This window comes from Felis catus, chromosome X, assembly GCF_018350175.1.
Source record: "Felis catus isolate Fca126 chromosome X, F.catus_Fca126_mat1.0, whole genome shotgun sequence".
Taxonomy (NCBI): Eukaryota; Metazoa; Chordata; class Mammalia; order Carnivora; family Felidae; genus Felis; species Felis catus.
In genome coordinates this window covers 26,622,972-26,740,928 of record NC_058386.1, presented here as the reverse complement: position 1 = coordinate 26,740,928, position 117,957 = coordinate 26,622,972, and the positions used below count along the sequence as shown (strand labels likewise).

The following is a 117,957-nucleotide window of genomic DNA, read 5'->3' as shown; positions in this document are numbered from 1 at the left end:
TTTTTCGTTGTTAAAGACGCAATGCAGTCACATGGTTGAAAAGTGAAAAATCGAGAAAGCCAAATGGTGAAAATCCCCTATTCCCAAGCCATCCACACGGGCCTGTGAGTGGATGTTGCTTTCTCGTGTATCCTTCCACACTACTATTATCGAGAAAGCAGTTAGCAAAGATCTGTGCCTCCTTATGTTTTTTTTACCACACCTAAGATCTCTTTCTAGGCACCCAGTTTAAGATCTCTTTCTATGCACTCAGTTATATACCTTGCTTTTATGGGCTCAAGAGAGCCAGCCACTCTTAATTATATTGAAACAATTTTTTCCGCTTCAATATATCAAATGCTTTCTCGTTTTTTTTTTTTATAGCTGTCTAATAATATCCCAGTGTATGTTAGTGGGATAGTATTTAGGCTGTCCTCTTTGGCAGGATATGTGGGTTGTTTCCAGTCTTTTCCTGTGACACAGAGTCCTCCACATCTTCCATTTCATCAGGACACCTGTGCAAAACTTGGGCCGGGGGACACATTCCCGTAGCTGAGATTTCTCGATCAAAGGCGGCATTTGCTTCTCACGACACTTCCTCACTTCTGTTGTTAACACTACAGCTGAAGGGCAGGCTAAGCGACGGGGGTCCCACCTAAAAGGGTACCTCAGAACTGTTTCTGGGGAGGATAGCCCTCCTACGCGCAAGTCACGATCACCACAGAAGGAGATCCCCTCACCCCTGCCCCAGCTGCAGAGGAGGCTAGTGAAAGGAGTAGCCCATCAGCTCCCCTTAGGACGGGTCCCTTTTGCCTCTGACCAAGATTCCCGGAGCGGAGTTCCCCAGCAGTGTTCACATGGCAGACAGAGGTCCAAAGACATTGCAAAGCACACTCTGGATGTAACAGGAGATGGTCAAGCTTATTAAGAATGATACCAAGAGAGGGGCGCCTGGATGGCCCAGTTGGTTGCGCGTCTGACCCTTGATCTTGGCTCAGGTCACGATCTCACAGGTTGTGGGTTCAAGCCCCACGTCGGGCTCTGCACTAACAGCACAGAGCCTGCTTGGGGTTCTGCCTCTCCCTTGCTCTCCGCCCCTCCTCCGCTCGCAAGCGCTCCCGTCTGTCTCAAAGTACGTAAATAAACTTTAAAAAATAAAAGGGACGATACCGAGTAAGTATGGCATCTCTGATAGGAATCGCTGCTCAGTTTCTCCAGGTGGGCTGATGACACCGGCCTGAAGGCCACATACACCGAGACTAATTTTCACCATATTGCCATCAATCATTTATCCCTCCCACCATAACCTCCCCAAACCTGCGTTGGTTTCAGAGACTGGCTGTCTTGATGGACGACTGCACGGGGAGGACTGTGAGGAGGGCGTTTGGCTCTCCGCTCTCCGCTGGGCACAGGCCGGCGGGGAGGGAATCGTTTCGCTTACAACGTAGAATGGATCACGCTGGTGCAGATTGTGCGCGAGCAAGCGAAATGCGTGTTTGGGGGAAAGTACCAAGACGAGTGGCTGTCTTCTGTGGAGCCGCGCTGGGATCTCCCTGATTTTGCAATGCTCTGACGGGGGAACGAATTCACAAACCGGCGCGGTGCACGTGCAAAGACTTCCCTTCCGATGAAGGGTAGCAAGGATGTGCCTCGGATTCTTTCCCACGGTAGCAAAGCCCCCAGACTGGGAACCACAAACACATTCTCCATCACTCCTTGGGCAGCAGGGTGCCCGGACCTCAAGAACTCCCTAGATAACCTGTGAGCAGCAACACATCTGACTTTCCATAGGAAACAATATCCTGTGAGTGGGGAAGGGGGGGGGGGGGGGGATGTCCGAGCATGGCTTTCATAGGCAGCAAAGATTACGTAGAGTAACACGAGGCTTCAGTTCTGTACCTGTACGTATATATGTGCATCTGCGTTATTTTACACACACACACACGCGCGCGCGCGCGCACACACGGGATCAAGTTTCAGCTCTTCCAGGACTATTCTAACTCAAGCTAAAAGAAACATGACAAGACTAGCGCCAAGAACCCCTATCTCCCCTTTATCCCAATTCGACAACCGTTGACACATTGCACCATTGACTTTCTCCTTCCATATATAGTCTGCTTGCCTCCTGAACCATTTTGAGAGTTACGTTTCAAGCATCATGCCCCTTTATGCTTAAATACTTCATGTGAAGTTTCTGAGAACTAGAACATGCTCTTGCATAAGCACGTTATCATTATCAGAATAAAGAAACTTCACACATTCAACAAAGATACCATCTACACAGCCATATTCAACTGCTGTCAGTTTGCAATGTCTTCTGTAGTTGTGCGTGTTTCCCTGATCTGGTCTAGGATCTAAGTCATGATCTTGTGACATTTAGTCAGGTCTCCTTAATCTTTGATGGGGAATGGTTTCTCCGCCTTTCTTTGGTTTTTGGTGTTTTTTTTTTTTTTTTTAATTTTTATTATGTTTATGTATTTATTTTTTGAGAGAGGGAGGGAGGGAGGGAGAGAGAGAGAGAGAGACAGACCGAGCCAGGGAGGGGTAGAGACAGACCGAGAGAGAATCCCAAGCAGGCTCCGTGCTGTCAGTGCCGACCCCCAGGCGTGACTCGAACCCACAAACTGTGGCATTATGACCTGAGCCAAAACCAAGAGTCAGACGCTTAACCAACCCAGCCACCCCGTTTTATTTTTTTAATGTTTGTTTCTTTTTGAGAGGAAGAGAAAGCATGTGAGCAGCTGAGGGGCAGATGGCCGGGGGGGGGGGGGGGGGGGGGGGGGGGGGGGAGGGGGGGGGCAGGGAGGGAGACAAAGACCGAAAGCAGGCTCTACACTGGAAGACCCTGACCTTTTTTTTTTTTTTTTTTTTGTAAGAGTACAATCCAGTCACGCTGTAGGATGTGCCTCGATTTTGATTTGTCTTTTGCGCCCTTCACGATCAGATCCAGGGTATGTGTTTTAGCAGGACCAGGACATGAGGCATGATGTGCCCTCAGCACACCGTAGCAGGAGGCACGTTATGGTGGCCGGTGCCATTCTCTGTGATGTTCACCTTATCCCCTGGTGAACGTGGGATCTCCAGGTTTCTCCACTTGGCATACATTTTGAAACCTCGTTACGCTTAAACCTTTGGGTTCACCTGGGAAATCGCAGTATTTTCCTATGTGTTCGTGGACACGATCTGTGTCAAATAAGCACAGTCACTTGCAGTTAAGATGGCAAGAGAGCAGCCTTCCGAATTCACCTGCTCCCGCGGACACAGCGCATCCACAGCTACGCGCAGGACAAGTCCCTCTCAAAGAAACCCGGAAACTAGCCGAGCGGCTCCTATACGCGTCAGGCCAACGAGAAAAACGACAGGAGAGGCTAACACACGATCTCGCCACAAAGCCCATCCCTCAACGTGGCGAGACACACAACCAGGAGGAAACTCCCAACCCCCGGCTTCTCCCTGCGGGGGGGGGGGGGACGGGTGGGGACCCCACATCTGGCACCCCAACTTCCTTGAGAGCTATGGGACCCCAAGACATCTGGGTTTGAGAGCCAACGGGGCTGATTCCCGGGAGACGCACAAGGCTATGGGGAACTAGGAGACAGGTGTGAAAGGGTTCAAGCACACCCAGCATGGCCGGTCCCCTTGAAAGAGGCCCAAGGGGCACGCTTCTAATTTAACGCACATCCAGGGATTGACTACAACACTCCCTTGCCGCGAATCCTTGCCGGGATCTCCCAGCAAGAGCTCCTGCTCATGCGTGGCACTCCGCTTGCTGCGGCCACTGGCCAGGGGATGCCCCTCCATCCTCTGGCCCGCGGGCCCAATTGGGCCCCCCTTCGTGGGTGCCACAGGCCCGTGACAGACAGACAAATGGTTCTTCACCAGCTGTCCTCCCAGGGTGAGGCACAGAGGTGGCATACAGAAACATCTGGTCCTTCCTTAAAAGAGGCCCATTTGTTTACCGTAATGGCCCCACGTGGCCTGAGAGACCGGCTTCGAATTTCACAGACATGCAGGGGCAGACGGTGATGCTCTAGAGAAACCAGAGGATGCCATCTCTGTGCTGTCCCCCTGTTTCCCTCCAGCTCACCGGTGTCTCCCATAAGTCCCAGGGCTTAAGAACACCCTAACTGGGGGCGCCTGGGTGGCTGGGTTCAGCATCTGACTCTTGATTTCGGCTCGGGTCACGACCTCGTGGTTCCCGGATTCAAGGCGCACATCCGGCTCTGTGCTGACACTGCTTGGGATTCTCTGTCTCCCCCTCTCTCTCTCTGTCCCTACCCCACTTGCTCTATGTCTCTGCCTCCGTGTCTCTCTCTCTCTCAATAAATAAACTTTTTAAAAAATTTAAAAAATACAATAACTGAACTGAAACACTCAATAGTGTTCAACAATAGGGTCGATGAAGTGTAAAAAGACCCCCACGAACTTGGCAACAGGGCGGTGGAATTGATCCAGAGGAGCATGAACAAAAACATAGAAAAGTGAAGATCGCTCGAGAGACTTACGGGACGCGGCAAGTATTAGGAGGGTCCCAGAGGAGGACAGAGAGAAAGGGGCAGAAAACTACCCCAACCTCAGGAAGAGAGAGAGACCTCCAAATCCAAGGACACCCAGAGAGTTCCAAAGAAGATGAGTTAAAGACAAGAGAACTCTTAAAACTGCCAGGGAAAAATAAATTGTTACATTCAAGGGAAGGCCCGTAAGACCATTAGCAGATTTTTTTTTAGCAGAAATTCACAGGCCAGAAGGGAGTTTCATGTTATATTCAAAGTGCTGAAAGAAAAAAATTGCCAACCAGAATACTCTATCCAACAAAGTTGTCCTTCAGAAGTGAAAGACAGAGTTTTCCAGAGAAGCAAAAGCTGAAGGAGTGTAGCCCCAGACGGGCCTTCTAAGACACGTTAAATGGACTGCACAAAGCTCAAACCAAAGGGCACAGATTAGCAACAGGCAAACCTGAAAGTAAAAATCTCACTGGTAAACGGTAAATAGTTGAATTCCGAGTAATCTAATGTAACAGCCGTGGGTTAATCACTTACACATTTAGTATGAAGGTTAAAAAACCAAAGTATAAATGACTGTAACTTCAACAGTTTGTTAATGGGTATACAAAACAGATGTAAATTGTGACATGAATAATATAAAATGTGGGGGTGAAGGTGAAAACGTGGAGCTTTAGAATGCATGTGAACTTAAGTCGGTAACGACTGAGAATAGACTGCTATAAATGTAAGATGCCTTATGGAGGCCTCCTGCTGACCAGGAAGCAAAAACCCATAGTTGATACCGAAAAGATAAAAATAACGAAGTTAAGCATACTGCTGTAGAAAAGCATCATATCACAAAGGCAGAGAACATGCGAAGAAATGAACAAAGGAATTCCAAAACAACCAAACAACAATGAGCCAAGTGGCATTAAGTCCATACCTATTAACAATTACTTTAAATGTTAGGGGACTAAATTCTCTAACTGAAAGACAAAGAGTGGCTGAAAAGATTAAAAAAAAAAAAAAAAAAAAAAGACAAGACCCAACGTTATGCTGCCTACAGGAGACTCACTTCGGCATTAAGATACACGTAGGCTCAAAAAGGAATGGACAAAGAGGTGTTCCATGTCAACGAAAACCAAAAGAAAGCTTGGGTGGTTATACAGGTAACAAACACAACAGACTTTACACCAAAGACTGTAGTAAGAGACAGAGGTCATCACATAATGATAAAGAGGTCAATCCGACCAGATACAGTATTTGTTTCTATTTATGCACCCAACATAGGAACGCTGAAATATAGGAGGCAAGTAAGTATTAACAGACTTAAAGGGAGAAACAGCAATACATTAAGAGTAGGGGATTTCAATTTCCCCCTTTTACCAACGGATAGATCATACAGACAGAAAATCAATACAGAAACATTGAGCTTACACGTATATTAACAAAACATCCCATCCAAAAGCAGCTGAATACCCTTTCTTTTTAAGTGTACATGTAACATTCTCCAGGATAGAGCATACATTAGTCAATAAGACAAGTCTTAATAAACTTAAGAAGATTGAAATCATATCAAGCCCGTTTCCTAAACACAGTGTTATTAAACTAGAAATCAGTCATGAGAAAAAAAAACTGGAAAATTCACAATTATGTGGAGATTACACAGCATAGCAAATTCAGAAAAAACTCACTACTAGTAAGAAGATGAATCAGTAATCAAAAACCTCACAATAAGTAACAGTCCAGGACCACATACCTTCAAAGGTGAATTCTACCAAACATTTAAAGAAAATTAATACCAATCTTTCTTAAACTCTTCCAAAAAAATAAAAGGGGAAATACTTCCAAACTCATTTTACAAAGCCAACATTCACCCGACACAAAAACCATACAGTGACCCCGCAAGAAAAATCAATTCTAGACCAATATCCCTCATGAACACAGATGCAAAAATCAACAGCAAAATATGAGCAAACCAAATTGAGTAATACGTTAAAGGATCATATACCATGATCCAGTGGGATTTATTTCAGGTCCGCAACCACGGTTCACCATCCACAAGTCAATGTGATAGACCACATGAACAAAATGAATGATAAAAACCATCTGACAATCTCAAAAGATGAAGAAAACACATTGACAAAATTCAACCACCATTTATGATAAAAACTCTCGGGAGCAGGTGCTACAGACAGAACATACCTCAACATGACAAAGGCCAATATCACACTCAATGATTGAAAAAAAAAAAAAAACAATGAAACTCTTCCTCCAAGATCAGAAACATGACAAGGAGGTCCACTCTCACTACTTTTATTCAACATAGTATCAAAAATCCCAGGCAGAGCAGCAGGTCAGAAAAAACAAAATTCAAGGCATCCCAATCAGAAAGGAAGAAGTGCGACTGTTTCTATTTGCAGATGACATATTATGTAGAGAGAGCCCTAAAAAACCCGAAAACGCCCACTAAAAACTATAGGAAAAAACCCCAACTTCAGTCAAGTTGCAAGAACAAAATCAGCGTACACAAATCGGTTGTGCTTAGCAGAAAGAGATATTAGAAAACAATCCCCCTGACAAGAAATAACAAGTGTTGGCAAGGAAGCGAAGGGCAACTGCGTGCGCTGTGGTGGGAATGTCAATTTATACAGCCACTGTGGAAAACAGTATGAGGTTTCTCAAAACCTTAAAAAGAAAACTACCAGGGTGTCTGGGTGGCTCCGTCAGTTCAGCGTCCAACTCTTGATCTCAACTCAGATCATGATCTCACGGTTGGCGGGATGGAACCCTGTGTTGGGCTCTGTGCTGACAGCATGGAGCCCGCTGAAGATTCTCATTCTCCATCTCTCTCTCTCTCTCTCTCTCTCTCTCTCTCTCTCTCTGCCCCTCAGCCACTCACACATACGCTCTCCCTCTCTCTCGAAATAAACAAACCTTAAAAAAAAAAAAAGTAAAAACAGAACTCCCTCATGATCGACCAACTGTACTTTTGTGTATTTATCTGAACAAGATGAAAACAACCAACTTAAAAAGCTATCTGTACGCACCCTCCTTGTGGCATTATTTCTAACAGCCAAGATACGGAAATAACCTAAGTGCCCCTCGATAGACAAACAGACGAACGTACTGTGGCGACCATGTATTTTGTGTTCTTGGACTGGAAGAACTAACGTCCTTAAAATGTCCATACTTCCCAAAGAAATCTGCAGATCTTTTTTAAAAAATTTTATGTGTATTCATTTTTGAGCAAGACAGAGCATAAGTGGGGGAGGGGCAGGGAGAGAAGGAGACACAGAATCCAAAGCAGGCTCCAAGCTCCGAGCTGTCAGCCCAGAGCCCGACACGGGGCTCGGACTCATGAGCTGTGAGATCGTGACCTGAGCCGAAGTCAGACGTTTAACCGACTGAGCCACGCAGGTGCCCCAGAAATCTCCAGATTTAATGCAACTAAATTCCAAAGACATTTTCACAGAAACAGAACAAACAATCCTAAAATTTATATGGAACCACAAAAGACCCTGAAGAGTCAAAGCTATTTTTGGAAAGAAGAACAAAGCTGGAGGCATCACACTCCCTCATTTCAAACTAGATTATGAAGCTATAGTAGTCAAAACAGTATGGTACTGGCATAAACACAGACATATAGATCGACGGAACTGAATAGAGAGCCCAGAAATAAGCCCACACATATATGATCATTTACAACAAAGGTTCCAGGAACAGAGAGTGGGGAAAGAGCAGTCTCTTCGGCAAATGGTGCTGGAAAAAATGGACAGCCGCATGCAAGAGAATGAAACTGGACTGTTATCTTATAGCATATTCATATATTAAGTCAAAATGGATTAACGGTTTGAACCTAAGACCTGAAACCACAAAACTCCTAGAAGAACATACAGGGAGATAATATCCTTGACATCAGTCTCAGCAGTGATTTTTCAGATTTAACACCAAAAGCAACGCCAACAAAAGCAAAAATAAACCAGCGGGACAGCAAACGAAAACGCTTCTGCACAGGAAAGGCAACCATTAACAAAATTACAAGGCAACCTACGGAATGGGAGAATTTTTTGCAAATTATACATCAGATAAGAGGTTAATATCCAAAATATATAAAGAATTCATGCAATTCAATGGCAAATATATATATATATATATATATATATATATATATATATATATATATCCCCAACAATCCTACTTAAAAATGGGCAGAACATCCAAATAGACACGTTTGCAAAAACGCCACAGAGATGGTCAACGCATACATGAAACGGTTTTGAACATCACTTAAGCATCAGGGAGACGCAAGTCAAAAAATCACAATGAGCTATCACCTCACACCTGTTAGCGTGGTATTACCAAAAAGACAAGCAGTCGGGCTGGGTCAGAAAGCCAGCAATACCCGTGATTGTTGCTCAGGGGAAAGGTCTGAGAAACAGGAAGTGATACTCTCCTAGAATTCCAGACACCTCAGACATTCCCCTGCTGCTAGGATAAACACGGGCCCTGAGACTAACGGGACCGTGAATTTGGGTTGCTGTGGCTTTAAATCTTGGCAGACAGCAGATGCGGGGGGGGGGGGGGGGGGGGGGGGGGGGGGGGGGGGGCTCACCCCCACCCCAGGGGCCCACGCCAGAAGCCTGGCTGCCCAAGGTCCTTTCGCCTCCTGGAAGGCACCAGACTTTGGGCTGGCTCAGCTCAGTCCTCCTTTTTGGCTTTGGGTGTTCGCACCCCTGCAGGGCCTTTGGGCCACATTCCGGTCTCTCACACCTGGTGGGGCCTCCGGAGCGGGTCGCCTCCACACTGTGACTCCGATGGGGCGTCAAGGGAGGGTGACTGGAGTTTGCCTTGTAAGTGGCATGAGCCACATTCCTTACGAATGAATCTGGGAGAAAGGCCTTCCAGCCCGGAGGCCCTCGGGTGTTTCTCCCCCCGGAGAACTCTCTTGCTGTTCGCTTGGGGTCCCAGATGCCAAGAGATTTGACTGCCTCTGGAAACAACGCCCCGGGCAGTGGCGCCTGCAGCTTGACTCCACCCTGCTCTGAAGCTCAGGGAGCCCCAGGCCATCCTCTCCCAGCCCCCTCTCTGGACCCATATTTTCTGCCTGACGCCCCGCCCAGCCCTGCACCCATTGGCCAACTGGTGGAGTGAAGGACGCAGGCGCCGGCGTCCCACACGGGGGCGGGACGCGTCTCGAAAACATTTTGATACCGTACAGCGTATGATACGAGGCCGTGTCTTCATGCCGTTCGCTGCGCAACCAAATTTTAGAAAGACACATTTTTTTTTTCCATGGGACCCTAGGGCCAATCTCGCCAAACTGCCACAAACATTTTAAGCACTTGAACAAGTTGACGCTAAACTCGACAAAGCATTAAAACCGTGGATTAGGTATCCTTCACCGTGTGTTTTATCCTTACCTTCTGAGTCTTCCAAGACGGACTTGGTAAGGCAGAGCTCCCCAGTGGTGCACGCCAACACGTCCCCGGTGTGGCGACGTCTTAAACCTTGAAGGCTTGAGGGTGGCCAGATGGAGCCTGTAACCTTCAGCCTCCCGCAGTTAACCCAGGACGCCCTGCAATTAAAAAGCAATCTCTCGGTAATCCGTGCAAACACTTGGGACGTGCACGTGCACTTGCGACGTGCCAACACTTGGGAAATACTGCACTGGGGGAATACGTGAACCACCACGAGTCGAGGTTACTGGTTCGCCAATTCCCGTCCGTACTAAAAGTGAACATCCGAGGCATGCTGACAATTTTCATCAGTCAGGTGTTTGTGGCTAAGATGGGTAACTCCTCTTAAGCCAGAAGACGATCAACATTCAACCCCTTTTCATAGTCAAGACAGCGACAGGGGACACCAAGCCATCAAGGAAGTTTCTGCATACATCCTTCACACCCCGGGGTCCCGAGTTTGATTTCGCCTTTAACTTGCCTGCATAACCATAAGCCCCTATACTAGGGCTCCGATAAGTCCTAGCTCACCAGCCTCATTCATGGTTTATGCTGGTTGTCTTTACAGAATTTTTTTTTTTTTTTAGTTTATTTTGAGAGAGAGAGAGAGAGAGAGCGAGCAAGCAGGGGAGGGGCCGAGACAGAGGGAGAGAGAGAGAATCCGGAGCAGGCTCTGCCCTGTCACTGCAGAGCCCAGCGTGGGGCTGAAACTCCCAAACCGCGAGATCAAGACCTGAGAGGAAGCCGAGAGTCAGACGCTTAACCAACTGAGCCACCCAGGCGCCCTTGACAGAATTATTAGTGAAACCTTTTCACTCCCAACAATGTCCTGGTTAGTGGAATCAACTGCCTGGCCGCCTACCTGTAACCAGGCTGCACCTAACTTGTTTCAACCACAAGAGTTTCTCAGTAGACATGGTTTTAGCCTTTGGGGGACGACCATTCATCACACACGACTCTCCCCCACTTAGCAGTCCCCTCCCTGGTCATTGGGATGACACAGTCTCCTCAGGCCATTTCCAGGGGCCTCTTAGGAAAGAGGCAGAGAATTACCAGTTCTCTTTCCAACCCCAATACAGGCTGTATTCTTTGCATATTCTCCCGCACGGGCGGTCTCCAGCTCCTAGAGACATTTTAACGGCGTTAGTTCTCGCACACTTTTCCTACTTTGTCCAACCCTGTAGTCACTTCTCTAAAGTAATTTCATGACACTACCCCAGATAGAAACACTGATGATCTGAGAAAAGCCGCATAACAGAGATGGTTTCCGAGGGTGGAGAAAGAAGTTATCCCCATTCCTTTGCATTCATTGAAATGTAACCTCTGACCTCAGTGCATTTACAACTTGTAGCTACTTACGACGCATACCTCAGTGCTCTGGCCGCTTTCCCCCTTGTCTTCAGGGCCAGCACTCCCACACCCCAGCTTCAGAGGATGCCGGCGGGCCGGTGATGGCTCACAGCCGCGTCCCTCTCTGGGCATCGCCTTCCGCCACAGGGAACGGCCTTGTGCAAGGTAACACCGCCTCTCTTGAAGCAACAGCCTGGGCCAGTGACTGGCTGATGGGATGACACAAAAACCTAGTCCCCCGGTCTCACTTTGGGACAATGTTGAAGGGCCACCCCAGCTCCAGAGCACCCTGCGGGATCTGCTGGGGCCTCAGTGGCAGACACACCTCGATTGACCTCCTCGGCCCCCCTGCCTGCCTGCCTCGCTTCCTTCACCTGTTTCTCCCACCAGCTCGCCCAAGAAACCGGCGCGTGAACAATCCCAGCAAACTTCCTGCAGCTGAGTACTCCGTCCGCGAAAACACTCCATCTCAGAGACCGGTTCCAGGGAGGGCGGCCCCAAACCCTGCCCTTAGCTTTCCTGGGAAACAGCCTTGCAAACCGAGAGTAACTTAAAACCATTCTACCTGTCTCTCCATCAGCGGACCGTCAGCCGCTCGGTCCCTCTGCTCCTAGCCCTCAGCCTGGCCTGCAGTCCCTGCTGCGTTCCTACCCCGCAAGGTTTCCTGTCGCCGCTCGGGCTCTGCACATCAGCGTCCCTCCCTTCCTCCGTACTGAGCGGAATCACCCTCCTCCTCCAAAGTTTACTCACTCGTGGTTGCTCCCACCAAAACGCTTCTGTGTTATGTGCATGTCCGTGTGCTTCTATTTTTACAGTCCATCCCCCCTGTGGTAACGCCCCCGGGCTCACTCTTTGAGCCACTTGTCTTTAACGTGAATGCCAGCGTGGTAAACTCATTCAGTCTCGGGGCTATAAATACCTTCAATATGATGATGTCTCGGGCTGGTGTCTCCAGCCAGAACTTCGTTCTTGAACTCCTTCCTTGCGGGTAGATTCAGCTGCTTCCTCAACATCGCTACCTGGAGGTCTCCTGGTCGGGCTTCTCTAACTTCCCACGTCTGAAACTGAGCTCCTGAGGTACCCACCACAACCACCCCCGGCCACCACCTAGAACGTTCTCTACCCCAGCCGTTAATGGCCACTCCATCCTTCCAGTTTCTCAGGCCAAAAAGCATCATGATCCTCGACTGTTTTTCTTTCTCATTCACATCAGCAAATGCCGTGGGCCCTGCCTTCATCATATATCTCGAATCTGCTTACTTCTCCCCGCGCCTGCTTCCCCTGCTCTGATCGGAAGCATCATCATCACGCGACTGGATCATGACAATGGTCTTCAGCTGGCCTCCCAGCTGCTACCTTTCCTCCTTCACCCTCTGCTTCACACAGAGTGATCCTTTTTTGTTTGTTTATTTTTTTGAGAGAGAAAGAGACAGAGCATGAGCGAGGGAGGGGCAGAGAGAGGGAGACCCAGAATCCGAAGCAGGCTCCGGGCTCTGAGCTGTCAGCACAGAGCCTGACGCGGGGCTCGAACTCACAAACCGCGAGATCATGACCTGAGCCGAAGTCGGACGCTTACCTGACTGAGCCACCCGGGCCTCCTGCGGAGGGATCCTTTTAAGGCATGATCAGATGTGGCCAGTTTGGGGCTTAAAGCCCGCCAACGGCTCTCCCCCTACCCAGAATAAAAGCTCCAGTCCTTGTAGCCATCTGCAAGGTTCTAACACAGTCTGACCTGTGCCTCTGTCCCCAGCCCTGCTACCTGTCCCCTCGTCCACTCTGCTACATGCACCTTACTGCCCCCTTACCGTTTCTGAAACCACCAGCTCTGACCTCAGGGCCTCTGTGCTGGCTGTTTGCTCTGCCCCGGAGGCCTGTTTTGCTGGCTTCCTCACTTCCGTGGGGTCTTTACTCAACACTCACGTTGTTGCGACAAACGTCTGGGCCCAACGTGGAGCCACTTCTGCTCGGGAGCCACGTCAGCAGACTGAAACTTAGAGCAAGTTTTGTGCTCCTTCAAATCCTCTGCTTGGCCAGAAACACAGTATATCCGGTCAGCCAGTCCCCACCTGCCAAGCCAACTCGGGGCTCTATACTTGGTTCCTTACTCCTTTCTCTTGATCCTATAATACAGTTTCCTGCCTTCTGCCCGATTCTGCTCTTCTCTGGACCCTCGGAAATGGGGGCCACCCACTTCATAAAGTGTAATGGTTTGTCTGTTTCGCCTAAATTGTCTTCGTGAATCATCTTCTTAAGTTTATTTATTTTGAGAGAGACAGTGCCAGTCGGGGAGGGGCAGAGAGAGAGGAGACAGAATCCCAAAAAGGCTCCAGCACCGTCAGCGTAGAGCCTGACGCGGGGCTCAAACCCACGAAACGACGAGATCATGACCTGAGCCGAAACCAAGAGTTGGGCGCTTAACCGACCGAGCCACCCGGGCGCCCCTTTCTTTCACCATCCGTTAACAACCTTCTCAGTCGCACCTATCCTGGCCACTGTTAGAATCGCAAACCCCAGGGCATCTGGGTGGCCCAGTAGGCCGGGCACCTGACTTCGGCTCAGGTCGTGACCTCGGGGTTCATGAGCTCACGCCCCGCACGGGGCTCTGCTGACAGCTCAGGGCCTAGAACCTGTTTCGGGTGCTGCGTCTCCCTCTCTCTCGCTCTCTCTCTCTGCCCCTCCCCCACACTCACTCTGTCTCTCAAAAATAAAGAAACGTTAGACACAATTTTAAGAACGGCAACCCCCAAGCACTGTCTGCACCCTGTCCCCACTTCAGTTGGCTACATCACATTTATTACCAGCGGCCATACTATAATTCTTTACTTCTATATGCGTGTGTTCTCTGTCTCCCCTAGCTAGAAGGTGAAGTTTGTGAGGGTAGGGATTTGGGTCGTTTTTGTCCACTATGATATGCCATAGCATCTAGACCTCCCGGCCCACAGAACGTGCTCGGAGTGGATGAAGCTACTGGGGAGGAGACCGAGTACGGTTTGAAAAGTCACACTTAGGGATCTCACCTGCTAGCTTTTCTTTCCTAGGCGTCTGTCATGTTCTTTTCATGGAGTGGTGTTCAGAGCTTCAGGACGAAAGAGACAGCCGCAGCCACGTTCCGGCAGTCACCGTCGTGACTGCTCAGGAAGTAAGATCCTAAGAGGAATCAGTAAGAGAGGTGGGATTTCATACAGAAGGGGAAAAAAAAACTAACGAGGGTGATTTAACGTCCTACGTTAAAGACGATGACGAGTTGTTCTCCAGCCCTGCTGAGGAGAGAACCACCCCCCCCCCCCCCCCGCCTCCAACCCCCAAAAGAGTTTCAGTGAGAACTTAAAGAATTTGGGAGGATATACGAGGAAGAATTCAGTAACACCCACCCTGGCCAAATACTGGTTGCAATGGATTCATCTTCCTCTGGAAGTTGTTACAGGAGACAGGATTCGCCTTCAAGTCTGGTCCTACTCGATAGCAACGTGGGCAGGGTAAAAAAGCTAAAACCAGAATGTCTGATGGCCTCAGAACAAATCTTTCCCTCCTCCGCCTTCTTTGGCCGGACGTCTTGTCTAAGCCTGGCCTTTTCCGCATTCTGGCCAATTTTGATCAAACCCAGCTCCGTAAGTAATGTTCAAGTCTTCCCTGAATCTTCCCTCCACCTCCTCCCATCCTCCCACCATGTTTCACTTAAACATGTTTGGCATCCCAGCTCCTAGATACAGAAAACAGATCGGCGGTTGCCAGAGGTGGGGGCTGGGGGGGAGGGTGGGCAAATGGGTGAAGGGGGACAAAAGGTACAAACGTCCACTTATAAAATAAGTAAGTCCTGGGGATATAATGTACAGCCTGGTGACTGTAGTTAACAAGATTTCAAAGTTACTGGGAGAGATCTTTTTTTATTTTATTTTTGGAGAGATACAGAGAGGGAAACCAGGGGAGGGGCAGAGAGAGAGAGAGAGAGAGAGAGAGAGAGTCCCAAGCAGGGTCCACGCCGTCAGCACAGAGTCCGATGCACGGCTCGAACTCATGAACCATGAGTTTGTGGCCTGAGCCGAAATCGAGAGTTGGACGCTCAACCGACTGGGCCAGAGATCTTAAATGTTCTCATCATAAGAAAAAAATGCATAATTATGGCGACAGATGGTAATGACACTTATTGTGGTGATCATTTGGCAGTGTATACAAATGTCGAATCATTATGTTGTACATCTGAAACTAACATGATGTTACAGGTCAATTATGCCTCAATAAATAAATATTTTCGGTATCCGCAAACTGTATATAATACCCTGATGTACTGATGCAAAACTCAGCCTATTTATATATGTACAACATACAAAAATTTTTGTACACGGTTGTAACTGTAAAGTAGGGGGTTGTTTATTTTAAAGGGGTTTTTTCTAACACCGAAAATGCAACAGTCTAAACAATTATGTCAATATTCATAAAATACGCATTTACTGGGTTTGTACTTCACGCCAGGCACTTAGGATATGAAGTTCAAAGGCGGTTGGTGTGTAACTTCCAGTCTACTAGAGGATAGAGGTAAGAAGTACTTGCTCTAGGGGCGCCCGGGTGGCTCAGGCGGTTAAGCCTCCGACTTCGGCTCAGGGCACGATCTCACGGTCCGTGAGTTCGAGCCCCGCATCGGGCTGTGTGCTGATGGCTCGGAGCCTGGAACCTGTTTCAGATTCTGTGTCTCTCTCCCTCTCTGCCCCTCCCCCCCACCACAGGCTCTGTCTCCGTCTCTCTCAAAATTAACATTAAAACAAAATTCTTAACAATAGTTTAAACAGGAAGTAATTGCTGTAGGTCATGATTAAGCTCACACGAGCTACGAGTGGCAGTACCAGGATGGTTCGCTAAGGAAATACGGAGAATCGGGCAAAATTCCATAGGGAGGACCCCTGCACCGGGTCAGACACTTACGTTTGCCAGCACCATGATAACATCCTTTCCTGTGTTTTGTTTGGAAAAGCCCCTTTTCGATTAATTTGATCTTTAGAGTGAATGAGCGTTCCCTGCAGTATCCGATGGTCATGAAAAGATCCTGCGTGGAATTGGCACCAGATGTCTAATAGAGTACACGCAGCCCAAGGATCGCAATTGCCAACATGTAATTCCCCATTTCTGGTCACATCTAGCAAGGATTATTTAACAGAAAAGCAGCTCGAATCCAGCAACGACCCTATCTGAATACCAGCCCAAGAGCACTGCTGTACAACAAAACACACATAGTAGGTCCTCACTAATTTTTGGTTGGATTTCATTCTTACGTAAGTGAATCAACAAATCAAACACATAATGTATGCATGTATTTGATAAATTTATACAACCCCTCTTTCGTCAAAAAGGCCGGGTATTTGGAGCTTTCGGTTAGACGTTGCAGATCTCTAAACTATAAAAAAATTAGAGAAGAAATGAATGATTCATATTAATAGCAAGAATTGTCATGCTAATTGTGAGTTATTTGTGCTCTGTACTATTTTTTGCTTTCTACTGAATAGTCATTATCTTACTCCATGTTTCTCTTTCAAATCATTTGGAAAACAAAAATGAAGAAGCTGAATAAGGAGATAGGATCCGACATCTGCATTCTGACGTGTCAAATCAAAGTGACCATGGAAGGCCTGCCCAACTTAGAAACAAGCAGAGTGACAAAAGTTTCTCTGGAAAACGGTGCAGTCAGGAGAAGCCAGGCTGGGCTGCAGTAACAAATAGACCCCGCTATCTCAGTTGCTAACCTCAACAAAGATCTCTTTTGAGGCCACATCACAGGTCAGGGACCAGTCTCCCAACATCTTGCAACTCCACCATTTCGGCAGCCTTTGAGTCTAGCCACATGGAGCAGAAAATGAGAATATGCAGAAAGCACATTTGTGGGAGGCCCAGATCACTTCTGTTCATATTCCCATTGGCCGGAATTCAGTCACAATTTCCCAAACTCACTGCAAGGAAGCCTAGGAAATATAGTTTGTCTGGGTGCCCAGGAAAAGAAAATGGACTGGTGAAGAGGTAGCCAGTCTTTGATACAAAGGGAAAGAACTTAGAACACGCTTTGTATGCAAGCAGGGTTGTACACTGTGATGAGGTTCCCGAGTGAACCCACCCAAAATGCAACTGAAAATCAGCGCTGATAGAGTAACACCCCAGTGACACGAACGTCACCTCTCTGGCCATCTTGTCTACCGAGGCCCAAGTTGACAACTCGTTAACATAATAGAGGCTCTGCATTCTGTACCTTCAGTCATCTTTTCTTCCACATTTACTGCACCTTCCTGCGCCAGGCGCCGATCTGGGCGCTGAAAAACGGAGTAAGATCTGGTCTTTGCTCCCAGCGGCGATGACAAAACCAACTCCCGTCAGACCGAGATAAGAGCCAAGGTGTTTTCAGAAATTGCACGTACATCGGTAGGGCTGGAACAGAGTGGGCAAGACAAGCGCAGCAAGGTCCACGGAACAAGACGCTGTGTGTCACGCTGACCATTTGGGCCTTAAATGGGAATCCACTGGAAGAAGTGAGGCAATCACATGGGTACTTTTGAAAGACCACTCAGACCGCCTGCTGTATGGAAAATGAACTAGGAGGACACGGTGGAGAGGGATGTGGCCGCTAGGCAGCTGTCACTGTTTTGCCATCAAGGACGTTTTGACGTGGACACCTTTGCACATGGGGTATTTTCCATGGGGTGATTTTGAGGCAGAATGAAAAACAAATCATGAGACATTCTCTTTCTCTTTTCAGAAGGAAAATTGCTTTGTTGCTTTTCCCTCTGATTATGTGCCCATTGTGAAATATTCAGACAACACGAGGAGGTAGAGAGGAAAAGTAAAAATCACTCATAACCCAGTGCCCGGTGAAGACCACTGTTGACCTATTCAGTGTATATATTTTTATTACTTTCCCCAAGCACACTTTTTCTAATAGAATTGTGATAACACCATAAACACAGATATAACCTGCTTTCTTTGTTTAGCAAGCAATTCGGAACATTTTCTCAAAGCACTAAGTCTGGCTATCGTAATTTTTAATGGCCACAGAGAATTCCATGGGTTGGATGTCTGTGTATGGTAGTGGCTAAGAGTATAAGCTCCACATCTGAATTGTCTGGATTCTTTTTTTTTTTTTTAATGTTTATTTATTTTTGAGAGAGAGAGAGAGAGAGAAAGAGAGAGAGAGAGAGAGAGGCAGGGGCAGAGAAAGAGGGAGACACAGAATCCAAAACAGGCTCCAGGATCTGAGCTGTCAGCACAGAGCCCAATGTGGGGCTCAGGGTCACAGACCACAAGACCATGACCTGAGCCAAAGTCGGATGCTTCACCGACTGAGTCACCAGGGTGCCCTGAATTGTCTGGATTGCAATCCCGGCTCCAAGCTAAGGGTCGGCAAACGAAATCTGTAAAGGGCCAAATAGATGTTAGAGATTTTGTGGGCTATATTAATCAGGGTCCTCCAGAGAAAGAGAACCAACAAGATATACAGATAGATAGCGACGCAGAGATACAGATCTATGTAGATATCTACAGAAAGATAGATCTGTATCTCAATGTCTCTACCTATAGATATCTATAACTTTGTGTCTATAGATAGATACTTCTATTTCTGTCTCTGTCTCCTTATCTATATATTTCTATATGAAGAAGAGAGATATTTTAAGGAATTAGACCACATGATGGTGAAGGTGCAGAATATACAGAGTGGACCAGCATGCTAGAAACCCAGGGAACTGTTGCAATCTGAAGGCTGTCTGCTGGCAGAATTCCCTCTTTCTCTATGAATTGATTGTAGGAGGCCTACCCATTCCACAAAGGGTAACCTGCTTTACTCAAAGTTTACCGATTTAACTGTCAATCTCATCTGAAAAATGCCTTCACGGAAACATCTAGAATAACGTCTGACCAAATATCTAGAGACCGTGGCCTACCCAAGGTGACACATACAATTAACCATCCCATGAGCCACGTGACTTCCGTGGCGATCTACTCACCTCTTTCATTGTGGTGTGAGGGCAGGTATATACCATACGTAAACAAAAGGGCATGGCTGTGTCTCAACAAAACTTTATTTATAGAAACAGGTGGCAGGCTGGCTTTGGCCCATGAGCTGTAGCTCGTTGAGTCCTACTCTTGGCTACTTTCTAACCGTGCAACCTTGGACGGGTCCTATCCGTCCTTTAAACCTCAGTTTTCTCATCTGTGGGAACCGGGGATGATCATAGTTCTGAATTCAAAGGGCTAACGTGCGAATCAAGAGACAGTATCTGCAGAACACCTGGCCCAAGACCAGGCATGTGTTTAAGTGCCTGACGAATCTTCCCCTCATTGTCATTTGTGCATGATCTACTGACAGAAGTTTTAAAACACCTTCATTAGGATATAATTGACATACAATAAACTGCGTATATTTAAAGTATACAACTTGAAGAGCTTTAATAGATCTATACGCTCATGAAACCATGACCACAGTCAAAGACGGTGAATCCGGCCATCACCCCAAAAGCTTCATCCGCCAATGGGACTCGTGCCTATGTGTTCAATTACTTCCTTAGGATAAAAGGCCACATGTAGGATCCCTGATTTGTAGGGTACGTTCACTTCGTATTGTTACACATGTTGACAGGTTGCCTTTCAGAAAGGTACCGGTCGGCAATGACTCTCTCTCCTCGCTTATTTTCACTTGTTACGTTGACGCCGTTTCCGGATGGACCCAAGGTAAGGCCACGTGCTCAAGTCGCGAGTGTCGAGTGTGGGCTCGCATTTGACACATCCGGAGACGCTTACGCAGCAGGTGATGGGCACTAGATGACGACAACTGACATCCACGGAGGTGGTGCTCCCTTGCGGGAACAAGGTCTGAAATTCCAGCCCAGGCGCGCGATCCCACTGAAGGAGCATCCTCGCTCGGATTCTGCCAGACGCTGACCCGGCTGCAAAACCAGCCAGTCACGTGATCAGGAGTAGAGGCCCATCTAGCAGGGAACAAGCCTAACTACCTCTTAAGGACTTGCTTGCTAATAACTGTTTGCACGCTTGCGGGAATTTGCAGAAGTGGGTTTAAAATTTAATTCCATAGTTGACCCACCGGCCACTCCCAAGGTGGTGAGGACAGGTACGTACGGCCACCACCCAGCTTTAATATGTTCACTAAAGGACCTTGACATTTGCTGGGCTGCCCAATTGGTTAAGATCTGTTTGCAACATCTTTCTTGTCCCTGCCAGTCTGAAAGGGAGATTATGCCTTATTGTTTTCACTTGCATTTTTATTACTAGTTAGGTCGAGTGTCCTTCATGTGGCTGGTGCCTTCTTTTGTGAATTACTTGTACATATCTTCTGACCATTTTTATACTATGGTGGTAAAAGCTTTCTTATCGGTTTGTAAGAGATCTTATTATATTAAGGACATTAGTCTTCTGTCATATGAGTTGCACATGTTTGCCCGTTTGTCAAATGTTTTAACATTGCTTATGGTGGGTTTTTTTTTTTCTGAAGTAGCAAAGGTTACCAATATTTTTCTTTATGGTCTCTGGCTTTGGTGTCACGGCTTAGACGTTTCTCCCCCAAGAATATATAAATAATCACGTAAATTTTCTTCTAAGGGTGAGAAGGACTGTTTTACACATTCCTTGGGAAAAAACATGTAACAGCTGAAAGTTTAATGGTTTGTAAAAAGTAGTACTCAGAGGTTTAAAATTGCCTTTCTGATGGGACGATAAAGTAGCAAAAATGGTTTTTGGCGTAATTTCTGAAATTTGGCCTTCTTGCTTTGCAGACACTCCCTCTCTCTCCCTCCCTCTCTCTCTCTCTCTCTCTCTCTCTTTCTCTCTCTCTCCCTTCTAACTAATTCAAAATAGAAGGGGAGGTAAATTGGGAAGCCACGGGAGGCAGAAGACTCAAAAATATAGACATAGAACCCTAACCTTCACCAATGAGACACATCTAGGCCAGCCTTTGAATCAGAAATCGGTGACCCTTTCAACCAAGTATTGGGCTGTAAAATAAAAAATACGTTTACAAATAACATAAACAAAATGTCTAGAGAGAGAGAGAGGTTGGTGGTCTCGAGAAGCAGACACTGCCCGAGTCACTGCGACAAGGTCGCAGCAGATAAACCCAGTTTCCAGAAGCATCAATGGCAGAGTCGCCAGCAGCTGTGCCCACGCCCAGCATTAGTGATGTGATCAGGGCAGCCTGTCCCCAGGAATGGCGGCGACGTGGCCTCCACCAGAGCAGTTCTGCTGGGTGATTGCAGCCCCACTGGAAAGCATGTGAACCTTCTGATGTCTCTCCTGGCTGAAACTAACAAGAGGGGTGACGTTGTTTGCAACGAAGAAAACTGAAGGGTGTGGAAGCAAGGGCAGGAGTGGCTACGGAAAATAGAACCTCAGGGCACTGGGTGCCTAGGTTGGTCTTGCTGGCCTGGTGGGCCTGGGGGCGGTGAGAATTCACCCAGCCTCGGCCCCTGTCAGGGGCTCTCACCTAGCGGTCCTTACTGGGCATTGATTACGAGCAAGAGCTAGATTGGCTCTACCAAGCCATACCTCCCATCCCCCAAGACCAACCCACTCACGAGTAGTCGAATACTGTGAACCGCTTACCAGTCACATATTAGCGGGAAGGAGAAATCCCCACCCTCTGTAGTAAAGCAGTAGCAGCCAAAGTCACAACAATCAGATATACTTCTAACCAGCTTTTTAAAACATTTGACCATTGTGGTGACGTTACGCATCAGAATATTCTATGCGTACCAGAAAGTGACTCAGTGTTTATGACCGTCTTTTGCCTGAGATCCTGGAGGACATTCAGGGCTATTTGCATCCCGGGAACTGGGATTCTAACATGGAACTTGCTAAAACTTGCATACACACATATAATTAAGACATCTGGCTACATTATGTTGGAAATGTGGTTCTTTGAGCCTGAAAGTGTTCATTTAAATGTGGGCTGCACCAAGGTATAATTTTTTTAGAACACAAATCACAATCCAGTCTTAAAAGACAGTATAGAAAAATGTGTAAAAATGTGTAAAAAACAATGGTCTTGCCTCGACATGGAGACCCTCGCCCCAAGCTGCTAACGATAATACGTGTTAGATGTTCGAAAAGCTCGTGAGATTATTTTCTAACAGAAACTGTTCAGCCCATCCTACCTCTAGGAAATTGACTTAAGGATGAGGTAATACTTTAAGTAAACAATTTAGGAAGTCGATCCAAATTGCTCAAAGTGCTTTGCAGACATGAGCTAATTCCGCCTTGTAAAGAAGCTTGTGTAATGGGATTCATGTCTATGGTTCCCTTTGAAACTGTTTCTGGCAGGTGGTGGTTTGCTGAGGGAAAGGTATCTGTGGTAAGGCACGGCCCTCCCCAACCTCAGGGCATCTTTAGGGAGCCCGAGACGATCCTCAACTTTTGCGGGCAGACTTCCTGATTATGTCATAACACCTTCCTGCCTCCGTCTCGTGGGCCTTCAACTCGAGGAAACAGCCGTGGAGGGACGCGTATGGGGGAAAACACCTCGAGGGAAAGGAGGCTGGTGATGCCTATGGCTTAAAAAACACGCAAACAAACAATATCCCGAGACCACACAAACTTGAGCTATTTTGGCCATTACCTCCTCTGAAGCTCACAGCTCAGTCCCTCCCTGGGAATTGCTCTGTTGAGAGTCGCTTTCTCATCCAAAGCTGTGCCCGCTTCCTGGCCGCAGCCTGCGTCCAACGCCTGGCCAATGAGGGGTAGGCCTGAGGGCCCTGTTCCCTCGCCTCAATTTAGGAGGGCTCGGAAGGGCCACCCGAGGTCTCCAACTCCCCATGGAGGTGGCTGAGGGGTCTGCATCACAGTTTAACTTCTCCCTCTGCCCGGCCCTGCTGCCCTCATTCCCCCCACAAGTGTATCTCCCTAGATAATTCCTCAGGGAAGTTCCGCTCCACTAATCTCCATCCTACAGCCTGTTTCCAGGGAACCTGACCTAAGACACACCCATTTGAAGGACAAGGTGCACGAGCAAGAGTCGAAAAGATAATCTTACGGGTCTAACTAATTCTTTTACATTTTTATTGCCTATAATTAACTCATCTCTGAGGGAGATACTGACTGGCCTTGAACTTTGACTCATGGTTACTGCAGGCCTGGCCTGGTGCCAGATAAAGGTTTCGTTCAGGATTTGCAATTATCGAACCACAGCAAAGCCGACAGGGTGAGGGTTGGCCACTAAGGGTTGGGCGTGTATTAATTCCCGAGGGAATTAATGTCAATTCCACTAGAAAAAAAAAAAGAAGGAAAAGAAAGAGAAATAGGTCGTTGGAGAAATCCATAACTACACGGTGAGCACCTACAGTATAAGCAATAGGTTACCAAGAAAGAGGGAAAAACAACACGCCTCCCCACCCGCCCCAGAAGCCCCCAGTCGAACTGGGAAAACAAGCAAATACACTATTAGAGAAAATGTGGTAGGTTGTAATGGGGGGAACGTAGGGTGCCATGACATAGCAAGAACACCTAACCCTGTCAAGTGTAGGGTTAGGACAGGAGAGAGAAGAAAAGAAGTGTCCACGTGGAACAAAAGAGACAAGTCACGGACAGGGAAAAAGAGGACTTCAAGAAAGCGAATCCAAGGAAATAGTAATCTACAAGGCAAAAGGAGGAATTTGCAGGAAGCCATTCTATTTATAAAGTTGCAAAACTGGAAATGACCCAAACGCTCAACAATAGGGGAAGGATAATAATAGAATATTGCAAAGTAGGCTAAATGGAAGTAATGCACATTCCACCCATTTGTGGAAATGTGATGTGAAGTAATATTAAATGAGCAACGCAGAAATGGTGCCCGCTCACTGGGCTCTGACTCTATGAAAATGTGTACCTTGATAAACAATGACCAAGAAAACTCTGCGTACCAGAGGAACAAGAATTTAATGTGTCATGTGTCCTTTCTGCCCCCTTTCCCCTATTTGAGTGTGTCACCTTTCTGGCCTGATTTTTAAAAATATCCTCCTTTCCCCGTTATGAAAGCCTTATACATGCATGCACCAGCCTAGAAATATTTTGGAAGCCTTTTAGAAACATTCAGAAACTCCTGCTCTTAACGACAACGAGAAAAAATAGCAATATCACCCTGAGCAAAGACCAGCATTTTAGACTCTGTGGATCTTTGACTTGGAGTTGAACACTTTGAAATGACATAAAGGACATACGTATTTTTTTTTTTAACGTTGTATTTATTTTTGAGACAGAGAGAGACAGAGCATGAACGGGGGAGGGGCAGAGAGAGAGGGAGACACAGATTCGGAAGTAGGCTCCAGGCTCTGAGTCATCAGCCCAGAGCCCGACGCGGGGCTCGAACTCACGGACCGCGAGATCGTGACCCGAGCTGAAGTCGGACGCTTAACCAACTGAGCCACCCAGGCGCTCCAAGGATATACGTATTTTAATAAGAAAGTGACAACCTTTGTAGAAAGCCTTCTCGGTAACATATCAACAGCTTTTTTAAAAGTGTATATTCTTCGATTCAGAAATTGCAATTCTAGGCTGTACCTAGTGCTGTGGTGGCAAATGTTCAACAACCAGATCTCTGGGGGAAAGCCTTGGATGTGTAGTGCTTGCCAATTTCTATGGTGCAAATACCCCTCTCGTGGCCAATTCCAAATTACCAATGTGATGTCAAGAGATACGCACACATGCGTCCACACAAAGACTCGTACACAAATGTTCACAGCAGCATCATTCATAATGGCCAAAAGGTAGACGCAATCCAAACAGTCATCAACTAGTCAATGGATGAGCGAATTGTGATATTACAGCAGGATTCTCGCACAGAGAGACGGGACCGCGAGGCTCTCTTTGTCCAGGAAGCAGCTTCAGGAAGCAAAAAAGACTGAGTCCCGGATGCAGCAGGGTGTAGCCTTTTATGCAATTTCTACCTCTTCGTCTCCCCTATACGGTGACACATGTCATCTGAGTAGACACGGTCCAAGTCAGGGTTGTGTCGGAGTTGCGCCATCGTGTATAGGAGCTGATGGGGCCAACTGCACGTTGCCTTCCTTTGGGCTGAGAAGGCCTCCACCACGTTCCTTAGGGAGGGGCTCGACCACAATATATGCAATCAATGCAGTACTACTCAGCAACAAAAAGATAGGAACTATTGATGCAGGCAACAACCTGGATGAACACCGAATGGAAGAAAGAGGCAAAATAAAAGTACGTATCGTACGATTCCACTTACATACAATTCGACACAATGCAAATTATTGTGACAGAAAGCCGATCAGTGTTTGTGTGGGGCGTGGGAAGGAGGCAGAGGGAGGGATTGCCAAAGAGCAAGAGAAAACTTTTGGAGGTGACGCCTCTGTTCATTATCTTGCCTGTGGTGATAGTTTCCTGGGGATACACCGATGTCAAAATTTAACCATCCATCCACTTGAAATGGATGCAGTTTACTGCATGTCAGTTACACCACAATAAAACTGGTTCGAGGAAAAAGACCACTCAGGGTCTTCTGTACTCCTATCCCTTGCGATCTCCTTAAACTTCTCAAGTGCCCAGCCTAACTTCCAATGGCTAACACCCCCATCTTTGTGGGAAGTCTGCCCTCGGGCTGCCTGAACCCACATTGTTCTACCACCTAGGTGAAAGTGCCCAGGAGTTAGCGACTCCCTCCTCTCCCGCCTCTTTGTCCCCAGTACCCTGGGCAGCCTTTAATGGCCGACAAGTACAAGGGCATAAATGCCCAGCACCCTTGAGCCTTGGCCAGGATAATTCTGAGGTGGATTGTTAATACTGGTGGGATTAAATTCTAGAACCTCCTCACGGTAGCTGGCCTCATAATGACCCCAATGACGGGCTGTCTTCTATTCCCTTTATCACTTCTCCACTGCCCTACCCGGGTCCATGCACCCAAATAAATTACATGCACTCCAGTCCTTATCCCAAGGTCAGCTTCTGGGAAAGCCCAATTTAGACAGGGTCAAAGGTCTCGTGAGGATTTCCCCCTGGAAACTAGAGGAAGATTGATTTGAGGATTTGAGTTTGAAGGACCTCTGAAGATCCCTTTGAGTTAAAGCACAGTTTCTAAAGCTAACGTCTGGCACAAAAAGGTTTTCGCCACAATGGATGGGTAACAAAAACAAAGCATTAAAGGGAGGTCATTGTGATCTCTCTTATGTTTCTGAAAGATAATGCTGGAAGAGGTAGAGAAATTCTAGGAAGAGGAACCACTGATTTGAAATATCAAGACATTTGGGGGCGCCTGGCTGGCTCAGTCACTGGAGTATGCGACTCTCGATCTCAGGGTTGCGGGTTCGAGCCCCACTTTGGGTGTAGAGATTACTTTAAGATAAGATGTTTTTTTTTTTTTTTTTTTAAAGATACTTATGTAAGTTAGGTTTGGAAAAAAAAATAAGTGGCTTTCAAGGTCCTTCTCCCCAAACGAATACCTGCAACTAACATTCGTTCTTATCAGGCCCCTTGTCTCAGCCAGAAACTGTTCCAAGGGGTGGGGGAATAGGGCGTTGAAGAAGACACATAATGTCTTTGCTTTCGTAGCACACGTGATCTAACAAAGGAAGACAGGCAATAATAAATAATAATAATAATGCAATATTAATGCAATATACAAGACAGGCAATAATAAATAATAATAATAAATAACCGCAAAAAAATATCAGAGAGTGATCGACAATATCATACATTTGATTGTTGCTGGGCAAACATCTCCCTCATGGGAAGAGTACTTCCCCTCTCCAGTGATGTTGGCCGTGTGAAGCGATCTGAACCATGTGGAGGGAGCAGCGTGTGAGTTCTGAGCTGGGGCCGTGGAGGCTTGAGGGTTTTCAACTGCTCACCTGGGAGGCAACGTGGACCGTAGCCCGAGACAGCGCGGACGGCTGCCCCAATCGCCACACGGGCCTGCGAAGCAGAGATTCATGCTTGTGCATTTTGAGGTGGTCTGTGACTGATCGTCACAGTCAGGGAAGCTTCTCTGAGGAGGTGACGTTTCAGCTGAGATCTGAATGCTAAGAAGCCAGTCCCGTGATGGCTGTTCCAGGCAGGGGGAACATCCAACGTGGGTAAAAAGATGCAAAGGTGGGCACCAGCTTGGCATGCTCAGGGACTTGGAAGGCCACGTGTGAGGCTGGACCGTGCAAGTGGTGGAGTGGAGGGAGCGTGGCACGAGACGAGAATGAAGGGGAATCAAGCACAGGCCAGAGGGACCTGCAAACTGGAATAAGGAATTCGGTTTTCCTTACAGGTGCAGAGGAAAGCGCCGAAGGATGTAAGCAATGATTTTTAAAAGATCACGCGGGCTGGTGGGTGGAGAATCGATAGAATAAGGGACTTGCATACCTTTCTGCTAAACCAGGATGCAGTCTCGGAACCTCCCTCAACACAGAGTTCCTGAACTACGAAACAGTTACGATCATTATGCCAACTTAAATTCAGGGGTTGATAGACAACTAGATACAATCCATACATAAAATAGCTTAGGTACCATTTCACGCGTACGTAACAAAGTACCCCAAAACCCAATGGCTCAAAACAACAACCACCATTCACTGACTCACACATCTGCAATTTGGCCAGGACTTGACGGGAAAAGCTCATCTCTGTTCCGTGTGGAATCAGCTGGGGGGGCTCCACCGGAGTTGGAGGATCCATTTCCACGGTGGCCCCATTCACAGAGCCGGCAAGTTGGGGCTAACTGTTGGCCGGGGGTCTTTGTTGTCTTCCACCTAAGACTCTCCAGGTGGCCACTTGGACTTTCTCACAGCTTGGTGGCTGGGTTCTAAGAGCAAGTTTTATAAGAGGACAAGCCCCAGTGTGCAAATGTTTATCAAGCCTCTGCTTGCATCACACTTACGAGTTTCCCACTGGCCACATGTAGTCAACAGGCCAACCCCAGAGGCAAAGTTGGGGGTGGGGAATATCCAAGGGCATGAATACTGGGTGGGTGCAATCTCTTGGGGGTCAATGATGTCACAAAACGAAAGCCAGACCAAATCAAACTTCAAATGAATCGGTTTTTTTGAGAGAGAGAGAGAGACAGAGAGAGAGACAGAGAGAGAGAAAGGGTGCAAGTGAGCAAGGGGCAGAGAGAGAGACAGAGACAGAGGGAGAGAGAGAGAGAGAATTCCACAAGGGGCAGAGAGAGAAAGAGAGCAAGAGGGAGAGAGAGGTGGGGCTCACCCAGAGTGGAACTCATGTTCACCCAAAGCAGGACTCGAACTCACGACCATCAGATCATGACCCGAGCCAAAGTCAGACGCTTACCAGACTGAGCCACCCAGGCTCCCATAAGTGAACTTTTAAAAGGAACCCACAGATGGGGTGCCTCGGTGGCTCGGTCCATTAAGCATCTGACTCTTGATTTCGCCTCCGGTCATGACCTTACAGTTTGTGAGTTCGAGCCCTGAGTCGAGCCCTGAGTCGAGCCCAGCCTTGGGATCCCTGCTTGGGATTCTCAATACCTCGCTCTCTGCCCCTCCCTCACTCCCTCTCTCCCTCTTTCTCAAAATAAAGAAATGAACTTTAAAAAAATAATAAAATAAAATAAACCCACTGTTTTTCACACTTGCTCTAAATAGTCAAGGGGCAGGTTTGCGGTACCAAAAAAAGGTTCATTTTTCAAAATCTCTTTGCTATAAGTAACTGCCTAGACTTCTTCTCAGCATCTATGGCATTCACCTTTTTTATACGTATCTCACTCATGGTTGCAAATACATAAAAATGTAAATACTTGACACGATATAAAAAGACAACAGGTCATAACGGTGGTTGTTCATTTTCAGAAAGTTAGAACGTAGTTCTTTTTTTTTTTTTTTTTTTTTAATTTTTTTTTTCAACGTTTATTTATTTTTGGGGACAGAGAGAGACAGAGCATGAACGGGGGAGGGGCAGAGACAGAGGGAGACACAGAATCGGAAACAGGCTCCAGGCTCCGAGCCATCAGCCCAGAGCCTGACGCGGGGCTCGAACTCACGGACCGCGAGATCGTGACCTGGCTGAAGTCGGACGCTTAACCGACTGCGCCACCCAGGCGCCCCTAGAACGTAGTTCTTAACAGCGTTCCAAGGCAGAATATCAGACAGCGGGGGGATTTTTCCTCCTCTTCTCGTGGAAGTTTCACATTTCGGTAAATGCAGACTAGACAGCGATCCAGTGCCTCTGCAAGCTTATAATGCGATCCTTTGTGGCCTTCAAAGGGAACATACTGGTCACCCTTGCTTCCCTTCCGTCCTCCTTCTGCACATGTCTGTCTGCAGTCACCGCAGCTTGACACGCGGAAGACCAAGGACCGCAGTGCGTTCCATTCTCCACCCCTGGAGGACCGGCGGACTGGCTTTAATCTTTCACGACATCAAGGATTTCTATGGAGTCTGAGCAGACAAAGAGGGAGCTTTTCTGTAACCGTGCCCTGCCACTATTTTGACCATGAGCCGTTAACAGGAGACGAGCGAAGTCAAGGCCGGCCAACCCCGCGTGGTGAGTCAAGCCCCACTCTCGCTCTCACGCTCCTCCTGGAAGAAAGTAAAGTTGGGACGGTGAACATCGATTTCCTCTGACTCAACTGACCAGGGTCTAGGACCTATCTCTTCACCGTTTCTGCAATATTCCCTGAGGAAAATAAGCGGCCACAACTGCAGGGAGTACAAGTTAGGTCGGGGGTCCCTGGAATCCGATACCTTGAATTGATTTTGTATTTTTGTTAATCAAAGCATAATTTGCATATCGTAAAAGGACAGATTTTAAATATACAGCTTGATGAGGCTGTAACACCATAATAACCACCATCCTCATCAAATCGATGAATGTTTCCCTCATCCTGGAAAGTTCTCTTACGCTCCTTGCTAGTCAACCCCCCTGCCAAAGACAACCACTTCCTAACTTTTATAGCCATAGCTTAGTTTGGCCAGCTCTTGAACGTCACCTGAGTCGAAATATCTAGTATTTTGCGTATCTTAGACTTCTCTTGCTCAACACAGTCTGTTAGAGAGTCATACGTATTGTTGAGTGCATCTGTGGCTCGTTCCTTTTTATCGTTCAGGATTATATACCTGTATGAATATACCACAGTTTACTTATCCATTCACTTACTGATGGACATTTGAGTTATTTCCGGGGTGAGGATATTATGAATGAAGCTGCCAGGAACATTCTTTTATCATTCTTTTTTTTCTTAGATATTACTGCTTTCTTTTTTTTTTTTTAAGTTTATTTTTATCTATATTGAGAGAGAGAGAGAGAGCACAAGCTGGGGAGGGGCAGAGAGAGCGGGAGAGAGAGAATCCCAAGCAGGTTCCGTGCTGTCAGTGCAGAGCCTGATATCAGGCTCGAACTCCCAAACGGGGAGATCACGGCCCGGGCCAAAGTCAAGAATCCGATGCTTGGGGCGCTTGGGTGGCCCAGTCATTTAAGCGTCCAACTCTTGGCTTCTGCTCGGGTCATGATCTCACGGTTTGTGGGTTCAAGCCCCACATGGGGCTCTGGGCTGACAGTGCAGAGCCTGCTTGGGATTCTCTCTCTCTCTGCCTCCCCTGCTCTTGCTCCGTCTCTCTCTTTCTGTCAAAATCAATCAATAAACGTAAGAAAGAAAAAAAAGCCAGACACTTAACTGACCGAGCCACCTAGGCTCCCCCTACGGTCCTTCCAGTGTACGTGTGTTCTATTTCACATCCTACATACTTAGGAGTAGAATTTCTGAGTCGTGGGGTAGGTCCCCACGTAACTTTATAAGAAACCGCCCTACCATTTTCCAAAGCGGTTGTACCACTTCATGTCCTCACCGCTTACTCACCAATACTTGGCATTGTGTTTTAATAATTCTAACGCTAAAATAGGGGGCACCCTAGGTGGCTCAGTCGGCTGAGCATCCGACTTCGGCTCAGGTTATGATCTCTCAGTTCAGGAGTTCAAGCCCCGCATCGGGCTGTCAGCCTGCCAGCACAGAGCCCACGTCAGATCCCCTGTCTCCCTCTCACTCTGCCCCTCCCCTGCTCTCTCATGCACGCTCTCTTGCTCTCTCTCAAAAATAAACAAACATTAAAAAAAATAAAGCTAGGGGCGCCTGGGTGGCGCAGTCGGTTAAGCGTCCGACTTCAGCCAGGTCACGATCTCGCGGTCCGTGAGTTCGAGCCCCGCGTCGGGCTCTGGGCTGATGGCTCGGAGCCTGGAGCCTGTTTCCGATTCTGTGTCTCCCTCTCTCTCTGCCCCTCCCCCGTTCATGCTCTGTCTCTCTCTGTCCCAAAAATAAATAAAAACGCTGGAAAAAAAATTTAAAAAAAATAAATAAATAAAGCTAACATAGCATCTCGTTGATGACACACTGGACCGTTACCTTGAAAATCTGGGGAGCCCGAAAGTTGGAAGTAGAAAAATGTCAGCCCAAGCCCTTCCCGGTCAACCCGGACGTAGGTGCAGATGTACGGCCACACTCAACTCCCACTCTGCCTGGGTAAGCATGCACTTGGCGTTTCAGAAGCAAAGGGCTCTGAAAAGTTGACATCACACTATATTCAGTAGAACTGAGCTACCTTCCATCTTCCATTGCCCCTTTCCCTCTAAATCTCAACGCGAATATTCAACCAAATGGTTCAATGGGTGGTTGAATGGGTAACTGATAACTACTCTGACCGAAACGGGCTGAAATCGCACTTTCCACGTATTGCCTCTTCCACCCAAAACCACGTTCAAATTCACCGCTGAAATGAAACCCATGGATTTATTCCCACAGGAAAGCCGAAGGCTAAGTTGTAAACCCTAAAAGACAGCCGTCCTGGAACGACTTTGCACCTTCACCGGCCAGCGCTCCCAAGTACTCATCTATAAAACGGGTGTGCCCAACCTGGGAGTCGTGGTATCGGCCGAGAATGGATTAATTATGAAGAAAAAAAAAAAAAAAACCTTCAAACTTCCTGGAAAAAGGTTTCCTACAAAATACAAGATTTTTTTTTTCTTTTGCTTCACAACTATGCTTTACTTTGCGTGTAACGAAGAGGAAAAGATAACGACAAAAAGGCAAAGGCAGGGTCCCGTGGCTTTGGTCTTTCCTCGTTATTTTATATTTTGTCCTTTCTGTCTGGCTGTGTCTACTCCTACGTCACGCCCGTGGACTGACCTTCACTGCCCTCAAGTGGGACAGACAGCGGCTCTCTTTAGGATAATATCTTCTTTGCAGAATAGATCCCAAGGGGTCCCTGAGCTGAATAAATAAGCAATGGAAAAGAGATCGCACGAGAGATGAAGAGGCAGAGAGAGAGAGGAGCGGTGCCCTCTCCTCAGCTGAGGCGTGACAAGCCTTGGGAACTAGAGCCTATGCACGTGGCACCGCGACAAGGGAAGAGCTCGGCGCCGGGGCCACTGCCGTGGTGGCACATGGCGAACGCCTTCCTCGGCAGAGCGGACGATACCAAGGCGCACAGCCTATCCCCCTACCCGGCCTCCCTGTGCATCCAGTCCCGATCAGCTACCTACCCCGGGAATTCATGACACTCCCGGGGGGGCGAGTCCGGAGAGCTACGGGCCCAGGGCAAGGAGCTCAGGGTGCCGGTGGCCTCTACGCTAGAGAACTTGGGAAATAGAACTACGGAAACCATTTGGAGTGTTCGCCAAATGCTCTCGGGTCACCCCTCCCCGGGCATGGGATGAGGTGGCATTTCTCTGTCGCCTCTGAAACCAGAGCACGTGATGGTCTTTGGCCAGTGAAACGTAACCACAAGTGACACGTGTCACTCTAACAGCCCGTGTGCAATCCGCCGTGTTTTTGTTCCACCACTGCGGTGACACCGCCGTCGTCAGTCTGGATCTCTGCGTGGCAGTAACGAGCGGGTCCTGGTCACTGACGCGCCACGGAGACCTAGCGAAAGCAAGACCCTGTGCTTTCAGGACCCTGACGGTAGGCGCCTCCTTACGTTTTGTGTCCCAGGCACCTCTCTGGCCTCACTGGTCCTGAGCGAGAATTAAGCTCGTATCGAGCTACCACGCTGAGATCGAGGGTGTAGCTCACGCCGCCTGATGAGACATCCCTGGTCGGGACTAGAAAGAGGAGAGAGACACTAGCACTGGGCCTGGGCTTTCGGTGACCTGGAGGCCCCAGCTCGAAAATCAGGTCTGTTTTTGCTCGTAAGTAAGCCTTGACGTTTGGGAAAATACAATCACGTGAAGTAATCGGATTAAGTGAATTTACAGGGATTCCTGTATGGGATAGGCACGGCCAGGGGGAAGAAAAATGAGCAACTTAACGACATCATTGAAGATGGTCCCAGGGTAGATTGTACAGAAATAGAAACGAATAAGCAAACAGCCTGGTCCAGATTCAGATCAAATGCCTGCGGTGCTCTTCTCAGGACTCGTTAACGTTTATTTATTTTTGGGACAGAGAGAGACAGAGCATGAACGGGGGAGGGGCAGAGAGAGAGGGAGACACAGAATCGGAAACAGGCTCCAGGCTCCGAGCCATCAGCCCAGAGCCTGATGCGGGGCTTGAACTCACGGACCGCGAGATCGTGACCTGGCTGAAGTCAGACGCTTAACCGACTGCGCCACCCAGGCGCCCCCTCAGGACTCGTTAAAAGCAGTCAAATTCCAGGGCGCCTGGGTGGCTCAGTCGGTTAGGCGTCCGACTTCGGCTCAGGTCATGATCTCGCGGTTCCTGAGTTGGAGCCCCACGTGGGGCTCTGTGCTGACAGCCCGGAGCCTGGAGCCCGCTTCGGATTCTGTGTCTCCCTCTCCCTCGGTCCCTTCCCCGCTCCCACCCTGTCCGTCCCTGTCTTTCAAAAATAAATAAACACCTAAAAACAAAAGTAGTCAAAGCCCATTTATAACATGCACACGGATCTGCCACGACGTACCTGCTGGGGTCAAACCAGGCTCTTCACATACACAGCAACGGGTACGGGGTACTTGCTTCTCCCCCAGCAGAGCCAGGGAAGCCTGCCATTCTCTCTGATCCTGAGCTCCAGGCACCTGCCTAGAAGCTTCCATTTGCCTTCTAAATAATCACCTACTTAAGTACCACATGGTGACAACGTTGGGTTCTTTGGACTCACAAAACTGTGATGAGCTCTCAGGCCTTTTCTAAAACATCAAAGTAACGTCCCCGTGCTGTGCACCTTTAGATGCGTCAGGATTAGGGTGAGTGGCATTGCAAGTGGCCTTAGCGGGGAGACGGCTCAGGTGTCTGGAGAGTGGGCCTAACGAGGCCACGGCGGAGCGCCAGTCCAGGTGGGTCAGTTAGCTTCACACAGAGAAAACCCTTCGCAGCCACAAACGACACCCACGATTGCGGTCTCGGGGCAAATCCAGTCAAATTAGCCACAAAGGAGCCTGGATAAGCAATGCCTACAGCTCTCCACAGCCCATCGTTGCCAACGGAAAAAATGAGTCTTCGCCCTCCTCTCACTGGTTACGTCACCTCTCCAGGGTCCCGGCCACTGACATGCTACCTTTCATAGACGATCTTCTCTAAAACACGACTACTTTACAACAGGATAAATACCCACGAGGGAGCTTCGCTTCGGCACAGGTCCCGGACAACTTTTTTTTTTTTTTTAAGTTTATTATCTTAATTTAGCCCCCTCGCCTGAGCTTCGAACCCAGCGGCCGCCGTCCTCCAGTGCCTCTTGGATGTCCCAGAACTCGCAGAGCTCGGTTAAAACCCAGGTCGCCACCTTCTTCGCCGTCCTCCTTGGTCTCCGGCATTCGCCCAGGTCGAGAATGGTGAGCCCAAGCCTGACGGCTGGGCGTCCGATTCCTCTCTTTCTTTCCCTCGTTACCTGCATCCATCTTCAAGGGCTATTGATTTTCCACCTCAGTGACATTCGTGTCCCATCCTTCCTCTCCATTTCCCTCGCCTCTGTGCCACCCCGTGCCACCCCTCCCCCCCCCGACCCCGAGACCCTACGGAAGATGCCTGGCTGTCCTCCCCTTAGTGTCATGGCCCTCTGAAATACCTCTCATTCATGCCAGAGCAGTTGGAGACAAAAATCCGATTTGGACATTCTTCTGTTCTGAAAAGAACCTTCAGTTCTGCTGGGGTGTTTTTACTCATCGGCTCAAACATCACCTCTCGGAGGGCATTCCTGAACTTCCTTCATCCTTTTCCTTCCTGTGTGGAGCCATTATACTGACCCATATATTTCTGACCCTGGGTTTCAATTCTCTTCGGCTACAACTCAACCCCCGTCGCTGGCGAAACATAGTGGTTTAAAACGACAACCATTTTATTAATATTATTCATTTTATTGTTATTATTATCATTATTATTCAGCTGGGGCCGTGGTCATCTGGAATATCTAAAATGTCTCGCTCATGGCTGCCAGTTGAGGTTGGCCGTTGGCTGGGAACTCAGCCTCTTTTCCCCTCCTTGTTGCCGCTTCACGTGGTTTGGTCTTTTCACGACATGGTGGCTGGATTCAGAGGGAGACTGGAATTCAGAGGAGGAGGGCGAAACTTCTGAGCGGAAAGAAGACAATTCTCCCCATCCTCTTGGGAGTCCCAGAATGCTGCTTCTAACACGTTCCATCGGCCAAGGTAGTCACTGGCAGCAAAAATAAGTGTCAACTCTAAATGAGGAGCAGCGCTCTGGAACTGGGAGGGAAGGAACCGTTGGAGCCATGTTTGGAGACTAGCTACCACATTCTGTTAGTTTGAGTTCGTTCTATCTTTAAAATTCTGAAAGCCCCTTAAGGACAGTCACTATGTTTTAATAATCTCTCGACCCACAGTTCTTTGCACAGATCCTAGAACATGGCACTTAGAAGCTTAATACACATCTGCTGACTGTATCAATCCTATTAAATCAGATTAAATCAGCCCATGGTCTTTGAGCACCTGGCCTGTGCTATTCTATCTTGTTGGGTGCTCTGGAGGTGAAGAAAGGGCATCTGCCCTCCGACAGGTTATAAGTCAGGGGACTTGGACCAAAGGGACACAACAGAAAAGGAGAGGATTAGGAGTTCAACGCAATTAAAGACAAGCCAGCGAGGGGTGGTCCGTGATTGACTGCCATGCGGACTGCGTGGGCGCCAAACCCTATAGATCTTCAGAGAAGTCCGTGTTCACTTCAGACAGAAGAGATTTTAGGTAGGACATGGGGTTGAATCTGAGTGTGAATGTCAAGCTAGGACCTGCGATACAAAACATCACAGAAGCAATTATATAGAAAGGGGACCATCATGGCAGAAAATTTTGCTCACTGGATATCACATGTTTTCCCTACATTTCCCAGCCTCCTTGAAGTTGGTTTGGGCTGAAGTGAATATGGTTTCTGCTCCAGGGCAATAAAAGAGTGAGTGGGAGGTCTCCATGCTTCTTGTTTCCCTCCGTGCAGTTTGAAGTGAAGAATTCTGGGAAGGTACAACTAAAGGGTGGAACTTAGCCTGCATTGGTAAGTTAACCATTGGCGAAGAGTCACGAAAGAGAGTCACTTCACCTGCTTCGGGCTGTGATGTGAGCAAAAAATACATATTGTCTTCAGCCATTGAGTTTTTTAGGTCTGGTTTGTTCCTACAACATAGCTTTCCCTATCCTGACTATTACACCTTGTGTTTTCTATGAAGGAATGGAAGGCCACAAAATAAAAATTATTCATCTCCTATTTAGAAAAGATAACAAGCAAAGAAAACTTTTAAAATCTCCTTTTGGGAGCGCCTGGGTGGCTCAGTCGGTTGAGCGTCCGACTTCAGCTCCGGTCACGATCTCACGGTCCGTGAGTTCGAGCCCCGCGACGGGCTCTGGGCTGATGGCTCGGAGCCTGGAGCCTGCTTCCGATTCTGTGTCTCCCTCTCTCTCTGCCCCTCCCCCGTTCATGCTCTGTCTCTCTCTGTCTCAAAAATAAATAAACATTAAAAAAAATTTTTTTTAAATCTCCTTTTGGCTATCTGCAATTGAGGGTTACACCTTCCTGTCTGGGAGTAAATGATTAAGAGGTAGCTAATTAAATAGACAGCATCTATAATCCCTTGCATACATTCACTGGACCCACCCATGCACTGCTGTGCAGAGCAGTCTGAAACAGCTCTGATCAGGAGAAGGTGAGCAAGGAAGGACAAGGGTTCACTTGAAATAAACAGTTAATCCTCAAACCTTACTAACTCAACATCTTCCCTAACCAGACTTTTAAAAAAAATTTTTTTAACGTTTATTTATTATTGAGAGACAGAGAGACACAGAGCACGAGTGGGGGAGGGGCAGACAGAGAGGGAGACACGGAATCCGAAGCAGGCTCCAGGCTCCCAGCCATCAGCACAGAGCCCGATGCGGGGCTCGAACTCACAAACCGCGAGATCGTGACCTGAGCTGAAGTCGGACGCTTCACCGACTGAGCCACCCAGGCGCCCCCCCACCAGCCTTTTTTTTCAACAGTTTTTTAAATGCTTGTTTATTTATTTGGGGAGAGAGAGAGAGAAAGTGGGGCGGGGGGGGAGGTCAGGGAGCTAGGACAGAGAGAATCCCAAGCAGGCTCTGCGTTGTCAGCACAGAGCCCGACGCAGGGCTTGATCCCACAAACCTCAAGATGATGATCTGAGCCAAAATCAAGAATCAAAGGGTTCAGGGAGCCGCTTAACCACTGTGCCGCCCCCCGCCCAACCAGACTTTTTAACATGGCTACTGACAAGTAGAAAATGACTCTCTCTGCTTCCTCTTTCCTGTTTCACTAACAGGCCTCCTTTTTTTTTTTTTTTTTAAACGTTTATTTTTGAGACAGAGAGAGAAAGAGCATGAACGGGGAGGGTCAGAGAGAGGGAGACACAGAATCGGAAACAGGCTCTGGGCTCTGAGATGTCAGCACAGAGCCCGACGCGGGGCTTGAACTCACGGACCGTGAGATCACGACCTGAGCCGAAGTCGGCCGTTCAACCGACTGAGCCACCCAGGCGCCCCTCTAACAGGTCTCCTAATTCGGTGAGGGGTAACCAAAAGCTCAATCACCTAAGGAAACAAGGGGGCCAGGAGCTAGAGAAATCCACAGGCTACACAACTGGAGGCTGAATCCCCGGTGGCAGCTTCACCTGGGCTACTGTTTTGTTGCTTGAGATTGTTGTCGATGAGGGACTTCATTTCTTCTTGATTTCTATTTAGTCTCTGTGTTCCATTGATTCTCTGGGCCCAAGCAATGTAGCGCTGCACACTGGATCGTGGGTCCCCATGAATTTCTTAGGCTGTGCATTAAACCTGACCCAAAGAACACCTGTTCTTTGGGGTAAATTCCTCCGACGTGAGCAATGTTTGCAGAAAGCCCCTCCTGAGAACGGTCCCTACTTCATCCGGGGAGCTAGAGCTACAAAGAGGTAATAGGTTTGCCTCTTCCTGATCTTCCCTAAAGAGAGAGAGCCAAGAAAGTAAGTATCCCAAACTCCCTCTCCTCCTGCCTTCCCGTCTCCTGCCAGTGCCGCCCATTGGCTGAGCTCAACCAGGGGCCAGAGGGCCAGGGCCCCGTGGATGCCATCCATACAAGCCGGGCTCCAGGGCTCAGAGGAAGATGGAGAAGAGCAGAAAAGAGCACTGGAGAAGCCCGTGGAGAATATGCAGCACGCTGAATAACACCGAAAGGTGACAACTTGAGAGCAAACTTACATTTAGCTGAACTACTGTCAGTCATCAGCTGACACACACCAGGACGCACGACAGGCGTGTTTAAGTGGAGCGGCCTCTGCTTTGCCTCTCAAGGTTGCGATCTCCCTCTCCGCCCACCCCGCATCAGAACAGCGAAGAAGCGGAGACCAGAAGGAGCACTCCCCTCTCCAGAACACGACGCGTGCGGGTGTTGGACGTCGCATCGGTACCCAACCAAACAGGAGCCCTCACCGAACTTTGCTATGCCCTTCGGTTGAGCCAGCCGGATGCGCGAGAGCTTCCCTACTTCTGATCACCAGCTGGAAGGAAGCTTCTCTGGAAAACAGAGTTCGTGGCCCAGTCCCAAGTATTCTACACCCTCAGTATCTGTGGGTCCCAACACCCTTTTCGGGGCTGTGACTTAGGAAGCGTGAAAGCACTGATGATGGGATCCTTTCTCCTGGCTGCAAAAGCTCACGTCCCTACCTCCTTCCAGGGTTAATTTTAGCCAGATCATGCCTCTCAGCCTGTCAGATCCCCTCAAGTCTCTGCTGACTACTTCCCCTGCCTGGAAGCTTTCAACACTCCCCTGGTTCTCAGCCGCTCTGGTTCCGTACAGACCTTTACTGCTCATGCTTCCTTCTCTGCCCTCCCTAACATGCCCTGGGCCAGCCTCAGCCCCGCAGGGATTCCAGTGTTCCCTGGATGAGGTCCCTCCCGTGGCCCACTCTCTATACGTGCTACCTTCCTCCACTGGTTTGCTTTGGCTCCCTGTTTTCCCAGAGTTACACTCGGCCTCCTTCTCCTCAGAGATGCTCTCACTCCAAATCCCACTCAGGGATGCTATGCCTTCAGGTCTCCAATACTTTTCAGGATTCACAGCTCTGGTGAGCACCCCCCAAAAGTGCTTACCCTACTAAGTAAGACAGCTCCTGTGGGGTCGGTTATGTTCCCAGTGGGGTGGGGATGACACTGGGGAATGTTAAAGGATAATTAAAGAAAAAGAAACTGAAATCTCTCGCAAACATGAGATACTACAGGTCAAAGATTTTACTGAACTCATTAATTAATGAGAAAACCAGTAAGATGTTAGCAATGATTCAAAGGAGAAGAGCCATATTTGGCTAGGCAGGAAATAAGGAATGTTGAGATAAATGCACCCAAGTGATGCAAAATGAGCCCCGAATAAGTTGCATTCCGCTCAACACAACTCACTTGCGTTTCTTTTCTTTTTTTACTTTTTTTAATGTTTATTCATTTCTGAGAGAGAGACAGAGTGTTAGCAGGGGAGAGGCAGAGAGAGAGGGAGACACAGATTCTGAAGCAGGCTCCGGGCTCCAAGCTGTCAGCACAGAGCCCGACGCGGGGCTCGAACTCACGAACCGAAAGATCGTGACCTGAGCCGGACCCAGATGCTTCACCGACTGAACCACCCAGGCACCCCCAGCACTGGAAGTTTGAAATGTGACACCTGAAACCATAAAAATCCCAGAGGGGAGCAGAGGCAGTAATTTTTTCTGACGTTGGGCATAGCAACATTTTTCCTGATATGTCTCTTGAGGCAAGGGAAACCAGGACAAAAACCATCAGGATGACATCGAAATAAAAAGCAGAGCAAAGGAAAACAATCAGCAAAACTAAAAGACAACCTACTAAACGAGAGAAGATACTTGCAAATGACATATCTGATAAAGGGTTAGTATCCAAAATATATAAAGATATATAACTCGACACCAAAAAACCCCAAATAATCCAATTAAGAAACAGGCAGAATACATAGACAGACATTTTCCTAAAGACAGACAGATGGCCAACAAAAACATGAAAAGATGCTCAACATCGCTGATCATCAGGGACATGCAAATCAAAACTACAGTGAGATATCACCTCACCCCTGTCAGAAAGGCTAAAATCAATGACACAAGAAACAAGTGCTGGTGAGGATGTGGAGAAAGGGGAACCCTCTCGCATTGTTGGTGGGAATGCTGACTGGGGTAGCCCCTCTGGAATATAGTATGGAGATCCCTCAAAAAGTGAAACATAGAACTACCCTATGATCCAGCAATTGCACTACTAGATATTTACCCAAAGAATACCAAAATACGAATTCAAAGGGATACATGAGCCCCAATGTTTCCATGTTTAGAGCAGCATTATCTACAACAGCCAAATTACGGAAACAGCGTATGTCCATTGATTGAGGAATGGATAAAGAAGACGTCCTATATGTTTACATATATGTATATGTATATAAGTATTTGAAATATTACTCAGCCATATAAAAAAGAATGAAATATTGCCATTCGCAACAACATGGATGGATCTAGAGGGTATTATGCTAAGCAAACTCAGCCAGTCAGAGGAAGACGAACGCCGTATTATTTCACTCATATGTGGAATTCAGGAAACAAAGCAAACGAACAAAGAAAAAAATAGACAAACCCCCAAAATCAGACTTGTAACTCTAGAGAACTGATAGTTACCAATGGGGAGGTACGGGGTGGGGGGAAATGGGTGAAACAGGGGAAGGGGGTTAAGAGTACACTTATGATAAGCACTGAGTTCTGCACAGAATTGTGGAATCACTATATTGGATACCTGAAACGAATATAGCACTGTATGGTAGCCATACTGGAATTCCAATTTTTAAAAAGAAAAGAGGAAGAAAAGAGAAAAAGAAGATATACAAACGGCCAATAAGGACATACAAAGATGCTCAACACACTTAGTCATTAGAGAAATGCGAATCAAAGCCACAATGTGATATTACTTTGCAGTAACAGACAATAACACTGTTGGAAACTTCACACATCATTGGTGAGAACGTAAAATGGCACAGCCGCTTTGGAAAAGATGTGGCCGTTCCTCAAAATAATAAACACAGACTTGTCACGTGACCCAGCAATTCCCTCCTAGGCATAGTCCCAAGAGAATAAAAATATGTCTACGCAAATACCTGCACACAAATATTCATAGCAACCCTATTCATAATAACCACAAAATGGAAAAAAACCCCAAATGTCCATCAACTGATGAAAGGATAAAGAAAATGTGACATATCCATGTTATGGAACACTATTCAGCAATGAAAAAAGGAAGATTAGAGACATTCTGCTAAATACAGAAATCAGACACAAAAGTCCACATACTGTAGGATTCCCTTTATTTGAAATATCCCAAATAGGCAAATCTGTAGAGACAGAAGAGAGATCAGCGGTAGCCAGGTCTGGGGAGTAACAGCTTATGGGTAGGGAATTTTCATTTTGGAGTGATGAAACTGTGAAATTAGATTGTGGTGATGGCTGCCTAACGCCATGAACATCCTATAAACCGGGTAGCTAATCACTTTCAAAAGGTCGAGTTTATAGTATGTGAATTGCATCTCAAGAGTTATTTTATGAATGTTTGCAAAATACGGGTAAAAAAAAAAAACCCGGTGGTTTTTTTTTTCGTGAGATATATTCACAAACCACAGCAATATATTAAAATATATTAAATATATATTTTAACAAGAGTTATGTTTTTATTTTTAGTTTTTTTAGGATTTATGGCTTTATTTTTTTATATATGATTTACTGTCAAATTCGTTTCCAGACAACACCCGGTGCTCATCCCAGCAGATGCCCTCCTCCATGCCCATCACCCACTTTCCCGTCTCCCCCCCGCCCCCCATCAACCGTCAGTTTGTTCTCAGTATTTCAGAGTCACTTAGGGTTTGCCTCCTTCCCTCTCGTAACTTTTTTTTTTTTTAATTTTTTTTTCAACGTTTATTTATTTTTGGGACAGAGAGAGACAGAGCATGAACGGGGGAGGGGCAGAGAGAGAGGGAGACACAGAATCGGAAACAGGCTCCAGGCTCTGAGCCATCAGCCCAGAGCCCGACGCGGGGCTCGAACTCCCGGACCGCGAGATCGTGACCTGGCTGAAGTCGGCCGCTTAACCGACTGCGCCACCTAGGCGCCCCACTTTTTTTTTTTTTTTTTTAACGGCTTCAAGACACTCAGCGCGCAGGCGCCTGGACCTCGGCATGGATGGAACATTGAACGCGGCGCCCCGCCCACCACCCCCTCCCTCGCCTTCGTGACCACGCCCCTTCACGTAACGGTTCGCGTAACGGATTCAAAGCCCCACCTCCGGAGTAACGGACCTCATTCCAGCCGCCTCTCGGAGACTGCCGCCGGGCCTGCCTGGTCGGCTACTCTGAAAAAGCGCCGGAGACCCGCCGCCACCGCCTTCGGCCTTGCCGCCCTCGTTTCTGAGCCGCCTTCGCCTTGGTGCCAGCGCCGCCAGCCATGGCCACCGCGCCGCCCTCTCGAGTGCGCCAGAACTACCACCCGCAGTGCGAGGCCGCCATCAACAGCCAGATCAACCTGGAGCTCTACGCCTCCTACGCGTACCTGTCGATGGCTTTCTATTTCGACCGCGCCGACGTGGCCCTGGAGAATTTCTCCAAGTTCTTCCTGCGCCAGTCCCACAAGGAGAGCAAGCATGCCGAGAAGCTGATGCAGCTGCAGAACCTGCGTGGGGGCCGCATCCGCCTGCGCGACATCATGAAGCCTGACCGCGACAACTGGGAGAACGGCCTCAACGCCATGGAGTGCGCCTTTCACCTGGAGAAGAGCGTGAACCAGAGCCTGCTCGACCTGCACCAGCTGGCCACCGACAAGAACGACGCCCATCTGTGCAGCTTCCTGGAGACCAACTACCTGCCCGAGCAAGTGAAGGTCATCAAAGAGCTGGGGGGCTACATCACCAGCCTGAGCAAGATGGGGGCCCCGGAAACCGGCATGGCAGAGTACCTCTTTGACAAGCTCACCCTGGGCAACCGTGACAAGAACTGAGTTGGGACTGCCTTCCCATAGCCACAGGGTGCATGGTGACTTCCCCTGGTCACCATGCCGAGCATGCATTTTGCAGTATTGCGCTTGCAAAACGTTCCAGTTTCTTCTTCCAGTTTTCCATAAATAAATAAAGTTATTTTGTTTCAATAAAGTTATTTGGTTCCTAAAGAAATAAAGGTCTCTGGGTGATTCGTGTGCAAATCTCTCACCTTTTAAGTTTTTAAACAGGTATCCAGGAGTCTCTCCACCCACCCAGCCCCATCCGTATGCAGCTCAGGATCTCCAGAAATGGAGGGAGAAGACATTCTGTGGGACCCTAGAAAAGACAAACCAATCCCCTGATCAATGGTTCTGAGGATGGGGGCGGGGTGGGGTGGGGTGGGTGGAGGGGGTGGGGTAGGGTGGGATGGAGGGGAGGGGAGGGGGGTGGAGGGGAGGGGAGGGGGGTGGAGGGGAGGGGAGGGGGGTGGAGGGGAGGGGAGGGGGGTGGAGGGGAGCGGAGAGGGGTGGAGGGGAGGGGGTGGGGTGGAGTGGAGTGGGGTGAGGTAAGGTGGTCTGGGACCCTGGTGTCGGGTGGGTGCATATGTATGATAAAAATATAAAAGGGGAGGGTGGGTGATGGGTATTGAGGAGGGCACATCTTGGGATGAGCACTGGGTGTTGTATGGAAACCCATTTGACAATAAATTTCATAGTAAAAAAATTAAACTTAAATAAAATTTAAAAAATAAATAAAAATAAAAATATAAAAGAACATGGTCTAGAATTCATCATAATAGTTGTCTCTGGGAACGAGGTAGAGGGAATGGGATTGCGCGTGGATCCACTCTAGGCTGCAGTGATTATGGGAAATGACCCTTAGGCTGCCTCCCTCAAGGACAGGGGTGTGACAAACTAAAATAACAATGGCAAGTCCAAGTCCTTTTATTTAACATTGGCGTATTTTATTTTTATAGGACCCTCGGGAAGTAAGAAGGGCAGGTGTCACGAGCAAGTCTTAACCAGCGAGAAAAAGGGAGGCCGCACAAATACATTACAGACTGTGGACACGAACATCGATTTTCCGATGCCGTGTTCCATTGTTTTGTTTTGTTTTTTCCTCTTGCCCCACAGTTATATCAATGGGTTAAGCAAGACTGTGTGGGTAGACTGGAAATCCAGCCAGATAACCGGACCCGGAAGGCAGGGAAATCCCCAAGGCTCTTAAAGACAGCCCTGATCACTCTAGTCTCTCCCCTAATTACAGGTATGCCTTGCAGCCTCGGGGTGGGGACAGCCTCTAAACCTCAGCCAAACCCTTCCCCTATGCCAGGAGTCCTTAGAACCAGTGACAGAATTTATAAGGGCTAGAGCTAGTCGGCACCTGTACACCTGACTCCCTCCGTTCAGGTAGCAACCAGCCACGGCGTTACCTGAATTGGCACCGAGCACCTAGGAAGACCTCAGGACTGGGAATCCCCAGGGCGTACTCTCCATCCAGATGGCTTCACTCTGAGTGGCTTCTGCACAGGCATGATAGGAATTTTTTTTTAATGTTTATTTATTTTTTGAGAGTGGGAGAGGGAGAGAGAGAGAGCGTGAGCAGGGGAGGGGGGCAATGAGAGAGGGAGACACAGAATCTCAAGCAGGTGCCAGGCTCCGAGCTGTCGGCACAGAGCCCGATGCGGGGCTCGAACCCACGAACCTCGAGATCATGATCTGAGCCGCGGACACTTGACCGACTGAGCCACGCAGGCGCCCCTGGGCACAATAGGTTTTAAAGGGGAGGCTGCAAAACATACCGGTTCGGCCTGCACATCCAGCTCCACTGCACAGAGATAGCCTGAATCCTAGCCACACACAGGGTACCCGACTGTACGTGCTGAACCATGGCCCGTTGTGGTCTCTTCCCTGGGATGTAAAGCTGACCCCAGTCTGGTTCTGTCTTGGCCGCTGGGCGCCCCCTTTATCCCATCCTTCCCTTTGCTGTGATTCAGAGGGACTCCCCGAGATAATGCGGAGAAGTCCACTTAGACCTACATCCTCCTATTGTACCCGGAAACGAAGGATTTCCTCGCCCTCAAGACTCAAAAAGAATTGTGATTACACTCCAGCGCCTATTACAAGTCACTGCTCGTGCTGTAGCGTTTCACAGCTTTTCTTTAAGCGTCCCGGGCAGGGAAACGGTGGCAGCTCAATTGTTGCCCTCCTTCTTCTTCTGCGGGACAAGAGGAATTTTCGAAATCCCTTCCTTTAGGTTCCATTTTGGGGTCCACGAGCAGCCTTTTGAACACGTGGGGCGGTGGCAGAACGATGTGAGAATTCCCGCGATGGCCACTGAAGTTTCCGAGGGTCGTCTTCTCCCGTCCGGTGCTGTCGCGTTTTCCCGCCCTCCTCTGCCACGTGCCCCTCAGACGGGGTGAGCGCCCTTCAAACACCACACTGGTGGGTGCACCCCCTTCCTGCGTCCTCACAGCCTTCCAACCCCCCGATCGCCTGACCTTCAGGACGTCTGAGTGACTCGTGACTCGGTCTTTTCCAGGCCTGGAAAATACCACCCCGAGGCACAGAGCTGGACGCGTGTCAGCCGTTGGCCGTTGTCGTTGTCAGTCTGTTGCTTTAAGGAATGATGTCGGAAATTAGCACTGTTGCTAGGGGGACCGGGGTCGCAGGCAATGATCCCACCAGGACAGACTGGGGGGAAGATGATAAAACTGGTAACCTCATCTCAGGCTCAAACACGGATTCAAATTAACTGCGTTCAAAGTCCTCACTGTATCACAAAAGAAAACTTCTTAATAGACTGTTGTCACTGACGACTTGTACTTCATTTTCCAGAAAAAGGAAAAAGTAGGTTTTGTTCCCCCCTCGGAAACGTGTGACAAGAAGTACCAAGCACCCGCTAATTGCTTCTGACTCCTTTAAAATGATGAACGTTGTTATTACACATCGTTTGCTCACAGTCCTGAGTTCAGATTCAGAGGGATATTGATGGAGAATCTGCTTCAGCAAGGCTGAGGTGAAGGGTAAAATGAGGGTCGTTAGCAAAGTGTTAGAACACCGAGAAAGTCAAGAAAAAATGACGCCTCGACTGACTAGTCAAGGAGGATCGAAGAGTGGCGTATGTTACGGTGAGAAAGCAAAGAGTGGCTCACCTGTTTTTAAGAATCGTATGTAAGTTTGCGGGCGCCCGGGGGGCTTAGTCCGTTAAGCGTCCAACTCTTGGTTTCAGCTCAGGTCACGATCTCACGGCTCCATGGGTTCGAGCCCCGCATCGAGCCCCGCTCTGCGCTCACAGAGCCTGCTTAGGATTCTCCTCTCTCCCTCTCTCTCTGCCTCTCTGCCCCTCCCCCTCCCACTTGCGCTGCCTCTGTGTCTCTCAAAATAAATAAGCTTTAAAAAAAAAAAGAATCCTATATAAGTTTGGATTGGGATCGGTTATGAGGAACAAAGCTCACAAAAGCAGTAGCTTTAACAAGATAGGGTTTCTCCCCTGTATGTGAAACAAGTATGGAGAAGAATAGTTCGGGCTGCCGCGGGAGCTCCTTCCAGATATGATTTCACTGATTCCAAGCGGTACATTTTTTCACATCTTCGACATCGGGATGCATCTTACGATCGCTGTTGGCCATAGCTGTCATTGCCTCAGCAGGCACATCAAGATTCGACAGAGTGGCATTAGTGGCCAGGAACAAGATCCTGGGGGCATTCCGTCCTCCAAAAGAGGACTTTTGAGAAACGCTGCACTCTCGATGGCACAGGGGATGACAGCAAGAGCCATCAACGATGCAGAGTACAAAAGCAATTTAGAAGAGTTCAGATTTGGTTTTTTTAAATGATTTTTTAAGTTGTTTCAAGGTCTATTTATTTTTGAGAGAGAGAGAGAGAGCAGGGGAGGGGCGGAGAGAGAGAAGGAAAGAGAGAATCCCACGCAGCCTTTGTGCTGTCACTACAGAGCCGGACGTGGGGCTCGAACCCGAGAACCGCGAGATCATGACCTGAGCTGAAGTCAGCCGATTAAACCAATGAGCCACCCAGGTGCCCCCAAAATATTTTATGTTTTCTTCCAACTTTATTGAGGTGTTATTGACATACGGCACTGTATAAGTTTAACGCATACGACATGACGACTTGATAGGCGGATGTAATGTGAAATGACCGCCACAATAAGGGTAGGTGACACCTTCATCACCTCACACAGTCTCCTTTTTGTGTGTACGCATGAGTGATCCAGTGACAAAAAGGTATGTGTCTCAGTCAATGGACAAGAGAACTTCTAATAAGTATAATTTGAAAAACCTAAGGCAAATCCAATGGAGGGGGAAAAAAATTTGCGTCCGAATGTGATAGCATCTTCTTTCCTTCTTTATGGTGCATAAAGTAATGGTGTGCCTTACAACTGAGACGTTTGCTTTGATGAAATGTATTTGTCTGTTGCTCTCTGGGGCAGAGCTTGCTTCCAGGGTTGTTTATCTCACATTCCAATATGACTAACAGAGCTCCAAGCATGACATCAGCACACCAGGAAGAAGACATTTATCTGATCTGTCCGTGGCAGCAAAGGGAGCGTGGCCTTCCGGGAAAGGAGGTTCGAGAAAAAGAAAATGCCCCACTTACCCAAGAGGCTAGGAAGAGAAGTGGGGACCTTGAAGGTCTCAGGAAGAGGGAGAACCCAATCATAATCATTACAGCCCAACTCATAATGGTGTTACGGTTGGCAGAAAGGCACGCTCTGTCCCAGAAGATTTCACATATAAAAACATGATAGGTCCAGGGGCACCTGGGTGACTCCATAGGTTAAGCGTCCGACTCTAGATTTGGGCTCAGGTCATAACATCATGGTTCTGAGTTCAGGCCCCACATGGGGCTCCGCCTGCTTGGGATTCTCTCTCTCTCCCTCTCTCTGCTCCTCCCCAGCTCTCTCTCTCTCTCTCTCTCTGTCCCCCTCTCTCTGCCCCTCCCCAGCTCTCTCTCTCTCCCTCGAAGGAACTAAATAAAAGAAGAAAACATGATAGGTCCACACTGAACGAAGCAACTTTAATACCAAAACAATGTCTGCTTTTTTCCCTCCACTTGTTCTGCAAAGTATGTGAATGTGTATGGAAAATGGAGAACAAAGAAATGAAGGAAAAGAGTGCCCTGTTGGTTAAAAAGCCATATATGGATCATTCTCTGGGAGTCGGTTAGCTTTACGCAGAACCTCGCGAGACGGGGGAGAGCTGGCCTGACAGATGTCAAGAAGAGAGTGTACGACGTGAGACCAGTCTTCTGAATCTGGGCCTGACTGACAAGGACGAAGGCCAGAGAGAGAGTCCACCTGGTGTGAAGAGAACTATACAACTCAAGGTGAGCTGATAAAAGACGAAGCATTCGGGACGGCTGAAGGCCAAGCATGAAGTTTTTAGGTTTAACGAAAAGGCCATTTGAGGCAGCCACAGATTTGGATCTGGGCTTCAGGAGGGGGTTGCTAAATCCCTTCTTGGAGAAATCCTGGGCTAATGAGGGTGCCCAGCGACAGACGCTTGGGATGAATATTAAAACATGAAACCTAATGATCTTGCGTTTGAAGAGGCAGAGAGAGTATTCTCTCTGATGAGGCGAGCGACATCAAAACGTTCTGTATAGGGGCACCGGGGTGGCTCAGTCGGCTGAGCGACCGACTTCGGCTCAGGTCACGATCTCGCGGTGCGTGAGTTCGAGCCCCGCGTCGGGCTCTGGGCTGACGGCTCAGGGCCTGGAGGCTGCTTCGGATTCTGTGTCTCCCTCTCTCTCTGCCCCTCCCCCGTTCATGCTCTATCTCTCTCATTCTCAAAAATAAATAAATAAACGTTAAAAAAAAAAAAAAAAAGTTCTGTATAAGGCCTTGCTGTCCGTTCGCCTTTCATACCAGAGTTTCGCTATGGTTCCAATTTGCCGCTTCGGAAGAGTCCAAGTCCAGACGTCAGAACGTCAGAAGTGCGGGGGGAGCATCCAAGCCTCCCGTGGTGCTGGCACAAGCGTCTCAGCGCAACATCGAAGAAAGGCGGGCCCCGCACCCTTGCTCCCAGAGAAAGAACATCACACCCCGCTCGAGCCCGTCGGGCCGCTCTTAAAAAGCCATTCGCTGTTTGTGTCAGACACGTGAAAGAAGGAAGTTTTATCAGCCACCCCCGAGGTTTACCAGATGCCGGCACACCTTCTCCCGCCGGGCCGTTCCCAGGGAACGCGTGCGTGTCCAGATGGAATCCAGCAACGACGGGGAGGCTGGACGGCGGGCACTCACCCGTGTGCCTCTCCAACGAGCAACACGTGACCACCGTCGCCCGACTTCCACATCTCTCCGGGCAGATGTGAAAAGGGGTCCCCTGGAAACTCCCCAGCCTCCAAAACTGACGCCTTACCAGGACGGTCCGCCTCGCCCTGGCAAGGTCTGACCTCAAGCGGTCTTCGCCTCCGCTTCTGTCTGTCGCCGCGAGAACCGGACTGCCCGGCCCTTTCCCGAAACACGCCTCTACCTTCACGCTCCAATCCCCACGAGGCTGGCCACTTCCCCTGTCCGTCCCCTTCTCTCACCCTCCCCCAACTCTTGAAAGCCTTCCCCTGAGCTGTTTGGAACTCAGGGGCCATTATTAGCACAATCTCCTACATTCGCAACCTCTTTTCTGAACGCTGTCTTCTTCACCTTCTTGCTCCGTGGGAAATCAGCAATGCCCCTAAGGACACTCCTTCTGGTGCGGCCCCACTGAGTCATAGCCATCCCCTGCCCCCCCCCCCCCAGTACCGCTGGGCCTGAAAGTAAGACAGGTGTCCTCCTTCTTCCTTGTTCACACTTCCAGGCCATTCTTCCTCTTGGCCCTCTGCCCTTAAATGCCCCAGCTTAGAATCGAATGCCACCACATAATGGCCCGACACGATCCTTTCTTGTTACAGTTACCTAGGGACCCCCACCCGACATTTCTTGACTATCTCAGCTCCTGGCCAACGGCAACCTTCCCCAGTATTAGCGCTGGCCTAATTCCTGGTGATTTCAATATCCACATAGATGATCCTGCCACAGCCTGGCCTCTTACCTTCTTGCTGTTTCTCCTCCCACCATCTTGTCCTATCTATTCGGCCACTTACTGCTATAGTCATATCATAAACCTTGTCATCCGCAATAACTACTCTCTTTTCATAATCTCTAATTCATGTACCAGACTCTCTGACCACCACTTCCTCTTTTTCTAGTTCATTCTCCCTAGTGTCCTGATGCCAAAAACAAAACAAAACAAAACAAAAATCCTTTAACCCCTCTGGGAAATCCTATCAATTGGTCCAACGACTTTTTCACTTCTTCTGAACTCCTTGATGTCCTGTATGTGCTGAGGTTGCAGCCCATGGTAAGTGACGATCATCATTCCCTTGTAGACATGTCCACCCCACCTGATCCTCCAGAATTGTTGCACTTGATTGGCAAAAATCCCTACCCTGATTATATTCCTTTCTCCCCTAGACCACACCTGCACGCATGTAACTGAATGTGGCTAGAAAAAAGCCCAACCAGACTGACTGAATGTCCTTAAACTCAATGAGTAGGACTCTTAAGTGGTCCCTTAGTAACACCAGCCATCCATACTGTATGTCCCTATTCTACCAACTCCACCAGTTATGGAAAAAGGACGGGACCTTTTTCCATAATTCTCCTCTGTATCTGTTAACCTTGGCTATACAGCAAGCCATCCCAGTAAATAGCGTCTTAAGGCGCTAATCATTTTATTTGCTCACCGTTGTGTGGGTCACCAGTTGGGTCGGGATCAGTCGGGCGGCTCCTCTGCTGCATTTGTTTGGGGTCACTCACGTGGCTGTGGTCATCTAGTGACTTGAATGCGGCTGGCTGGTCTAAGACGGCAGTTGGCACTTGCTAGTGGATGGGTCACGTGTCCCCAGCAGGCTAGCCTGAGCAGCCTCAAGTGGGGGTGGCAGTTCCTAGAAAGAGGCATTTTGTAAGCCACTGCTTGTATCATATTTGCCAATGTCCAGTTAGCTACAGAAAATCACATGGCAAGCCCAGAATCAGGGGAGGAGAGGAATGTCAAGGGTCTTAGGTGCTGGGAGTTGTTACTGGAACAATCTACTACTCTCTCCAGTCTCTAACCACTCACACGTCCTCCCAAACCTCACTCTTGGCTGGTAACCTTGCTTCCTATTTCACCGAACAAATACAAAGTATAAGGGCGTCTGAAGACTCCCATCTGCCACCATACCTCCCACCCACCAGCATGTGGGCCCATTTACTCTACTGTCTCTCCTGCTACCAGATGAAGTCTCCATGCCCCTATCTAAGGTTAACCCCTAGAGCCCATCTCTTCTTGTCCACTCAAAGACTTTCCTTCATCTGGAGGTACTCAGGCTGATGCAGTAATCTGGTGGCTTTATTTTTTTCAACGGTTTTTTTTTTTTTTTTTTTTTTGGGACAGAGAGAGACAGAGCATGAATGGGGGAGGGGCAGAGAGAGAGGGAGACACAGAATCGGAAACAGGCTCCAGGCTCTGAGCCATCAGCCCAGAGCCCGACGCGGGGCTCGAACTCACGGACCGCGAGATCGTGACCTGAGCTGAAGTCGGATGCTCAACCGACTGCGCCACCCAGGCGCCCCAATCTGGTGGCTTTAATGGACATCGTGGTCTAGGACGGCCTCACTCCCTTTTCTTTTCTTTTTTTTTTTTAACATTTATTTATTTTTGAGACAGAGAGAGACAGAGCATGAACGGGGGAAAGTCAGAGAGAAAGGGAGACACAGAATCCGAAACAGGCTCCAGGCTCTGTGCTGTCGGCACAGAGCCCGACGCGGGGCTTGAACTCACGGACCGCGAGATCGTGACCTGAGCCGAAGTCGACGCTTAACTGACTGAGCCACCCAGGTGCCCCCCTCACTCCCTTTTCTACATCATCACTTGCTCTCTCTTCACTGGATCATTCTCTTCAGAACAAAACCATGATTATCTTTTATCTTACTCTAAAATATCCCTCTAATTACCCTCTGGCTAGTGATTGGTTTCTCTGTTCTACTTCATGGCTAAATTCCTTGAAAGTGCTCTCCATACTCACAATCTCTTCCCAAACCCATGCCTATCAGGCTTACGTGTCCGTAACTCCACCAAAACGGACTTTGTCGTAGTCTCTAATTTCCTCTGTACCGATAAATCCAAGGGTTAATTCTCAGCCCTCATCCTCCTTGAACACTTTCTTGAGTTGACCTTCAGGCTATTTCACTCTCCCGGTTTTCTTTATACTTCTCTGGCCTCTCCTTCTCGGTCACCTGCTCCTTTAGTGATCAATTCCTCTTCATCACCTCCCTGATATCTTAGAATCGGAATGTCCCAAGGCTCGCTTCCTAAGGCTTTTCACTGTGTCCATGCACTCCTTTGGCAATAGCATCATTCTCATGCATATGAAATGTCCTCTCTGTGCTGATGATTCCAAATTTGTACCTCCAATCTAATCTTCTTTTTTGAACTTTAGACCCGGGTACACAAATACCTACTCGAACGCCTAACAGGCATCTTAAATTTGACGTGCTGCATAGAACTCCTCATACTTCACCCCAGAACTTCTCTACCTACAATTTTCTTCATCTCAAATTAATGGCAATTTCCAATTTTTTAGGACAAAAGCCGTGATGTGATCTTTAATTGCCTTCTGTCTCCTATAGTCCACATCCAAATTATTAGTGCATCTCATGAAAAATATACCCAAATTCGGATCCCTCTTGCAACCTTTAGGGCTACTACCCATCTCCAGCCTACCAAACCTCCCACCCAGGTGATTGCAATAGGCTAAGTGACCTCCCTGCCTCTGCCCTTGTACTCGACAGTCTATTTTCAACACAGCAGCTAGCCTGAGCTTTTAAAAACATAAGTCAAACCAGGGGCGCCTGGGTGGCTCAGTCGGTTGAGCGTCCGACTTCGGCTCAGGTCACGATCTCGCGGTCCGTGAGTTCGAGCCCCGCGTCGGGTTGTGTGCTGACAGCTCAGAGCCCGGAGCCTGTTTCGGATTCTGTGACTCCCTCTCTCTCTGCCCCTCCCCCGCTCATGCTCTGTTCTCCCTGTCTCTCAAAAATGAATAAACGTTAAAACAAATTAAAAACATAAGCCAAATCACGTCACTCCTCTGCTACGGTGGCCCTCGCAGCTCTTACAATCTGCCTGTCCTTTTCCTCTATTCTGTTTATTCCGCACTTATTTTTTTATTGCTCGCCTCCTTGCTCACTTGGCTCCAGTGACATTGCTCCCTTTATAATTTCTAGGGTGTCCCAAGCATACTCCCTTGTTAGGGTTTTGTATCTGGTGTTCTCTGTCTGGAACACTGTAGCAGTTAGCTTTTGCTGTGTAACAAACCAATCCAAAACATAATGGCTTAAAATAACAATGGTTGACTCTCATGGTTCTCTGGGTTGACTGGACACTTTTTGCCTAGGCCAGCTTGGCTAAGACGAGATCGTCTAGGAGAGGACTTGGCAGGCTATAGGCTGCCAGCCAAATCTGGCCTCCCACCACCTCTTTTTGTAAATAACGTCATGCTGGAGCACAACCATGCCTCTATGTTTACGTATCATCTGTGACTGCTTCCATAGTATAATAGGAGTGGCTTGATGTTAATGGGGCAATATTAACCCCCTTAGCCATATGTTTCTCATCATCCATCAGGGTAGCCCAGGTTTGTTTACATATGGTGGTCACAAGAGTTTCTGAGATCAACTGGATCACATTTGATATTGTCCCATAGGTCAAAGAAGAACACGTGGCTAAGCCTAGAATCAATGTGGAAGGCCTACCCAAAGATGTGGCTATGGGAATGGGAATTTTTGTGGCCACTTTTGCAAACAATCTACCGTCAGTATTATTCCTCCGTCCTGAATTGTTGCCTCACCTCCTTCAACCCCATGCGCCGCTATCACTTGTCTAGTGAGCCTTCCTTGAACTCCCCTTCTCTATTTCCTATGCCCCTCTTTCTGTTTAATGTCCCTCTGTAACAACTATCACTTTCTTACCTCACTTATTTGTTCTGTTCATCGTCTGTCTTCTCCTTCTAGAATATAAAATTCATGAAGGCAGGGATTTTTAGCTGTTTTGCCCACGGTTTTATTTTAGATGCTTAGAATACTGCCTAGAACAGAGGAGATCGTCAGAAAATATGTTTGACCGAATGAGTGAATGATCTGATGCTCTTTAGGATTTGAAGCAGGAAAAGTCCTTGCCAGCCACGACGGCATTATTGATGTTTGGGTCTACAGCCCACCAGTTGTTCTTCTTAGGGAAGCAGTGCTAGCATTATGATGGAATAATGTATATTAAGCACCGTGAAAACACCAAGAGTGTAAGAACAGAATTACTATTGCTTCGCTTTTCATTCCTTAGATAAGTTTGGTCTTAAGTCACTCAACAGGTAACAGTCACTAGTTGTTATATTAAAGCCTCTTAGTGGAGGGCAGGGCACTGCAATGATCTATTTTGGCAGAGTGATTTCTTGGAGGAGAGGTTATTCCTAAGACGATGCGCCGGCTGCATTGAATATACCCCATACGCAACCACGTTGGGATTTTTTTCTGCCTGCAGAATTAAGTTCTCCCAAATTAGTATCCCTTTTGCCTTTGAAGCATTATACACTCTTTACGGGTTTAGCTACATCTTGAAAGAGCATGACTTAGAAAAGGGTGACATGACGGGTGGGGGTATCTAGGCAGGAGCCAGAATGTGAAGCATTTTCAGGAACAAGTTGTGGAGCAATTTGGCTGGGACAGAGGAGCCATATGATGCCATATAATACAGCAGGAGTGTGGCAAATGCATGGGAAGTGCCATGTTTTGAATTATCATACAGCATGATCAAGCCCCGGGTCCACCAGATGTCCAAAGGAATACATGAAACCGGAATAGTTTGGCAATATGTGAACTTTCCTTATGAATTTTGGTTCTTGCATTTATCCGTGTTACTGAATTACATATACTTTCTTTTTCATTCTAAATTCGGCATAGTTTTACGAAACTGAAACCACCGTGGCAATAGATTTTTTTATGTCAATAGTTTCATCAAGAGCAGAATTCTGGCTTGTGGGATTGTTGATCCGCTATTATTTATCTACCACACCACTTCCTCGGTGGTTATTTATACCTCATCTACAGCTCCCAGACATTAAAATGAAAGGTCTTGAAACTTATGGGAGAAGTTTAGAGGGAGAGCTCTCTATATCTTGTGAAATAGACAAGGTCACTGCTTAGTCAACCTTTCTTACAAAAGAGTTCAGTGATAACAGCCAAATTAGAGCCCTGGTCAACCGCAGCTGATGATGGGCTCTGTTGATGGGTGCCCTTGGCTAGACCTGAAAGTGATGTCCTGAAAAATGATTACACTTCTACTCAATAAGCCAAAGATGTATCCATTAAAAGCTGAGCAGGAAGGGGGAAGGAAAGTTTAAACACAGCCTCTTGATCAGTTCACATATTTGACCTCTTACTCTCAGTCATGATCTCTAGCGTATCTATCATAGTTGTTCACGTGCGGGGGGTGATTCCAGTGCAGTTTTAGATACACAGCGTTTTTTATTATTGAGGTCCTTATAACCTTAGAAAGATATATTTATGTATGTAAACCAACGAATAATTCTTAAAAAGCCAAGGAGAGAATACTAGAACTATATGCTATTCATTCATTGAATAATTATTTATGAAGGCTTCATTATGGTCAAGCACTGTGCGAGGCGGTAGGCGTTCTACCCTCAAGACGTTCATATTTAAGTTGGAGAGACCAACATAAAAACCGATATGTGAGCGCTGTGTTCGAATTACGGACCCACGGAGAAATGGAACGTTATCTTGCCTCGGGCGTGGTGGGTATCCTGGAAGCTTCCTCGGGCACGACGGTACCTGAACAGGATTTTGAAGACTGAATAGGAGATGCTGAAGAGAAGAGACAGGGGAATACACCGCAGGTAGAGAGAGCGGTGTGGGCCACATCGACCTTCCCACGTTTAGGGTAAAAGTGGAGAAGCGTAAGGCAGTTCAGCCAGTCAAGAAGAGAGGAGAGAGTGGTGTTGAGAGATACGGAAGATGAGAAATTGTAGTTCTTGGTGACCAGATGGGCAGGAAAGGAAAGGAAAGGATTTTGAAGGATAGTGTTTGGATTTCTAGCTCTGGGCATCTGGATCCAGGGTAAACATCATTGTTAGAAAGAGGGGAGCGAAGAGGGGTATGGGGATGTTGGGACAAAGTAGGGACTCTTCCCAAGTTCAAGATGCCATGGGACATGTAGGTGGAGCTGAAAATGGAATGAAATGTAGCAATTATACATTCAGACTACATGGAACGAAAGGTGAGGGGTAAAGGTTCCAATACCTAATTCCCTTCTGCCTTTGTATATCCTGGCTCCTTTCCTGCAGGAAATCTCCAACCAAATGATAGGAAGATAAAGAGAAAAGGCTTTGCGGATGGTGTGGAAGGTGAATGGGAACTGGAAGAAAGGCAGGGAGGTGAACAAGCAGAAGAGAGAAGAAAAGTCAGTTCAGGGAGGGAACGCAGAATCCACGAAGGTAGAACACTGGGACCAAGCAAGGCAAGGGCAGAAGGTTCAAGATGTAGAGAAGAGGAAAATGAACATTACCAAGAGGATGGCACTGGATTTCCTAATAAATTTATTCTCTGGATGGATGCTGGGAAGTTTAGACTTGAAGCATTCAGCAATTAAAAGCCGTGGCAGGTGTCCGAACAGAGGAGGAACATGATATGATTCATATTTTAGGAATATGGTCTGCAAATAGCATCCAGGAGAAAAAGGAGGCTTAAGTGGGGGCAAAGAGATCTAGCCAACAGATGACTGGGATCTCCCAGCACCTCCAGCTTCTTTGCAGGGGGAAGAAGAGGCTCCAGGGCTTCTGCTGGCACAACTGTCCCGTCAGGAATATGGCAGCCTTTGCATGACTGGGACTGAAAAAGGTCACGCTGTATACTCCTTGCAAGGGGAGCGGACCACAGCCTTTTTGAAGAAGCAGGAAGAGACTCATGAGTATTTCTTCCTTTAGAGAAATACAGAAGCAAACAAAAATCAAGACTGCAGTAATGACTATTTTTACCCAATTACATATGCATTACTAAGTGTCACAAATCCCATGAGCTGGAAGGTGTGATTTTCTGAGTCGGCTGCTGTGTTGAGATGAGAGGAATTGCTCACTGTTGATAACACTGTTGGATGTTGCTAATGTAATTACAGTTTCCCAGACTGGTCTCAAAAATTAAGGTTCATGTATTTTCGATTTCCCTTTTCATTTTGGAAAGATAATAATAATAAAAATGCACGAACTTGCTTGGTTTGACTTTACACCCAGTTTTTGTGACATTTTTATTGTGTCTTGTATGGAATGGATTGATTTTTTTTTTTCCCAACTTGTCTTTGAAAATGTCATTTACACAAAGAGATTGAATGCACTTAATTTGTTTAGTCTCCCGAAGTGATGCTTCTAAGTGGGCCACGATCGTTCAGTAAATATATCGTGTGAAGGAGGATGGTATGAACAACCGAAAGAATTATTCATAGTGTGTGGGGAACAAAAATGGATAAAAGGAAACTAGAGAGCAAATTGGACTGTAATGACAGAATAAAGACGGATCTAGAGTAGTCATATTCGTGGTTCTATTAAAACACAGAGTTAATTTAGAGAATTTCTACGTGTCTTTAGAGCTTTATTGTTGCTGTTATGGTTGCTACTGAAGTACATACAGGAGTGGCTCAACATAACTAACGTACATTTCTCGTCCACGCTTCTTTGAGCATCGACGGTTGAACTTAAGGGAATTTCTGCTTCAGAGAATTACGAAAGACGATGATAGGATTTAAAATGTTTCCCATTTCCTGTCCCTTACCAGTGTTCCTATTCTAACACAGCCTCCACGTTGGGATCTTAAACTTCCTAATTCATTATAATTACGTGTGTCGCAACGACTGATAACCATAAATCCAGCAAGTTTTAAAATACTCCGCAAAGGACATGTAAATGATCAGAGAAGTAAGTGTTTTAAGTGGCATTTTTAGGCATGTAAAATTCATGAACGATCTGAGAAGCCATATACATGGACCACGTGTTCGGCATCTACAAAGCGTTCTCGCGTAGAGTATCTCACGGAAACCTGTCACTTTTATTTGAAGCAGGCCTTTAGGGTAGCATGGTCCAAGGGGCTACGTTAAAAATGGTAACTAACTATGTGGCCTTCACCGTGGGAACTCCTTTCCCCCCCTCACGTCATCTTAAGGTACCAACGTTCCCTGGAACGGACCTTGGAGACTTGGGAGAGAGAAATCTGAGGATACGGACTTGTTCAGATCTTTTCCTTTAATACAAACTAACCAATCACCCTAAGTAATGTTTTCCAATCATGCACTGCATAGGGAGGGGAGGCTGAATAGAGCTCAGAGTCAGACTTCCTGGGTTCGGATCTACTTGCTGGCGGACCCTGGACAAATTAATAAATCTCTCTGTGCCTCAGTATCCTTCTCTATAAAATAGGAGTAATAATTGTCTTGCCTCGCAGGGCTGTTGTATCTGTAGAATAGTTCACAGGCAGAGTGCAGAGTAAAAACTCAATAAAGGTTAAAGAATAATGACAGATAAGAACCCGACACCTAGCATTCTATCCTTTGCATAAAGTAGTTCCAATTATACTGAATGGACACCTCGGGTTTCTACATAATAAGAAGAAATTCATTATCCATAGTGTAACTCAGAGCCCTCTACAGTCCTACCGAAAATAAATTTCTCTGTGCAAGTTCTTGACATACACATAAAAACTGGCTTATTGGCTCTTGCAAGAGAACTTTATGGGCCATAATGCAGCTTTCTCAAACCGACAAAAGCACCCATGTTCCCAAGGCGAGTGAGCCTCCTCGGCGATAGCATAACGTCCAGGTCTCTATGGCGGAAACACATCCAGAGTATTGCATCCAGCTCTGGAGGCTCGGTTTTGTAGAGGCCATTGACAAATGGAGCGATCTAGAATGTCGAAGGACATGAAAATCCACGTTATACGAAAAACCATCCAAGGGACAGGGATTGTAGCCTCTAGAAAGGAAGAGCTTAGAAACTGCCCAGAAACATCAAAGAGCTGTCGCAAGTAAGAAGAATTGGACTCGTTCAGGAAGTCAGCGGCAGCAGGGGATGAACACTATGGATCATTTTGCACAAGATATCGGGCAGTGAAACGGGCTGCTTTGCGAAAGAGCAAGTACCCATAACTAAAATGTATTTATGCCAAGTTTGGGCAACCGACTTAAGGAAATGATGAAGACAAGATTCCACCTTTGTTTGAGAAACCAGAACGACAGTTTCCGGATCCCGGAACCTAAGATCTCTTTTAATTCTAGTTTAACAGCCTTCTTGGGATGCCCGCTTCCGCCAAGGAACGGAGATACGGTCAGCATCCTCTGTGCCACCGTGACCAGGATATTTTCACCAAGAGGCTGATTAGAGCTTCTGAGAGAATTGGATAAGATTTTAAACTTGTAGTGCTTAAGTTCACATTTGCCATTGTTTTAGTTTGGCCCTGCGCTAACCGGAAAAGAGGCGCCGTTGACAGGAAATGAATGCATCCACAAGGCCTAAAAATCCCTGGAGGAGGAGACATTTGCCGTCTGTCTGCATCATTTTATCTCATTTGATCCCTCAGCAGGGCCGGTAAGACCATTATTTCCATCGTACACATGAGCTTCTGATGGTTCAGCGGCAGAGTTGAGACAGGGGCGCAGACCTTCGGACTCCAAATCCAGTGCTCCTTCGACGTGCCCCGCTCACTCACTGCTTCCCGTTGTTGAGTCCACGTACATCGGAAGACCAAAAGCAGAGGCAGACAGAAAAAAAAAAAAAAAAAAGCCTCTCCAATTAAATTCAGTAATGAAGGAAAAAAGAAACCCAGTAAATGCTCTGCCAGAAAGAAACCTCACAAGAAAATATGGGAGCTGGAAATTCAATTAGAGAAAGTTGTAGATAGATTCTTAAGAATAAAACGCAGAGGGATTAATTAAAGAAATAACATTAGTTAACGAAAAGGGTCAAGGTTTAGAATCAATATATTCTTGGAGTTGGAAGCAAGACCTGTCTGAGATCTGAGAAACTACGAGGGAGTGGAGAATTAGGGAAGGGACGCAGACAAAGTGAATGAACGGGGCGAACGAAAAGCAAGGATCCTCAAGAACAACATGAAAATGAGTAGGGCCAGCAAGACAGGCAGGAGGAGAGGTTAAGCAAAAGGACACCCGAAGCTGGCAAAAGCACGATTAAACACAAATAAAATGCAAGACGCAAAAAGGCAGGCACGGAAGCCGGAACCTGAAGCGAGAACAATAGATCTGTGTTTGCACGTTGTTTTTCTACAGGGGTACATGCTATTTTCCTTTCCTTTCGGCCGATTTTCTTCCCACTCTGCCGCCCTCTGAGCTCTCCAAAAGGGAAATGCAGAGGGTGTGAAGGGGATGAAAAGTCAAGCTGCATATTTTTAATGTGTTTCCAAATGTCACTGAGAAAGCTACCGCAGCCTACTTGGTATGTAACGTGTATTTTAAAACCGCTAAACCGTGATAGTCAGGAGGATGGCACCAGCTAGCATCAGGGAGGGGAGAGCCATGAGTCAGATTTGAAAAATATTAAATAGTGGCCGTTAGCTTCTCAAATGTTGGGTCTCCAACAGCATTATGAGTCCGCGTTTAAAACCGCGTCGTGTTGTTCGAAACCGATCCGTTGAAAAAGAACTTTTAGACCCTTGGATAAGAAAAAAACAAAACAAAACAAAGTACCCTATAACTAAAGTACAATATTATCATATATATTAGAATGAGCAGAACGGTGCTTTTGAACCTGCCTCAGCGTATCATCCAAACACCCGCAGACTGCCAGAGAGAGATACTGATGTCGTGCGTCAGGCAACTTGACCTGCCCTTGGCCACCCCATCAAATATGTGCTCCAGAAGCAGCTCGCCCCCCAGGAGCCATGTCCTCAGAGAATGTCCGGGACAAAGGAACTTCTTTCCCTCATCGACATCAGGGAGGTTCTCCGCTGAGAAAGGGTGAGTGTGGCTATAAAGTGGACAGGGGAGGGGGAAGGGAGCGAAAAGGGATACGAGAAAAGCTAGTACAGGCTTCAAAAATGTTACCACCTATGTAGCCTTGAGCAACTTCCTTAAACTCTCTAACGCCTCAGTTTCCTTATCTGTTAAATGGGGGATGAGAATAGTATTTACCTCAGAGTTATGGCAAGAATTAAATAGCACATCATCGCGCAACGCATTTAGCCCAAAGCCTAGCATCATGTGCACGAAGTGCTCCATAAATGTAGATAATACGATTAATACCATTCTTCTGCATCCGCATTTGTCTTCACGCATTCTTTACTTTATTCAACCAACGTTTGTTGAACCCCTAGTATATGCCAGGCACGGTGCTGGGTACCGGGGATGAGCATCTGGGTTCAGTGAGACATCTCTCTGCCCTTGCAGCCTTTACAGTGCAGTAGAAAAGACATCATGCGAAATGTGACTACCGCATTAACCGTTTAATTACATCTGTCATAAATGCTATGAAAGAAAAGTCCAGGATGCCAGGAGAGAGTGGAAGAGGGGACTTGATCTAATTTAGGGCTTCCTCCCGGAAGTAAGTTTTGAGCTAATTCTGAAGGATGAATAAAAACTGACCTCTCAAGGGCAGGGGCAAAGCTTGAAGTAGAAAGACGGAAGAGCACTGCAAAGAGAGGGAACAGTATATGCGAGGGCTCAGAAGCAGGACTTCTAGAAAGCAGGTAACTGGGAGTTTTTGTTGCTGCCTCTACCCGTGACCTTACTGTAATGTAACCAAGCCAACCTCGCCAGCAAGCGGGAAGAAAAAGGATAGTTCCATTCTGGAACCCAAAGCCTGAATCTAGTCTGTGGGTTAAAATACACACGGGGGTTTACGGTTTAATTTTGCATGTAGTTCTGGGCCACGTCTGAAAGTTCACAGATGAAAAGCATAGAAATGCAAGCGTGACACTGACTATTGAAATGTCTCCCATGCCAGAGGGAACCAAAAAAACACACGGGGCTTGTGAGCCAAGCCCACCTTGCGCTGTGAGAGTTAACGCTGCTAGTGTGTTTATATTACAGACTTCATCTTTAAGGCTCCGAGATTTGGTCATAAAATCTCTCCCCAGCCGAAACGTGGCATATAAATAAGGTCTCTGCTTAAGGGTTGACTTGTTCTGTTGCCCTTTGAAAGCTGTCCTTTCACCAGATACAGCTCTGGGTGACTTTTTCACCACCCACTTTTAACTCTTCCTGGTTAGGAAAAGCCACTACCAAAGTCACCTCATCCTTGCTGCCTACAACTGAGAAGTGGGCAGAACATTAGACCTTTCTGCAACGTGGCCAGAAAAAGAGACATGTGTACAATGGGAAGAAGGCTATATGGCAATCAGAGAATGATTCCAACACGAAATTCCTTTTAAAACTCTATTCCCACTCAGTGTTCCGTAGGATGGTAAAGCTCTGGTGACAACACGACACGTATCCAGTTCTAGAAAGCAAAAAACACAACCTAGTAACTGTCTGAAGGAAAATTCAGTATCAAGCATCAATCTCTCCAAAGTATAGCTCGTCTCCAATGAAATCACCATGAAAACCAATAGCAGGAGGGTTCTTTTTTTCTCTCCTTTTGCCTACTGAATGGGCCGTGGACTCGGTGACTGGGGCTGCAATTTTGTTGCCGCTAATTTTTTCTTCACTTTTAATTTTGAAATAATCAGAGATTCACAGGAAGTTGCAAAAATAGTACAACACAATGTGCCCATCACGGGGCTTCCCCTTGTGGTGACATCTTACAAGGCTGTCACGCGTCGTCAAAACTGGGCGATGAACTGGCGTAAGTTATCAGACCACAGATCTGACTCTGACTTCACCAGTTTCTGCCTGCAATCCTTTTTCTATGTCTGTGTAGAGTTCCATGGCATTTTGTCACACGTAGGAACGTGCGACATCACCACCACAAAGGAACTCCCTTGAGCTGTCTCATTTTTTTAGCCACACCTCCTTCCTTCCTTCCCCTTCCCTCACCCCTGGAAACCGCCTGTCTGTTCTCCATCTCTAATTTTGCCATTGCAAATGTTATGTAACATTGAGGAGGTTACATAAGTGAAACCATAAAATGTAAGGCTTTTTGAGACTAGCCTTTTTCACTGAGCGCTATGATCTAAATGTTGTGCCCCAACTCCACCATATTCTCACGCTGAAATCCTAGCCCCCAGAGATGAGGCTCTTCGGAAGTGTTTGGGAGGTGCTTAGATCATGCCGGTAGGGCTGTTGTGAACGGAATTCATGCTTTCATAAAAGAGATCTCACGGGGCGCCTGGGTGGCTCAGTTGGTGAAGCGGCCGACTTCGGCTCAGGTCGTGATCTCACGGTCCGTGAGTTCGAGCCTCACGTCGGGTTCTGTGCTGACTCCCCTGCTCATACACACTCTCTCTCTCAAAAAAAAAAAAATAAACATTAAAAAAATTTTTTTTAAAGACCTCACTAAGGTCCCTTGCCCCTTCCTTCACGGCAAGATGGTTCAGGCTATGAACACAGAAAGGGACCTTCACCAGAATGAGATCGTGCTGGCCCCTTGATCTTGGACTTCCCAGTTTCCAGAACTGTGTTAAGTAAACTTCTGTTGTTCATAAGCTACTTAGCTTGCGGTATTTTGTTACAGGAGCCCAAATGGATTGAGACACTGGACACAACTCCCCTAAAATCCATCCAAGTTGTTCTATCAATAGTCGATTCCTTTTTATTGCTGACTAGTATTCCATTGGATTGGACGTACCATAATGTGTACAACCATTCACTTGGTGAAGGACGTTTGGGCTGTTTCCAGTTTGGGGCTACAAATAAAGCTTCCATGAGTACTCACGTATATGTTTTTACGTAAACATAAGTTTTCATTTCGCTAAGATAAATGCCCAGGTGTGTGATGATTGCCATACTGCTTTCTAGATGATTGTACAACTTTACATTTCCGCCAATTATGAACGATCCAGTGTCTCAGCATTCTTCCTTAGTTTTGGGTTTTGGGTTGTTTGTTTGTTTGTTTGTTTTTTAGGATTTTATTTTTCAGTAATCTCTACACCCAAAATGGGGCTCGAACTCACAACCCTGAGATCAAGAGTGGCACACTCCACCGACTGAGCCAGCCAGGCGCCCCTATATCTCTGCGTTCTTGCCAGAATCTGGTACGATGGGTAACGTTCGTTTTCGCCCTTCTACTGTAGTGGGATCTCCTCGTGATTTTACTTTGCCTTCCCCTAACGGCCAGTGATGTCGACTAACTCTTCATGCGCTTCCTCGCCACCCGTTTATCTTCTTTGCTGAAATTTCTGTTCAAGTCTTTTGTCCATTTTCTAACTGGACGGTTTGTTTCCTTACCGTTGAATTGACAGAATTCTTTATATACTGCGGATGTGAGTTTTTTGTAGCACGTGTGATTTGCAAATATTCTCTGTCTTTTCGTTCTTATAAGAGGGGCTTTTGTAAAGCAAAAGGTTTTCGTTTGACGAAGTCCAACGTGTCCATTTTTTTCTTTCGTGGCGCATGCTTTTGGTATCACAGGGGGACTAAACTCTTCTTCAGCGGACTGAAAGGCCACCATTCGTGATAATGAACACCGGGTATTATGCACTTGCCAGGAACCGGGAACTGGGTTAAGCCCTTCATAAGCATCGCCTACCTTCATCTTCACCTCAGCCCTGTGGAGTCCACACGATTAGCCGCATTATGACAAATGAGGTGACGGAATCTTAGCTGGGTCAGTCAACTTGCTGAAGCTCATACAGTGAGGAAGTAGTCAAGACTGGCTTCAAACTCAGGTACGTCTGACTCCAAAGTACATGGTAAAATGGACTTTGGAAAAAAGACTGGGGAATGTTAACTGAGAGAGGATTTCCTCAGGACTTGGGGTGGGATACAGGAGGTGGGAAGGGTCATAAGGGAAAGACTGGACTTACCCCATCCAGCAAAACGGTGTGAAGAAGGAGCAGTTCCTGGCAAGCAGCAGTGACGAACGGCACGTCGGCACTGACCGGAGTAGAAAACACCAATGACATCCCAAGTTCGAGTCAGCACTTTCGCATATGAGCACGAACACAGGCGTCCTTTCCACCGGCAGACGTTTTGCCCCCCATCAGATATATAAGAAAATGGTCTTGCCCAGCATGAAGGAGGACAATGCAATGCTATCCCCCTCCATCTCGAACTTGGAACGAACGGACGACAGCCAAGGAGTTCCCTGGGGAATGGAGGGGGGCTTCTCCGGAAGTTGTTTGCATATTGTGGTGAAGAGGATGAGAGAGGAGTTGGTATCGGGGGGGTCTGGAGCCGGAGGGGCGGGTGAACCACGAACAACGCGCGTGTGGCCGTGCTCTTGAACCCAGGAATCGAAGCGACTTGGCTCCAAAAGCCAATAAACTGTGGCATTTGCATTAATTTCACTGAGCAGGGGAGCACACACTTGCACTATCAGCTGAGAGATGTGAAATTTAGCTGACCTATGCTCACTCTCAGTGATTGGAGTCGGAAGCTGCCCGACGATGCAAGATCATCTCGAGAGGACAGTGGTTCTCAAAGTGCAGCCCCGGGCCGGCAGCATCAGCCTCACACTGCGGTTGTTAGAAATGCCAGTTCTCAGACCCCACCCCACATCTACTGACTCCAAAACTCCGGGGATGGCCCCAGAAATCTGTGCGTCTAAAAGCCTTCCGGGTGACCGTGGGGGTTTTTTTGTTATTTTTTTTTTAATGTTTCCTTCTTTATTTTGAGAGAGAGTGAGAGAGAAAGAGAGCACAGGGAAGGGGCCGAGAGAGAATCCCAAGCCGGCTCCATGCTGTCAGCGTGGAGCCCAACTCGGGCCAGGCCTCAATCGCACGACCATGAAATCACGACCTGAGCCGATATCAAGAGTCGGAAGCTTAACCCACTGAGCCACCCAGCACCCCCCCCCCCCACCAGGCAATTCTCATACAGGATAAAGTTTGAGCACAGAAGGGAAGCAGAAGGAGGTTTATAATGTGTATCAGAACTAGTTTCAGCTGCATATAAAATGTAAAACTCAAAATATTAGTGGCGAAACACAGCGGATTTATTCTTTTATGTCGAAAAAGTCAGCAGGTGGGCCACCCTCAGCCCTGCCTCTCGCCCCGAAGGGTGTGTCACAGTCCAAGACGACCAGTCAAGCTCTAGCACTCATATGTCACATTCAGAGGAACAGGAAGGAACAACAGAAAAAAGACGGAAGGGGAAACCCTCCCAAATTAGGCCGTGACCTTGAAGCAGAAATCCCATGGGACATTTCCGTTTACATTTAATCGCCCAGAACTTAGTTACATGGCCGCGACTATGCGCAAAGGAGGCTGGAAAACGCGGCCTTCGATCAGATTCAGGGCAGTGTTCGAACCCCTTGAAGGCAACAAGGGTTCTTTTCTAAAGGAAAAGGGAGAAGGCGACCTGACACCCGTGAGCCTTTGCCACAGACCCCTCGGAGGCAGCTGGCAGAATCCTGGAAACTTGGAAAACATCTTGGAATCAGCCAAATCTTCACATTTCTACACTAATCTGTTTAAGGCAGTAAGCATTTTGGCCTTTTAGTAGGAAGGCCCTGGTCGTAGATAATAAATATTAGGATCTTCAAATATGTTGAAGGAGAGAGGTTGTTGGTGGTGTCGTACGATGCCAGCCCAGGGTTCTAAGAAAGTTTCAGGGCAAACGTCCTTTATTTATTTATTTATTTATTTTTCAACGTTTATTTATTTTTGGGACAGAGAGAGACAGAGCATGAACGGGGGAGGAGCAGAGAGAGAGGGAGACACAGAATCGGAAACAGGCTCCAGGCTCCGAGCCATCAGCCCAGAGCCCGACGCGGGGCTCGAACTCACGGACCGCGAGATTGTGACCTGGCTGAAGTCGGACGCTTAACCGACTGCACCACCCAGGCGCCCCAAACGTCCTTTATTTAATTATGATAGAAGCAAGTGGTTGGCTTCCCCCAAAGAGAAGTTATTCAAACGAGCTTTTCTAAACTGTTTTTACAAAAGAAAGTCCCATGGGCACCTGAGTGGCTCAATCTGTTAAGGGTCTGCCTCTTGATTTTGGCCCAAGTTGTGATCTCACTATTCGTGGGATCGAGCCCCGTGTCGGGCTCTGATTGCACAGAGCCTGCTTGGGACTCTCTCTCTCTCTCTCTCTCTCTCTCTCTCTCTCTTTCTGCCCTTCCCTGTGTGCTTTCTTGCTCTGTCTCTCAAAATAAATAAACTTCTAACAAGAAAGAAAGAAAGAAAGAAAGAAAGAAAGAAAGAAAGAAAGAAAGGAAGGAAGGAAGGAAGGAAGGAAGGAAGGAAGGAAGGAAGGAAGAAAGAAAGAAAGAAAGAAAAAGAAAGAAAGAAAAAGAAAGAAAGAAAAAGAAAACCCCAGCCCTCACTCGGAAAAATGTACAATAACTTGTCCTGCACAGAACGTGGCCCCTAAGCTTTGTTTTCCCCAGAACGGGGGTGGAAAGTGGACGCCCAGCCAAAACAGGTGAGGCACACCAAAGAATCAGTGATCAGCAACATCTCTTAAGTTCTCAAACTTCAGGTATTTCTTCAAACTCGTTAAAAATGCAAATTCCCAAGCCCTAAGCCAAAAGATTCTAATGCTACAGAACAGAAACAGCATCGGTGAATTTGTGGGTTTATTTCAAGTATCCCAGCTGATTCAGATGGACCTTTGACAAACTCTAAACACAAGTCCCCAAATGCACACGATACCACAGCAGGCAATGTATGGAACAAATTCATTCAAAAGCTGACGCTTGCACCTTCCCCAACATACAGCGAAGTTAAAACAGCTGGTTGATTTGATGAAAAAGATCAGATCAGCTGTTTGATAGCAGTGTTGAATAACTTTAGTTAAAATGGGCAAATCAGGAAATTCTCCCCGCTCTGAGCCCACCATTAACGGATGGCTGCTCAAACAGCAGGAAGGACAGTGACAGCGGTGCCACCGGAGATAAGGGCTGCCCCAAGTGCCACCAGGGGTCCTCCGTTGCCCTGGGCCCTGTTGCTTTCAGCCTTAGAGAACAATGAAGGTTCCAGCTGTAACCAAGTTCTAATTTGACTTTGAGGTCCTGGGACAGGTGCGTGTCGCTGGGTACTGGGAGCCTCGAACCTCGGGAGAAACGGCCAAGAGGTGAAGTCGGGAGAGCCAAAAGGAATACTGGGGAGGAGAGGGAGGGACCGAGCGGGGAAGAGAGGGTCCCTCTGGCACAAAGCTGCTCAGTCTTCAACACACAAACGCTGGCCGACACAGGCGCACACACGTGCACGACACGATGAGCGGAAAACACCCCACCCTACGCCCCACGGTGGTTAATATAGAGGATGAGCTGCAAACACCATAAGAACGGAGTAAAGGCACACGTTTTAAAATGGATGCTGGTCGTGCGGGTTAAAAAAGGAAAAAGGCACCTTTTCCTTTTCAAAAACAAGAAAGAAGGAACCAGCAGAGAAAACCATGAAATCTACAAAGACAGAAGCCACGAAGGAAAAAGGAGACACAGCGGACCGAGACACAACGGGGGAAGCAGCATAAAAAATAGGAGAGAACGTGCCAAAAAGAAAAAACCTTAAGAAACCGGCCACTTGATCATCATTTTGACGCAGAGACTTCAAGAGGATGTCTCGCGTTATCTGGCAATAACCCACTACGTGCCGCGTTTTAGATCCTTCCTTGGAATTGTTAGAAGAAACTGTGTGGTGGGCCTCTCTCCACATTGACACAACGGACTCGGATGAGGCGAAGTCGTAACAGAGAATCATTGTACGTTTTGTCCCTGTCTGGGGACATACAGACAATAGTGCTGACACTGGAAGTTCACAGCAATTTGGAAAAGACGGGAGGGGCTGAGGCATGACCAGCCCTTCTGCGCCTCTTGTGCATATAGTTGGTCTCTAATGACAACAGCTGTTGCCCACCAGGCCTGTCACTCTTTCCAGTCATAATTCTTAGGCTTCTGAAGAATGTGATCTCTTCTCCCCCTCAAACAGAGCTATGTGCTTTCCTTTTTCTGTTTTTTCTTTTTAATGTTTATTTATTTTTGCGAGAGACAGAGTGGGAGCAGGGGAGGGGCAGAGAGGGAGAGAAGGAGACCCAGAATCCGAAGCAGGCTCCGGGCTCCGAGCCGTCAGCAGCGGAGCCCGACGCGGGGCTCGAACTCACAGACCGCGAGATCACGACCCAGGCCGAAGTCGGACGCTCAACCGACTGAGCCCCCCGCCAGTGCCCCAGAGCTATGTGCTTTCTGAAGTGCTGATGCGCATTTGACCATCGTTTCTCAGGTATGGGCATTGACCGTGCAAGTCTGCCAAGCACAGTGGACACAATTTCTCCCCCTCGCGTTGATGTTCCTCATCATCAAGTCCTACAGCCTGTCAGGATGAAGAGATCAAAAAATAACACTTACTGAGCACCTCCCGGCCACCAGGCTCAACGTTTCCTAGGCTATTCATTTAATCGTCACTCCAGCCCTCTGGGCGGGGGTGGGGGGGGCGTCTTTCTTATTACCCTATTTTGCGGACGACAAGACAAAGTCTCAGAGAAATTAATAACTGTCCCAATGCTATGAACTCGTGGATCTGGAAAGCCAACCACAGGAATTTTAATGTCCACTGGAGCATAAAAATGTACCATGCTAGGAACACCCAGTGTCATAAGCCAGTGCAGATTCAGAACCTCAGGTGGATCCCTGGAATTTGAATTTTAACAAGTGCCAGGAAATGACTCTGATTCTCATTAAATTTGGGAACCACGTGACATAAGAAGCAAAAAAAAAAAAAAAAAATGCTGAGATACCGAGCATATGCTTTTAGAGCTAACAGTATAACAGAGAGTTTCTCTGTGTTTTTTTTTATACTTCAGGCTGCCGTGTGGGGCAAGGATGCTGGTTAAGCTGGTTAGATTCTGTGAGCCACTTTGCTTCCCTGTAAAATGGGAACCGTAGTTTCCATCCCACACGATTGCAGCGAGGATAACGCACGTGAGAACACTTGGCAAGTTCCAAAGAGCTGTGTGCTTGATCGCAAAAATGGCCCCAAATCATCCCCCAACCCCTAGATCCACACACGTGCAGTATTAATGTCGCAGCTCTCCCCATCACGGCGTGTTCTAGTCCTTGAATGTGGGCCATGTGATTTGCTCTTGCCAATGGGACAATAGCCAACATGACTCGGACAGACGCTTTTAGTCCTCGCACGTTGAGGTCTGCCCTATTGCTATGCTTGGGACCCTAAGGCTACCTTGTGACTGACTCTCAACTCGCCTTCTGGAAGTTAAGAGACCACAGGAAGAAGGACTGTAGTCAGTCAGCTACCGGCCAATAGACAGTCAACAGCCAGGCACAGACATGAGGCCATTCTGGATCACCCAGCCACCTGCGAACTTTCCAGCTAACTGTGTACTCAGGAAGAAAACCCACAGAAATCAGTAGAGCCAGCCTAGACCATTAGAACTGCCCCGGAAGCCCACCAAATTGGGAGCTAAATAAATGATCATGGGAGCGCCTGGATGGCTCAGTCGGCTGATCGTTGGACTCTGTGTTTTGGCTCAGGTCACGATCCCAGGGTCATGGGATTGAGCCCCACATCAGGTTCCATGCCTTAAGCGGAACCTGCTTAAGATATTCTCTCTCTCTCTCTCTCTCTCTCTCTCTCTCTCTCTCTCTCTCTCTTTCTCTCTCTCCCTCCCTCCCCCTCTGCCCCTCTCCCCTACTTGCACTCTCTCTTAGATTGATAGATAGAATAAAATGATGGTCAGAGCCATCAAGTTTTGGAAAAGTTTGTTACACGGCAAAAGCTATCTAATACAGGCTCTATGCATATGCTACCAGTTGGGTTGTTTCGTGTTCAGAGCATGACTTCTGTAGTTTACTAAGATGCTGCCCAGAAGGGCTTTGCACAGATGGGCAGACATTATTGTGCTGATCTTCAGGCAAGGTCTTTTATCACATGGGTACGATGTCCCGCACAAATTATCTGACAGTCTCTCCTGACAAAGCACACTCTGGACGCGGCAAGGGACTGAGATGAAGGAACCCCTCCCTATCCCTCTCGGTGGTTCGAGAAAGGCAGTTCAGCCGCCTGGTGCGGGAGGACATAGAACCTAAATCTTGCCCAAGCCGAAAAGCTTCCCGGAGGATCAGAAACGTCCTGAAGCCTGAACCGAGCACCCTCACTGCCGTACGAAGTGTTACTGTGCAGAATATATTAGATAAACCTGTAATGGTGAACAGGCCAGGATTGCACTACCCACCCAGGCTCACTCCGGGAGTCTTTATACTATGATTAAATGCCTTTGATAGGCATTTTCAAAGTGTGTTGTTCCTCTTGCTGAACATTTTGGCGAGAGAAGACTCATCATCTGTAAACATTATCTGAGGAGCCTCATTCAGTGGAACAAGGTACAAGGTTTTCTATCAACTTCATATTCTGCAACCTGAAAAGTAAGTATAAAACCGAGAATTTTTTAAATCTCCCTTTCCTTCCCCCCCGGGAGATTTAGAGATCATGCAATGAATGAATACAGCCGTTTTAGCATTCATCTGACACAGCAAATTGCAACTCACTCTGGGAGTAACTATTTGCAAGGCTGATGCATCACATTCAAATCACATACTCATTCTGAGCTCCCCCCCCCCCATGCACACTTTATTAGATGGTTATGGTGTTATTGTTGGTTGAGGATAACCACATAACCCACTTTCTTAAATCCTTCTCCAAGCTGTATTGAATCAGGGGGACGTCTCAGAACACCACTGAGTAACCCAAAATAAGTCTCGGGCTCCTTCTGCTTTTTATACACAGGCTGGAATATGTTCATTTGCATGGAAGAATTTCAAATGCCTTTTTTAAAGCCTAACAGATTTCTCTGGATATAATTTGGAATCTCAAGCTCATTCAAGAAAACCAAAATCTGTCCAAATAAATGATCACCATGAAGTCGATTAATATGAGTTCTAGAACCAGGATCTAACTGAAATTTTTCTCACACCAAATCAAATGCCACTGAACCGTAGTTGGTTACCTCTGAGCTTTTGTTTGGCCAACAGATAATAAAAAGTGACCGAAGTTGTGTCGGAAATACTTAGGAGCTGGATACACTTCGTGGCTGAAAGTGATCCAGGCACCAAATGACGAAGGAAATGAATAACCAGTAGAGAAAAAAGAAAAAAGGAAACCATCGCAGGAACACAAGGGAAGAGAGAGGCGTGCCGACGATAACCGAAGCAGGAGCGTGGACAAGGTCTCCCCAGGGCATCCATGGAGTAGCAATACAAGACTGCCAAGGACCAAACTCCAGGGAGCACCAATACTAAAAGTATAGGCTGAGCCTGAGCCTGAGAGGGAGTGGCCAGCAAGGCGGGAGGAGAAGCTGGAGTGGCCCGTATCACCGAACTCAAGGAAACGAGTGTTTCAACACAAGGAGGATGCCAAGAGAGCAAGTAAGAACTGAGGACAAGGGACTTCTTTGGGTTCCCCAACACGAGAAGTTACTGGTGCCTCTGGCCCGAGCAGTTTTTGTGGCGTGGTGAGGGCAGAAGGGAGACCGTAGTGAGTCGAGGAGGCTATGGCAGGTATTAAATGAAGACAGCAAGTGTGGACAATCCTTTTAGGAAAGTTAGCCCTCAAGTGTGTGGGAGGGAATGGGGAAAAAGAAGAGGACGGAGAACACGGAATGAGAAGGGCTTTATTAAGAGGACAAAGGTTTGGGGCGCCTGGGAGGCTCAGTCAGTTAAGTGTCCCACTTGAGTGCAGGTCATGATCTCGCGGTTCGTGAGTTCGAGCCCCGCGTCGGGCTCTGGGCTGACGGCTCGGAACCTGGAGCCTGCTTCCGATTCTGTGTCTCCCTCTCTCCCTGCCCCTCCCTCACTCATGCTCTGTCTCTTTGTATCAAATATAAACAGTAAAAAAAACTTTAAAAAAAAATTTTTTTTTCAACGTTTATTTATTTTTGGGACAGAGAGAGACAGAGCATGAACGGGGGAGGGGCAGAGAGAGAGGGAGACACAGAATCGGAAACAGGCTCCAGGCTCTGAGCCGTCAGCCCAGAGCCCGACACGGGGCTCGAACTCACGGACCGCGAGATCGTGACCTGGCTGAAGTCGGACGCTTAACCGACTGCGCCACCCAGGCGCCCCAAAAAAACTTTTTTAAAAAGATTCTCTCTCCCTCTCTGCCCCTCTACCTCGCTCATGTGCACGCTTGCTCGCTCTCTCTCTCTCTCTCTCACACACACACACACACACACACACACAAAAGAATAGAAGGGCTTAAGTGTTTTTAAAGGTTGACAGCAAGGAGGCACATCTCTTCCATCCTTACAGGTGGAATGAGAGAGAAGGGGGCAGTTACAGAGATATGTGTAAGTCTGGTGGGCAGAAATTTTGTGCGCTCCTACCTGGTGACCTTTTTTCTCAGTGAACTAGGAACCAGAGTATCTCTGCAGAGACTGAGGGGTGAGGGAGAGACCAGAGATAAGGTGAGAGTGAAGGTTTCAAACAGTCACAACAGAGACTGAGAAGGACGGAGTCGACTGTGGAAACACGGAGGGACTTGTAGGTGCCACAGAGGGCAGTCGTGGGTGAACTCACGAGTCACGGACTAATGGTCGTACCAGCGGCGAGATTTTGCCCAGAAGCGCTCAACTGTTTAGATGTAGGCAAACAGCAGAAGTTGGGTCCATGCGAGAATAGGGTTTTGGCACGTGGATTTGATAGAAGGGATAGAACAAAGATGTTAAGAATCCTGGCAGGGGAGAGGTTTGAGTGACAGACCACCAGATGCACGCAAAGCAAGAAAGGGAAGATAAGAGGGAGCCAGTATCACGCAGGGAGAAATAAGTGGGTCAAGCGAGGATAGCTCCCTTGAGGCTGGCCAACAGGGGTAGAGGGAGCAACGGAGGGAGGCAGCGGGAGGGGGCGTTTAGGAGACTGTGGTCAGAGTGGACGATGCGAACGAAGGACACCAGAAGTGGGTGCGGTTCTAAGAGTGACAAGTTCTACAACAAGGCCATGGAACGCATGACTGGAGGGGAGTGTAGGCCAAGGTCAAAGAAGAAGATACGCACCTTGAAAGCCTAGGGGTGGCTTGTTATCTACACAGGCCACGGAGCTCAGAGGATGACGGCAGGGCTGGGGTGTAGAGGAAACAATGGACAGTCACTGACTGAGGGAGAGTGACCAGCGAGCCGGACGCTGACAGAGATGAGGACATTGAGAGAATGGCAGTTACCCCACCTGAGTCTCAGAAGCCCCGAGGGTGGAAAATGGTCTGGAAGAAGCACGAAGAGCCAGGCGAGGACCCGCCCCCCCCACCCTTTCAACCTGACACCCTGTGAATGAGAGCTGGGGGACCACCGCCTGAAAGACCCACAGGGGACGAGGCTTCAGTTAGGACTGAGGGAGAGCGAGCGAGGATGTGGGCAAGCAGAGCACGGGATCCGAGTTGCAAGCTTCCCGGGGCGGAGGGGACGGCGCGAGCGGACAGGAAAGGTAAGTGGAAGGAGTCGCATATCGTAGCAAACAGGGACCAGAGAAAACCGGCAAAGAATTCACCCCAACTTTCTTTGGTGGTTGAGGAGAAGGGGTAGGGCTGGCTCTCCCGGAACCCAGGCATCACACATATGAACTCTAAGGTCACACGGGAATAGCATTTAGTTTGAAGCACATGAAATCGCTACTATTCAAATCGCTACCCAAATGATAACGGCACAGGCTTCAACTTCTCAGTATCTGCCTCCTGGGGGCACCTGGGTGGCTCAGGTGGTTAAGTGTCCGACTCGTGATTTCGGCTGAGGCCATGATCTCACGGTTCGTGAGATCGAGCCCCACATCGGGCTCGGTGCTGACAGCTCAGAGCCTGCTTCGGATTCTCTGTCTCCCTCTCTCTCTCTGCCCCTCCCCCACTCGTGCGCAGGTGCGTGAGCGCTCGCTGTCTCCCTCTCTCTCTCTCTCTCTCTCTCTCTCTCTCTCCCCCCCCCCCGTCAGAATAAATAAACATTAAAAAAAAGAGAGTATCCGCACACAAAAGGGAATGACACTTTCAGCAGTGGCCTGGGACGAATGCGCTCCTCCCTTCTGTTAACGTAAGATCCCATCGGTGGAGCTCCAAGGGCAGGTGGGGCACGAGAGGAATGCCTGCTTCCCAAGGACAGACCTCAGGCTGGCTCTGGACCACTTGGCGTCCGGAGAGGAGAGAGGGATCCAGCGGTGGGAACGAAATCAAAGGGAGAAACAGCAAAGGAGAAACAAGGGTAAAAACCTCAGAAGGTGCCTACTATCAGAAACAGCATCTCCTTTTCCCCAGGAAAGGAAGTGCCACCTCCCCCAAAACCAATTATAGTGGCGGACAGGAAAGGCACGGTGCTCAATAAGGAGAGAAAAATGACTGTAAAGCAGTTTGCAAGAATAAAGAGTTATATAAAGTCCCGATAATAAGAAATCACCTTGCCCGAGGTATGAAAACCTTAAAAAAAACCCGAAAAATCAAAACGTGGAGAAGCAGAAGGCCTCGATGAGCTTCCAGAAGGTTTGTATGCTTGCTTGCAATTCCTCCCCCTCAATATCTCCAGCCGGACTCTGTAAGAGCAGACCTCAATCAGGTTTTCAGGTGAAAAGGGGCCGAGACCCCGTTGAAAGCTGGCACCCCCAACACGCCTGTGCGCCCCCCCCATGTTCATCGGAGGAGGGCAGAGACTCTGGGGGAACCTCTTTACAGACTCTGGCATCTGCCTTCTGGAATACTCCTGCATCTGTTTTGTGAAGGTTTTCTTTCCTTCTTTTTGTTATATAAAACAAGATTGGAAAAAATAAGCTTTGTTCGAAAGAAAGAAAAGAAAAGAAAGAAAGAAAGAAAGAAAGAAAGAAAGAAAGAAAGAAAGAAAGAAAGAAAGAAGAAAGGAAGGAAGGAAGGAAGGAAGGAAGGAAGGAAGAAAAAGAAAGAGAGAAAGAGAGAAAGAGAGAAAGAGAGAAAGAGAGAAAGAAAGAAAGAAAGAAAGAAAGAAAGAAAGAAAGAAAGAAAGAAAGAAAAGAAAGAAAGAAAAGGAAGGAAGGAAGGAAGGAAGGAAGGAAGGAAGGAAGGAAGGAAGGAAGGAAGGAAGAAAGAAAGAAAGAAAGAAAGAAAGAAAGAAAGAAAGAAAGAAAGAAAGAAAGAAAGAAAATAGGTCTTTCTGACTTCTCGGTACTGGAGCTCTGTTCTTTATATATCTACTTGTTCCATTGTTAAATAAACCCACATATTTAAGGGTGACACATTCTCCTAACTAGTGCCTTGTCAGGCCCATGTGCCTTGCTAAAAATGGACCTTGATGACTGCTGTTTCCATTTTTTTTTTAAGAAATAATTTGATTATTTTTATCCTGCTTCTCTCGATCACCACTCACAAGGAAATGGTTATTTTTTTTTGCAAAAACCATTTTTAAACACGCCAAGAGCTCCAACACGTACAGACAGAAAATGTTCTTCAACACATGTGTATAAGTCACACACACATACTCCTCGCCTTGTGAAAATTAGCTTTAAATTTGGAGTCAACGCTCTTCTGCAGTAAAACTGTTTTCTGTTCAACCTCTTACAATATTATGTGCATCCCTACATCTTACTTTGTGCAGACCTGAATATCTCCCAGAAAATGGATAATTTAATAAAAGCGGGTGATATGAATCACCCAGGGACAATCTGAATTATTATCTGCAGATAATTCATTATGCACATATTTCTCGCGAGATTCTTAAATCAGCAGGGCTTCTTAAGCCGAGACTTTCAAATTTTGTCTGTAATAACTGGAGACTTGACCCATAAATCAGCAAATAGGCCAGCAGGCTCGCCACATGCTTCACATTTCTTCTTGGGAGGAAAAGGCACTTAATTATCCGGAGGTCACAGAAGGAAAAAATGGACATGAAAGTTGTTAGGGGTTTTATAGCAAAGTACCACTAATTTCAGCAGTGTCTTCAAAAAGGGAGCTTGTGAAAAGAAGCCAGTGAAAACGCTTGAAATCAACCTAGGCGACTCATGCAGAGGAAGATGTTTTGAATGTTTACAAGAACCATCTCAGCAACCAGCACTGCCTCCCGTTAGCAAGAAGACGCTTGTCTGGCATTTGACTCTTTTGTTTCATGTTACCCATTTCGCAGATTAAATTTCTAATATGGAAGGCATGGGAACCTAGGACTTATTTTCATCAATGTATGGAATGTTAATAAAAGGATCAAGTTCATCCTTTACTTCTAGTATCTTACCTCACCCCCGCTTCACGTTCTAGAACCTCTCAGTTACGATTCTGCCCTCTTCCTATTCTTCAGGAGTTCTTTCTTCCACCCCCACCCCCTCCCCCGCCCCATGGTAAAAAGCCACACTCCATAAAGGACCCCATATTGATATCATAGTGCCGTGTGACGATGGTGCAAAACTCCGTGGGACGTAGCCCCCGGAGACTTGGGTTCAAATCCTAATGCCCACTAGCACTGGGCTCCCTGACGGGTTCGCTCGTCCCCCAGCTGCTATCACTGTAGGCAGCTACCCGCTCATGGCTGTCTTCTTCTCCAGGAAACTGCTCTCGGACAAGTGGGAGTCCCTTGTCCCAGGACATTAAGGCCCCCTCCCCTCCCAGGGGCAGCCACTAGCCAATGAGTGATGCCACAAGAGTACCAAAGGCCGACTATCTCAAGGGAGGACCAGTTCGTGGTGCTTCGTGTGCCCCTGGGGCTCCTGTGGATCAGGCAGAAATCAGCCTCTAGTCCAGACCACGTCCTTGTTGGGCTCTCTTCCTCTGCCCTTTTCCACTTCCCTTCTCCCTTTCGAAGAGCGCTTGCTCAATAAGCCACTCGAACAAGACCCCCCCGCTTCAGGCTCTGCTTCTAGGGAACCCGACCTAAGATGCACTTGGACCCCGAACACTCACTTGACATGTCTGTTAGCAGGTCCCTCACATGCGAGACGACGATAATAAAACACACCTCACGGGAATGTCGCACCGGTTACATGAGAAAACCTGGGCAAAAACCCTCGCTCACCTACAGCGCTATTTGAGTTAAAAGGATTATTGTGACCTCATGTAAATATCGGGCTGTGTGTAAATTACCCTGCCCACAGGGGGAGCGGACCTTAATCAAAGAGCTTCCTCGCTTGGCCTCCAGTCCCTCTCTTGCTCCACTAGGTCTCTGGGGCTGGCTCCTAGCCCTCTGCCCAGCCTCTCAGTCCAGGCAGCACATGCAGCCAGGGAGAAGCACAGGCCACCTCGTTCAATTCCAAGTTTATGCTGAGGTTCCCCAGAGCCTGAAGACTCCAAGCACTAAATCTCCAGCTTTGATCCCTCTCTAGGACACCGGATTCACAGCTCCTAGTGTCTATTTAACAACTCCGTGGGGCTCTGTGACAGACACCTGATATGACGTGGCCAAAACACGACCCTTGGGTGGCCGCCTCTCGGTCGGCTTCCCCACCACTGCCCGCCTTCCCCATCTCAGTACACAGCTGCCTTAGAGAGAAGTGCTCAAGTCAAAACTCTAGGAATTAGACCTGATTGCTTTTTTTTATTCTCTCAGCCTTTCTATCCAATCTGTCAGTAAGCTCTGCCAACTCCTCCCGCAAATCCCACTTCCCTCCATGTCCGTCACCAGTGACATAATCCAGGTCACCATCATCCTGCTTGAACCACTGCACCCTGACAAATTCACTCCCCTTTAAAATATCAAGGTCGGGGCGCCTGAGTGGTTCCGTCGGTTAAGGGTCCAACTCTTGGTTTCGGCTCAGGTCATGATCTCACGGTTCGTGGGATGGAGCCCCCCATCAGGATCTGTGCTGATAGCGCAAAGCCTGCTTGGGATTCTCTCTCTCCCTCTCTCTCTGCCCCTTTCCTGCTCTCTTGCTCTCTCTCAAAATAAATAAATAAACATTAAAAAAAACAAAAATAACATATCAAGGTCATGCCACCGACCTAGCTTAAAACCTTCAAATGGTTTCCTGCCGTTCTTAGAGCAAGCTCTATCTCTCTCTCCCTCTCCCTCCTCTCTCTCTTTCCCCGTTCCTTTTCTTCGTGTTCTTTGAAAATGTCAACATCATTCTTGCCTCAGGGAATTTACATTTGCTCTACCTTCAGCCAGAACTGTCCCTCCCTAAACTTCCGTGGCAGTCTCCTTTTTGTCATTCTATGTTTGTTTTACTCTTCCAATTTAAAGTAGTTACCCAGGCATACTCACTCTAGCACATGACTCTGTTTTAATTCTCTGGAAATCCCTTCTCACTTGTTTATTTCGTTCACAGCTATATCCCCTGTATCCCAGGGCCCTAAAACACTGGCTGATACATAGTAAGTGATCACTAAATACAGTTTTTAGATGACAGATTCATGGATGAATGAATAAATGGAGCACTGGCCCCAAGCTCGGGTTCTAGCTCAGCTATACCATTTACTAGCCGTGAGACCTTGGGCAAGTTAAGTGACCCTTTCAAGGGCACTGTGGATGGGGTTTGCCAGGCTGGGGCTGAAGGGGAACAGGTAACAGGTTTTAACCTCCCAGAGTGTAGTGGGGCCTTAAAACCTCCTTCCTGGGTCCTAGACTCACTCTGCAGTACATATGGTAAAAGCTTACTCATGGGGTAGGGTGACCAATCGCTCCGTTTGCCCAGGCAGGACTGAGGGTTTCGGGGCACACAAGAGTTTCAATACTAAAACTGAGACAGTTCTAGCCAAAGCGGGCCAGCTCATCACCTCCTGTGAGGCCTAACACCTTCAAGGCCTTGAAGCCCCGTGGAGGAAGTTCAGTAAGGAAAGCCGGGCCTGGGTGGTGAGAGGGGGTGGTGAGGAACCTGACAGGCTGTGGTGCTGATTATGAAACGTCCTTGGACAGGTTTGGATCCTGTTGAGTTTTATTATTATTGCTATTGTTCTACTTTTTAATTTGAAAAAGTTTCGACTAGAGAAATCAACAAGAGTCCAAATAACTTGCTTTATTATTCTCTCCCTGTTTCATTTTTTTCTGGACCATTTGGAAGCAGACTACAGCTGTATGCTTCGTAACCCTTTAATATTTCAATTTTTTTTTAAATGTTTATTTATTTTTGAGACAGAGAGAGACAGGGCATGAACGGGGGAGGGGCAGAGAGAGAGGGAGACACAGAATCGGAAGCAGGCTCCAGGCTCTGAGCCATCAGCCCAGAGCCTGACGCGGGGCTCGAACTCACGGACCGCGAGATCGTGACCTGGCTGAAGTCGGACGCTCAACCGACTGAGCCACCCAGGCGCCCCAACCCTTTAATATTTCAGTGTGGCTATCCTTAGAACAAGGAGAAGCTCTTATATGACCATAATTCAAATTTAAGAAAGTTAACGTTGACACGATACTTTTATTTAATCAACAGTCTATACTCCAAACGCATAAACTGTCCCCAAAAGAAAACTTCCACTCCAGGATCCAGTCCAGGATCCCATATCGCGTTTAATTTTCATCTGTTTTTATCCTCCTATTCCTCATCTTTAGTAATATTGACATTTTTTTTTTTTTTTTAGAGAACCTGCCAATTATTTTATAGAATGTCCTTCAGTTGGGATCTTCCTTATTTTTAGAATGGGAATAATAATATCCACCTCACAGGATTAAATGAGATTCTTTCCTAATCTTAGTTTACAGAATAAATAAGATGGAATTTGAGATATGCCTAGCATGTGACAAGAGCTCCATAAATAATGGATATTAGGGTAACATGGAAGAAAGGAAAAAAATGGACTTTGCTAGACATTTCTTTGTGGAAGGGTTTTGGGTTTAAAAAGTATATAAAAGGGGCGCCTGGGTGGCTCAGTCGGTTAAGCGACCGACTTCGGCTCAGGTCATGATCTCACGGTCGGTGAGTTCGAGCCCTGCGTCGGGCTCTGTGCTGACGGCTCAGAGCCTGGAGCCTGTTTCACATTCTGTGTCTCCCTCTCTCTCTGATCCTCCCCCGTTCATGCTCTCTCTCTGTCTCAAAATAAATAAGCGTTAGAAAAAAATCAGGGGCGCCTGGGTGGCGCAGTCGGTTAAGCGTCCGACTTCAGCCAGGTCACGATCTCGCGGTCCGTGAGTTCGAGCCCCGCGTCGGGCTCTGGGCTGATGGCTCGGAGCCTGGAGCCTATTTCCGATTCTGTATCTCCCTCTCTCTCTGCCCCTCCCCCGTTCAAGTTCTGTCTCTCTCTGTCCCAAAAATAAATAAACGTTGAAAAAAAATAAAAATAAAAAATAAATAAAAAGTATATAAAAGGGAATCACTGGAAATGAAGATAATGTTATAAAGTAGAGGCCTACTTTCATAATGTATCAGCTTTTTCATTTTTATTCATTAATTTATTTAGCAAATATTTATTGAATCCCTAGAACGTGTCTGGAAACCTCAGGCAAATTTCTTCTCTCATCTACAAGCTTATGGTTTCCTCTGCACATGAGGATTATTAATAATATTTTCAAATAATTTCTGAAAAGACCAGATAAGAAGAATATAGATCTTCAGTTTCAAAACTTGAAAGGTCTATACACATATAAATAGACGCTCATATTCTTTTTTTTAAATTTTTTTTTAGTATTTATTTATATGAGAGAGAGGCAGAACGTGAGCAGGAGATGATCAGAGAGAGAGGGAGACACAGAATCCAAAGGACGCCTAGGCTTTGAGCTGTCAGCACAGAGCCCGATGTGGGCTCGAGCTCACAAACCGTGAGATCATGACCTAAGCCGAAGTCGGACCCTGAACCCAGTGAGCCACCCAGGTGCCCCAATGTTCATATTCTTGATAATGATATTCAGTATCAGGACCCTTCAGGTTGAACTTGAGAAGCAAGTGACAAAATACCCTAGATTAGGATGACAAAAACTGTTTTTAAAAATAGACACATGTCAGGGCGCCTGGGTGGCTCAGTCGGTTCAGCGTCCGACTTCAGCGCAGGTCATGATATCACGGTCCGTGAGTTCAAGCCCCACGATGGGCCGTGTTGACGGCTCGGAGCCTGGAGCCTGCTTCGGATTCTTTGTCTCCCTCTCTCTCTGCCCCTCCCCGGCTCATGCTCTGTCTCTCTCACTCTCAAAAATGAATAGATGTTAAAAAAAAATTTTTTTTTAATAGACACATGTCCATGATGTTTATGCTGAACTAAAACTGTGCTGCACCCCCACTGAACCAATGACCACGGGAACAGAAAGTGGGTGTGCAAGGGTAGATGGGAAGCAGAGGAGGACAACCTGACACCATGGAATTGTTCAAAGTCAAGGCGCGGCTACAGAGGAACGATTTGGATTTGGGCACGTCACAGTCAAGGCTATAGACCGAACACAGAAGACGACAGCAGTGACTCAGTAGCACTTGAACTCGATCTAACACGTGTTTCATAGACAATGCTTTCTCAAAACACCTTGCTGTTCACTTGCAGACCATACATCTGTCTCTGCAAGACCCCAAGGCTTTTTCTTCCCTGGAAGTCAAGGAAACCAGTCATGGGACTCTTTCCTTCCACCCTACCCAGCATTTCAAGTCAGAAAGACCAGGGTTCAAATTCAAACTTTCCAACGGACTCTCCGTGTGAATTTGGGAAACGTGCTTTACTTGTCCAACTATATTTTCTCATCCGTAGAAATAGTGATTACTTTACAGATTTGCTATCAAGTAACTCTTAAAGTGTGTTCCCAAATCAGCAGCTGGAGCATCACCTGGGCACGTGTCTGAGATGCAGACTCTCAGGCCTCACCTGAGAGCCACTGAATCAAGAATTGTGAGGGCAGGGCCCAGCCATCTGCATTTTAACAAGCCCTTCAGGCGATTCCACCGGGCTAAAGTTTGAGAACCGTTGTTGTAACGGATTGAACGATGTGATGTATATAAGTAACTGGCACGAGGCCAAGCAGCCACATCACAGAGTAACTGCACAGTAAGTTTTACTCCCTCCTCCGCCTCCCCCACCGCCCACAACTCTCCCAACACACGGAAGTGTGGATGCGTGCGTGCGCGCGCGCGCACACACACGCGCGAGCGCGTCAATGAATGCTTGGAATACTGTACGTGAAAACACTATCGTTTCAAAATTACATACATTAAGAGCTGAAAGTATACCTGTAAACCTTCATATGGCTGGGAGCGCCTGGCTGGCTCAGTCAGTACAGCATGGTACTCTTGATCTTGGGGTTGAGAGTTCAAGCCCCACACTGGGCACAGAGATTACTTAAAAAAAAAACAACAACAACAAAACAAAACAAAAACTTCATATGATGGAATGTAATGCCATGGTTCTCACATCTTGCCTACATGAAACTGGGAGGAAAGTTCATCAATAAATATCTATTACATGGTTATCATTTGTCCCAACTCTGAATGCTAGAGAGAATATTAGAAAAGCAGAAAAAATAGCTCCTGACCTCAAAGAGCTTAGTGGAGAAAAAAATGAAGGTACTGTTAAAAAACAAAACTCACCGAGTGAATGTGAAGATGTAATTGGCTTTTTTAAGCAATTCCTGAATCGGGGAGCGTCCCATCCAGCAGGCAGAGGGAAGCTGCAAGGAGCTATAAAAAATGGAAGAGGTTTGTAAGAAGGAGGCAGGGGGTAAGGAGGTTTTGCGAATCATGAAAAGAAAGGACTGTGTCAGGCAAGGCCACTGGCCCTTGGGTGGAGAGGCCTGTGTGACAGATGACCCCACGGGCGCTGACCCGAAAATTCTTGACTGGCCAGTAAAAACTACATTTCTAGGGGAGGTCAAAACCGCCTAAGTACCCTAATTAGGTTAGGTATTGAGCCCCCCCCCCCCGCCCCCGCCCGCTGGTGATGTGGTCTAGCTTAAGTGACTCCATTTTGGGTCTGTGCTTTTGTTTTTGACAGTAATTAATACTGACGGACACCCGTGTGACAGAAACTGTTTGGGGAGGAAATTATCTTGACGAATCCGGAGACTCCACGAACATCAACAGACAAGCTACACCAAGGGATCCGGAACAAAAAGGCTTGGGCGCCTAGCTGGCTCACTCGTTTTAAGTGTCCGACTCTTGATTAAGGCTCAGGTCATGATCTTGCAGTTCCTGAGTTTGAGCCCCACGTCGGGCCCCGTGCTGACGGAGTGGAGCCTTCTTGGGATTCCCTCTCCCTCTCTCTCTGCCCCTCCCCTCTCTCAAAATAAATAAATAAGCATTAAAAAAAAAAAAAGAAACAGAAAGGCTCACAGATCAAATTTCAGCGCTCGAATCACATAGTTTGAGTTGACTTAGAAAAAGAGAGACGTAAAGGGAAAGAAACGGAGTGGTTGACACATTTGGGATCGGGTACACGTGGGATAGAAGGACCACGACGCCTGAAACATGAGTTACGCCAAATGTGTACGTCCTGTATCCCACTGTCACATCACCTACTGGTGGCGTGGTTATAAAGATCAGCGTTAAAAATGAACAAGGAGACTCAGCAAGTGGAGATGACCTGGAGACAAGGCACCTGGGTGGCTCAGCTGGTTAAGCGTTTGGCTCTTGATCTCGGCTCAGCTCATGATCTCACAGTTCATGAGTTCCAACCACGTGCCAGACTCCGTGCTAACAGAGCGGAGCCTGCTTGGGAGTCTCCCCCTCTCTCTGCCCCTCCCCAGCCCTCTCCCTCTCAAAATAAATAAATTTTTTAAAAAAAGGAATCACCTGGAGGTAATATATTCTTGCTCTATCGGTGAGAAAGAGGGACAAGTATGCCTGGCCACTGTTATAATTTGCCACTCTGCTGCTTCTGTCTGTGTGTCTCAAACAGAGGCCATGTGGGGCCAGAACGGGAGTCACTAATGGGTAGCTGACTTAAGAAATCTACAATTCTTGTGGGTATTTAGTCTGACTGGGTCCTTCTTGTCGATGTTCAATATATATGCTCTACTTGCCTTACCACGGCTAATATGTCTCAATCTATTAGCAATCTCTAGCCTCTCTATTTATGTCACCTATTGCCTTTATTTCTGTTGTTCTCTGTAGAGTATAAGTAAATATTCTTAAATAATAAAGGAAACACATAATTTAGGTACTACGTAGGAGGAAGTTTCCACATATCTCATTTAATTCTTTTTTTAAAATTTTTTTTTCAACGTTTATTTATTTTTGGGGGGACAGAAAGACAGAGCATGAACGGGGGAGGGGCAGAGAGAGAGGGAGACACAGAATCAGAAACAGGCTCCAGGCTCTGAGCCATCAGCCCAGAGCCTGACGCGGGGCTCGAACTCACGGACCGCGAGATCGTGACCTGGCTGAAATTGGACACTTAACCGACTGCGCCACCCAGGCGCCCCTCTCATTTAATTCTTATAGCTTATTTAATGAGGTAAAAAAAAAAAAAAAAGACGTATGTTGGAGCACTGATTCATACGAGAAGAGCACAATGGTCTATATAATGAGTCAATGGCTTGGTGACATGGAGGGCACATTCTAGGGATTCTAATACGGAAAGCTGGGCTTAGTCGGTGAAGGATTCATGGAAGAGTCGTTCCTCCACCAGGGCTTGAAGAACGTGAGGAAAAAGACACAGGGGAAACATAAACAGAGATCACTGACAGGAGAATAGACCCCACATTAGGCAGCCACAAAGTTGCAGCCAGCTACGAGAAGGAACTGACAGAGAAAGCCAAAATGCTCACAAGACAAAGTTGAACTTGCTTCCAAAAGGTGAAGCATTTTTTGAAGATGCTCTCCCGGTAGTAAAATAATGGGGGTACAGGCCCTGTGGTGGATTGTGTTACTGCGCACAATGTTTGCTGCTGCTCCCTATTTAGGATTCTACATCCCCGCCCTGCTGGTGTCGGACTTGGCCAATAGTCTTGCTTGGACTAATGAAAGTGATTAGAAGTGATGTGCCCACTGCTGAAGACAGGTTTAAGAACCAGAGTGTTGGGGCGCCTGGGTGGCTCAGTCGGTTAAGCAGCCGACTTCGGCTCAGGTCACGATCTCGCGGTCCGTGAGTTCGAGCCCCGCGTCGGGCTCTGTGCTGACGGCTCAGAGCCTGGAGCCTGTTTCAGATTCTGTGTCTCCCTCTCTCTGACCCTTCCCCGTTCATGCTCTCTCTCTGTCTCAAAAATAAATAAATGTTAAAAAAAAAATTAAAAAAAAAAACTAGAATGTTGATTCTACCATATTTAACTTCCTAGCAATCCTCCAGAGAGAGGATGCCCACTGAGCCTTGGTTCTGGAATGAAAATAAACTGGAGGCTACGGTCAGCCCAATGTAGACAAGAAGCACAAGTAAAAAAAAAAATTTGTAAGCCACTGAGATTTGCAGGGCTCTTGTTACTATATTATAACTGAGCTCACTGATACAGCTTCCAGTCAGCATTGTTTTGGAACTTGTAGCCAATACAGTAAGAGCAAAAAACAAAATGGTTTTGGATCGATAAGGAAAAACAAAATTCTTTCGATATGTGATTATAACTTCCGATGCAGAAAAATCGAGAGAATTTATGGATAAATTATTAGAATTAATAAGATGGGCTGGCAATCCGGAGCAGAAAAAAGATACTGGTGTGAGTGTTCACCGAGGGTAAAAAAGATTAAATGGGGGTGGGGGGGTGGGGGTAAAAATAGCCTGGGTGAATGAAGACGTGAAAGGGGAAAATGTACGCAGCGGGGAAGTGAGAGAGACAGGATACATTATTAGGAGCGAACATGGTAGAAAGAACGGCTCAGTTGGGGAAAAAATAAAAGATGGGTTGGCGAGATTTCTGAATATGAACACAAAATACGAAAACCAATCGATTTTCTACGCCCCAGGAAAAAAGTACTTAGAAAATACAATTTTGTAAAAAATTGCCATTTAAAATGAGCAGTATAGACAAATGTTTCCAGGAATAAATCTAGCAACAGATGAGTATGTTCCTTATGGGAAAATTAGAATCCTAGATAGAAAGACAAAGATGACTTAAATAAATGGAGAAATAGAGCAAATTCTTGTTTTGGAAGATTCAGCATTGTAAAGATGTCAACTCTTCCCAGGCGAATCCATACAGTCGATGCTCTTTTAATCAAAGGCTCAGTGGGGTTAGGGTGAAATTTGACAAGCTGATTCTAAAATTACATAGAAGAGAATAGGACCAACAATAACCACAGCACTCCTGAAAAAGAAAAATAAGGTGGAAAGACATACCCTAGGAGCCATCAAGTCTTATTTAATGGCTGTAATATTTAAGACAGGGTGCTCCTGACAAATGGATGTGGATGGCTCACCAAAAAGGAAATAAAAAAGGCCATAACACGCAAAGATGCTAAAATCACTAATCATTCAGGGAAACACAAATGGACCCTACAAAATACCATTTTGCACAGGCTAGAATGGCAAGATTGAAGTCAGGTAATAACAAGGGTGGACAAAAAATGTAAAACAACACGCGCTTTCAGCCGCTGTTGCTAGAAGCTCATCGATTTTGGAAAAGCGAAGTTGAACACGTACATATCTATGACCCAGTAGTTCCCATTTGTAGGTATGTAAGCTAGAGAACTTCTTGCACATGTGCGAGGAGGTATAGAAAGAATGCTTACAGCAGTCTTCACCCTGACAACAAAATGCTGAAAATAACCAACTCTCCATCACAAGTAACAAGATCATCAGACTGAGACATTCATCCCCTAGAATGAGTTGCAACAGTGGACGCGAATGAACCACAGCCGCATGCGTCAACGTGAATGAGACTCAGAGACACAAAGTTCAGTGAAAAGGCCAGGTCACTACAGAATCCATCCAGCTTAAATCCAACTGTCTACTGGTCTAACCGGGGAAGACTAAGCAGTGTATCACTAACAGATTCACACCGAGTTAAGAAAACCCCTATGAAGCAAATGAGCTGATTGGCAATCTCAAATCCAGGCTACTGTTCACGTGGAAGGTGAGCAACATGACCTTCTAAGGGGGCTTCTAAGGTGGTGGTGATGTTCTATTTTTGAAGCTGGGTGGTAGGTCCAGGAATGCGCGCTTGATTATTATTATTTAATTTGCACATATACATTTTACACCGTTACATGTGTAGTTTACGTGTATGGTATAGTTCACACTATGTAGAAATTACAAAACACATAAAAACAGACAATTTTAAAGGGCGGGGTAAAATAAACTAAACATTCTTTTAACTAATGGTATCAAAAATATACTTCTAGTGAACTGTAGTTTGGTTTCATGTTCTGAACACTTAGCTTTTAATGTCTTGCTAATCACGATAGCTTCACGTTAGCTAATTTCTGAAGACTCGTATATACTCAGGGTGACGTATATTGTTAACGATAGCGGGTGTCTATTAATTTTTCAAATGGTCTTCTCTAATAATCTCAGATTTGGGGATAACTACTTGTTAGGTTTCATAAAAGTGTCACCTTTTTACCTCACAATATGGGTGATGAAAACCTAGTTCGAACGAGGAGGACGGTCAGCTCCTAAGTTTACTGGTATTAGTCTTGGTGTTTTCATCCATCTGAGGATTCTTTGTAAGAATCTCTTGAGGTCCCTATCAGTGTCTCAAGACTTTATTTAAACTTCTTAATACAATCTCTAAATCCTCTCAAGCACGAAATCCTCTCAATTACGAAAACTGGTCATTGTTTCTACTAACTACTGCTGTACAAGTATGCCCGAGTACAGGAGCTTAAAACAATAATTCAGTATTATTCAATATTAACGTTTTGTCAGTCAGCAATTTGGACAAGGCACAGTGAGAACAACTCACCTCTGCTTCATGATGCTTGGAACGTCATCTAGGATGAGTTGACTGGGAGACAGAACACCGGGGCCACCAGCCATCTCCCCACACGGCCTGTCCATTTGCATAGCTTGCGCTTCCTCACGGCATGGTTGCCCAAGGTTCTAAAAGTGCAATGCAGAAGCGCTTAGTCTCTTCGTACGCTAGCCCCACAACTGGCACAGAGTCACTTCTATCATACACTGTTGGTCAAGTAAGTCACTAAGCTTGGATTCAAGTGGGAGTACAGTTAGATTCCATCTTTCAGAAGCAGAAAAGAATCGGCAATCACATTTAGTTCCATAGAAACACAGCACCAAAAGGGCGCCACCATAAACCCTCCTCACTGGAGAACTGCACATCTTCTCCCAGAAGAGACGTGAAGGTCTCATACACTGACCCACGAAAGAAACTAGGGTCAGTCAGTTATTAGCAAAACCTGTCTCCTTTCTTTTTTGACCAAAATAAACACAATTAGACATTCCTGCATCCCTGTGAGGGGGTCCCCACTGCTTTCTAAGGATAGGCAGGCATTGTGGATGCTTGGAAGAGACAAGGATCGCATTGAACGGAGAGATGTGAATTGGTGTTTTGCTACGACTCCACAACCCATGCAGCTGGGCTGCAGAAACTTGAACATTTGAAGTTAAGTGCTCTCAATTGGTTTCCAAATGCCAGTCTCTTGTTTTCGGCACAGAGTTGGCCTGGCTTAGAGACATGAACTGACTGCTAGGTGCGGCTTTAGCAGTCCTGCTGCCCGCTCTGACAGGTGGATGGGTTCCTTTCACGGAGCCAGAGGCCCCACAGCTGCTAATAGTAATTATACTTGTCAGCAATGCATTCCCCTCAGGAAACTCCTGCTGCTTCATTGGGGCTAATTGCCAATAGGCAGTGCAGTTTCCTAGAAGAGGCGGGGACATAAACCCACGGGGAGTTGACAGAACAGCTGTGTGAGCTCAGAGAAGCCAGATGTGGCCATGGGCCATTACAGTGTAGCTGAGGGCTGCTGAATTCATCCAACCCAGTCCTGGAAGCAGAAGAAAAGAAAGAATTTGGTGAGGTAGGCTAAACTCCTCTCCATCTGTACTGTCTTACCAGCTTTTGTGAAAAACAGGAACACACCTCGCTAGACTTCTGACTTTAACGATCAAAACACAACACCTCTATTCTGAACAAACATATCTTACCTTTCGCTGGGGGACTGAAGGCTTCTCCTATAACTAGTTTCATTCATTTATCCATTCAGTACATATTTATATACCTCCTATGTGTCTGGATCGATGCCTGCACTCAGGGTACAAGACGAAGTGCTCTCTGTCTGACGGGAGACAGATCGTATCTAGAGCCTTGCAAGTTAAATTAAGGGCTGTGGCTTTATATTAATATGAAATGAAAAGCCACTGAGGCAGAGAAGTGCCGTGATCTTACGTCTCAAAGTATCAGTCTGTTGACTCTGTTGACAGTGACTGCAGGGGAGTGAAGGTAGAGGCAAGAACACCCATTGGGAGGCGATGGCAATGAACCAGGTGAGAGGCGATTGGGGCTCAGAGCATCGTGGTTATGGGGAGGTAATGAGAAGGAAGGGGATTGTGAATATATGTGGAAGGTAGAATCAACATAATTTCCTGATGGACTGAAAACGGAGGGTAAAAAGGAAGAATATAGATGGCTCCAAAGATCTGGGGCTAAGTAACTCCCCAAAGGATGGAGTTGCCATCAACTGAGATGGAAACACCAGCAGTAGAGCGGGAGGAAACCAGGAGTTCCATTCGGAATGGTGACTTTGAGAGGTCTGACGTCCAAATGGAGATGTCAAATAAGCAGTCACATGAGCATGCCTCGAGTTGAGGAGAGGGGTCTGGGCTGCAGGTAAATTTGGGGTCACTGGTACACGGACAGAATGTCAACTATTTCAAAATCAAATGAGTTCACCAAAGAAGCGGGCGTAGACAGAGGAAAGATAACGACTGAAAATGGAGCTCGGGAAAGGAGGACCTGGCAAAAGATACTGAGAAAAAACAACCAGGGCGGGAGGAGGAACCCCAAGGGCGCAGGGTTTCAGAAGCCACACGGAGGAAGTGCAATTAATGGATGAGGGGTATTCGGCTCTGTCTCATAATGCTCGCAGGTCGGGTAACATGAGACCTGAGAGGTGACCATTGCTCTGGTATAGAGAAAACTCTCAGCACTTAAAATGAAATTTTTAGGAGCACCGGGGTGGCTCAGCCAATTGAGTATCTGAGTCTTGATGTCAGCTCAGGTCAGGATCCCAAGGTCCCGAGATCGAGCCCCCCATCAGGCTCCACACTCGGCGTGGAGCCTGCTTGAGATGCTCTGTCCCTCTGCCCCTCTCCCCGACTCAGGCTCTCTCTCTCTAAAAAGAAAATAATCATAAAAAATAATAAATAAAATACAATGACATTTTTAACAGTTCTGTCTCGGGCTTTAACATCAGTAAAGATGTTTGCAATGCTGACTCCCGAGGGAGTATGTCTCCCCCATACAAGGTAACCTGGTTCTGTTTTTCAGGTTTTTAAAAAAGCTAAACAATAAAAGTAAAAGCTTCCTTTAATTAGGAGGGGAGCTAAGGTACAGCTGAGGCACGAGCTGGGTTGCACATAGTAGTTGAATAAGGAGAATGGCCCACTTGTCCAGCTTCTGATACAAATTTGATCATATATCCTTCTAACAGTTCACCTTCTTCCTGTAGCCCATACCTCCTCACATTTGCACCACGTCTCTCTCAGCACCTCCCCAACGGTTTCCGTCTGTCTCAGAACATCCAAGGCCTCCTTAATCCAAAATTGAACTTGGATTATCACTGAATCCACGTCAAGTGGAGAGGGTGCTGGCTGAAGAGTCTGGATTCCCAAACTATGCTGCCTGAGTTCAAATCCCAGCTCTACGTGTGTACCCGTCAGTTACCACTGGGTTATGCTGCCTAACAAACAAATGTTGATTACAGCAACAAATACATATTTCTCCTTCATCCGACGTGTAGGTAGCCATAGGTAAGCTGCCTTGAGTATGATCCTGACTCTGGGTCGTGATAGGCTCTGTACCATGTGCCTTCTTGACTGAAGGAGGGATCTTGATTTGAAAAATACATGTTCTAGCGGAAGACAGCAGAGACTAAACTATACTCTGCAAACACTCTTAAAGCTTCTGCTTGGATGTCACATCCACTCATATTTTTTTTACTAAATAAAGTAAGTCACATGGTATGGTTTCTACCAGCAATTCCTTCCTTTTCTGTATGTATATGCTGCTATGTCCATCAAAAAGTGGGGCCTGTTTCCACACATCCTCTTGAATCTGGACTGGCCTTGTGAACTTGCTTGGACCAACAGAATGTGGCAGGAAGGGTCACTTGAGGATTTTTTTTTTTACTTTAGTATTATTTTTAATTCTATTTTTTTTAATTTACATCCAAATTAGCATATGGTGCAACAATGATTTCAGGAGTAGATCCCTTAATGCCACTTACCCATTTAGCCCACCCCCCCACACACCCCCTCCAGGAACCCTCTGTTTGTTCTCCATATTTATGAGTCTCTTATGTTTTGATCCCCTCCCTATTTTTTATATTATTTTTGTTTCCCTTCCCTTATGTTCATCTGTTTTGTCTCTTAAAGTCCTCATATGAGTGAAGTCATAGGATTTTTGTCTTCCTCTCACTGACTAATTTCACTTAGCATAATACCCTCCAGTTCCTTCCACGTAGCTGCAAATGGCAAGATTTCATTCTTTTTCATTGCCGAGTAATACTCCATTGTGTATATATACCACATCTTCTTTACCCATTCATCCATCGATGGACATTTGGGCTCTTTCCATACTTTGGCTATTGTTGCTAGTGCTGCTATAAACATGGGGGTGCACGTGTCCCTTCAAAACAGCACACCTGTATCCCTTGGATAAATGCCTAGTAGTGCAACTGCTGGGTCGTAGGGTAGTTCTATTTTTAATTTTTCGAGGAACCTCCATACTGTTTTCCAGAGTGGCTGCACCAGCCTGCATGCCCATCACTTGAGGATTTTTTAAGCCCAGCTCTTTTTTTTTTTTTTTAATTTTTTTTTCAACGTTTTTTATTTATTTTTGGGACAGAGAGAGACAGAGCATGAACGGGGGAGGGGCAGAGAGAGAGGGAGACACAGAATCGGAAACAGGCTCCAGGCTCCAAGCCATCAGCCCAGAGCCTGACGTGGGGCTCGAACTCACAGACCGCGAGATCGTGACCTGGCTGAAGTCGGACGCTTAACCGACTGCGCCACCCAGGCGCCCCTAAGCCCAGCTCTTAAGAAGGCTGGCAGCTTCAACTTCCTGTGTCCTAGGGCACAAGTTGGAAGAAAATCCAGACTGGACAACAGAGTGAATAGAATCCATGTGAAGGGGAGTCCTGAAGGATAAGAGACCATCCTGGCCTCAGCTAGATCCTAGCTGAGGTGGGTGCATGAAGAGACCCTAAGTGAGACCAGCAGAGGAAACTCCAGCTGAGCGCCAGCAAAACCACAGAATCATGAGGACTACTCAAGTCGTGTCTTAAGCCACTAACTTCTGGGGTAGTCCGTGTTGCGAGAACAGGTGACTGAAGGACAGGGGTCAAGTCCCCAGTCAACAGAGCAAGAAGGAGGTGTGTGGAGAGGAAAGTGAATATGTCCGACGAAGAGTACAGTTTAGTGCAGCCCTTCAGGAGTGCTGTGAAGTATTTCAATGCTCTGTGCGTCACCTGCTCCTCTGTAAATGGGAGTGATTTCTTTACTTCAACCCTCTCATTGTATTGTGAGTGTTAAAGTATAAGGGTTAAATAAATAAAGGCATGTGACACATTCAGACTTGGCACAAAAGTTAGATATGTTCTGTTCGACCCCTAGTAAGCCTCTGTTTCTTGCCTTTGTGGTCCCCATAAGGTGCCAGTGGGGACGTGGGACCCTCACCCTCGTCCAGATCTCTGCCAGCCACAGCCGGTTCTCAAGGAAACGCAATACCACCCGAGTTAGTTATTGAGCTCTAACCAAGTTTACATTCACACACTCCGTTACTGTCCCTAAAGCCCCTTTTCTACGTAAGGGAAGCTGTCGGAGCTGGATCACACACACTGTGTCCGAGACAACCTCCCATCCGCCCAGATGTAGGGCCTGGTACTGGACCCCAATCACCCATCAAGGGTTCGTCTCTGTGATGGTCCCTTTGGGGATTTCCATGTCCCTCCCACTGACAAACCTCCACGGGGACTATTTCAAACCATGGAAGAAATAAGACAGAAGTCACAGTCTCTTTTCTCCCAGAAGGTTCTTCGGTCCCTGAGGACATTTGCCCACCTCCTGCCCAGAACCAGCTCTATGCCGTACTGAGTACTGGGAGATAGTGCCTTTACCAGGACCTAAAGGGATATCGGTAGTTACTTTTTGGTAGAGAAATGGTGCCCGTTTTTTTTTCTTCTTATTTCAATCTCTTCCTTTCTCTTTCTCCCTCAGAAAATTCTGTGTAGCTTTCTATTTTTTTTTTTACTGTAGGAATGTATTATTTATAACTAGAAAATGATAAATCAAAGGAGAAAAGAATGTGAGCGCTTTTGAAAAAAAATCCCCCCAGTGGTGTCTCAATATTTGAACATGCAACTCTATTAAATTATGCAAACTTAAGGTTGCTTATCAAATCCCCTGTAATTCATGACATGTTAAATTGATGTTGGAGTCTTGACCTACTGAAATTGAATCAAGGCCTATACACACACACACACACACACACACACACACACACACACACACCCCAAATACTTCTTACAGTCTAAAGGGATGCTTATCAGCATCTCTGAATCTATCCTGATAGTCACTGTATTTTATGTGCAGAACAAATCTTCCCCTCTAATACTTAGGCCCAGGGCAGAACGGAGCCACCCATATCAACGCCTGGTTCTCTTGATCTTTGAAGACTTAGCCTTAAATACAGCCAGCTGTTTTAAAAGGTAAGGTTTTTCTTATTCAAGTAATATACGACGAAGCCAACCGATCAAAAGATGTTACCATTGAAAAGAGAGTTTGTTACTCACAGATCCCCGAAAGAAGGGGCACGCCACACCGCGCAGGGTCGCACAGACACAGAGAACAGAGTGGATCAGGAGGCAGAAAGAGTAAAGATACAATGTGGGTAGAAGCCTTTACTGTGGTTTTCGCTGCAAGGACAGGATAAACAGGTTTAGGGTTGCCTGGTTTGGATAATCTCTGCAGTGTGGTCTGGGGCTGTCCTGAGTTGTCTGATTGGGCCCCGGGGGTGATTAGGACCTGGGAATATCAGCCTGGAATGGAAAAGCCAGATGGAAGAGGCGGACGAGGTATGGGGTCTGGATTTGTTCGTTTGCATATGAAAGGCACACTCCAGGTCGAACTGTCTGTTTTCTCCAGGAATTAGCCAACCCTGGGAGGGACCATCCCTTTCGGGTCGGCTGTTCCCCACCCCCACCCCCACCCCAGCCCCTGATTCCACAGCATCGAGAATAGAGACAAAAGAAAGAAAAAGAAGAGAGAAAATATCACTAATACATGAGCCTTGATTAGGAACCATCCTGATGCATGAGGCGAGTTTCTATGTCCCTGTCCCTCACTGAAAGGAAGGGGGCTAGAGGGGGCCACAGTCCAAATCTGTCCACCGAAAGCACAGGCTCACAAGGCTCTCAAGTCAGAGGGCCCCTTTCCATATAGTCCCGGTTTGGGTGTTGTTTTAAAGAAATTTGTTTCTCTTTCTGAATTAACAACTGATCTAGATGCACACAGTACTAATTAATACTTAAATATTTGTTAAATAATTTAACTAATGAATGAGTGCAGGAAAGAGGACATCTGGGGAAAAGAGTACATGAGTACAGGTGTCTAATTCTCTCTCCATTGTTTATGATCCTTGGAATCTTACCAACCAAATTTAAAATGGAAGAACACTGTTTGCTAAAATTAGTGCTGATTCCCTTCCCTGGGCCAGGACTAATTTTTTTTTTTTTTTTAACAGCTTTGCTGACAGATGACTTACATACTAGAAATTTCACTGACTTAAATGCACTAATTCAGTGGTTCTTAGTATGTTCACAATTGTACACCATTCATCACGAGCATCCCAAGAGATTCTTAGAAGTATTTGCTAAAAGAACTGAGACTTTCTTCCAATTCAGAGGGAGGGGGTCCAACGTCAACTTAGCATGTTGTGAATTACAGGGAATTTGAAAAGCAACCTTAAGTTAACATAACTGGTGTTGCATGTTTAAATACTGAGACATCGTTGGGGACATTTTTTTTTTTAAGCCTCACATTTTTTTATCCTGCGATTGTTTTTTAGTTACAAACAATACATTCTTTTTTTTTTTAATTTTTTTTTCAACGTTTTAATTTATTTTTGGGACAGAGAGAGACAGAGCATGAACGGGGGAGGGGCAGAGAGAGAGGGAGACACAGAATCGGAAACAGGCTCCAGGCTCCGAGCCATCAGCCCAGAGCCTGACGCGGGGCTCGAACTCACAGACCGCGAGATCATGACCTGGCTGAAGCCGGACGCTTAACCGACTGCGCCACCCAGGCGCCCCGCAAACAATACATTCTTACAGTATGACATGAAAAGTTATACAAAATATTCTGAGGGAGGGAGAAGGAGAGAGGAGGGGGGGGGGGGAAAGCCAGGTGAAGTTTCTCTATCAAGGGGTAACTACCGTTATCATTTTAGGTCCTGCCGAAAGCTCTGTCTCCCAGTACTCACTACGACACAGAGCTGGTTCTGGGCAGGAGGTGGGTAAATGTCCTCAGGGACCAAAGAATATTCTGGGAGAAAAGAGACCGTGACCTCTGTCTTACTCCTTTCAGGGCTTGAAATCCTCCCAATGGAATTCTGTCAGTACAAAGGACCGCATTTTAGGAAAACTAGAGGTGGAGGGAGGTGCATTCGAGGAAGATTGGTAAGAGAAATCTACAACTTTACGAGAAGTAAATGAGGGATGATTATATATGTATTTCCCATAAACGTTGAGGGAAAGCTTGGGGAATAGGTTAAAAAAAAAAGGCAACGTATGAATTGAAATGCTCATATATTACCAGTGGGAATATAAAATGGTACAGCCACTACCGAAAAGTCTGGTGGTTCGTTAAAAAACTGAACACAGGGGCGCCTGGGTGGCGCAGTCGGTTAAGCGTCTGACTTCAGCCAGGTCACGATCTCGCGGTCCGTGAGTTCGAGCCCCGCGTCGGGCTCTGGGCTGATGGCTCAGAGCCTGGAGCCTGTTTCCGATTCTGTGTCTCCCTCTCTCTCTGCCCCTCCCCCGTTCATGCTCTGTCTCTCTCTGTCCCAAAAATAAATAAAACATTGAAAACTGAACACAGAACTGTCAAATGACCGAACAAATCCACATCGAGGTAGACACCTGCAAAGAACTAACAACAGGTGTCCAAACAAAAACTGGTACTTGAAGGTTCGGGCAACGCTATTCACACTAGCCAAAAGGTAGGACCAATCCACGTAAATGGGCATCTCCTACAAATAGAATAGTACAAGATGTGGTCTTTTATGATTGAGGGTTTTTTTTTTTTCATTTATTATAATATTTCCAAGGTCCACGTTGTAGCACGTGTCAGAGCTTCAGTGCTTTTCGTGACTGGATAATACTATGTGGTACGTATATACTACATTTCGTTTATCCAATCATCTCTTGATGGTCTTGGGTTGTTTATACCTCCTGACTAAACACATTTATACGAAATGTCCAGAATGGGCAGACCACGGAGAGACAAAGCTGACTAGTAACTGCCAGAGGCTGGAGAGTGAAGGAGCCACGGGCAAGTGGGGGTGGGAAGTGACTTCCCGTGGGCACAAGGTTTTCTTCAGAGGCGATGAAAATGTTCTGCAATTAGATTACGGTGCTTTCATGGGCAATATACATATATTTCTCTTGCTAACCTTGCCTCTAATGCATCTTCTTTCCCCTCTATTTTCCCTAAAACACAGTCTTAGAGAATGAGAGGAGAGGGGAGAAAGAAAGGAATAAGGAAGCAGGGGAATACTGGAGCAGGAACCACAGTAATTCCCACCCTATACAGTTTGGGTTCCTCTGACGACAGAACTTGAGGTAGGGATGCAGGTAATTTGTTTGGGAGTGGATCCCAAAACGGAGGAGTGAAAGTTAAGGGAGAGTGCGAGAGGGAAGGAGAACTGGCCGCTGTAAAGGTGCTTTACACAGCTTACAGTGACTCGATTCCATGAAGACCACCAAACGGCCCATAGAAGACCTTCCAGAATCGTCCACCTGACAAGCTGGAGTATTTATCCACGGGCTCTTGTCCCCCAGGGCTTGATGGTGGCCCCAGGAATGGTAACTCATGGGAAGTCCTTCAGTGGGCATTCAGCATGTCCCCGGTATTGCGGAAGGCCTGGGGCAGAAGGGAAGGAGCAGTAAGAGGTGTGTCGGTTGGACAATGCCCTCTCTCACTTACTACGGGATTCTTTTAAAATTACTTTTGCTGGGGCACCTGGGTGGCTCAGTCAGTTGGGGATCCGACTTCAGCTCAGGCCATGAGCTCACGGTTCATGAGTTCAAGCCCCGCCTCGGGCTCTGTGCTGACAGCTCTGTGCTGAGTGTGGAGCCTGCATAAATTCTCTTTCTCTCTCTCTCTCTCTCTCTCTCTCTCTCTCTCTCTCTCTCTGCGCCCCTCTCCCACTCACTCTGTCTCTCTCAAAGATAAACAAACATTAAAATTGTTACTAAAAGATTGTTTTTGCTGGAATAGAATTTCTATGCAACACAGAGGACAGATCATAATAAGACACAATGGTGAATTGTGACAAATGTATATGCCTATGAACACACCGCCTCATTTCTTTAAGATATGGAACCTTTCCATTATCCCCAAAAGTCCCTTGTGCCCCTTGTAGCCAGTCCCTGCCCATGACCTCCCCCAACCCAGTCCCCATCCCAGCCAACAACTGTTCCGATTTCTGTCACCACGGATTAGGTTCAGCTGTTTGAGAACTGCACATAAATTGAATCATATATACTAGGTACTCTTGATTCTGGTTTCTTGTGCTCAAAGACACATTTTTTTTTTTTTTTAATTTCAGGAGAACTTAGTGATTCGTCACTTACATATGACACCCAGTGCTCATGCCAACAAGTGGCCTCCTTAATGCCTATCACCCATTTAGCCCATCGCCCCACCGCCCTCCCTTCCAGCAACCCTGTTTGTTTTCTGTATTTAAGAGTCTCTTATGGTTGCCTCCCTCTCTGTTTTTATCTTATTTTTCCTCTCCCTGTGTGCCTGTTTTGTTTCTTAAATTCCACGTGTGAGTGAGATCATGGCATTTGTCTTTGACTGACTTATTTCGCTTAGCATAATACGCTCTAGTTCCCTCCACATTGTTGCAAATGGCAAGATTTCATTCTTTTTGATGGCTGAGTAATATTCCATTGTATATACACCACATCTTCTTTATCCTCAGTTGAGGGACATCTGGCTGTTTCCATAATTTGGCTATCGTTGATAGTGCTGCTATAAACACTGGGGTGCATGTGCCCCTTCAAGTCAGCATGTTTTGCATCTTTTGGATAAACATCTAGTAGTACAATTGCTGGGTCATAGGATAGCTCTATTTTTAATTTTTTGAGGAACCTCCATACTGTTTTCCAAAGTGGCTGCACTAGTTTGCATTCCCACCAGCAATGGGGTCCCCTCTTTCCGCATCCTCACCAACATCCGTTGTTTCCCGAGTTGTTCATTTTAGCCATTCTGACCGGCGGGAGGTGGTATCTCACTGTGGTTTTGATTTGTATTTCCCTGATGATGCATGGTGTTGAGCATCTTTTCATGTGTCGGTTGGCCATCTGGATGTTTTCTTTGGAAAAGTGTCTGTTCATGTCTTTTGCCGATTTATTCACTGGATTGTTTTTTGGGTGTTGAGTTTGATAAGTTCTTCACAGATTTTGGATACCAACCCTTTATCTGATATGCCACTTGCGAATATCTTCTCCCATTCTGTTGTTTAGTTTTGTTGTCAACAAAACACTCTTGAGAATCACGCCTAATGTTGCCTGATCAGTAGCTTATTCCTTTTCACTGCTGATAATGTCAAATGATACACCACAGATACACCACAATCTGTTTATTCGTTATCCCACTGATGGAGATTTGGATCATCGCCAGGTTTTGGCTAAGAGGAGGAAGACTTATGAACATTCTTATATAATCTTTTGTGGCAATTTTTATACACTTCTTAGGTTTTTAAAAATTCCTTTTGAATACAGGGAGTTGTCTTGTTATGTACTTACTCTTGTTGCTTCCTGAATTTCAGTGGAAGACAGAGAAGGGGCCAGGAAGAGGCAAAGGAAGAAGTCAGGCTCTGCTGTGTTTCCCAGAAGGGCCATCACATCCCATGGCCAATTGGACATTTGTTATAAGGAATGTATTTAACATATGCATTTAATCCTGTTGTATGAGAAGTAGTCAGAATACTTCTTTAAAAGTATGCCCTTGGGGCGCCTGGGTGGCGCAGTCGGTTAAGCGTCCGACTTCAGCCAGGTCACGATCTCGCGGTCCAGGAGTTCGAGCCCCGCGTCAGGCTCTGGGCTGATGGCTCGGAGCCTGGAGCCTGTTTCCGATGCTGTGTCTCCCTCTCTCTCTGCCCCTCCCCCGTTCATGCTCTGTCTCTCTCTGTCCCAAAAATAAATTAAAAAAAATAAATAAATAAAATAAATAAAAGTATGCCCTTACTCTCAAAAAATATGAGCAACAGATATCCCTGAGTCCCGCTATACCTTTAACATACACTCAAGGTATCCAGGGTTTGGGGTTCCTACTTTCTTCACTTCTGTAAAATTTGAATTTCCTATGAGTATGCCTTATTTTATAATCAGAAAAACAATAAAGGTTCTTGAAGTCTGTTCAATGTGGGTGAATCTCTAAGAACATGCCTCCTCTCCCTCAAAATCACCATTATGATGGAATTTAATGATATCAAACACTATATATATACATATATATAGTATGTATTATGTGTGTGTGTATATATATATATTCATAAATAAAGAGAAAATATTACACATTTGATAGAAAAAAGTCTTGAACAGCCTGGAGCTGAGAAGTTATCAAATTATGGCCCCATTACCCTCTCCCACAAGAAATGACTAAAATATACCAAATAAGATCAGCATAATAAAGAAAGTACAAACAGTAAAGATTTTTAAGTGTAAGAATCAAAATACTGTTTTATTCAACAGATGAAGTCAGAGAATCGAAAGCACAGACCATTAAAGATCCGAGCGATTTCTCAGCAGACATTTTGTTCTTGGGTGTTCTCTTAACCCCGGCCCTGCCTTCTAGGTGGTCCGTAGGGTCTTGCCAGGAATCCCCTCCAGGCCCGGGCTCTCCTTACACTGCCCTAAGACTCTGTTCCTCCCCCTCAAGTCCCCACTGTTTCACCTCCTAGCCTTGTCACCTCCATTAAAACCCTCTTTCCTGTGCCACACGCACTGAGTTCTCCCGACTGCCAAGTTTATGAGTTATTAACCCCCCTGGGAGACAGACAAAGACCCTTCTTCTCTCTGCAGGAAGCACATACATTTCAGCAGTAGCCTTCCAGCAGCACCTCCCCTGCCTCCGTGGTCTAACCTAAAATGCTAGCGTGGGCGGTGGGGGTCCCACGCCCTCTAGGAAGAGGGTGCTTATGGCAGCGCTATTTAAGGGCCAGGCAGAGCTTCCAGTGACAGCATGCAGACGACCACCTCCTCTGCTCATGGCGTGTCCTGCCTCTACTATTCACCCTCAAGGATGGAGATCCTACGGCAGAAAATCAGGAAGAGCCATTTTTTAGCTGCTGCTGGCGCACAGCTGAGAGTTGACTCGGTTCTCGCTATGGAGCCGGGATGTGCCATGCTTGGAAAAGCTATTGGCGCAGGGGGTGATCTCATTAAAATCATAAAATAAACTAAAGCAATCAACACTGCATCCTTGGAAAGCTGGAATAAGGCAGGAGCTCAGAAATTGCTGGTAGGCAAAAAGATCCTTTTTCACAAGGCTGGGGGGCGGGGGTGGGGATTCCAGCTCCAATTCTTGTACTTAGGTGTCTGAACGCATGCGTACCCGTCTAATCGCATACCTTGCTTCTTTGGCACTCACGCATACAAGATAATCGGCCTTGATACGTTAAAAAGTCAGCATCACCCAGCAATTTCCATCTTTGGTATATACCCAAGAGAAAAACGTCATGTATTTTCATGAAGAGACACGGATAGGAAGTTTCATAACAGTGCTAGTCATGATAGCCTCAAACTGGAAACCACAAAACAATCAGCAACAGGAGAATGGATAAATAATGCAGCGACGAGAATGAACGATCTTCAACTTTGCACAGAAGACAGTTGGAGCGTCATACAGGCCTCATGCTTAGTGACGGAAGCCAGGCGCAAGGGAGCACAGTACAGGAGGACATTCACATACAGCATACACAGGCCGGTTTAGTATGATTTTAGGACTCAAGACGGTGGTTACCCATGGAGGCACGTGGTGACCATGCAGGAGGCACGAGGGAGCTCATGTTCTGTTTTGTTTTGTTTTGATCTGGGTGCTGGTTTCGTGGGAGCAACCTGCTTTGAAATCTCACTGATGTGCACCTTTGTATGTATATTATAATGTAATAAAAATTCATTTGACAAGCATAAGGCTTCAGTTAGGCACGATGAACACGCTCTACAGATCTGCTATGCAACACTGTACCAACAGTCAACAATAACGTATCCCACTTAAAAATCGTAACGTATACATACACATAAAACGTACATATGCGTTTTATACATGTACGTACACGTACGTTTTATAACGTAATAAAAATTCATTTGACAAGCATAAGGCTTCAGTTAGGCAAGATGAACACGCTCTACAGATCTGCTATGCAACACTGTACCAACAGTCAACAATAACGTATCCCGCTTAAAAATCGTAATGTATACGTACACGTATAAAACATACATATACGTTTTATACGTGTACGTACACGTAACGTTTTATAACATAATAAAAATTCATTTGACAAGCATAAGTCTTCAGTTAGGCACGATGAACATGCTCTACAGATCTGCTATGCAACACTGTACCAACAGTCAACAATAACGTATCCCACTTAAAAATCATAACGTATACATGCACATAAAACGTACATATGCGTTTTATACATGTACGTATACGTACGTTTTATAACGTAATAAAAATTCATTTGACAAGCATAAGGCTTCAGTTAGGCAAGATGAACACGCTCTACAGATCTGCTATGCAACACTGTACCAACAGTCAACAATAACATATCCCGCGCTTAAAAATCTGTTAGGAGGGGAGGTCGTGTGTTAAGGTCACCTGCCGGAGTAAAAAGTTTTTAAATGTGGTTTGGTCATTAGACAAAATTCTCAGCATCAGACTGTGACAGATGCCCAGTGATTGTAAATTGCAGGGAAGGAAATCTAGAGTAGCAGCCAATGGTCGAGCGGTATAAGGTATGTTCTGTGGCTGATATCTATTCAGGAAAGAACTTGCAAAAGTAGAGGAAAGGAAGTGTGTCAAGTTTTACTAGGTCCCTTCTTGGAAAAACCACAATATACCAATACCAATACCAAAAATGTCTCCCATCAACAGACTTAACCGGCAAAAAAGAAGGTCACGCGTCACTGCGGGACGCAACCAACCCGTGGAATTTCTTCCCTCCACTGACAGCCGCAAACAGTATCATTATGTTCTTATTCGAAGAAGCAATGAGAATCTAAAAGCAATTGCTTTCCCTTGTTTTTCATGTTGATAACTGGCTCCAGATCCTCAGACTGGAACAGGACAACGTGTCTGAGGTCTGTGGGTAGGATCCTTGAGCCCAAAAGGAACGGCCCGGAGCAAAGACAAAGGATGGTGAGGGTGCTAGCTGGAAAGCAGTCTGGCGCTGCCTCCAACTGAGGGCGCTGGACGGAGGCTTGAAGGCAAGCAGACGCCGGCAACGGACCGGGGGAGCGAGATAGGGACTTTGGGGAAAGAGGACTAGGAAGCCAGCAACTTACCAAATTCTCCTGTTAGGCACCGACTCCCTGTGGGGGCCACGTCCATTGCTCAACACCCAGCCAGCCAACATGCCGGTCCAGACACGCACAGGTCAAAGTCCTCAAACGCTAGGGCCAGAGGAAACGGGCAGGCATTCAGAGAACCATACACGAAGAAGACAATTGAGCATCATCTCATACCCGCACAGCAGAAAACTCTCTGACGTGGGGCGCCTGGATGCCTCGGTCGGCTAAGCGTCCGGCTCGTGATTGGGGCTCAGGTCGTGATCTCACAGTTCGTGGGTTCAAGCCTGCCTGAGATTCTCTGTCTCTCCCTCGCTCTCTGCCCCTCCACCACTTGTGCTGCCTCTCTCTCAAAATAAATAACTTTGTAAAAAAGAATCCTAAAAAAAAAAATCTCTGATGAAACTGTGACAAGGATAATGAGGCTCTGTTGAGTTAGTTTTTCCTCCCAAGAACAAAGAATTCCTTTGGGATAAGCTGGGTACCTTTGTAATCCACCGATCTCCTTACTCCCAAGGTCCCTTTCCCCCACAGCATTGTCTCTCATGCTTTCAGGCTCCACAGATCCCCTGGAGATCTTGGCAAAATGCAGATTCTGACTTGTGGCTCTGGACCGGGGCCTAAGATTCTGCATTTCTAGCAAATTCCCAAGTGACCAAGTGATGCTGATGCCACGGGTCCGAAGATCACAAGTTGAGCAGCAAGATCCCAAAACAGGGATTTTTTTTTTTTTTTTTAATGATCATAGAAGCCTGACAGAAGGCTCTTACCGATATTTTCCAATTGTATTTGAATATACACTAATAGGGGCGCCTGGGTGGCTCAGTCGGTTAAGCGTCCGACTTCGGCCCAGGTCATGATCTCGCGGTCCGTGAGTTCGAGCCCCGCGTCGGGCTCTGTGCTGACAGCTCAGAGCCTGGAGCCTGTTTCCGATTCTGTGTCTCCCTCTCTCTCTGACCCTCCCCCGTTCATGCTCTGTCTCCCTCTGCCTCAAAAATAAATAAACGTTAAAAAAAATTAAAAAAAAATGAATATACACTAATAGTCTCTGGAAGATACAAAGACACTATGGACAGTGATGGTGGGGCGTGGACACTGGCTGACGGAGAGCAGAGGTGGGAGAAATACCGTTGCCTATATACGATCTATGCTTTGTGATTCATGAGCCATGTGAAGATATAGCCACCCCAGAAATTAAATAAATACATTTACAGCAGGGAGGGGGGGAGAAAAAAACACCAAGGATTCATTTATTACACCTGGTTTGTTCCTAGGGAGTAAAGCGGGCACCCATATCATCCGTCTCAACGTTTTGATTCATTCCGTAACGTGGTAAAAGCAAAGCCTGCGCCATTGTGTGGAGAAAGAATTAGCATCCAGGAAGCACGAGGCTTGATCACAAGGGTCCCTCGTCTTGTCCTGCGGGCACTGAGAGTGAGTGCTGTCACCAAGATGTGGGGCGGTTTCAGTGACCAATAACTAAACGGCAGGCTGCATATTTCAACGCAAGCACCTATCTAAGATATAATTCATTAGTAAGATAAAGAAGCCCGTTAAGGTCGCAGCTCCATCCAAGTCACGGATTTTCCGGCGTTAAGCGTCACCAAAGCCAAGCTGTTAGGATCAGGCACAGCACTGACACGCACACGGCACTGAAGCCTGAGTGGGAAACCGAACACTCGGTTGGAGGGGGGGGGGGGCGTATGTCCTTTAATCAAACCACTGATCTCCAAATACATTTCGGACAGTGATTTTTCTTCAACTTGGGATGTACTCGTAAGCAGAGAACTTGACTAAAAAGAGTGTTAAGGGGGCCGGAGATTTACTGGTAAGCTTTTTAATGAAGGACGGTATGCAAAGAGAAGTGCACAAATCAGAAGTATGTACGGATTGGTGGAATTGGTAAAGGAATCAAGAAACAGAACATGTTCAGAACAGCAGAAAGCACTCCTTGTGTTTCCTTCCAGTCCTTAACCCCCACCCCAAGGTAGCCTCTATTGTGACTTCTAATAGCACAGTAGTCAGGTCTGGTTTTGAATGGGACAGAACAGAATCATACCATTTTACTTGTAAGATTTTAATTAGCACCCTCGCGATCCCCTGTTCTAATCACCAAGTGGTACGTCTTTGTCTCTACGCTCAGAAAGGAGTGGCCGTGCGTATCGGGCTGATTAACTCAGCGATCAGAGTACATCCATAAACCACTGTGTGCTATTTTTTTTTTTCCAAAGGACTGCATGAGGGAACGCCATGCCCCCGAATTACAATACCTCTCTATAAAAGGACACATCCCAGGACAGCATCTTTATCTCCATTCTCTTTCCAAGTCATCAATTTTAAATTACCAAGTGACCCAGAGGCACTGCAGCTTCCAGGTCCGCAATCTCTTCTGAGTCAGGAAGGAGAGCGGAGAGGATAAATCTTCCGCCTGTCAACAAACCCTGAAACAACAATACCCCTGTTAGCCTCGTTAGGAAGAAATTCCATTCTCTTATACTCTGGGGAGGAGAGAGGCTGCAGCTGCGGAAATTCGATTATCTCCTCCGCCGGTGCGAGATGGGGCAAGACCGGGGGTGACTTCGTTTCGGATTTAGTGGGTGACTAAGTGAGGTGCTTGAGGGAGGACTTTGGGGTGCGGGCGCTCTGGGCAGGGAAGATATATAAAGTGGCACAAAGAAGAATGCAGAAGAAAACGCTACACAGGTACTTGATCAAGATGTTGACACAACACAGACTCCGAAATCTACGCAGCATGAGTGTCAGGAATCAGGGCTATTTATGAGCACGCAAAGGATATTGGCTACCGAAAGGATAGCGGCACTCTTCGCCTCTTTTTCCCTCAGAAAATCTCTCGGGCTGAAGCCTACCTCACTCCGTGTCAAACCCAGCAAGACTGAGGAGGGACTAACAGCCATGGGGAGGAACCCGAAGAACAAAAGCCCATTCTATGATCGCGGGAGACATGAAAGCTTCCTTCGTGGTCCAGAACAAAACCGTCACGGCTCTAGAATGTAAGGGTTTAAGACAAAACGGTCACCCACGTCAAGTCCCGTTACAACATCCAGATGCACGTTACAGAGCCCGACGGCTTGATTAGGTGGCACGTGCCATCTTATGTGAGGTCACGAGAACCTACTGGAGGCCGAGGCAACTCGCAAGGCTTTCAGTCGGCAAACCTTCACAGTTGGCATGAAATGAGATGCGTTCCCTGATCTTAGGAAACTCACCCCAGGGTCGCGATGAGCATCACCTGGGAGTGGAGTTGAACTGTGGACGCCCGAGCCCCTCCCCACTCCGGAATCAGGACCTGCACTGGGACAAGATTCCCAGGTGGTTTACACCCACATGTACATGGGAGACGCTTTGAGCCTAAATGAACTCTAGTTCACTTATTCTCAACCCTGGCCACACGTCAGAACATCCTGCAGGATCTGAAAAGTCCTGCTTCCCCCTAGAGCAGTGTGTCGCAAGAGGAACCTGGGTTCACAACGTGCGGGGGGAACGGTGTTGGTGTATTCCAGGATCCGCAGGTAGAGCCGAGTGGTAAGGGCGGCAGGAAAGGCTGTTCCAGGGCGACGTTCAGGCCACTGGAACCAGTAAGGGTTTTATTTGATGGGGAGCCACTGGCGGGTTTTGAACTGGTACTAGCTTGTAAGCCTTCAGGATATGAAAAAACTCAAGCCCTGAGCCCATTAAAAAGCAAAAGAAAACCCCCACATATTAACTTAGCGTGGTTAGTCTATGAATGGAGGGTAGAAACCAAAACTTTGTCAGGATAACAGAAATCGCAGAGAAAAATGAATTAAGGAAACCCACAGGCTGAAGTCCTTACCTGGTGTTGCAAAAACAGTCGATCAGCTGGCAGCGTGGGAGGGAGCGGCAGCGGGAGCAGGAGAGAGGAGAGGGAGAGAGATTTGGGGAGCGGGAGCGAGCGTGCCAGAGAGAGCGCCCCTCCGTGGATAGGAGGTTATTTACAAGAGAGTGTAATAGATCGGACACTTCCAGGCTGCTTCTGGGGCGGCGCCCTCCTCCGCCTCCAACACTTCCTTTTCTGCCAGACCTCCAACACTACATCCGTTTTTGCCAGACCCTCGCTAATGTTCCCCCGAGAGAAGTCACTAACCTCAGTTACGTGAGCTCTGGTAGAGTCTGTGTGCATGGCTCCTGTCCTCATCCTGAAATGGGCCAGCCTCCATTCTCCCTCCAAATCCCGAAAGTCATGATTCTGGCGGGGGGGAGGGGGGGGGATGACAGAGCAGAGTCAAAAGAAGCGAGAGATGGAGAAGGGCAGGGTGCGAAGTCTGGGAGATGACTCCCGGAGACCGTTGGTGAAATCCACCAAAGACAGCAAATAGCCTCCAACCCACTTCTCCCCACTTCATAGATTTGGGAAACCGAAACCCAGCAAAGTGACGCATCTTGTTTGTTTGTTTGTTTGTTCATTTATGGTCAGAAATGTAGAGGTAGTTTGTGGCCAAATCCCGTGTGGAACCCAGGCACTCAATGCACCTGCCTGCCTCTGAGGAGTGCCAAACGCCCTCTTCAGGAGTGACGTTTGCCCCCAGAGGGCCTGACACCCTCCTGCCCTCTGAGCTAGAGTCTGGATGTCTGCCCTTGTCACTGTCCTTGGAGCTTCTGTGACTAATCCCAAAGATTCTCACTGGAGTCAGGACAAATCCAAGAAATCTATGGAAATGTCAGAGGACCCTCAGAGGCTGTGGGGTATAGGGAACTCTTAACTGGTGCAGAAAGTCCCAGAACTTCCCCAGCTTCAAGGACCTGAGTCATTTCAGCAGGCCAGCAGGAAACCCCAAGGAACCAGAATTTATAAGACGCTTCACGGAGGTGGCTGCCAGCCCAAGAAGGTCCCCTAGGGCTTGGCACGATCACATGTTACCTACGGCAACCCTGTACCCCATAAACAAGCCCCAGCAATCAGCATGTCGCCCAGCAGGCTTCACAGACTTGTAAATAACGGCTCTCACAGTCAGGCACATTCTGGCAAGAGCAGCGCGATTGGCTCCCCGAGGCAGGAACCACTCGGGGCCCACCACCCGGGCACCTACGCTAGCTCGTGCTGCATACAAGCCACTCTCAAATGTGGCGGCTTAAAACAATAAGCGTTTATTAATTCTCCTGATTCCGTGGAGCAGCAGAGAGGTTCTTGCGCCCTGGCCTGCCTAGGGTGGTCTCACTCCCGTGTCTGCCAGTTGGCAGGGTGGCTGGCCTCAGGGCCGCAGCTGGGATGGTTTGTCTGCCCCATCAAGTCCAGCGGGCTACCCTAGGCTTCTGCGCACGGCGGGCTCAGATTTGCGAAGAGCACCCAGAGAGGGCGGACTCCAGAGGGAGGCCGGAGGCTCTTGAAGATTCCGTTGGTGTCATATCCGCTACCTTCCTTCAGCCAAGTCCAGATGGAGGGGGTGGGAAACTCTCTTGCTGGGAGAAGCAGCGAAGTTAACCGCTGCAGAGAGAGAACGGACAGAGATGGGAGGAGTTTGGGGCAGTCTCTGCAATCGATCCCACTGTCTGTGGCGGAAGAAATACTCTCTAGAAGCGCTTTCTTCGAAGTCCCGTGTGCGTAAACCTTCCCATGAACGACACACGGCTTCTCTTTCTTGTTTCCCGGTCGCTTGCTTTGCCCCTGCAGTGACTGGGTCCTACAGAGACATCACAATATTCCAGCATGAGAACATTCTAAAAAAACTAGCTAGTAGCGTTCCATATTATCTCCTGATTTATATATTGCATCCACATGCGAGTTATTTTTATCCTCGGGGTCATTCGTGCGTACAGCAAGTGAAATGTTTTAAAATGCATTGTTTTTCTATTAAAGATATTTTACGGGACACTTTTACTCAGAGAGCCCGCTTTGTGGGCAGCGGCTTTCTGCCCAATGGCAACGCTACGAATTATATTTAGCAAATCAGCATGCTGTAAGACAGCAGCAGACTACGTTAGAAAGAGAATGCTTGGCCGGTTGTTTACTGCTTGTATCATATATTTTTCATATATCAACGGGTGGATGTTTAAAGGTCAGGATTGCATTTACACTTGAGTTGTCTAAAATAAGAAAGCCGTAACCGGGAAACTCAACGATCTATTTTCCCGCGCATGCTCCATTTTCTCTCGGGCCACGTCCTCCGATGCTCGGATAACACACAACCTAGCATGCATCCTGGGCTATGGGAGCCAAAGAGGCTGCACTGGTTTGTTTTGTTTTTGTTTTTGTTTTTGTTTTTGTTTTTGTTTTAACGTGGGAAGTTCCCAAGAATAATTGGGTTTTCATTGGTGCCGGTGACATTCGATGTATTTAAATTTGGAAAGACCCTGACCTCGGTGTTCCTCCTTTCTGTATATGTCTAGAATTTTATGAAATAGCTCAGTCAAATGCAGCCCATCTATTCCAGTCCTAAAGAGAACAGAGAAAAACCACCAGGGATCTCTTCCAAATGCTGATCTCCTCTTACAAGTAGCTCTCTAGGGAGTATGTAAAGTCACCCTTCTATCGCCCAAAAGTATCCATGGGGCGCCTGGGTGGCTCAGTCGGTTGGGCGTCTGACTTCGGCTCAGGTCATGATCTCACAATCCGTGGGTTCGAGCCCCGCGTCGGGTTCTGTGCTGACAGCTCAGAGCCTGGAGCCGGCTTTGGATTCACACCCTGCCTCTCTCTCTCTCTCTCAAAAATAAAGATGAAAAAAAAAATTAAACATGTTCTCTTTTGAGCGTAAATATGTCATTGATGCTATAATACAAGGGTTGCCCAGCTTTTTCCATAGAGGGCCAGATGACACACATTTTAGGCTTTTCAGGCCATCCGGTCTGTCACAACTCCTCGGCTGTGCTCTTGTAGCATGAAAGCCACATGGACAATCTGTAAGCACAGGGAGGCTGTGTTCCAATAACACTTTATGTATGGACACCGAATTCTGAATTTCATCTAATTTTCAGCCGTCACGAAATATTATTCTTTAAAAAAAAAAAAAATTTGCAACCATCTGCAAATGTCAAAACCATCGGTAGCCCTTGGGTTGTACAGAAACAGGCTGCAGGGCAGATTTGGCCAGTGAGCCATGGTCTCCCAACTCCTGACCTAGTGCATTAATTAACGGAGCAATCATCTGACAAAGGAAGCAGGGATTTCAGACTGGAGCTCTCCCAACTCCGTTTTGACATGTCTATTTTCTCTATAAAGACATTTCTATGTGAAAGCTGATTTCTTGACGAAATTTTGAGCGACTCTGCTTTTATATACAACTGCAGGGAAGAATTGCTTCGTTGTACTTCTGTATATTTTTTGAGGTAAAGATAAAAGCCATTTGATGGCAAATGAGTTTTCCCCTTCTTTATTTGCGCGTAATTCTGTGGGTTTAGGTCTTTCCTTTCTGCTTATTTATTCCTGGCAGAGCTTCAGATGTCTTTGTCTGAGTGACGTGACAATGATCTGTGAATTGGCAACATGCGTAATAAATCACTAAGTTGCGGAACAAACTCATTCTGATAATGGCAGCTCATTCCTCCGTCTCAGAACCGGCACATTCCGTCCCGCGAGACCTTCCATTATGCATTGTAGTCCCAGCCCTGGATTGTCTTTGATTATGGTACATCATAAAGACCTGTGTCCAATCTGCTCCTTTTTGATTTTCCAATTTAGATCTCAAGACGTGAATAAAATCAATGTCAGCATTTTGACAGCGGCCGTACTTCAGACTTGGTTCAGCATTTTTTATAACTTCTGTTGCTCCGTATTCTGATGATACGCAGAGAATGTTTCAGGGTTTGCATTTCATCTCATTGGACTGACTGTTTCTGTCTGAGAGAGAGGAGGCTGAATGCCTCCACAACCAGATAAAACTGCCCCCCAGCTCATGTCAGTCGACATGAATTAAACTGGACTGATGAATCTTTTAATGCTATTTGCCATCCGGTGCCTTCTGACTTCTTGGTAAAAACATCGTTCTGGATTTAGTCAGTAGCAGCTTTCACTTTTTAGGTGGCTGTTTGAATACTACAGCTATTTTTATTTCCTTCCCCCCTAGTCAAGGCGATATGACATCGGTGCCTCCCGAGCAGTTAAAGGCTCCCTTGAGGTTCTTTCGAGGCACTTCCACTAAGGTACCATTCACATCCTCCTTCGTTCCTGCGTTACCACCTAAAGACATCGCACAAATCTCTAGTTTTCAGCGTAAACCTTTCCCTTCTTCAGGTTAGCCACGAATTCAACTCAATCCAGTGATTGCTGGAGACGTAACTGGGCACCGGGTTGGGAGCTATGTATTGTGAAAGGTGCAGGTGGGAGTGGGAAGGTGTCCAATCTCAAGGCGTTTATGCTTGTCCTGAGGAACAAGTGCTCAAACACCAATAACAACCCAATGGAATCGAATGTGTGAGCAGGGTTTCAGGCGGAGGGCTCTAGATAACAGAGAGATTACTCACTGCAGGCCTCATAGCATCAATTTTGAGTGTCCTGGGCTGTTCATATTAAACTACTGCTATCATTATCTACTGTGGTCTGATAAATGAGTCAGCCTCTTTCTGCTGTGCGATCAAACTATGAAACTTTTGGGGCGCCTGGGTGGCGCAGTCGGTTAAGCGTCCGACTTCAGCCAGGTCACGATCTCACAGTCCGTGAGTTCGAGCCCCGCGTCAGGCTCTGGGCTGATAGCTCAGAGCCTGGAGCCTGTTTCCGATTCTGTGTCTCCCTCTCTCTCTGCCCCTCCCCCGTTCATGCTCTGTCTCTCTCTGTCCCAAAAATAAATAAACGTTGAAAAAAAATTTAAAAAAATTAAAAAAAAAACTATGAAACTTTTTTTAAATTTTTGAATGTTTATTTTTGAGAGAGAGAAAGGTGGGGGGGGAGGGGGCACAGAGAGAGGGAGACAGAATTCAAAGCAGGCTCCGGGCTCTGCACTGTCAGCACAGATCCCAGTGTGGAGTTCGAACCCACAAACCGAACCATGAGATCATCACCCGAGCCGAAGTCAGATGCCCAACTTACTGAGCCACCCAGGCGCCCCTGAAACTTTAAACCATGAAATTAAAAATGGTAGTCTCATGGCGCCCGGGTGGCTCAGTTGGTTGGGCGTCCGACCTCGGCTCAGGTCATGATCTTGCAGTTCATGAGTTCGAGCCCCGCGTCGGGCTCTGTGCTGACAGCTCGGAGCCTAGAGCCTGCTTCGGAATCTGTCTCCCTCTCTCTCTGTTCCTCCCCGCTCATACTCTGTCTCTCAAAAATGAATAAAGATCAAAAAAAAAATTTTTTTAAGGTATTCTCTACACCTACCAAATGTCCTCAGTACTCAGCATTCTTGCAGGGGGAAAAAGAAGGGCTAAAAACTGACATTGTTTGAGACAGGACCAATTTTCTGTTTTCACTTTACCATTTAGGGCAGGACAAAAGTTTGCTCCTGAATTGCACAAAAATTAAATCCTCCGGCAGGTTAAGCTTTGTCTAGGAAAGCGGAGGGACAGTTATTAAGGATCAGAGGTGAGCTGAAGTAACGGGGCTAAGAAGGGAGTAAGCTGAGGTGACGTCACGGTAAGCAGTAGTGGGCCAGAACACAGATATAAACATCCACCGAAAAGCTGATCCAGAGACCCCCAAGGGCAGACATTCGAAGAGACTGATGGAAAAAAGCAACGTTGGGGCGCCTGGGTGGCGCAGTCGGTTAAGCGTCCGACTTCAGCCAGGTCACGATCTCGCGGTCCGTGAGTTCGAGCCCCGCGTCGGGCTCTGGGCTGATGGCTCAGAGCCTGGAGCCTGTTTCCGATTCTGTGTCTCCCTCTCTCTCTGCCCCTCCCCCGTTCATGCTCTGTCTCTCTCTGTCCCAAAAATAAATAAACATTGAAAAAAAAAATTTAAAAAAAAAAAAAGCAACGCACCAGAGAATCAAATCAAAGATGAGGAAGGACCTTGGTACACAGAATCAAAGGCTTGTCCTCACCTAGAACTTTTTACTCTCCCGTGCAACCCTGGACCAAACCCCTGGGCTGTCTGGAAGGGCTGAGGATTATTAACATCAGACTCCAGAGAAGAGAAAATTAAGAGGATGATAGTTTCCCAAAGTTTCACTTCGCCTCTTTGAGCCTATCACCACAAAGATATTTTTTAAAGACAGCCGTTATCTGTCTGGGTGGCTCAGTAGGTTAAGCATCCAACTTCGGCTCAGGTCATGGTCTCACAGTTCATGGGTTCGAGCCCTTCATCGGGCTCGCACTGACAGCTCAGAGCCTGAAGCCTGCTTCGGATTCTTTCTCTCCCTCTCTCTCAGCCTCTCCCCCACTCGTGCTCTCTCTCTCTCTCTCAAAAATAAACATTAAAGGGGCGCCTGGGTGGCTCAGTTGGTTAAGCGTCCGACTTCAGCTCAGGTCACGATCTCACGGTTCGTGAGTTCGAGCCCCACGTCGGGCTCTGGGCTGACGGGTCAGAGCCTGGAGCCTGCTTCCGATTCTGTGTCTCCCTCTCTCTCTGCCCCTCCCCCGTTCATGCTCTGTCCCTCTCTGTCCCAAAAATAAATAAATGTTAAAAAAATAATAATAAAATAAACATTAAAAAATTATAAAAAAATAAATAAAAACAGACATTATCATTAATTAGCAGTGAATTTAGCCAACTATGAGGTTTAGCTTTTTGCACCCAACTTCAGCTAAGGATAGATCCTGATACTCCTGAGAAGGGTCACGGGAATGCAGTGGAATTCAAGAGCTTCAAGCTTTTAGTGCTCACCCTACAACGACCTCAATGGCCAATACGGAACTCGAAATCGGTACACATTTCCTTCTTCTCCCTTTGCAGGCCGGCACTGTTCGTCTTCCTTAAAAAGGACTTCATGTGAGAGGTCTCTGGTGAAAGGTAGTGCTCTGAGAAGTGCAGGTGCTGTTGGAACCAAGCCCGCCCCCAGCAGCTCAGCCACAGAGAGTTGTGTCTACAGATCACAGCGAAATCGAAGAGAGAGGGAGTTGGCCCCGTGGACAGATCTAATGCACCGGCAGCTGTGAGTTCATTGTTTAAACACTTGCTGTTCCTCCATGGTGATTTTTTTTCCCCCCAGAAACCAGCTCAAACCAACATATGACCCTTTTGTATAATCTATATAGACTGTTGGTTTACGGCAGAGCACTTGAAATTGAAAATACAAAAGCTTTCTTTGAGTGTTAGAACAAAACAGCTTCTGACTTGCTCTGAAAATGCACATTGTGGAGATCCTTATCTGGAGGGGCCTTTGATTTCCGGCCAAGTTTAGAGGAGGATGGTCTAATAATAACACAGCAAAGCAGTTTGAGTAGTAAATTCACATAGAGGTTTTCAGAGAACGTGAAGATAAAATCCGAAAGAGAAATTCTCAAAACAGTCCCCAAACCAATAAATTCCACTCCTTCACCTCCCCCAGCATAAAAATGAAAGCACAAAAGAATAAGCCTTTTTGTATTAGCAAGAGTAGGCTGTTTTCCCACTCTCTCTTCTTTTTTTAATAACACTTCCCGGCTAGTTCTGATCACAAAAAAAAAAAAAAAAAAAAAAAATACTGATCGTAGAAAATTGGAAAATACCCATAATTCCCCCACTCTAAGTAACCGTTCTTTCCATAGACACCCATCCTGTATTTTTTTTTTGGTGAAAGTTTTACCACGCTGTGTGTACAATTTTGCAGGAGTAAGTTATTCCTGAAAAGGTAGCGACGGTCAGGTAAATCTTCCAGAAACAGCAACTGTAAAGGTTCGCTGACAACAGTTTTCACTTGTCTGGTATACTTTGTCCCATGGCTTTGGCCAAATGCAATGCATCTTACAGGATCACAAGAGACAGGGGCGCCTGGGTGGCGCAGTCGGTTAAGCGTCCGACTTCAGCCAGGTCACGATCTCGCGGTCCGTGAGTTCGAGCCCCGCGTCGGGCTCTGGGCTGATGGCTCGGAGCCTGGAGCCTGTTTCCGATTCTGTGTCTCCCTCTCTCTCTGCCCCTCCCCCATTCATGCTCTGTCTCTCTCTGTCCCAAAAATAAATAAAAAACGTTGAAAAAAAATTAAAAAAAAAAAAGACCTTATACTTTACTTGTTTGGTTGTTTTTTCTATCTCTCCCATGCCATTGTCTGTTTTGTTCATTGACGGAACCCAAGATCCACAGTTTCTGACACATGGTAGGGGCTCGGGAAATACTTGTTTACTGAACAAACGCGTGAACGCTTTGCTTCGTCTTCACAACAACCCTATGAGATTGATGCCGTGAGTTCCGTTTTAAAGAGGAGGTTGCAAAAATATGCCCGTGGTCGCGTAGGTAGTAAGTAATAAAATTTTGGTTTTGAAATCAAATCTCTCTAGACTCCAAATCTTGTACTTTCTTTGTTTGTTTGTTTAAGAGAGAGTGCGAGTGGGAGAGAGGGGCAGAGGAGGAGAGACAGAGAGACTCTTAAGCAGGCTCCACACGCAGCTTGGAGCCCGATGCGGGGCTCGATCCCACACCCCCGAGATCATAACCTGAGCCAAAATCAAGAGTCAGGCGCTCAACCGACTGAGCCACCCAGGCGCCCCAGAATCTCGGACTTTAAACAGTGATCCCCAGACCACTGCTGTTCCATGAATTGTTACCGTCGAGGTCAGCGAAATTAAGAGTGAATGTTTGGAAACTTCTAGAACAGCCTGACATTGCCACAACAGCTAAGAGTCTATTGGTGGACTCGTCTCATGGAGCAGGGCGCAGTCCTACACAGTAGGAGCACATTACAATAGGTCACATTTTAGGATTGCTCTGTCACCTGTCACTCTGCAGTGAATACAAATCAGAGGCAATTTAGGAATTTATTTCTTTTCGCAATTTTTCATTTTTACAACATTTTAACTTTTAGAGATTCACATTATTAACTAAATTAAGGAAGTAAAATTTAGCGCCGAATTGCATTTGACAAAACAAGCTTCACTGGGACATTTTTGCGAAGCGGATAAACCATTTCTGATTGCAGCAGGAGTAGTAAACCAGATGATGCTAATCAAAGTTGAGCCCTGAAAAAGGAAGGCCGAGAGGAATTTGTACTGGTTTTATTCACAAGTATTTTCCTTCAAGTGGTGAGTTCAGTTTTGTAGCCGTTAACTGATGATAACGTGCTTCAAAGCCAAGTGTGCTAGTTGTAGAGATTTTCTAGCTAAAAAAGGCAATAAAAATTTCAAAATGTAAGCAGCCTTTATAGGCCAGACCCAAAGAAATAAGTTGAAAATAAAGAAAAAAAAAATCTTTGAGACAAAAAGAGTACTTTAAATAAAAAGTCGGGGCGCCTGGGTGGCTCAGTCGGTTGAGCGTCCGACTTCGGCTCAGGTCACGATCTCGCGGTCTGTGGGTTCGAGCCCCGCGTCGGGCTCTGGGCTGATGGCTCAGAGCCTGGAGCCTGCTTCCGATTCTGTGTCTCCCTCTCTCTCTCTGCCCCTCCCCCGTTCATGCTCTGTCTCTCTCTGTCTCAAAAATAAATAAAATGTTAAAAAAAAATTTATAAAAAAAAAGTCAACAGAAGCAGACACTCGATTTTTCACATAAAA

At 46.9% G+C, this 117,957-nt stretch overlaps 1 protein-coding gene and 1 long non-coding RNA gene across 3 annotated transcripts; one reads left to right on the top strand and one right to left on the bottom strand.

The window, feature by feature from the left end:
* Positions 1-29,183: 29,183 nt before the first annotated feature.
* On the bottom strand, positions 29,184-108,320 carry LOC109496470. Of its 2 annotated transcripts, XR_006593059.1 has the most exons (11): positions 108,272-108,320; positions 106,710-106,880; positions 104,437-104,544; positions 98,598-98,782; positions 89,370-89,506; positions 84,127-84,216; positions 83,770-83,877; positions 51,364-51,564; positions 45,054-45,143; positions 43,851-43,957; positions 29,184-29,766 (listed from the first exon to the last, which is right to left on the bottom strand). It is a non-coding gene; the product is annotated as an uncharacterized LOC109496470 (long non-coding RNA). The 2 variants fall into 2 exon arrangements; XR_006593060.1 differs by lacking the exons at positions 29,184-29,766; positions 43,851-43,957; positions 45,054-45,143 and adding an exon at positions 49,481-49,660 and having other exon boundaries at positions 108,272-108,294.
* Positions 42,913-43,813, top strand: LOC101080615 (ferritin heavy chain). The gene has a single exon (XM_011291686.4). The coding sequence runs from the start codon at positions 43,093-43,095 to the stop codon at positions 43,639-43,641; it is 549 nt and encodes a 182-aa protein (XP_011289988.1). The 5' UTR covers positions 42,913-43,092; the 3' UTR covers positions 43,642-43,813.
* Positions 108,321-117,957: the final 9,637 nt, after the last annotated feature.

Excerpts from the sequence above, each read along its gene's own strand:
- LOC101080615 (XM_011291686.4), top strand. The coding sequence starts at position 43,093 with ATGGCCACCGCGCCGCCCTCTCGAGTGCGCCAGAACTACCACCCGCAG.